The 144,179-nt window shown below is 39.2% G+C and overlaps 3 protein-coding genes across 4 annotated transcripts; 1 reads left to right on the top strand and 2 right to left on the bottom strand.

Annotated features, from left to right (window-relative positions):
- Positions 1–26,443: 26,443 nt before the first annotated feature.
- MRPL42 (mitochondrial ribosomal protein L42) lies at positions 26,444–46,086 on the bottom strand. Its single transcript, XM_069490790.1, has 6 exons — positions 46,041–46,086; positions 43,960–44,121; positions 39,661–39,724; positions 38,576–38,660; positions 33,205–33,368; positions 26,444–26,613 (listed from the first exon to the last, which is right to left on the bottom strand). Exons 2-6 carry the CDS (start codon positions 44,027–44,029, stop codon positions 26,568–26,570), a joined length of 429 nt encoding a protein of 142 aa, XP_069346891.1. The 5' UTR covers positions 44,030–44,121; positions 46,041–46,086; the 3' UTR covers positions 26,444–26,567.
- A 15,628-nt stretch (positions 46,087–61,714) lies between these two features.
- On the top strand, positions 61,715–92,811 carry UBE2N (ubiquitin conjugating enzyme E2 N). The gene is made up of 4 exons (XM_069490044.1): positions 61,715–61,834; positions 89,862–90,108; positions 90,299–90,439; positions 91,128–92,811. Exons 1-4 carry the CDS (start codon positions 61,805–61,807, stop codon positions 91,166–91,168), a joined length of 459 nt encoding a protein of 152 aa, XP_069346145.1. The 5' UTR covers positions 61,715–61,804; the 3' UTR covers positions 91,169–92,811.
- Positions 92,812–99,081: 6,270 nt separating this feature from the next.
- NUDT4 (nudix hydrolase 4) lies at positions 99,082–119,096 on the bottom strand. 2 transcript variants are annotated; one of them, XM_069490246.1, is made up of 5 exons: positions 118,614–119,096; positions 106,372–106,482; positions 104,980–105,024; positions 102,102–102,189; positions 99,082–101,828 (listed from the first exon to the last, which is right to left on the bottom strand). In XM_069490246.1, exons 1-5 carry the CDS (start codon positions 118,710–118,712, stop codon positions 101,626–101,628), a joined length of 546 nt encoding a protein of 181 aa, XP_069346347.1. In that variant the 5' UTR covers positions 118,713–119,096; the 3' UTR covers positions 99,082–101,625. The 2 variants fall into 2 exon arrangements, with proteins under 2 accessions (XP_069346347.1, XP_069346348.1); XM_069490247.1 differs by having other exon boundaries at positions 102,102–102,186.
- Between the last annotated feature and the right edge of the window lie 25,083 nt (positions 119,097–144,179).

Genomic DNA, 144,179 nt, shown 5'->3' with positions numbered 1-144,179 from the left:
CGGCTTTGAACCCAGGTAGTCTGACTCCAGAGCTAGGATTGTATCTTACTGCCTAGTAGTATTAATCATAATAGCAGCCATTAACATTTATTGAGCTTTAACCATATGCCAGGAATGATTCTTAATCCTTAATTCTTCATAAATCCTCATAAAAACTCCACCAGATATTTATCACCCTCATTTTACTGAAGCACAGAGAGGTTAAGTAACTCGCCCAGGGTTACCCAGCTGGTGAATGAAGGATCCAGGTTTCCTGTCTGTGTGGGGTGCCTTCCGAGGCCACACTCTTAACCTAGGCTCTTCTGCTCTTGCTGACAGGTGCCATGAGATTTCGCTTTGTGGAACAGGTGCACACCACTATCGATGACACTTTGAAAGTATATTCTGTCCGTCCTGGGACAATATCCAGGGAGGCATAGAGCAAGCTCTCACAGAGATCCAGTCTGCAATATTCTGTTCTGGTCGTTTTGTTTGCCAGCATCTTCCTCCTTGTTTTGCTAAGAGCGCCCTAATTTCCTGTTGGAGAATGTATTGTTTTTTCATTGTTGCCATAGCAAATGACCACAAACTTAGTGACTTAAAACAACACAAAGTTTTTTTTTCCTTACAGTTCTGGAGTTGAAAAGTCCAAAATATGTCTCACCAGACCAAAATCGTGGTGTCAGCCGGGCTGTGTTCTTTCTGGGGGCCCTAGGGGGAATCGTTTCCTTGCCTTTCTGGTTTCCAGAGGCTGCACCATCCTCAGATGGTGGTCTCTTCTTCCGTCTTCAGAGCCAGTAGCACCAGGCTAAGTCCTTCTCACGCTGCTTTCTCTGGTTGTCCCTCTTCTGCCTCTCTCTTCTCCTTTAAAGATCTTGGAATTACATTGTGCCTACCTGGATAATCCAGGATAATCTCCCTATTTTAAGATCAGCTGATTGGCAACCTTAATTCCCCTTTGCTATGTAGAATATTCATAGGTTCCAGGGATTAGTATGTAGACCTCTTCAGGGTGGGCTTGGGGACATTATTCTGCCTACTGCAGGGAACTCCCCCCTTCAGGATCTACATACCATATATTCTCCGACCATAAATTCTGGATCAGTCCAACTCAACAGCCCTGGCTCAAAGGGCAAGCTTGGGATTTTTGACTGGAATTCTTGGGAAAGAGGCGCTCTTCTTCTGGTGAGCCAGGCTGACCATGGCCCATCTGCTCGGCAGATGGGTCAGGAGTGGGGACTTTCCCTGACCGGTCAGAGCCCTTTCTGTACCGGCTATTAAATCTTGTGAATATCCTCCCTGCTGCCAGAGCTACTGAGCCAGTAGCCGCTGTGCCCTGCTTTGCCCAAACATGGGACAAACTTTCCTAAAACTGAGGCCTCGTGCTCCTGCCGCTTCTTCAGGGAGATACTAGGAGGTACTTGCAATCTCTAAAATACAAACAAACAAAAACAACTAAAATAAGAACTCTTTAGTGATGTCCAAAAAAAAGCTCTCTTGGCAAGTTTGGGATCCTCAAGGCAATTAGAATCTGGCTAGAAGTTTACATATTCTGTAATGATGATAAAAGATTATTTTTCCTAGTCTTAAATACATTCTCTTCAAACTCTGTATACAGCTCTAAATAAATAAAGTCTCCTTGAGGGGCACAGTGGAGCATTGTCAAAGAACCCTGTTCATACGTAACGACCTGGATGGGGGATGGCAATGGGTTACTGCTGTGTTTTAATACATTCATGCTGTAGGAATGGCCTCAGGGACCCAAACGGTCACCAAGAAGCCGGGCTGAGGGGCACTCACGGCATGCAGACGACTCTAGGAAGGCAGAGCCACACATCCTAACTGGCATTTGACCAAGACCTGATTCCCCTTTCGCAAACCCTTCCCACATACCTTGATGGTTTTTGTAACTCAAGGTGTTCTGTGGACCCAGGTCTAAGGCTGAATGACAGCTACATCCTGGAGGGAGGTTCCCTGGGATATGCAAGCAAATGAGTTCTTGACTCACTTGCCTTAGAAATATCATGCTAGGTGGGGCTGGGGAGTGAAGTTTGTGCTGCTGGGAGGTGGGAACACCATCTGACTGGGCATCAAACTCAAGAGGGGGTGAAGGCAGGAGCAAAGAAACAAGTATTTGAGTTGGTCATCAAGGATCAAGCAAAAGGCTAAGTGAGCCAAAGTCAAGTTAAGTTCAAGATAGAGATGTACACCTTAAATTTCCCCAGGACCTTCCTTTCTCATGGCAGTGTAGGAAGGCATGCTGATTGAGTGTACAGCTCTGTATGGATCCCACCTGGATTAGCATCCTGGCTCTACGACTTCCAAGCTGTGTGACCTTGGGTGAGTTTCTTAACCTCTCTGATTCTTCACTCCCACACCTGGAAATGCACATGATACTAGCAACTTCATTCATAGGGTTATTGGGAAAATTGCTTGTATTAAAATTTATAAAGTGCTTGGCACTGAGTTTGTTTAGTACTTGTTGACTTGAGCATCAAGATTGTACACCAGTATTCAGCATTAATTTTGACTCTTTTTCTAGTCTCTTTTGCCATTCTTTCTCAGCATTCTCATAGTTTAAAGAACACAGTAAATATCTGTTTACCAGAATCCACCTGAAGGACACCTTCTGAGTCAGGTTTCCGTTATGTAAATGCTGTGTAACAAATGACTCCAAGACCTCGTTGGCTTACACAAAGCACTTCTTTTTCATCCTCACAGGCCTAAGGGTCAGCTGGGGCAGCTCTGCTTTGGGCTACAAATTAGAATCGGGTCTACCCTATAGTTCTCTCATTTTCCTAGGACCACCAGCAACCCAGGACAGTTCTTCTCGTGGTAAAGGACAGAAGCACAGGCAGAGAATTCAAACCACACGAGCACGTTTAAAGTCTCTGTTCATGTCCACTAACATTCCATTGGCCAAAGCCAGTCTTACTACCAAATCCAACCCCAGAGGGTGGGGAAATATATTCTTATCTCTCCAGTAGGAGGCACTATAGAGCAACATGGCAAAGAGATTCATTCCAAGGAGGAAGAGGAGAATTGGGATAACCCAATCCTATAATAGACACCCTCCATTTTAATGTTGCCTTCTTTGCCACGGAAAAGGAGGAAATAACTACATAAAAAGGTTATTTCAAGGATTTCTGGAGAAAATAAGTTTTAAAGCCCTTTCCAGAAAATTACCAGGACTGGTAAAATTTTGTCCCATCTACCTTTATGGGTGTGACTTGTGCAGGAGCACAGGGCTCCATGCTCAAAAGGGCCCTGTGCTTGGCTTAATACTCTACTGTTGCCATCTTGAAGTTCTTAGTTTTTTTTTTTTTTTTCTTTTTTTGAGACAGAGTCCCTTTGTTGCCCTGGGTAGAGTGCAATGGCATCATCATAGCTCACTGCAACCTCCAACTCCTGGGCTCAAATGATCCTCCTGCCTCAGCCTCCCAAGTAGTTGGGACTACAAGCACAAGCCACAAAGTCTAGCTAATTTTTCTATTTTTAGTAGAGATAGGGTCTCGCTCTTGCTCAGGCTGGTCTTGAACTCCTGAGCTCAAGCAATCCTCCCTCCTCGGCCTCCCAGAGTGCTGGGATTACAGGTGTGAGCCATTGCGCCCAGCCAAAATTCTTAATTTTTGAACAAAGAGCCCTGCCTTTTTATTTTGCACTGGCCCCCACAAATTATATAGGTAGTGCTACCTATGTATGTTACATTTATGGTCCCAGATAGTGCAAATTCATGCTCCAAATGGCGACCCTGAGACCTCTAGGTTCTTGAATGATCTAAGACTCAATTACAATTAGCATGATCTTTCATTCATTTGCCATGTTTATTGGGTGCTGTTATTATTCTAGGTTTTAGGGACAAAACATTGAACCAACCAGCCCTCTCTTCATGAATTTACACTGTGCCACACCTCCTGCATCTGCCCACCCAACAGATGACGTTCATGTGTCAGCCACTAAAACATCAGACACAGACACGCATACCTGAGTGTGCCACAGATAATGTATGTCGGGTGTCACACGAAAATCCCAGTGGCCGGCAGGAGTGCCAACCACCCCAATCTCTTTCTCTCAAGAAAGCATATCAGAATGCAAGTGAGTAAGTGTGATATTACTAGAGAGCTAACCTTAAACCCACTCTGATTTGTAAAGATAATAAATCTTCCACAAACTTTGCTCCTTTGGATATTATTCTAAGCTCTAAAGTAGCAAAAAGACAGATCTGTTTTAGAAAGGTTTTCAGCCATAAAGACCAAATCAAAGAGCAAATCCAGTTTCTAGTAACCATTTCCCAGGGCCTCTGCAAATAGTGTGAGAAATGCTGCTTGGTGACAGCTTCAGCCAAACACCAGGTTCGTCCTGCAAGACTTGCTTACTCCTGTATTGCTCAGAGGAGTGGAAAGATGTCAAATTGCTGATCTGCTTGAAAAATCTAAACAGGTGATTTCATACTTAAGCAACAGGGCTTCTGCCCTGGGAAGGAACTAGTCCTTCTTCTTACTTGCTTGCTTTATAGGAATTTATGCTACAGTCATAGGCCTTCTAAAAGAAAAAAAAAAAAAATTTATGTTCTTAGGCAAACCCCCACCCCAAACCAGGCTTTTTGGTTCCAGCAAGCCCAGCTGGAGTAAACGTGTTCACCACACACACTTATGCCTTCCTGAGACAGTTGCTACCACAGTCCTGGCTATAAAAGCTTGTTCTCCTAAACTCCTAAGGCCATGGTTCTCAAACTGTAGCCTACATCGGGATCATCTGGAGGGCTTGTTAAAATATATGTTGCAGGGCCTCACCTTAGAGTTTCTTGATTCAGTAGGTCTTGGGTGGGTCCCCAAAACTTTCTTTTCTTTTTCTTTGTTTGTTTTGAGATAGAGTCTTGCTCTGTTGCTGCAGGTAGAGTGCAGCAGCATCATTAGAGTTCACTGAAACCTCCAACTCCTGGGCTCAAGCAATCCTCCTGCCTCGGCCTCCCAGAGTGCTAGGATTATAGGTGTGAGCCACCAATACCAGCTCCCAAATTTGCTTTTCTAATAAGTCCCCAGGTGACTGCTGCTGCTGGTCTGGGTACCAGCCTTTGAGAACCATTCCTCTAGGGATTGCCTTGGGTCCTGAAAGGCTGAGTGAGCAATTCTGTCCTCAATGCAGAGAATGTCCCCAAACCAACCCTAATTGTCTTTGGCTTCTGACCACATCAAGGGACAGCATCACTTGTGTACCTCAAGTCATGCCTTAGCATGTCTAAGCTGAACTCAGCATTTCCCTCAAGCACTCTGCATCGGGCATCTGGGCCTGACCAGCCCCATGTCTTCCCTACAGTATTATCTGGGGCAAATGCCCCTTCCTCCTAAGTGTAGTTCAAATGGGATTTCCAGCCATAGCCCCCTACCCCACTGGCTACAGGGATGGGCCTGTGTTCCAGTAATGAGAATCATATTACCTTATCTTTTGGGTCACAATTATTGGCCCAGGCACAGTCAATGACCACATTAAACTAATCAGAATCCTTCTCTAGGATTTTATATGGTATTTAATTACATTTAAGACTCCATTGATGGTACGAAGCACTATTATTTTATGCATCAGTAAGAAATAATACTGCCAATTAGAACATCAAAACAGGGTAGATGCCATCTATTAATATCTAAAACATGCTCCCAATTTCAGCAATGTTAAAATTGAGTGGATTGGGGTGAACTTTGTACAGTGAGAGTCAGAATACGGATGCTGAGGGAAGGAAGCCCTTTCTGCTGGAGTCACTCAGCTGGGACAATGTAAATGTGAAGTTGCAACAACACCCTCCTTTCCATGGTGTGGGGGAAGCAAGTCTGCAATAGAAAGGAACGAGGCCGACAGGCCAAGAGAAGTGCTGCTAAACCATGCAGAGAGAGAAATGAAGAAGGTGAACTAGCTCTGCTTCAGTCCTTTTATCCCTTAATTATTTGAATCCAGTTTCTGTCACTTGTGACCATGAAAGTTCTGACACAGTCCCTTCCCCTATAAGCATCCCCATCGTGCCCCAAAGTAAATGACTTCATTACCCGTCAAGTTACCCAAATCATTCTTGACTCCTTCCTCTCCCTCAACCCTCCTACGATGAACTGATGAGAAGGGCTATTTTTTCTAGCTTCCCAGGCATCTTTCTAATTCTCCCATTTCTTTCCGTCTGCACCTCAATCATGCTAACCCTGCCCACCATCCCCCTTCACCAGACCCCTGGGACAGCTTCTCCTTGAGCTTCCTGGCTCTAGTCCTGACCTGCCTAACTTGTGCTCCACACTGCAGTCTGAGTGACCTTTCCAAAGCCAGATAAGAACATGTGGCATCCCTGCCCCAAATCCTTTGCTGTCTTGTCATTGTCCTTCCACAGAAGGCCCCAGGCTACCTTCCCAGCTTCCTCTAGCTAGGTTCAATATTTTCCTGCTCTAGATTTTTAACTTACTTTTCCCTGCCTGGAACATTCTTCCTCATTTACCCTTGATTAACATCTATTCATCCTTCAATCCCAGCTTAACTGTTACTTCCTCTAGGAGGCATACCTCAATCCCTTAGACCCAGTTGAGTCCTCTAGTTTCACTGGGCACTTTCTCGGTTTCTATGGCATCTTCATCATCAGACTTCTAAAAATCAGCCGTTTACTGTAGCTTTTTATGTTTGAGGACATAATGAAATCTTGTTTACCCTCAAATCTTTAGAGGAACAAACCCTATTCCTGAGATATTAGTACAAGACAGGTAGTCCTACTTTGTGGGTACTTGGTGGGCTGAGCTTCTGTGCTGAGATGGAAATTCTCTTCAAACTGATGGCCAATCCCCTGCCAGGATGCACCTCTACCTTGCGGAATGTGTGGCCGACAGTGGGTTCTTAGTAATTGCATTAGGTTCCAAGAGCTGCAATAACAAAGCACCACAGGCTAGGTGGTTGAAACAAGTAGTCTTGCTTTGTCTCAGTCCTAGAGGCTGGAAGTCTGAGATAAACTGTTGACCGGGTTGATCTCTTCTGAGGTCTCTCTCCCTGACCTGTAGATGACTGTCCTCTCTTGTATCCTAGTGTCTCCACGTAAGGACACCAGTTATGTTGCATTAGGACCCACCCAATGGCCTCATTTAACATTAGTCACCTCTTTAAAGACCCTATCTCCAAATACAGTTACATTCTGAGGTGCTTGGGGTTAGACCGTCAACTTATGAACTTTGGGAGGGATCAGGGATGGGGGACAATTACAGTAATGAAGGAATTAACTTGCGAAGATTCAATGTGCCACCACTTGAAAGAGTCAGCCCACTGTCACCTCTGGGGGAGGCGAGACCAGACCGTTACAAACCCTTATCCTCTGTAGTGGATTGAATTGTGTCCCCAAAAAAGATATGTCTGTGTCCTCACTCCTGGAACCTGGGAATGTGACCTCATTTGGAAAAAGAATCTTTGCAGATGCAATTTAAGAATCATTTCAAGGTGAGATCATCCTGGTTTAAGGTGGGCCCTAAGCTCCATGACAAGTGTCCTTATAAGAAAAGCAAAGAGCAGGGAGGAGACACACAGAAGGTGATGGAGGCAGAGGTCAGAGTGACGTGTGTACGAGCCAAGGAATGCCAAGGGCTGCAGACAGCCACGAGAAGACGGAGAGAGGGATGGAACAGATTGTCCCTCAGAACCTGCAGAAGGAACCAATCCTGCTGCCACCTTGATTTTGTACTTTTGGCCTCCAGAACCATAAGAGAATAAATTTCTGTGGTTTTAAGCCACCCAGTTTATGGTCATTTATTACAGCAGCCACAGAAAACTAACACCCCCAGCTTCAATCCTAATGCTGGGGGGCAGGGGGCAGGGGGACCTGTATAAGATATCTGACCTAAGATATAGAAAGTGGAAAATTTCAAAACTTCCTCAGGGCGTCTGGTTTCTTGAAAAATAACCTGGTCACCAGCCTAGCCAGTGTGAAGATAGTTACCATCTCAGCACAGATACTTAGCTTACCAAATAGCCCCAAACACACCCTATTTAGTACCTTGAGGTTGTAGGCCATTCTCTCTCTGGTACATAGAGGACAGAATTTCTTTGCATAATCAAGGAAGAGACATTATTAGTTTTACTAAATAGCTCCTTTCCCGGAAAGATTGAAATTAATTTGCTTTGTAATTTCCGGCAAAATGTACTGATAGCAAATCTCCTCGCCAGCTTTTGTAATCCCAGTAACGTCACAGAAGCTCCGTCACTGTAGGAGATTGTTCCCTTAGGTAGTTGTGATGGTATCACTAGCTACAAGGAAAAGAAAAAAAAAAAGAAACAACAGGAAATTCTGCATTCAGTTGTTAACTGATAACGAAATAGGAACCAGTTTTTAAAGTTTTTAATGTTTTTAAAGTTCCCTTAACTAAGTGGCATTCTCGACTACTTAGCTTCATTTACTTAACAATTACTTGCATTTCTCACTTGTAGTACAAGTCCCTCGTCAGGAAGGATCCTCACTCCCAGCACACTAGGGAAGGTAGGCCAGAGCTGCTCCCTTTGGGGGGTCCCCAGTATACACTGTCTTGGGTTAGATAGGAGCAGAGGGACTAAAATGACTATGACAAAGCACGAGAAAAGAAAGGAGGAAAGAGAAAGAGAAAGGCAGGAAGGCAGGAAGGAAGATGGGACGAGATGAAATGCATACAGGTGGTCAACATACATTTGATCTGGGCAACCTCGCTAATTGTATCAGAGAAACAGAACCAATAGGATGTGTGTGTATATGTGTGTGAGTGTGTTTGTGTGAGCATGCGCCTGGCAAGTCCAAAATATACAGGGCAGAGGATGCAAGCAGGCTGAAAACCCGGAGAAGAGTTGATGTTGCAGCTCGAGTTTTGGAGGCAGAATTCTCTCTGCCTTGGGCAACCCCAGTCTTTTTCCTTAAGGCCTTCAACTGATTGGATGAGGTGCACCCACGTGATGGAGGATAACCTGCTTTACTCACAGTCCACTGATTTAAATGTTTGCCTTATGATTTTGCAATGTTATGATGGAATGAAAACAATATATACTCAGTAGAAACTGTACTTCAAATTTTGAATTTTGATCTTTTCCTGGGCTAGTGACATGCAGTCGATACTGCCTTGTGACGCTGAGCAGCAGCAGGTGGCCACAGCTCCGGGTCAGCCCCGCGATCACGGTGGGGGTGCGGGTGGGAACAACAGATGTTCTACAGTGTACTGTATTCAGTAAATAACATGAGACATCCGACATTGTGTTATAAAATAGGCTTTGTATTAGATGATTTTGCCCAACTGTAGGCTAATGTGAGCGTTCTGAGCACATTTAGGTAGGCTAGGCTAAGCTATGACGTTCAGTAGGTTAGGTGTAGTAAGTGCATTTTTTCAATATTTTCAATTTACAATGGATTTACCAGGATGTGGCCCCATCATAAAGTTGAGGAGCATCTGTATTAATATACTAAAGTTATATTCTTGGCTGGGCGAGGTGGCTCATGCCTGTAATCCTAGCACTTTGAGAGGCTGAGGCAAGAAGATCACTTGAGGCCAGGAGATGAAGATCAGCTTGGGCAACACAGCAAGACCCAATTTCTACAAAAACTAAAAAAAAAATAAATAAAAAAATAAAAAATAGGCCGGGCGCGGTGGCTCACGCCTGTAATCCTAGCACTCTGGGAGGCCGAGGCGGGTGGATCGCTCGAGGTCAGGAGTTCGAGACCAGCCTGAGTGAGACCCCGTCTCTACTAAAAATAGAAAGACATTATATGGACAACTAAAAATCTATATAGAAAAAATTAGCCGGGCATGGTGGCGCATGCCTGTAGTCCCAGCTACTCAGGAGGCTGAGGCAGTAGAATCGTTTAAGCCCAGGAGTTTGAGGTTGCTGTGAGCTAGGCTGACGCCACGGCACTCACTCTAGCCTGGGTAACAAAGTGAGACTCTGTCTCAACAAAAAAATAAAATAAAATAAAAAATAAATAAATTAGCCAGTTGTGGTGGCATACACCTTTAGTCCCAGCTACTTGAGAGGATGAGGCAGAATCGTTTAAACCCAGGAGTTTGAGGCTGCACTCCAGCCTGGACGACAAAGCAAGACCCTGTCTCAAAAAAAAGTGTTTTCTTTTCTTAAAGAGGTTTTCCAAAATTATAACACTTCTCCCAACCCCTCAAAGCTGGGTCTGCCCACACAGTGCAGCACAGTATTATTTGCTTCAGATCCATGTATCTGTCCCTAGGGATGACCTTGGACTTTGATGGCTCTGTCCCTAATTTCCACTTAAGTGCAGCCCTTGGTGAAGATTATGGCTTACAACCCATAGTCTTTGTCCATTTTCTGTGTGCACCTCTCTCCACTGTCCGTCCACACACACACACACACACACACACACACACATACTTCTATACCTGGGTCAGTTGTATCTCTTATTTAAGTATGAGAAGCTGGAGTGCAAACTGGCCACGAGCCAGTCTTTAAAAGTGAACTCAGAGGGATCAGGCAAACACTTTTCTAGAATGCCCCATAGTTGTCAGTCTTAACTACAAAGGACAAGAGTAGGAAATTAGGCTTAAGTGGCAAGTGTTCTGTCTGGGTCTTTGAATTGAGGCTGTTTAATGAGGTAGAAATATTTCCAACTCTTCACCTAACAAAACTAAAAAGAACAAAACTCTTTTAAATTAAAAAAAAAATCCCTTGAACCAACATCTCAGAAAAATTTTTAGCACGCAAAAAAAGTGCCCAAGGACTATTAAGTTAACAGAAGCTCATTTTAGATGAAAGCACTCCCAGTACTTCATATGGACTCTGTTTCCATCTAAAATGTCCTAGAAGAGAGTTTCTTCCACCGGCCCATATTCAAGATTGTAAGGATTTTGTTGTTTGGGCGGGGGGGGGGGGGGGGGGGGGGTGGTGGTGCAGGGCAGAAAGGAAGGGGGGAGATGTTTTCATCTTTTTTCCACTTCTACAATGTTTTTCTAGAAGTGTTAACATTACCTATGTTAGTTTTTAAAAATGTTAACCTTCATTTATCTGGCAGAGTTTTAAATTATTTCTTCTGGTTATAAAAGCAATCCATCTCATGTGCCCCCAAAATATGTACGTCTATTATGTAGCAATAAAAAAATTACATTAAATTAAATTTAAATTTAAGAAGCCATCCATCCATGTACTGAATGAATATTTACTGAGTGCCTACAATATTTCTGGCCCTTTTCTAGGTACTTCTTTCATTAGGATATTTTCCTATGTTATTAAATAGTCTTTGTAAACATTAAGTTTAATATCATAATATTTTATGATAAACAGGCCCCAGAATATATTTAGCCATTCTCTTCTTGTTAAATGTTTGAACTATTTCTAATTTCTCCATATTGTAAATAATGCAGCAATGACCTTCCTTGTTAGTAGACACTTGCCTTTATCTATGATTAATTCTTCAGGAAAGATATAAAGGCGTAGAATTACTATATCAAAGAACACTTTTAGGAGTCTTGATAAATATTTTAGCAGACTTTCTAATGCATATGATCACCTTTGACTTCCTCAAATCCTGTTAAAGTAAGGAGTCTCCCATCCCTGTAGACTGGCAAGCATCATTCTGTTTCTTTTACAGGGGTTTTCAAATTCCTAAAATACTTTCACTTTCTGGTGACAATAAAAGTAATCTGGTGGTCATAAAAATTAACATTGTTGTCTTTAACACAGTTAATCTTCTTAGGATTGAGTTTTCTGCATTCTTTTTAAAAAGGCAAAACATCTAAAGAAGAAAGAGTATCCACACACTTTGCTCGTGGTCATCACTCCAGGCAGACAGAAAGTCAACCCGAGGAGGAAATTATCCATGAGAAGTACAGAGTCACACGAGGATATATGATTGTATTAATCATCTTCATTACTGTACATACTGGGTTTTTTGGAGGGGGCGCATAGCTAAACACACCCCTAAATAGCCTTGCTCACAATAACAGCACTTCCAACTCATCAGTGCCTCCACTCTGGCCAGGCGGATGGTAGAAGCACCCCATGGAGGTGCATTTCCCTACCTAAGCAAATGTTATTGTATAGCATCATATTCCCTAATTTTTATTTTCTGGCACATCTCTCTACTAAGAACAATTTCCACTTTCCAAGAACCCCAGTGCCATCTTGAGAATGCCCCCAGTACATGGTATTCAAGAAGAAAAACCAAGGGAAATACAAAACCAGGAGCGAGTCCCCTTGGCCTGGTTCAAGGTAGAATATTTGCTGACTGCATTGTCTTGTTGTCTTGTTTGTATGAGAAGCCTGTTTAGCAGGAATTTTGTTTACATAATGGTCTGCTTAGGACAAGAACTATTAAGATTGAAATTTAAGCTTTTCTCTTTCCTGGAAGACAGGCAGCCGGACATAACTCATTGCCTGGTCTTTTGCCCTGTATTGAGTCAAGGCCATAGAGGAATCCATGATGAGACACACAGGGTTCCTTCTTTGCATGACCAAAACACACAAAAAAATCCATCTCATATGACTATATTTGTATGAAATCCAAAAATAGACAAAACAAATCTATGGTGATAAAAATCAGAAAGTGGCCAGGAGTGGTGGCACACGCCTGTAGTCCCAGCTACTCGGGAGGCTGAAGGGGGGTTCGCTTGAGTCCGGAAGTTCCAGGCTGTAGGCAGATCCTGTCTCTAAAAAAAACAATCAGAAAGTGGGTGCCTCTGGGGGAAGGGGTAGGGAGAGGGAGAAATGGCTAGAAAAGTGGGCAAAGGAAATTTCTGAGGTGATAGGACGTTATTCTATATCTTGTTTGGGGTGGTCGTTTCACAGGAATATCCAATTATCAAAACTCACCAAATTGTACTGAAGACCTGTGCATTTTACTATTTGTATATTGTATATCGAAGTTTTTATAAAGTAAAATGCACATATTAAAGTGTTGTGAGCACAGAAATGACATCAGATTTGCAATGTGAGAAGAGCATCCTGGCTTTGGTCCAGAGAAGATTTGAAGGGGCTAGAATGGATGTGGATAGACTAGTTCATTTCCTTTATGTCAATTTCCCAGGAGCCAGGAGACCCTTGAGCATTAATGATGTCGGCCCCTCACCTGCCTTTAACAGAGACACTCTCAGGCCTCCCCTGTCGGACCTCCCCTAGGCGTTGTGCAAAACAGCTGTCAATGAGCTGCAAAGGGAATTTACCTGGAGAAAAAAGCCGAAAAGCCAGAGTAAGAGAATTAAGGAAACCATGGAAAAAGGAGACAGCTAGAACCAAACTTCTATTACATAGAACCTTTCAAGGAAGGATTAAAGTAATCACATTTGCTTTTAATATTTCAAATCTGTCAAATGTTTCCTTAGGGTCTTTTCCCTACAGTTACTACTTTCTTCTGAAATTAAGAAATCTAACAGAGGCCGGGTGCAGTGGCTCACGCCTGTAATCCTAGCACTCTGGGATGCCGAGGGGGGAGGATCGCCCAAGGTCAGGAGTTTGAGACCAGCCTGAGCAAGAGCAAGACCCTGTCTCTACTAAAAATAGAAAGAAATTAGCTGGACAGCTAAAAATATATATAGAAAAAATTAGCCGGGCATGGTGGCGCATGCCTGTAGTCCCAGCTGCTTGGGAGGCTGAGCCAGGAGGATCGCTTGAGCCCAGGAGTTTGAGGTTGTTGTGAGCTAGGCTGACACCACGGCACTTTAGCCCGGGCAATAGAGTGACACTCTGTCTCAAAAAAAAAATCTAGCAGACTGGAGCACGTTAATACAATAGGAAGGCAAAGATTAACCCATACTTGGAATTAACAGAATGAACATGAGGTACAACAGAGTCGGGTTATGTCTCAAAAAGATCATGGGCAATATTATAACAACACAAGAGGGTTTGGGAGCAGGAAGTTCGGCTTGTAGGATCGTGTGTAGGATGCTAAAGGGTTTATCCCAGACACCAGCACAGAGTTGGAAAGACACTTGCTGAAGATTTAAAAGAACCAAGTGTTTTTGAGCTGGAAAGGATTCTTAGAGAACATTCCAGCCTACACATATTTCACAGATGATGGGCAGAGGTAAAGTAACCAAATTACCCAGGAGTATTCATAACTAACATTTGATTGGCACTTTACCAAGTGCTTCCACATTTATTGCCTTATTTAATCTTCATGAAGTGCTCGCAAATAGCAATTATTAATTCGTCTTTCAGTAGAAGTTGGGACTGAGAGAGTGAAACCAAGAGAGCAAATGTCTGAGTTTCTCCTCTTCCAGGGCGTGCTACGAGATCGCAGCTCCCGGCTCTCTTGCAGTTGGAGTGGAGGGCTGGCATAAAACTTGGTTCTAACCAATGGGCTGTGGGCAGAAGTGATCTGGGTCCCCTCCAGGGCTGGCCATTAAAAGCCAGCACACGGGCCGGGCGAGGTGGCTCGTGCCTGTAATCCTAGCACTCTGGGAGGCTGAGGCGGGAGGATCGCTCGAGGGCAGGAGTTTGAGATCAGCCTGAGCAAGAGTGAGACCCCATCTCTACTAAAAAAATAGAAAGAAATTATCTGGACAACTAAAAATATATATAGAAAAAAAATTAGCTGGGCATGGTGGCACATGCCTGTAGTCCCAGCTACTTGGGAGGCTGAGGCAGAAGGATTGCTTGAGCCCAGGAGTTTGAAGTTGCTGTGAGCTAGGCTGACTCCATGGCACTCTAGCCTGGGCAATAGAGCGAGACTCTGTCTCAAAAAAAAAAAAAAAAAAAAAAAAAAAAAAAACCACCACACGATCCTCTATTTTCTACCATCTTTCTTCTTTGTCTGCCAGGCAGATGCCCAGGATCCAGTAGAGGAGTCCAAGGCCCCAGGGGATAAAGCCACCACTTAGAAAGAGCATGAGTTCCTAAATGACGCTGGGGATAGTCATATGTTTCCCCATTCTCTGACTGGAGTCAGGCTGCTAGGGGAGTGAGAAGTAAACACCTATTGTGTGAGGGCACTGGGGTTTTGGTGGTGGTAGTAGCAGTTAGCCTAACTAACATAGAAAGGATAAGGAACTCATGTAAAATCCATATAGTAACTCATTTAACAAAAATTTATTGAGCACCTATTATATGTGCCAGACACTGTGCTATACATCAATGAATTGAGAGAGATCTGGCCCATGCCCTTACGGGGCTTATATCCGGTAGTGCTCACAGTACGGCCAGGGATAAGATTCAGATGAAAATTGCTAACTCTAAGTTTCTTCCATTTTCTACTCCATATGCTTCCTCCCCAAATAATCTGAATGAAAATGTACCACATTCCTCAAAGATTACTTTGAAAAGTAGATTTGTTTTTCTGCTGGTTCCACCATAGGAGTTACAAGATGCAGAAAAGGAGGTAGGGATTGTCTGTTAAGTTTTCTATGTCCCCAAGACCTAAGAAAGCCTAGCCATGACAGAATTCCCTTATATATTACAGTAGACCTTAGTCAAGAAGAGATTGGAAGGGATTGTAAAACCATTGTTCTCGTATACTTAACCTTTTAGTTATTTAAGGATTTAACCCAAAATATGTATTTCGATCTATATTGTTGAAAATGGCATGAGTCCGTTTCCCTGCGTTACTGAGCAGTAGGGGATTTTAACTCCTCCAGATCTGTAATTCTGTGAGCCTAGGCATCTTCTTCTGATGATTGGCCTTAGTGGCGTCTCTCGGTCACTATTCGGAACAGCTGTCTCATTGCAACGGATTGTTGCCGTAGAGATTATAAGGGCCTGGGTTAAATCTCTCTGGATGTCCCAAGAAACTAACTTTTTTTAGAAGAAAATGCTCAGAGCCTTGTTTCCTATGTTACTCTCTTTTCTAGATAAATAATTGTGGCAAGCATATAGGCACGAGCTGATGTGGCCAACAGATTCTGAGTTTTTGTTTCTCATGTCTTATTCTTTTATAAAAAATCAGGTATATTAATATATATATTTATCCAGTTTTTCCTCTTAACCAAGTGAATTTCACATGATTATTATAACGTCAATTAAGATTCTTTTGGTCGTAAGTTATAGAAAGAGCCATTCAAATGGACTTTAGCAAAAGAGTTAACTTTTTGGCTCTAGCAACTAGTCAGTAATTAGGACCTGGTTTCCTTTTCTCCACCTCTCAGATGTCCTTTGGGCTGATCCATCCTTGGATAATCTTCCCATGGTCATAAGATGATGGTTGCAGAAATGCCAGCCTCACAGTCCCCTCAAGTTCATGTCCAGCAGAGAGGGCAGACATCTGCTGGTGGCATTCATAAAGATCTTGAGATGTCTTCTGATTGCACTGGTGTAGGTCCTGTGCCCACCGCGGGTTGTCTTGGGCCTAGGCCATGACCCTGTTCCTGGTGTAGGGATCAGAGTACCCCTGAGATCTCAGACGGGGAGTGGGGAAAGCGGGGAGAAAATCAGAGGCTGATTCTCCGAGGAGTAGGCAAAGAGAAACAATGATTAACGGTGCTATTATAAGCATCACACCAACCAGGATTCTTTCCAAAGAACAAAACCCTTAACAAGCTTGGATAACTGTCTTTGAAATTAGCACTTGTCTGGGTAAACACAAGGATTAGGGTTTCTACTTAGCCTTAAGGACTCAGAAAGCCAAAAGAGCAAATAGGGACAGTTCGACCTGTTAAAATAACTCATGGTTAGACACAGTATAAGCTCGAGTAGCCACTTCAGAAATTATTTGTAACTAAAGGGAAGAAAATAAGAAAGTATACGTACTTTCCTTTACCAACAATTTATTTCTTATTGCTTTAGAGAAGAAGAAATTTGAGTAAAATGACAAGACAATATACATTCAATGCAATAATGTGGTATGGAAATACAGTTTAAACTAAGGTGGTTAATAAGAGATCCTTGGGGATTTGCCTGGATAGATGTTCTAATACTAGGTACAAAGAGAAAAAAATTGTTTTGCGCTTTTATTAGGAAAAACGCAACAGTCATTTATGGTCACTTTATTTCTTACAATTTGGGGTGGGATGTTTAGGATACTTATCAAAATGAAGCTAACTCTTGACGATAAATGAAGTTAGCTTTTGACAATGTAAATTAAAGCCAGGCTGTTGGAAGTCACTGCATGAGTGAGGTCTCCCTCGTTTGGTGATATGTGACTGAAACCCAGGTCAAACTAGCTCAGGCAAAACGCAACCTATGTTGGGAGGCTCACGTGGTTTTGAGATGGCAAGAACATACCTGGGCCTCACAGACCGGGAGTCGGAGGTTCAAACGCCACCTGGCGTCTTCTCTTTTCATCTCTGTTTCTCTTGCACTGACTTTAATCCTAGGAGCTATGCCACCAATAAATAAATGTTCCGCCTCTCTGTTGGTCTCAGCGAGGGAATAAGCCCTGGCCCAGCTCCAGTTTTTCAAATCCTGAGGGAGGACTCTCATTGGCTTGGCTTAGGTCATATGCGTGCTCAGGATCAAAACGCTGTGTTTGGATCGATCCTCCTTAATATAGTTACTCACCTCTAGTCCAGTCAACCGTGGCCAGGGGGTAGGAATCCCCACAAGATGAGTCTGTGGCAGGAAAATGGGCATTTTCCAGAAGAAAGAGGGTCAGAATCCTGGGTCCACAGGACCAGAGATGTTCACAGCAAACATCCAATTCATTTCTTAGTAATGAAGAACATTAAAGTCAATAAAAATAACTCTCACTTTAATAAGCAGAAGGTTATCATTGTAACATCAAAGCTTACACACCAGGATAAAATTCTTGGCATAGGTAGAGAACCCAAACATTTCACAGGTGGTTTCAGGTTTTGCTTGGTGCCCAGCCTGGGCAGCTGGCCCCTCTCCCCTGCTGAGATCACTTGATGTCTACTGAGAGGCAGAGGTCCGCCCACATTCCTAAGAAAATGAATCCTAACCTTAGGGAGACTTAGAAGCTTTATTCGACACTCTGGGACTCGAGGTCAAATCATCTTTAAATCTGCTTCTGACCTTGAGCTTCAGTTCTGATCATATTATCTCTGCTTGTTCATCTTTACCTGAGCCAGGTATCCCCCCTCTGTCCTTCCAATGCCCTATGTGAGTCCCTTCTTGATCACCATATAGCCATAGCCCTTCACAGATAAGTTTTTTAAAAGTAGTACACCAGATCTTGGTTTCTAAATCCCATTTTCCACTAAAAGAAAACAGGGCTCCTGAGAGAAGTGGCTGATTCCAAGGCTAAGGCAGGGAAATTTAAGAGGAGCCTGAAATATCTTACTGTGCCAGAAAGTAAAAGGGTGCTCAGAAAAGGATGAGGACATGTCAAAAAATTTGGACAGCTCCTTATCTTACTTGACTTCTTGGCAGCATATAAAACTACAATCCTGTCCTCCTTCTTGAAACTTTCTCCTCTACCTTCTGGTCTTCTAGTTCTGATGTTCTTTCCTCAAAGACAGCTCCTTCAAAGATTCTTTTCTGGCTATCTCATTTTCTGCCCATCCCATAACATATGGGGTGCTCCTTGCTGTTCTGCCCTCAACCTTTTCTTTTCTCATTCTGTTTTTCCTCTAGGTATTCTCAGTCCCTCCCACAGCTTCAACTATTGTATAAACGATGGCTCTCAAATATATATTTCTGAGTGTATTTATGTATGGGGATAGAGAGATAATAAATGATAAATAGATGATAATGATAGATATATAGATGACAGAGAAAGAGAGAGAGATAAATGGACAGATTCAGCACAGACATCTCTCTTAAGTTCCAGAACCATGTATCCATCCAATTGTTTCTTGAATATCTTCACCTGGTTTAACCCATTGAGATTGCAAAGGTAACTTGTTAAAAACTGAAGACATTTCTTTCTTCTCCTCTAGCATTTTTTTATTTGTATTACTGGCAGTACTCACACTTGATTGTCCAAGCAAGAAACTCTTTTGCTGGGGCTAGAGTGCCGTGGCGTCAGCCTAGCTCACAGCAACCTCAAACTCTTGGGCTCAAGCAATCCTCCTGCCTCAGCCTCCCAAGTAGCTGGGACTACAGGCATGCACCACCATGCCCGGCTAATTTTTTTTTTTTTTATAAATATATACATTTTTAGTTGTCCATCTAATTTCTTTCTATTTTTTTTAGTAGAGACAGAGGTCTCGCTCTTGCTCAGACTGGTCTCGAACTCCTGAGTTCAAACGATCCGCCCGCCTCGGCCTCCCAGAGAGCTAAGATTACAGGCATGAGCCACCAAGTCCAGCAAGAAACTCTGAATTTATTCTTAATGTCAATGCCCTTCAACCAGAGACCCCCCAGAAACATACCTCTAGCCAAACAGGTTGAGTTTATTATTCGTTGCAGTAAAGGAGAACACACAACATAGGGAACCACGGGGTGTCTCCCTAAGAGAGTGTTGGGAAGCAACTGTTACAGGATTTGGGAGAGGGTCTAAGGAAGCAGGAATTTGCTCCAGCTTGGGTACTGTCAGAAAGCAGAGGAATTTGTGATTGGCTGTCTTAATAGATCTTATCTCCAGAGCCAGGACAAAACTGTGATTGGTAAAGAAATAGTTGACACTCATTGTAGCTGAGAGAGGGGGATGTTTGGTATTTTGCGGATGGCACAGTGACCCTGTTTTTGCCTGTGCTTATACAAAATCACAGCCTAACTCTGAACGCCAGGTCGGCTTCTGGATGTCAAGAGCAGCTTTTCTCCCCCTTTCTCATAAAGTACTCTCTGTCATTCCCATGTCAAGGAGTTACCAAGTCTTATTAATTTTGTACATGCACTGTGTCTCTGATATCTGTCCCTTTCTCTCCACCCCCTTTTCAGCTTTCCTAATCCAGGCCGCTATCATTTGTCAGCTGAATGACCCATCCGTCACTTCACAGTGCACCCAGAATCCCACCCTGCTCTGGTCCAGCCCATTCTCCGCTCTCTCACTCTGGCCAGAAGGAAGTTTCTGACTACATCATCTCCAGCTAAAAATCTCCCTTGGTTACATCACCAGCTGTGTTGCTAACATTTAAATGGTAACACTAAAAATCACTGAGGTTAGCAATGAAAATAAATTTTTTGCTTTTCTCCCAAAAAGGAATCAAGAAGGATGGAGAGTATATTTGCATCAGGAATCAGCTGAATTTAGAGGCTATTTTCATATTCTGATTCCCTCTTAAGAAATGATGACTCAATGCAAATCAACGGGATGACATGACTGTGAAAAAATTTCATGCATTATTGGCACCATTAGAAGTATATTGTCCAAAGCAAGAAAATTATGTCCCGTTCCGGGTAACACATTTTAAGAAATATAGTGTTAAAAGAATGTGTCCAGACGAGGGCAACCAGGACAGGGAAGGTCCTAGAAACATGTCATATGGATAAGCAGAAAAAATAAGTCTTAAATAAAAATAAGAAACAATATGACAAGTATTTTTAAATATCCAAAGAGCTCTTGTAAGAGGGAGTAAATTTATTTTGTGTAGATTCAGGGGCAGGATGCAGTCTGAGGATTACAAACCATAAGGAGACTGATTTCAATTGAATGTAAGGACATACTTTGTAATAAAACTGTCCAATAATGGCGTTAGCTTCCTGGAAAGGTAGTAAACTCCCAGTTACTAGAAGGGTTCAAGCCAAAGCTAAATACTTTTCTAGAAAGTATGCCATAAAACAGCATGTGATGAAGGGACAGTTCTTTAATCCATTGTGGCCCAATACTTTATAAAGTATTATAAAACTAAATTAGTAGCATGAAAAGAAAAAACATAAAAAATACAAGCCCAATCTTTTATCTTATTTAATGAACATAAAGTTAAATTTCAATAAATATAATTAGAACATACATAAAAGGAAAAGAGAAAACAATAATAAAAAAATGTTGTTCACTGAAAATGTTCATTTAAGATTAATATAGAGAACTTCTACAATTCAACTTTTTGTCATTTTTCAATTATAACTGAAGAAAATTATGAGCGAATTAGTGATTCCCTTCATTAGATCATTATTTATACTTTTTTGTTCTTTTTGGAGACAGGGTCTTGCTTTGTCATCTGGGCTAGAGTGCAGGGTGTGATCATGGCTCATTGCAACCTAATTGGGGCTCAAGCAATCCTCTTTCCTCAGCATCCCGAGTAGCTGAGACTACAGGCACGCACCACCACACCTGGCTAACTTTTCTACTTTTTGTAGAGACGGGGGTCTTGCTCTTGCTCAGGCTGGTCTCAAACTCCTGAGCTCAAGCAATCCTCTTGCCTTGGCCTCCCAGAGTGCTAGGATTACAGGCGTGAGCCACTGTGCCCTGCCCCATTATATATACTTTGAATAAACACAATACATTTTAATATTCAAAAGTTTGTTTCTTGTTAAAATATCTAATTGAGGTGGATTGATAATAATGCCACTCCCAGAGAGTGATGTATATCTAAACTGTTTCCATGTAGAAACTAGTGTTCCAAGGTTTTACCTTTTGCTTTTGCCCTTTGATTTTATCTGCCATTGAAAAACATGTTGCATTCCTGCCTTGTATGGAAGAATTCTGAAGATAACCAGACAAATTTGTAACTCTAGCAGGCCAATTTATATCTTTAAAAAGTAGGGGCCAAACTGGATTCTTGCAGTGATACTAAATGCTCAAATATGCTTGACAGAACTATCCCTCTAGATAACCATCATACCCACATGCAATCATAGTTGTTTACGATTGTCTTCCAAATTATCACATAATAAAGAGAATAAGCTCAAATTTATTACATTAGCCTTTACATAATTTATTGTCTTTACCAAGTCACTAAGCACATTATTCAGTTCAGTTGATATTTGTATGAAGACTTTTTCAAAGAAAGAAGTAGTACGTGATTTACATTCTGAGATAAGCTCCTTAATTAGGCAACTATTCCAGAATGTTTTCTTTCTTGCATTGCAGCTGTACATCCAATTGTATTCTTACACAAAACTTCAAACTACATTTATTGACATTGTAATTTTTCATAGTTTTCTGTTGTTTAGAGTTAGTTATGTTTGTTGGCAATGAAGCTAAAAAAAAAAGAGAATTATTGCTTCATATTACTATCATATTCAAGTAGCATTAAACTAAAGGAATGGCCATATTAGCAATATTTATACATTCATGTACATCAAAGAGATTACAAGGAAAAGTAACTTATTAGCATTATTTATTCTATGAGTTGGTCTTCCTGGGTATTTCAACTTGTGTTCTTGGTAAGTGATAATTGAGGTACCTTCTTTGCCACACAGTCTCCCAAAATTTCTAAAAATCTCTGATGAAGGTTTTCACCAATGTGAAATATAGGGTACAATGTACATTATTTGGGTAACGGTTACATTAAAAGCCCAGACTTCACCACTATACAATATATCTGTGCAACAGAACTACGTGTGTACCCCTTAAATTTATACAAATAAAATTCTCTGCAGAAGAGCAATTTCTTTTACAAAACCATATTTAGATACTTATGAAACAATGACTGTGCTAGGCAATGTTAGGCCATAGAGACACAGTGATACACATAATTACACAGGTCCTTGGAAGTCATGGAGTTTATAGTCTAGTAGGGGAGATGGACATTTATCAAATAATCACACAAAAAGATGCTAATTACAAACTTTGATTAAGTGCTACGGAGAGATTTACAATGTTGTGTATAGTAAACAGAACCTGATCTAGTTCTCTAAAGAAGTGAAATTTTAGCTGACATATAAAGGGTGTTTTTGGGTAAGGTAGAGGAAGCATATTATAATGAAGTGTTGCAAAGGAAATAAAGGAACAAGAATAGGCCTCTTAGAGGTTTAAGCTAGAACCTGAAACTTGTTATACTTGATATTCTTTTAAATGAAAAATATACTAAATTTAAAGTGGCTGAATAAAATTAAAACATTTTCCATTCTTTGCTTGCTAAACTGTTTAAAAATTGTTAATACAAGTGTAGATAAAATTTTCCCATATACTGCTGTTAGAAGTATAAACTTTAAGCCACAGACTTTAAAAATGTACTTAATCATGCATGTCTTTTTATTCGATTATACTTTTAGAAACTAATCTAAGAAAATATTCAAGAATGATCCACTAGGATATTAATAACAGCGTTATTTATAATATACAACAAACAGAAACAATGATTATGTCTAACAGTAGGGAGTTAAAGTATGACAACCCAGATTATAGAATAATATGCACCCATTAAATCAGAGTACTTAATGATAGGGGAAAAATTCATATTAAGTGAAAAAAGCATTACAAAACAGCATGCAGAATAAGCCGTGTTTTTATTTTTTGAAATAGAAATACAAAGGAAGAAGACATACAAAAATGTTGACAATATTACCTTTGGATAGGGTAATTTTTATTTTCTATTTAGTGTCCAATTTTTAAAAACAATAATGCATTATGTGCAATGGTTAGAAAACAATGTCATTAGAAAAATTAAGTAGCTCAGTAATATTAGTTCAGTAAATACTATGGTTTTAAAGAAGGGACCACTTTTTGCTGTTGGCCCACCAAGAGGTATGCCTCCTCACATGTAGTAATATTTGATAAATGGATCAACAGAATGAATAATGACCTCAGAATATTCCAACACTTAACTTCACTACTGCCATTTATTCTACTAGTCATTCTTAACTAATGAACATCCAAATCATCTGCTAATTAGCACTTTTAAAAGTCACTACCTTTGGGTGAGGGTATGTTCAAATTGAGCCCGGTGTGAGAGTGCCCTCTGGTGGTTTCACCAATAATGCTTTATCGATCTGAGGTGTATGAATCCACCTCACCAGTGGAAATTTGAGAATAAGAACTGAGTAGCAAGTTTTTCAGGAAGCTCAATTTATTTAAGGAACCATCCTGTTAGAGTAGGAGACTAAGAAGGCTGAGACTGTATCAAGGGCTTGAAGATTGGTGCAGGTGTTAAAGTAAACAGCACCTAAACAAAAGTTAAACAACCTTTAAAGGGGGCTGATAACCATAGGCAGCTATCTCTGCCACTTTACATGCATGTTGGCTAATTACAATATCATTTACATTGTGGTTTTAAAATTTCTCCACCTTTGGGCCGGGCGCGGTGGCTCATGCCTATAATCCTAGCACTCTGGGAGGCAGAGGCGGGTGGATCGCTCGAGGTCAGGAGTTCGAGACCAGCCTGAGCAAGAGCAAGACCCCATCTCTACTAAAAATAGAAAGAAATTATCTGGCCAACTAAAATATATATATAGAAAAAATTAGCCGGGCATGGTGGCGCATGCCTGTAGTCCCAGCTACTCGGGAGGCTGAGGCAGGAGTATCGCTTGAGCCCAGGAGTTTGAGGTTGCTGTGAGCTAGGCCGACGCCACGGCACTCTAGCCTGGGCAACAGAGCGAGACTCTGTCTCAGAAAAAAAAAAAAAAAAATTTCTCCACCTTTGAAATCACCATGACAATTCTAAGACAACTGTATGAAGTACGAAAATAGAGGAAACGCAATTCTAGGAATTATTACCCAAATTTTTAGCAAAAGCCAACGCTTTTGCCTTGAATATTCCTCCCTTTAATTAGTAAGACTACAAAAGATCTAAGACTTCCTCTCAGTGCCTCTGCTCCCTTTCAAGCCTGCCCACTCTTTCCTGAGAGCGTACTTCTGCTTTCAGTGAAGCTTTTGCTTGCTTGGCTTATGTGGTGCATCCTGAAATTCTTTTCCATGACAAACACGAAGAACTTGGAAAAACCTCCACTTGGAGGCCAATAACAAGCCCATTTTCTGTAATTTTAAAATGTCTGTAAGAATAGACAAATAAATGGGCCTTTCATAAAATGTTAGTGATGGTGGATGATAACAGGTTCCTATCCCTAGGTTGGGGGATAGGGGTGGGGGAGCAGGGTGGAGGTGATGTTGGTGATGGAATATGTGTTTATTTAGCAAAATTAAAAATCAGCAACCCACGAAAACCAAATTTCCAAGAACTACAGTGTTAATCTATATTTCCAGTACAATGAAGTCAAAATTAATTCTCCAAAGCATTGACATATCAATATGTGGTTTGGGCATCTTAAGAATTGAACAATCCTTATTTAGTAGATCTTTGTACTTAGAAGAAATGAAAATCCTTGTCATTATATTTTGTTTTATTTAAATTCTTTCTACATTTATAACATATCTAAAAAATATATAAAAGTTTAGATATAAATCAAACTGAAAGAAAACCAATCACTTTTCCAGGATCCACCATCAACACAGCTGGTAAATATTTCTGATTTATCAAGTTCTATCAAATTGTTTTTTCTTTAATCTTTCAAAAAATAATGAAAAAAGTAAACCACTTAAAAATATTTCCTTTGAGTAACAGGGTCACCATTATTATTTCCTTTACTCTCTCCTATTCACTATTCCTCATGTTTTACTGGCCACTTTTACCTTTAGATAGAGTTTCTTTATTAAAAAAACTACATTAAGTAGACTTTGAATGAGAAATTATTTTTCACATCAATTTTACAAATACTGGATCAGAAATATTTCACAAGTTTAAATAAAGCATATTTCCACCTTCTTAAAAGATTCCTCACCTCCTAAAGAGAAATGGCAGAGGCAGCAATACTATTAAGGATCATATACAAGCTGGTAGCGACAAGCAACAGCAGAATAATCTATTAACATTCTCATAACACTAGTTTAGTGATATTAACATTTTAATCACAGAGCTGCCGCTGTTTGCTTGTGCTCTGAAGCTAGCATAATTTTTAAGACAATCAGAAAAAGCCCAAAACAAATTATATAATATTCTATCTAGAAAAATCTCTAGGAAAGCACATTCTAGGGTGAAAGAAAACCACCCCTTTGTCATTGTAATGCACTGAAAAAAAGCTTTGGAGCCCTTTGGGTCCTGTCTTTCCCACTGGTTAGGTAGGGTTCCAGTCATTTAGTCTAATCTGTAAAATGGGAATGATGTTCCTTCTTCAAAGATTATTGTGAGAATTTAATAAGAATGTATGGAAAGGTCCTAGCAGATAGTAGAAACTGATTAAATGTAACTAATTTAATTATTTCCTAGAAGCAAATCGAAACACTTGTAACATTTATTTTCTGGGTAGATCTCAAGAGCTTATTCTCAAAGGCATTTTAAAAATCCCCTTCAGGAGAACTGTGCACAATTTTATTAATTATACTTACATTATTAACAATGTTTAACTGATTATGTAAAATAATACTTAATACTAGATGCATAAAAATATAATGGGGTTATATCTCAATAAACTCATAAGTTGAAAATATTGTAAGTCAAAAATGCATTTAATATACCTAGCTTACTGAACATGATAGCTTAGCCTAGCCTACCATAAATGTGCTCACAACACTTACATTAGCCTAAAGTTAGACAAAATCATCTAACACAGAGCCTATTTTATAATAAAGTGTTGAATATATCATATAATTTATTGATGTTCTACTGAATGTATATGGCTTTTATACCATCCAAGAGTCAAAAAATTGTAAGTCGGGACCATCTATAAATGAAAGACTTTAATATCGCAAAAGAAAAATAAGATGAAATAGGTTTCTCTAAATGAGAAAGTCAAATCCAGACTTAATATAAAGAAATGCACATTCTAATATATGAAAGGACATTTTATTATTACTATTTTACTGTATAACACATTAGTGAATACACCAGATTACATTTTCTCAAATGGCAAATTAGGCACATTTCTCTCTGATTCCCTGGAGAACCTCAATATTATCTGTCCTTTGGAGGATTCAGTTTCTTACGACGAGTGTGATACCTTAAAAAAAAGAAAATAATTGGGATAATTTTAATAAAAGTTACTCCTGATAAAAATCTAAATTTCTATGATTATTTTGCTGTTATTAGAACTATTTTTTTAAAAAAATCAGTGAAACTTAATAGTTTATACTGGAACGAATGCTCCATCACTTTTGATTTTTTTCATGCTCTCTTGAGCCCAGGCATTCAAAGTTGCTGTGAGTTATAATCACACCACTGCACTCTTTAGAGAACTCGTCTCTAAAATAAATAAATAAGTAAATAAACAAAACTGGGTCTAGGTCTTCAAATCTGTTTCCTACTGATGGGAGTAGCTATTTTTTTTTTTTTTGCCTCCATGGGAAAATATTAAAGTAGTTCTTTAAAGTAGTACTGTTATTCAAGCATTTATAAGATTGCTCCATATTTCAGAAATTTAGAATTATTTTCCAGTTTATTCCTACTTTCTATCCAGTCTTCCCTCCATCCTTTTCTTTCAACATAGTTTTACCTTTAGTGGAGCTATGTTAACCTTCTTTTTTCTTATTTAAGGAATATTATGAGAATCAGGATCTTTATTCATTTTAAAGTAAGTGAGCATCTACTATATGCCAGGGAACTACTTCTAGGTCCTAATGATTCCGTAGTACACAAAACAAGACAAAAATCCCCACTCTCATGGATCTTACATTCTAGTGCAGGGGATAGGAAAACAAGATAAATAAGTAGGCCAGCGAAGGCTTCATTGAGTAAAACCTTGAAGGAAGTGAGAGAGCGAGCTTTATTGATATTGAGAGAAAGAACATTCTATGTGGAGAAACAGCAAGTATAAAGACTCTGAGGTGGAAGGAAGGGCATGTTCAAGGAGGAGGAAAGAGGCCATGTGGCCGGAACAGAGTGAACATGGAAAAGAACGGTAGGATACAAGGGTAGAAAGATAACAGAGGATCAGATCATGTAGGTTCTTGAAGGCCTATGGTGAGATGGGAAGCTATTTAAGGGTTTTCGATAGAAAAACAAGAACTAACAGAAGTTTTAACAGTGTTACTTGGCTGCTAGGCTATGAACAGACTTTAGCGAAGCAAAGGCAGAGCGGGGAGACCAGTTAGGAAGCTATTTCAATAAAACAGACAAAGGGTAGTGATTTAGGCAAGTACACGGCAGAGGAAATGGTGATAAGCGTTCAAATCTGAATATATTTTGAAGACAGAGCTAACAGGATATGCTGATAGACCAGACATTAGGTGTAAGACAAAGAGAAGAGTCGAGTGGTACCAAGGCTTTGGCCCAGGCAGTGAGAAGAATGAGCTGGTATTAACTGAGGGAAGGCTGCAGGAGAAGCTGGTTTGTGGGGGACCATCAGAAACACAGAGACACATTAAGTTAGGGATGTCTATTACACATGTTGAGTAGGCAGTTGGATATGAAAGTCTAGAGGTCAAGGGAGAGGTCTTGAACACAGATTTGGGAGCCATCAGTATGCAGATGGTATTTAATGCCATGAGCCTGGATAAGAGCACTGTCCTCAAGAATGGGACAGAAATGAGAGGCCTAAGGACTGATGTGTGGGGCACTGCAAAATTCAGAGACAAGGGAGATGAAAAGAAACCAGCAAGAGAAATCAAGATAGTATATGAACTTTAAACATGTAAACAGAGTTTCAATAAAGTTATTAAGGTTGAATTAATGTGAAAAGTAAACGACACACCATTAGGAACTCTGTAAGTACTGCTAAAATGATGTGTTCTAGAAAGAATTATACTGGAAGGAATGCTTCATCACTTTTGATTTTTTTCAGGCTAAGGAAGACTGAAGAAAGGAAGAACTTGTACAGAGATGCTGGCAACTGAGGGCACAGGCATGTCCTGCTTCCTGAGTAATGGCAACATTAAAGGCCAAAAGGAGATACCTCAGGGCCAGCTGTGGGGGACAACGTAATTTAGAATTGTGTCCTCAACAACTATTTACAGAGCCACGACTGAATGTAAATTCCTGTAGGAAGCACAAAATAAATGGGTGTGCATAACACTTACCTTCCAAAGAATATGTTTGAAACCCCAGGACTTCAGGTTAACATCATGTAATAACTTAGCTAGTTTGTTTCCATTACTTGTAATATCATCACACAGGAAGTAGCAGAAGCTTCATTATATATGCTATTTTTAAAAATAACCTTTGCACAACTGAATATAAAAATACTCATTCAGGCAAAGGCGGAGGGTAGAGAACTAAAACTTCAAGTTAACCCCAAACCCAACATCCTAGGTTTCCTCATCACCCATCTCCCACACTAAGAATTCAAACAGTTCTAGCACCCAGCCTTGGTATGAAGTCCAAATCTAAGAAGACTCTTTGAATTGACATCCAAAAGTAAGTAGGATAACCAGGATAGGAAAAGGCAAAATTCAATTCACAAATTTAATAGTAAAGACTTAACTTTAGACTTGATTTAGTTATTGGGCTGGTTATCGGCCACTGACTAGTTAGTTCGGCATCAACTCTGCACAGTCATACTACCTATACTCCCAGTCTGCCCACTTTGGGTGAGGCCAATAATTAGATGCAAGTGTCTTCAAGGCTGAATGAGGTGGGGCAACACCCTTGGATCATTCAGGATTTGCTGACCTTGACTAACAATCTGATAATGAGGAAGATCTTAACCCACCTGTGACCTACCTAGATAAAGTGGAACTGGATAAACTCATATAACTTGATAGCTGAACTCCAGAAATAAAACTTCCAAGAATCACTGGGAAATTTACCAGTGGATCATCCCCAAAACTCTTATAAATAAAGTACCATTTCAAAGAGGAACTGAACACCTTAATGAAGCTATGAAGATCATTAGGTGAGATATTATTCCATCAGACAGTAACTTAGCACCCATACATTATATTAAGGATGCTATGCTAGAAGTCTTGTGGAAAATTACAAAACAGAAGATGCATTCCTAATGAAGAGAGAATAATCTAGAGAAGAAGTAAACAAAATAACTACCTACAACTATAACATTAACAGATACCTAATAAACTATAGTTTATATATATGGTTGTTTTAACAGGGGTAGGAACTATTCAAAGTGAATATTATCAAATAAAGTTTCAAGAAGAAAGTAAGCTAAGAGCAAATGGCAGAGGAATAGTGAAGGTACTGAAAATCAAAGCATAAAGCATTTAAAACAGCTTCATGTTGAAATGAGAGGGGGCACTGAGGTCAGACTGGATAAAAAGGAGAGCCCCAATTATATGCTATCTATAAGAAATCCACTTTAAAAAATAAAGACACAAGTTAAAAGTAAAAGAACAGAAAAAGATACATCAGGCAAGTGCTAATCAAAAGAAAGCTAGATAAGCTACATTATACTAGACAAAATAGATTTCAGAATAAAGAATATTAGCAGCAGTAAAAAAATTTAATAAAGTTGTCAATTCATTAAGAGGATACAACAAAAATATACATATATACATCTGATAACAAAGCTTCAAAATATATGAAGAAAAAACAGATAAAAGTGAAAGAGAAAAATCCACAGTTATAGTTGCAGATTTTAATATTCTTCTCCTAATAATTGATTAAATAAATGAAAATTAGTAAAGATATAGAAAACAAACAACACTATCAACCAACTAGACCTAATTCATATTTTTAGAACACTACACCCAAGAGTGGCAGAAAATATACTTTCTTTTCAAATGCACATGAAATATTTACCAAGATAGACCATAATCTGGGCCATAAAACAAGTCTCAATCAATTTTAAAAGACTGAAATCACACAAAGTGTATTTTTTTATCAGAACGGAATTAAACTAGAAATCAGTAATAGACATCTGCAAAATTTCAAAATATTTGGAAATTAACAGCTGCTAAATAACCCATGAGTCAAAGAAAAAGGAGATAATTTCACAAGGGAAATTAGAAAACATTTTTAACTGAATGAAAATGAGAACTAAACATACCAAAATTTGTGAGATGTAGCTAAAGCAGTGCTGAGAAGGAAATTTCTAGCACTAAATTGCTTAAATTAAAAAAGAAGACAGGCTTCCAAATCATGAGCCTTAAGAAAGTAGAAAAAGAGGCTTCCTCAGTGGGGACCTGATACCTCTTTTGCAAAGTGACAGCAGAAGAGACTATACTTATGCATAGTTTAAAAATACTTTTCAAAAAGGTGCATTTTATACCTTTTAATAAAAACTTATTTAAAAAGATATTACATATCTCCAGTTATTAAATTCATAATGGGTCCCATTCTTTTGATTGCTGTAATTTAAGGATTTTGAAATATTTAGTAAGTCATCTTTCTATATACTGAGGTTTTTAAAAAATGGTAAAAAGAAAAAGAATGGTCACTGACATCCAGAAACCAACACTTGTAAATGGTTTACATTAATCCAAAAGATATACGTAGACAATAAATAAATATTTATTGAATGATTAGTGATTACACATAGGCTTATTTAAAATTCAGAAAGATGACCGGGCGGGGTGGCTCACGCCTATAATCCTAGCACTCTGGGAGGCCAAGGAATGAGGATTGCTTGAGCTCAGTAGTTCAAGACCAGCCTGAGCAAGAACAAGATCCCATTTCTACTAAAAATAGAAAAATTAGCCAGGTGATGTGGTGTGTGCCTATAGTCCTAGCTACTTGGGAGGCTGAGGCAGGAGGATCACTTGAGCCCAGGAGTTTGCGGTGAGCTATGATAACACCACTGCACTCTACCTGGGGTGACAGAGTGCAACTCTGTCTCAAAAAAATAATAATAAAAGAAAAGAAAACAAAAGAAAAGAAAATTCAGAAAGATGATGCATCTGCAAGGACAGCGCATATAGGTAAAAGTTTTCTTTATGCACATAAACTAGTATCTGGGTTTTTCTGCAGAGCTCTTTATTAGGATAGATATCGGGACAATCAATTTCATCTAATTAAAGTCTGCTTACAATTGAAAGTCCCTAGCAATTTTGATGGAAAAAAAAATACCAGGAGATTAGTTAGCAGCTGAAAGCTAATTAGTAGTAAGATTAAGTAAATAAGATTAAACATAGGTAGGGTACTAGACACAAATGTTTAAAGACAGCATGCTTAGTTTTAAGACACGTAATAGTCTTCCTGCCTTCAGTCTTGCCTCCTTCAAGTTATATACCTTTAGAGGGTTTTTATAATTTCAGTGATTTAGTTACGAACAATGCTTACAACAGACTGTAGCAATATGGAACATGCAGGGAGGAAACAGGTACTGAAAGCCATTATAGAAGAAGTTCAAAAAAGGCTTGAACTCAAATATCTAAGTAACAGGATAGAAATAAAAGGTCAACATGAAAGATGTTATAAATTATAAAAAAAAATCTTAGAATATGGAAATAACTTAAGATATAGGGAAATGAAATGGCTTCCTACTTTATTTTCACATGCCCTAACTTTACAATTACAAAGGTAGGGACAAATCCAAACAGCATACATAAACAAAGTGGGTACAAATAAGAAAGAAAAGTCAAAGAAGGAGATATAAAATAGAAGCAGGAATTGAAAGAGTATGTTGGCCAAATTTTTTTCTTGGTACATTGATGTGGAAATATTACTTGTATTATGGAGATTGTTAAGGGAGGGGCTTTTTTAGACAAGAAAAGAAAAGCTATGTTTTAGTATAGTAAATTAATTTTCTTGGTTCCATACAATCTGAACTACTAGCGACTTCCCCAGCTCGCTTTATCTGCCATGCCATTTCCTCTGCCTGTGGAGCTTTTCCCCCAAGGGAATGGGTTAACTCCTAACCATCCTTCAAGGCTCAACCATACTCGATTCGATTTAATTGTTTATTTACTATCTTCCTTCCTTGACTGTAAACAACTTACAAACAGGGATTGTTTTTGATCACCTAGCACTTAGTAGAGCAATTTGCTGAAGTATATTCATTAATTCTATAACTGTATCCAGCCATCAATGTGCCAGCCCAGTGCTAGTTACTAGATTACACAAGTGAAAGTGAACAATAACAAAGTTTGTTCAAATGAACAAATACAAACAATAACAAAAAAACACCTCATACTTTGGTATGGAAGAGATACATAAGAAAGAAAAAAGAATCAAAAAACGAAAACTAATTAAAGCCAGAGTCAGATAGCAGGTAAGAATTGATGGAATAAAATGCTAGTATTTGCAAACAGAAGGGCAATTGTATTTTCTAAAAGGAACTGAGAACAATACATACTGCCCAATCATTTGCTGCACCCAATTTTGTTTTGGTAATAATTCAAAATCTGTTGAAGAAATGGAAAAGGACTGAGGACATGATCAATTATTTATTGGGAAGATTAATAAAAACAACACACTAAATGACTATATCATAAAATAGGAAAATTTTCAGGAACTCTTACAAGTAAATTTCACTGAAAGCTCTCATTAAATTCCCCCATTGAAGCAAAGGGGAAAAAAAGCAGCACTATTTCATTTCAGCTACATTATATGTAAATTTAAAAGTACAATATAGTATGTATTGCACTTGGGGTTAATTTTTCCATGCAGAGTATCACTTCAGAAGATTGTTAATGTAAAAAAAGTTGTGTGTTCCTTCAGTGTGTCTAGTGGGAGCTGAGGAAAAGAAAGTAGAACTTACTGTCCACGAGGATACCAGCGGTGCTTGGTAGTAAAGAACAGTTTGCTAAGTTGTTCTATCATGGGTCCTTGCTCAAGGTTTTCACTTTTTTGTGCTAATCTGGTTTTCAGCATGTGATCGTGTGTTTCTTCATTATTATGCACAGGATCTGGTCGAGGGATAGGCTATAAAATAATCAGTAACACACAGCAACAAAATGTAGGAATGTTAGCCAGCATTTGACTCAGTTTACCATAAAACAATTACCATACTTGGTAATTCGTTACAGTACCTTAGGGAGGGTAAATAAGTTACCGGAACAGCATTTCAACTTAGTTGCATTATTCATTGAAGAGTCAGAAATATTTTTATCACAACAAATTTTAGGTTTCTTTTTCCAATAATAAAGTTCTTATTTTCCCTAATAATAAAGTACTTATTACTTGTTTCTATTTCCCAAAAATATAAATTATGTCCATTATTATTTTTTAACTTAAAAGTTTATAGTCTACCTTGTATATCATTAAGGTAAGAAACAATGAATAACCTTTCACTGAAAATGACATTTCTTATATCCAATGGAAGCAGGAAAATTTTTAATGTTTTCATTTTAGGTGAATGAAATACCATCAAATAATGCTTTATGGTAATTTCAGTAGTTTTCCCCTAAAGACATTAATTACTAAAAACCACATATCCCCAACACACATAAATGATACAACATATTCCCATTAGTAATAGTAGTTCACTAAAACCTGTAAGAACCACTGTCTTGTGGGTCAAGTCACCTGTATTTTAAATATCAAGTGATATTAATGTACATAACAAAGATTGTAGCAATCAACATTATATAATCCAATCATAATGAAAATAACATGCCTATAATGATAATATATGTAACAAGATTATAATATTGCCTTGCTTTACAAATCACCATAACATGTATCATAATACAACGAAAATCTGAATTTACAACCAACCAGATAAGAAACAACTCAAACGCAGATGTCTTCTTCACATTCACATGCTATCATTGGCAACTAACTTCTACCACTGTATTAAATGTTATAGCACATATAATACTTATATCTAGCTTATATGTACATGAAACAAGGTCTTTTTAAAAGGCAATATATAAGTACATGGAGGTGGCACAATTGAGTAAGTACAGTCATGTGCTACACAATGACATTTCGGTCATGTATACAACAGTAGTTCCATAAGATTATAATGGAGTTGTAAAATTCCTATCACCTAGTGACAATGCAGATGTAATAGCTTGTGGATGTCATAGTGGAAAGCATTACTCACATGTTTGTGGTAATGCTGGTGTTTAAACAAACCTACTGTACTACCAGTCATATAAAAGTATATCACATACAATTCTGTACAGTACATAATACTTGATAATGAACAACTATGTCACTGGCTTATGTATTCACTATACTATACTTTTTTATCATCGTTTTACAGTTCACTCCTACTTATAAAAAAGAAAAAAGTTAACTGTAAAACAGCCTCAGGCAGGTCCTTCAGGAGGTGTTCCAGAAGGTGCTGTTCTCACAGGAGATGACAGCTCCCTATGTGTTACTGCCCCTGAAGACTTTCCAGTGGGACAAGATGTGGAGGTGGAAGACAGTGATAATGGCGGTCCTGACCCTGTGTAGGCCTACGCTAATGTGTGTGTTTGTGTCTTAGTTTTTTACAAAAAAGTTTAAAAAGTAAAAAAATAAAGTAAAAAATAGAAAAAAGCTTATAGAATAAGCATATAAAGAAGATATTTCTGTATAGCTCTATAATGTGTTTGTGTTTTAAGCTAAGTTATTATAAGAAGGTCCAAAAGGATTAAAAAATTTAGAAATTTATTAAGTAAAAATGTTACAGTAAGTTAAGGCTAATTTATTATTGAACAAAGAAAAATATTTATAAATTTGGTATAGCCTAAGCGTACAGTGTTTATAAAGTCTACAATAGCACACAGTAATGTCCTAAGCCTCCATGTTCACTTATCACTCACTCACTGACTTTCCCAGAGCAACTTCCAGTCCTGCAAGCTCCACTCATGGTAAGTGCCCTGTGAAGGTGTACTATTTTTTATCATTTATGCCATATTTTTACTTTACCTTTTCTGTGTTTAGATACATTTAGATACACAAATACGCCTACAGCGTTCAGCATAGTAACAGCATAGTAACATGCTGATGGGTTTGTAGCCCAGGAGCCATATAGGCTACACCATAGACCCTAGGTTTGTAGTAGGCTGTACCCTCTATGATGTTCACATAATGACAAGATCATCCAACAACACATTTTTTGGAACATATAGCCATTTCAGCAACATATGACTGTTACAGAGAGGCAAAGCGACAAAGATATCAGTGAAAAGTGGAAAGGGAGCCAAGTTAGAGCCTTGTCACAGAGAACAGAATATACTCTATGAGGGATAACAAATGTTATGAGTAAAGGAACATAGGCAAGAACAAACAATACACAGGTATTACCTTTATTTTCCTAAACTAGAAACACATTTTTAGAATATTAGTACTTGAATAAAACATACAGCTGGCAGAAGTAGAAAGAATAATCTTTTTACTTGTATCTATGGAAAAAAATCAACATGTTTTAGAGTCAAATGCGAGTGAATCACAAGAAAAACAAAGATGCAAATCATCTTAACTTTCTTAAAGCCAATCTCAGTTGATATTTCAGCATATGACCAGAACCTTTGTATGCAAAATTCTTTCCAGGACCCAAAGAGAAAAAGCAACTCTAAATTTTAAGCCAGGTTTGAGGACATTTGTGTACTGTTACGTACAAATCTTCTTGAGATTTGTAAATCTGGATTCAAAAAGAACATACATTATTCTAATTGTAACAGGTTTTCAAGAATGTTTCTTATTCTGGATCCCAATTTACAACTTATTACTTGAAAAAACAAAAGAATTCCAGCTTTCCTATATGACTGTCTCTTATGCCTACAACAGAAAACCCTTAAGCACGAAGAGGGAGGGACAACGTTATTCATTTAATCAGCAAATACTTATCGTGCACCTACCAAGTTCAAAGTGTTATTCCAGGTGCTAAAGACATAGCAGGGAACAAAACACACAAGGTCCTGTCCTCAGGGTGCTTACATTTTAGTGGTGGGAGATAGACAGAAAACAAGAAAACATCCAATATGCCAGGAATTGTAAGTGCTATTGAGAAAAGTAAATCAAAGGACAACAGGAAGTACAGTGACAGAGGTACAACTTTACATGCAGGAGCCAAGAAAGGTCTCACAAGGTAACAAATAGAGAAAAAGATCTTAACGAAAAGGAATAAACTATGAGGATTTCTAAGGTAAAAGCATTGCAGGCAAAGGACACAGGAAATACAAAGGCTCTGAGGGAAGAGCTTGCCTAATGTACTTGAAGAACAGTGGGGAGGCCAGTATGGCGGCAGTGGAGTGATTCCCTAAACTAGAGAGAGGAATACTGATGATGTAAGAGAGGAGACAATTGTTGTAACAAAGGAAATTCAACAAAGAAAGAAGCAGGCATGTATGCAGGGAAGTGATTATGACATACCATGGCATGACTCTATGCTGGGTAAGGAGAGAGTAAGAATGTGTGAGATACAGGAGGGAATGTGAAGAATTGGTTAGATCAATAGACGTCCCAAAGAGGGGATGAATAATTTCTGGAGCTGGGAGGCTAAAAGGAATTGGTAGCAAACCAGTGGACTTCTTGAAATTTAGACCGGGAGGGAAGAGGAGCAGTTATTGATAATTAGAACATCTCTAGAGCATGTCCATGAGAGTGGGTGGCTGAGGTAAAGAGAGAAGATCAAGTGAGAAGCCAGGGTATTAGACAGATCATCTACATGGATATTAAAATAACAAAGAATTAGGCCAGAAAGTGCTGGAGAGTGTGACAATAAGTTTAAAACCTTCAAGGAAGGCTGGGCGCGGTGGCTCACACCTGTAATCCTACCACTCTGGGAGGCCGAGGCAGCAGGATCACTTGAGCTCAGGAGTTCAGGACCAGACTGAGCAAGTGCGAGACCCCATCTCTACTAAAAAATAGAAAGAAATTAACCAGGCAACTAAAAATATATAGAAAAAATTAGCCGGGCATGGTGGCGCATGCCTGTGGTCCCAGCTACTTGGGAGGCTGAGGCAGGAAGGTTGCTTGAGCCCAGGAGTTTGAGGTTGCTGTGAGCTAGGCTGATGCCATGGCACTCTAGCTCAGGCAACAGAGTGAGACTGTCTCAAAAAAATAGAAAAATAAATAAAAGTACAGTGGAAAGTTTTGAGAATTGAGAAGGGTCAGATTCAGTGATGTAAAGAGCCATATGGGGATGAGAGTCTGCATGCTGAGAAATGACCTGGCATTCTTGGTATAACTGCTAAAACAGGGCATAGGACCAAACGTATACCACAAAATAACAATGGAAGAAGGTACAACATAGTGTGAGCTGGAACATTTACAGGCCAAAAGTTAGTGACTTAGGCCTATTTTCTAAACATTGCCCAAAGAAATGAAACAAAAGAGGCACTGGATTAGTGCCTATGGTATCTGGTTAGGATACAAAACAGACAGACAAAACAGTGAGGTTAAAAAATGGAATAAAAACTAGCAAAAGAACAATAATTTGCTTGGTCAAACCAACCAGCACCCTGGCCCTAATGATGATTTTTAAAAATAGATACCACTAAATACATCATGTGGTGACTTAAATTATCTAATTATTTTCTCCTCAAAAAGCAAATCAAACATTACCAATTAGATGAAGGATTAAAGAAATAAGAGAAAGCATTTCAAATATAAAATAATAAAAAGAGTGGGTCAAACTAACATAAGTTGTATTAAAAACAAAAACAAAACCTCTTCTATGTAGAGCCTGGCTTTTGAGGAAATAAAGCAAAAATTAAACCAGGCCACTTAAAATCAATACCCATGTTGCCCATTAGAAAAAAACTAAATTAAAAAAAAATTAACCTAACATTAAAAAGATTACCTGAAGCAACACTACAAAAGTTATGAAACAGCACTCTAAAATATACATTTTTCATAATTTTTTAGATTATAATATGAGATAGTATGGGACATGTGTTTTGTAATTTTATACTAGATGTGTCTGATCCTTAACCAGAAATCTACCAAATTTTTTAGGCCCAAAAACTGATGCCATAATTGTGTTTAAATGGTTCACTTTGTATACTGAGAAAACTTTTTTAGAAAAAAGATGAAAAATCAGAGAAAAATTGTAACAGTAAAATAAAAAAGGCAAAAGAAGATCTAAACCAAATAAAGGAAATCAGACAACTCCCTTCTCTTTGAATACTGTAAGGAAGTATAAACATTTCTAACAGCAAATTAAAAAGTACAAGAAAGTTCCTCATACATACTTTTGTGTGTTCATATGGAATGTCCACAGAAGGGTGGTAGCATACTATTGTCCTGCCATCAGATGTCAAAGCAAGCTCAACTTTGCTAAAAAAGAATGTTTTAGAAACGGAGTTATACTGTATTCGAAGCAGAATGATGATTCTTAGAGTTAAAATTAATTAATCATGAATTGCTGAAGAGAAGATATTACAGCACTGGATTGGCAAACCTGGTACCCACAACATAGGGGACAACTGAAGACCACCCACAGAATATGCCAACTAAACTACCACAACAGAGGTAGTTAAGAGCTAACAGAGGATAAGGAATTAGATTGTTCCACTAGGATTTTAAGATTGGATACTATAACATGACTACAATGAACATTTAATCAACTGACTTTTGATGAAAGATGGAATTTTACATAATGTAAAACATTTAATGTTAACTCAACCTTTCCAGAATCAAAAAATGTTACCTAATCCAATCTTATCATTATCTTAGCATTCACTAAACGTACCATTAAAACTAGTATCAAGAGAGAAGAAAAAAATATTTTTATTAAAATTTGCAATAAAAACAACATAGCTTAAGAAAACATACTGCAGTTTCTGCACATCAGACTGCTGTAGAGAAAAAAAACAATGTCATATGTTATTCCTAGTTCTTATCAAATAGTGACTGGTATTGAATAAGTACCAAATAAATGATGGTTAAATTAAATATTTGTAATTTAGGATTATTTAATGTCAAACAAAAGATAAGATAAATAATTGCTTAAGCTAATAGATATAAACTGTAAGAGAAAACTATAAAAAAAAAATTAACTTTTCCAAAAAGCTAAAGCATGCTTCAGGAAGAAAAGACAGCATTTCTAACAGCATGTCTGTCTTACAACAAATTAAATATTCAATGAAACATAATGATTTTTATTTAAAACGTTTATAAGCTCAGATACGGGGTAAATAAGATAATTGAAATAATTTTTAAAACCAAAATTAAGTACAATCAGAAAAGAAAGCAGAAACCAAAACAGGAAACAAAATTAAATCATTTCAGATACAGCTAAGACTGTTATTTTTTTCAAGTGAATTTTAATACATACCAATTATAGTCATCTGGTAGAGAAGAATATGTAGATTTATGACAAACACAATATAAAGCTCCATCTGCAAAAACCCCAAACAGTAAAATAGATTTAGTTAATTTGAGTATATGTTCTCATATAAATTTAAAGCTAGTTTCACTCCTGCAACCAACATTTACCGTTTACTATGAAACAGGCCTCTACTAGGGGCCAGGGATTCAACAACAAATTAAGACCCAGTCCCTGCCCTCAAAAGGGTAGTCTGCTTCTGAGAGAGACAGACAAGTAAAGAATTCCAACACAAAAGAGAAGCGTTGTTAGGATGGATAAGCATTGGGAGAGAGAGGAGGCACAGCGACAGGCTACTGAACACAACTGTGCAGGTCCAAGAAAGCCTTCCCAGTGGAGATGACATATAAAGTGCTCTGAAGAATGAGGAAATAACTAGGAGTTGATAAGGGGTGAGTACAATGTTCCCTGCAGAGAATGTAACAGATGCAAGGACCATACGTAAGAAAGAAAATAAAGTGTTTGGGTGTTCCAACCTTTCCCAGAAAGAACATGAAGTATTTGGGTATTCCAAGGTGCTTAGTTTATAAAAGGGGGAGTGTTAAGTGGTGAAATACAAAATAATTTGTTCAAAATTAACTTTTTTTAATGTAAATGCTGACATTTCAAAGCATATTTTCCTTTTTTAGAATACATACAAATTCAAGAGTCATATTACATTTTTAAAAGTTTGTGAAAGGTTCCCCTATGTTCGGAGAAAGGGTGGTCTTTTAAATGTAAAGTTCTTAAAGGTAGCTTTGTATAATTAAAAGCAAGTTCTGAATATATTTTGGCTAAATCCAAGAATCAATCTCTCTCAACAGAGCCTCGTGTTCCTGCTATGTAACTATAACCTACCCTGCCTTTCCTATCTCCAGGCCTTTACCATGTCCTCAGTATGGAATACCAACCCCACTTTGTTCAAATGCCATTCATCCTTCAAAGTCAAATGCTACTCTTCCTTGAAATCCTTTTTACCCTCCCTGTCTGCGAGCCTCCATCACAGGGGAAAGAGTTGTCTATTTTACATGTCTCACAATCAATGCTTCATATGACATTGCTATACTTTCTTTGTAGTCCTTTTTTTTTCTGTATCAGTTATTTACATGCATCTGTGTTTTCCATTTTTGCATACCTTTCCTCTCCCCAAGAACTGCATATACAGAGACATATGAATATAATTCTTACCCCAAAGCTTAATATGTTCCTTAACAAAGTTTACTGTTACCATGCAAAACACTGTTCAACAAAATGTTAGCCCCCAAATTCTATTGATGTAAGAAAATAAACTACAAAGAATTCAAAATTTAACCTAATCTCTCAAAAGATTTATTAATTCTCAATGATCTGTGCTAATACAGAAAAGCATTAAGACAAATCAGAGGCTACTGTAAAAATCATTTACACATATTTTTTGTTTAACATTGATGGGGATCTTCCTAACTATGCATTGATTAGATTAATATTAAAAAAGGTTTGTATTATCTGAATATAAACCAGCTAGATAATATACATGTTCACTGAAAGAAATAGTATTAGATGGCAGAGGCAGGACAGACAGAATTAAGTGTTATTAAATAGGCAGAAGGGAAAATTCAAGACAAGACAGTATCTTAGTCAACAAGAAACTCAGTAAAATTTCTACTCTGTGTTTACACAGACATTTGTTGTGCCCTCATGAAATACTTAAAAGATTCTATCTCATATTCTGGGTATTCCTTGTTTCCACAGATGTCTGTTTCACCTATAAGTCTAAATAAGTTCCTTAAGGATAGGAACTATATACCTTGCTCATCACTGTGTCCCCTATAGTGCCCACTCATAAAAAGTGATTGCCAAACTGCTTCTAAAGTGTTAATTTCTGCATAATACTTGAAAAACTCATTACCTGACATTTTACCAAGAGAATTAATTCTAGATATGGAAGTATCACAGGTTCTAAATATATAATTAGGATTGATGCCAAAGTTAAGACCTATCAACCCAAAGCAACTCAATGTGCTAAAAAAGAATTTTAGTAACAATAATTTCTGTAACTTATGGGCTACTCTTGTTTTATATATATGTTTAATTATATTTTTATAAAAGCTATAAAAGCTAAACTTTGTCCCATTTAATCTTTAAGTATTCAATATTTTAAGTTACTACAGGAAAGGAGGTACAGATGGGGAGACCTAGGTTTTAGTCACAGCTTTCACTTACCAAATATGTGATGCTGAGTAAGTTTATGGAGCCAGAGAACTCAAGATTCTTTATCTTCATAAAGAGGATAATACTATACAGGCTACCAAATTTAAAGTTGTAAAAATCAAATGGTTTAACATACTTTTAAAAACTGTAAAATGTTCTACATTTCCATGTGACTCTATATTTGGGAAGATCTTAAGTGTTAAAAAAGAATACAGCAAAGTCTTTTTATTTTTGCTCATTGAACTTTATCTCTCAATTCATGATTTTGTTTTGCCTCCAGTCTTAATGTCCTTTCCTTTCTTATAAAACATCAATAGTGACAGTCATAATACTTATTGTACCTTCAATAATAGTAATAACAGGAACTGTGCAGAATAAGGGGCTTCAACATATAAGAAGTGAGGTCACTGAGTATTAGGATGACTGAGTGGTACTGGAATGATTTTCTAAATTCTTAGGTAACTGGATATTTTGACAGTAACTCAATCCATTCAGATCCGTTCAACATTTATTTATTTTCTACCATGAATGAGAGGCACTAGGGACACCAAAATAAATTAGATCCAGTACAAATTTAGTGGGAAATCCAGAGAGGAAAAAGACACATAAACAATTTTCAATTATCCAGGGACAGATTAACTGCTTTCAGATTAAGCTGTGTGAGTTACTAATTGCTGTTTCAAGACATGGACTGTAAGAACTGATTAGGTCTGACTTCTCATTAGCCTTGAGGCTGGGTTCCTGTCAGGGTAAAGTAGCAGGGGCCTCTCCTTCAATTCCCAACAACAAAAATGCTCCTAGATAATCAAAAGCTGATTGTAGTTTTAATTATTATCTCACTTTATATCTAATGTCTCCTAGCAATCTCCTTCTCTGTTTATTTAATTCTAACTTGACTTGACTTTGAATATACTATGATAAGTGTTATTATGGTCAGAGCCTTAAAAAGTGGGGGGACTGAGGTGAGTAAGGAGCAGGGATGGAAAGCTTCCTATAAAAGTATGATTTAGCAAACTTCTGAACATTCTGTTCAACAAAGGTGTTTACTGGGCAAAACATCTTTTCCCTGCCTCAAATGCCACCAAATTACCTGTTCATTACTTTGATTTTTACCCTAGTCTTTAAACAGCTCATCTCCCCTTAATAAAGAAACTTTCAATTACAAATGATAGTAAATAGCAAACATGAAGGAAGAGATTAAGGTCAAGCAGAGATGTATAAAAAAGTTGGCTGACATAGCTAAACAGCCTTATAATCATGCCTACTTTAGAAATGGGAGAACAGAGTTCACAGCCAGAGGAAAAGGAAAAAGACAGCACAGTTGGCTAAGAAATAAGACTTTAATATTCTATTTACTTATTTGGGTCCATGCTTTGACTGTCAAACATGTTTCAATAGGCCTTCAAGAAAATATTAGACTATATATAGTTCTTTAGAAAAGAAAGGTAGAAATTGCATTTTATTTTTTTAAATGACTAGGTACAGAGAAAAAAATAAAAAGAGAACCCACCAAAATATTAACAATGATTATCTTTGGAAGATGGGACTGTGAATTTACCCTTTATTGCAAATTTTAAGAACTACTAAATAAGTAATATTAGTAAACATGCTAAGTATAGTCCCTCACTCTTGCCCTCAGCTAAATCCTACTAGTGGTCTACACAGATAACCACTGTTTGGTACAGACCTTTTACTCTGCATTCATGCATATTCACTTTTACTCTGTATTTATGCATATTCAATTTTACTCCACATTTATGCATGTTCACATATGTATATGATGGATCACCTTTCAAATACACAAACAAGATCATATGACAGATACTGTTCTGTGACATGCTTTTTTCACTCTTTCCATTTGGAGATCTTTCCATGTTGGCAACAGCTGCATGATAATCATAGCAAGATGTACCATAATATATCCATCTCCCTTTGGACTGACATTTAGGTTTCTCCCATTTCCATTATTGCAAACACTCCTGCAAATTAATAGGCATATACAATAACTAAACACTTTAAATTTTCTATACTATTTTTAAAAGTATACAACTTTTTAAATATTAAAAAAACTTCACTTACTTTGGATTGGAAATAAATGTTTCAAGATAGTTCTCTTTGATATCACCCATTTTACTGCTGCTGCAGCCATGGTGTTCAAAATCCTTATCAGGTGGTATGAAAAAGATGTTTTGAAGAAGAACTGCTTTTAAAATCTGCTTCTAGGCACACCAATTTTCATCCCTGCTCAAGAGATAAAGAAAAATCAGTGCTCCTACCATAAACTTAAGTGCAGAGTTATATTAAACACTATAAGAACAAGATAAGAGGCCAGGCGCAGTGGCTGACGCCTATAATCCCAACACTCTGGGAGTCTGAGGCAGGAGGATTGCTTGAGGCCAGGAGTTCAAGACCAGCCTGAGAAAGCGAGACCCTGTCTCTACAAAAAATGGAAAAATTTGCCTGGTGAGGTGGTGTGTGTCTGTAGTCCCAGTTACTGGGAAGGCTGAGGCAGGAGGATCACTTGAGCCTGGCAGCTTGAGGTTGCAGTGAGCTATGGTGAGGCCACTGCACTCTAGCAGGAGAAGACAGCGAGACCTTATCTCAAAAAAAAACCAAATCGAAACAAAAAGAACAAAATAATAATCACTACCTAGAACTACAGTCAATTGAAGTAAGACTTTTAAACAATTTTGCAATTCCACGTGATTTAATAATGTGACAAAGAGCAACATCATTAAAATGTAAGATCAGAAACCCAAGAACTATGTCCATTACTATTTCTCTTAAATGCAAACTTCTGTGCACCAAGTGCAGCTTTCCACTCAATGAGCATTCAGTAAATGTGTAATTACTCTTAGAAACAGTCACACGATACACAGAGCATATACTCTCATGATGCTAGTATGTCTGCATACAACCCCCAAGATCCCATACACAAGATCTTACTACGTCACTAGAGTAGTAGTCTGTTTCTGGTTAAATGAAACATCAAACAAGAGGGCCTGCTCTTGGCCCACTAAATACTTATTTAGAGGAACACATATAAATGTCCTAAAGTCCCAGATAAAATTTCACCATCATATATGATGGTGAAATTTTATGGTTTTTAACTTTCCGAAGTGCTTCACCACCATTTCATTTTACTCTCATATTAATCATGTGAGGTATCTTTATCTTGACTCATGAAACTAAGTAAAAAATTTAAATGACTTGCTTCCAAGGACTTTAGAATCACAAACTGGGAAACTTTGGGAAAGTCGTTAACTAAATGACCCTCAGCTTCTTTGATGGTAAAATGGGGAAAACAACCACAGTCTCCATGGGTTGTTGTGAATAGACAACAATAGGCTATGTGAATGACAAATAGCCATTATTACACCCCTTGTTTTTGATCGGCCTCAACGACTGTTTGTGCCCTTCCCCCAAAAGTGATACATAGGCCCTCTTCCTTACTAGACTATGCAGGCTGATTCCTGGCACTGTCAGGAAACACTAACCCTGAGTTCATACGGTGTGCTTTTTAACAGTTTATGACCCACTTTCATACACATTATGTGCTCTGACTTTCACAAGTCTGTGAAGTAGACTTGTGTCTTCATTTCATAGATTAAGAACAAAGGCTCAGAGAGGTCAACCGATTACCTGCCCAGTATTTTGCTGCTTAATAGGTGGAATGCAAACCCATATCCTCTGGCTACGAACATTTTGGGGGATGTTAGGACCCCTCTGTCCGAGGCCCAAGAGCAAACACATCCAACTGGGGGTCAGATTATTCCCCACCAAGGAGGGAATTTCAGAGGTTATTTCCTTGGCCCGGAATTCAACCCTGAAGCAAAAACTACAGAGAGCCTCGGAGGGTCCAAGTTTTGAGGAATAGGCTACCAGGAGCACAAACCCGAAAGGCTTCGACTTAGAGGGGATCCCTAGAGCCACAAGAGCAATCAGCTCCGCCCGGGCATCTGCCGGGACACGAGGCAGGCGCTACAGGAAGCTCGCGGCCACCTGCCTGCTCTTCTGCAGGACAGATGGAGACTAAGGATGCCGGCAGCTTTGCCCTACGGGAAGGACAAGCAGGAGACCTCGACACCTGTCGACAAGCCTTCTGAGCCTGCCCAGCTTCGAGGGACTCCGCGATCAACGGAGAAGAGGGCAGCGGTTACCTTGACAGCTCTTCACCGTGAGCCCGCCATCTTGTTTCAATCCGGGTCCTATGAGACACCGCCCCGTGCCCTCCCGTCCCGCGCGGCTCTCTGGGAAATGTAGTCTCCGCAGAAAAGCGGCCCTGGTGCGGAGGGCGGCGGAGATCGGCTTTACCCGCAGCTCCTGCATTTAGTTGGCGCAGCGTGGCCGAAAAGTTATCCCAGGTACCCAGAAAAACAAAACCACTGCCCCAAGCACACATCCTCAGTAAGTAACAAGTACTATTTTAAAAAAATTATATTAATATTCAGAGAAACACTAGATTGCTCCTTAGTGGAGGAGTTAAAGTTTCCCAGGGGAAGAGGCATTCCAGAAAAGCCCTAAAGTATGAGGACTAGGATTTGGACGTTTGAAATGGGGACCTGGAGAGGCCCTGTGTTCTCAAAACGGCGCTGGCTGTCTCTTACGGGAGGAAGAAATGTGCTGAATACTGGACCTTGCCTTCCATCTTAAGAGGAAGACAAGACGCCCCCCTCCCCCTCCCGGGGCCTTTGCACTTTCTGTTCCCATTGCCAGCAATACTCTTATCTCACCTCTTCTCATGACCACTGCCCCATATTATACAGGTGTTGCTCAAATATCATCTCGGAAAAGACCACACCATTATCCCACACCCTCCTTTATTTTTCTTAAGAACATTTACCATTACCTGCCATTATACATTATCATTTGTTTTCTTGTTTAATGTCTGCTCCTTTTGCTGGAATGCAAGTTCTAAAGAGACTAGCGTCTATCTTGTTCTATACTGTGTATAAACCCTGTATCTCAGACTGTCTTTGGCCTCATGGTAGGTCTCCAGGAAGTGTTTGTTGAATGAATGAAAAGGCTAGATAACACTGCAAGCATCGAAGATGGGAGGCAATGGACTGTTAAAGCAGAAGTTTAGCCTGGAAATTCCTTTCCCTCGTGATTTCCAAAATTTTGTGTTTTTGTACGTTGTTCTGTGAAAGGATCCATGGCTTTTACCATGTGTTGAAGGGAGTTGACAAACCCCTAAAAAAGTTAAGAACCATATGGATCTGAAGTGACTAATATGGAAAATAAGAGAACATGACTTCACAGTAAGGAAAAATAAATGTGGGCTTCTGTAGTGTCTCTTTATTTCCCACAGAATATCAGGGGGCTAATGTTTGCTGGTGTGGAAGCCCACATAGAGGGCCCATCTCTGTCCTTTCCAATCTTGTCCATCCTCCAAAGCCACCAGTGAATGATCTTTCTGGACTATGCTATAGAAGAGACAGAGAGGATAAACAGATTTGAATAAGCAATCAACTGGACTTGTCGAACATTCACTGCACAAAGTGGAAGGAGGATGGATCAAAGACAGTAAGATGACTCCAGAGGTCAAGTCTCAGTGGCTATGAGCAGAGTGAGGACCTCACCCCAACAGGGAGACTCATTTAGTGGGGCCAGGGAAGGTCTCACAAAGATGAAACCAGACAGGAAACCAACTTTGTATGTGGGAAAGAGGAGAGAGATATATTTAGGCTGAGGGAACAACTTAAACAAAAGTTTTAATGGGGGTGGAAGTAGCTTACCATGTGCTGGAGTAGGGTGAACAGTATGGAGGAGAGTGGCAGGAGATGAGGTGGGTAAGAGCCGGGCCATGCTGGGTTTTGTTGGCCTTGGGGGTAAGAACATGAAATTAGGACACAGGCCAGGCATATAGGTTTTATTCTAAATGTAGTAGGGAGCCACTTGAGGGTTTTACACAAAAGAAGTGAGATGGTATGATTTATATTTTTAAAAGGTTACTCTGGCTGCCCTGTGAGGAGTGGTTTGCAGAATGGCAAGACTACAGGCAAGTCTAACAAGGAGGCTATTACAGCACTGCAGTCAAGAGATGATGGGGATGATATCATGGTGGCAGTGGAGATGGAGAGAAGGAGAGAGAGCCCAGATGGATTGTGAAAGCAGAAATAATGACTCAACTTGCTGACGGATTGATTGGATGTAGGAGTTGAGAGAGAGGAAGATGCTTCAGGTGACGCTTTGATGACTAGCTTGCCATTCATGAGATAGGGAAGATTGAAAAAGGAGCCAGTCTGGGGAGTCTGATGAGGGTGGAAATGAATACTTCCGTTTGGGAGTTGTTGAGTTTGAGATACCTCTGAGACATCCAAGTGGAGATATAAAGTGAAGCAGGTAGTTGGAGAATGGAGGTTGGGCTAAGTATAAATTTAAAGGCATGGAAATGTTGAGCCTATGTAGGAAGAGAGTGTAGAAAAAAAGAAAAAGGGCCCAGAACCTGGCCCCAGGGAATTCCAACACTTAGAGATTGGTTGGAGGAGGACAGCCTTGAGCAAGGACCTCTCAGAAGTGGCAGTGGGAGAGGTAGTGGGGAAACCAGAAGCCTGTTATAATGTAAGAGTAGCTAAGAAAGACCATGTCATGAGGTGTTTCATAACTTCAGAGTTCAGTGCCAGCAAGTTTAAAGCTATAAATACAAACTTGAAATACCAGCAAATAAGTTATATGGCCTATATAAAAGCAGTTTAAATGCCTGTTAGTAAAATGACAAAACAGACAAAATTCTAGAACTTTGGAATTGGCATCAAATGGCTTCAGTTTAGAAGAGGATTGCCTTTTCTTCTTCTTTAACTTCCCAGAATAAAGTTACTCTTTATAATAATTAGAGAGCAAAGACTCCAAAGCAATCTTGCTACCTAATCATTAGGGATAATCTTTCCAAAAACTTTATTTTGTTACTTAAATACAACTGGCTACACAGTTTTGAGACCTTACTATGTGCCAGGTATGTTTCTCCAAACACTTGACATATGTTGTTTTTGTCTATTCTGATAGCCCTGTTGTGACTCTCATTATACAAAGGAAGTTACAGATGCACAGAAGTTTAAATAACTTGTTAAAAGTCATGCAAGGTCCAAGTGGTAGAACCCAGGAACTACTGATACCATTGCCCATGAGCTTAACAACTGTGCTAGGCTAGGCCGTGCTCATTTCAAAATAGAAAATAAAGATTTAAAAAAAAACAGTAATACATATTTAAAAACCAAAACCCAAGGGATAATCACTGCTAACATTTTGTTATATAACCTTTCACTTTATATCTCCTCTTATATCTATATTATGATAGCAGCTAACATTTATTAGACATATTACATGTACTATTCTGAAGTCCTTTGGCTAGTAAATGGTGAAGCTGAGATGTGAACCAGACAGCCTGGTTCTTCTTCAATCCCCATCCTATTTTTTTTTTTTTTTTTTTTGTAGAGACAGAGTCTTGCTCTTGCTCAGGCTGGTCTCAAACTCCTGACCTCAAGTGATCCCCCTGCCTCAGCCTCCCAAAGTGCTAGGATTACAGGCATGAGCCACCACACCTGGCCCAATCTCCCCCTCTTTCACACAAGCACATTATTTTTAGGTTTTCTCTTATTCTTGTTAATTTTCATATATAAATAAATTTACATATACATGCACATCTATATATTTTTTCCCCACGAAAACCCTAAATGTTGCTAATTTACAACCACAAGCCTCATAGAGATCATCAGAACTTAAGGACTTACTTAGATTATTAAAGATCCTTACAATATAGTTTTCATGGTTTTTTTTCAGAGATGAAGTCACACTGTGTTGCCCAGGCTTGAACTTCTGGGCTCAAGTGACCCTCCTGCCTCAGCCTCCCAAGTAGCTAAACATGCCACCATGCCTGGTTAATTTTTTAAAAAATATTTTTGTAGAGACAGGGTCTTGCTGTGTTGCCCAGGATGGTCTTGAACTCCTGACCTCAAGTGATCCTCCTGCCTTGGCCTCCCAAAGTGTTGGGATTATAGGCTGTGTACATGGCCACAGTTTTCACTTTAAAGTTAATTCATTATTAGGTGCTTTCCTGCAACTCTTAAATTTTAAATTTATTTTACTTTATTCATTCAACAAATATTTATTGATCACCCATTATGTGTACCAGACACCAGAAGAACAGCAATTTGTCTTCACAGATTATTACAGTGGGGATGACAGATATTAAATACATAATTATGGAATTAATTATTGTATTACAATTGTGCTGAGTGTCTCAGAGGAAAGGGATGCCGTGGAGCACATACCAGGGACAACTGACTAGTCTATTGGGGTCAGGAAAGGCTTTTCTGAGGATGTGACTGCAAGCAGAAATCTTAAGGAAGGGTTGAAATTAGGCAGATGAAGAGGACAAGAGGGAACAGCCCATGTGAAGGCCCTGTGATAGGAAGTAGCACGATTCTTTCAAGAAACAAAATTAAGGCCTCTGTGACTAGAATATAGTGCTAGCAAAAGCAATGAGGCTGATGGCAAAGGCAAATCTATTTTATGTTACTCCTGACAGATAACACTAAAAACTGGCCGTAAAAGTGGTGTTTACAACAAATGGATCACAACCAGTTACAAATTTCTTTGTTCCTTCTCCACTCCCATTGCCTCATGACTAGCCAAATAAATAAATAAATAAATAAGGCTTTCTAGGAGACCACATCTATTTGAAACTTACTTGACCAAAAAAACAAGACCCTGTTTTTTTAGTAAGCAGTCAATGTTCTCTTTAAGAAGTGCTTGCTTTGCCTTGTTAAGATAAATTTTATACATTCAATCATAATGATAAATGAGAAATCTATAGCCAAAACTACTAGTTATTCCCCGATAGATAGATATTTCTCCCTTTCTTCAATATTAATAGAATCCCTAATCTTTGACTAGGTATATGTCTACACAACACTTAAAAATCCACGTTTCCAGCCTCCCTTGCAATCCCAGATGTGGTCATGTGACTCTCTTAAAGACAACTGATAGGCACTTTCTTTCTCTTAGAGTGTGGTTGTAACAGTCACTATCTTAGAATACTAGGATGACCTTGACCTTGAATGATGGAACAGTCAGCTGAAAGGAGTCTGGAGTTTTGATGACTTCGTGGACATGGGCTCCTATGTCCTGGACTTCCTACGATGGATTTTTATAAAAGAGAGAAGTAAACTTTTATCTTGTTTAAGTTGCTGTTATTTTGTCTTTTACTAACAGTGGAACCTAATCTTAACTGAAATAACAGAATCAAAATAATTCAAATCCCAAAAGATTCAAGAACTATATATATGTATGTATACATAAAGGATTAGTACTGCTTAAAATGTAAGGTCCTCTATATTACTAAGTACAAAACAGACTACAAGTTATAAACTATTTTTCCTTTAAAAGCTCTTCCTTAAAAATCACTCCAAATGATTTTTATGTCCTCTCTACCCTTAAGATCCTAGGCTTCCTATATGTAGGACCATCTTGTTTCTCATCATAGGGGAGGCAGCAGAGTGTAGAGGTTAAAAAATTGGAGTCTAAGAATCTATCTGCCCAAATTTGAATCTTGATTTCCCTACTCCTTAACTATGTTATTTTGAGTAAATTGATTACCTAATATTTTTGAGTCTCAGTTTATTCTTTGTAAAAGGAGGATAATAATGATGTTCCCTACTTTATAGAATTGTCAGGTGGTTAACAGAAGGTAAATAAAAAGCATTACCAAAGTACCTGGCATGCAGCAAGCACTCAATTAATGCTAGATATAATTATACCTTCTAGGTGCTTAACAAAAACTTGTATAATAAGTTTTTATGAAAATATAGCCCAAGGAGATTGCTTATTTCCTAGGCATTAAAATAAAACCCCTATCCTTTTGACTGTCAGGAATAATCTAATGAATGTAATTAAAAATGAAAAAGTAAATTTAGTCTAAAATGAACAGTAGTGATTTCTAGCTTTAAGTTGGGATATCTCTTAGGGTCCCAGCAGAAAACAGATAACATACTCATTCAGATCACTTCAGGAGAGTTTATTTACAGAGGGACTCTTCACAGAGGTGTGAGTGGTATATAGGGGAATCGCAAGTAGTAGTAGTAGAAGTAGTAGTATTATAACCTGGGCTTAGTAACACTGGCTGTTTCTTCATGCTCCTCGAAGCCTAAAGGGACAAACAGACGGAGCAGTTATCAGACCCCAGAAGCAGAGAGTCCTGTAGTGGCTACCTTGAGAAGAGCAGTAACCTTCAGTTGAAGGGCATAGCCAGCCTGAGGTGACCTTGCACAACCCAGGATAATAATTATCCTGACTTCTCCATCCTTCCCCTCTTGCACAGGCTAAGGGCTCAGTCCCACAAGACTGCACCCTAGTTCAAATGCCAATGTGAGGTCTAGATACGGATATAGAGGTGGTGGCTCACACCTGTAATCCTAGCACTTTGGTAGGCTGAGGCAGGATGCTCCCTTGAGGCCAGGAGTTCAAGACCAGCCTGAGCAAGAGCAAGACCCCATCTCTATAAAAAAAATATAAAAATTACCCAGTGTTGTGGTGCGTGCCTGTAGTCCCAGCTACTCTGGAGACTGAGGCAGGAGGATCGCTTGAGCCCAGAAGTTTGAGATTATAGTGAGCTATGATGATGCCACCGCACTCTAGCCAGGGTAACAAAGTGGGACTCTGTCTCAAAAAAAAAAAAAAAAAGATATAGAGGTTGTGTGTGTTATATTCTCAAACTCAACTGGAAAATAGTACTAGTAGATGGATTTGATTTACTTCCTCACACATATATATATAGTTTGTGTGTGTGTGCATGTGTGTGTATCCGATGTTTTTATTTAAGTACTTAGAATGTATTAGATTTCCTTTGTGGCCTATTAGATTATTTTGTGATTATAATTTTCAAAATTTTTATTACAAAAAATTTCAAACATACACAAAATTAGAATGAATAGCATGATAAACCACCATGTACTTCTCATTCAGTTTCAACTTTTATCAACCCATGGCCAATTTTATTTTATCTGTATTCCCACCTTCTCCTATGTTATTAATATTTTGAAGCAAATCCTAAGTAGCCTACAATTTCATGTACAAATATCTCAGTAAGAAATACTAAAAGGTAAGGACTCCTTTCTTCTAACATAACCACAATATCATTACATAATTTTAAAAAATTAACAATGATTATTTAACATTGTCAAATTTCCATTCAACATGCAACTTTCCAAATGGCTCATAAATGTCATATTTTCTATTTATTAGGCATGTTTTAATCAGAATCCAAATTAGATCCACACATTTCCATTGCTTAATATCACTTTTAAGTTTCTTTAATTTATAAGTTCCTCCTACATTTATCTCTCTTTTTTTTCCTTGCATGTATTTTTTAAAGAAACCAGGTTGTTTGCCCTGAAGATATCCCCACAGTCTGGACTTTGCAGAGTATATCCTTACAGAAGACTTTAACATGTTCCCAGGTCTTTTGTATTTTCTGTAATTTGTGATTGCAATTTAAACTTGTCATTAGATAGCTAATTTAGACTTGTGATTCTATGTTGAAAGGTATAAAATAGTGTAGTAGGTTTGGAAGCATTATTAGAATTTTAATAGAAGAGTCACCATATTTAATTTTTTTTAATTTATAAGAATTATTTAGGTACTTGGGAATATTTATCAATCAGAAAATTGAAAGGCTGGTAAAGAAAATTGAATATGTAAAATTTATAAATGCAGTTTAAATGTGTAAATGTATTTATTTAATTTACTCAAGTATGATTTTAGTTACTAGTCCTATAAGTAGAATAACAAGAACTATAAATCAAACTTGAAAGCTTGAGGAAAAACTAGACTTTACTGTTACTTCAATAAATTTCATGTTAATTAAAAACTAATCCATGAATAATCTTCTTGTACAGGAAAGCTGTGTCAAAGACAACAAAACACATCAACTTAAAAGACGGTTTTGCCCTCATCTCTCAAAAATCACACTCAAATAACGAGAACAAGATTGGAGTCAACTGACACAGGAATGGTATCTGACTTGGCAGAGCAGAGCAAAGTCAAGTCCACAGGTTGCACCAAGGCTCAGGCATTGGTGGCACCAAGTATGTAGGAAGGCAGGAGTGAGGAGGGGCTGAAACGTGATGGAATGTTTGAAAGTCAGCATAAGATGCAGTCAGACCTCAGATTTCCACACCTATCAGCCCAGCCCAGTTGGAAATGGAAGTCCAAATCCAGAGGTTCTGGACTTAGGAGCATTCTACCTGGAGGAAGGTAGGGGAGAAGTGTCTGACAGAAAACTGGGGAGGTAAGTCCCTGGCTTCCTTCCTTGCCCAGCTCTAGAATGCCAGGTCTGTTTTCACGGCCTTTCCTGTGATCCTGTGAACCACCTGATGTTCTCCCAATGAACTCCTTTTCTCTTTAAGTTAGCCTGAGCCTGTTTCTACACCTGCAACCAAGAACCCCGACTAAAATAATATTTAGCACTTATTTTTTGATAATTTTATTAAAATATGTCTCTATTCCATGGAACTCCACGAGGGTAATTCCATGTCTTATTTTGCTCCATCAATTTACCTGCAGTCTAGTATCGTGCCTGGCACTTAATGGGCACTAACTAAATGTTTATTGAATAATTAAATGGATGAAGAAGCCTTCTCTGTATTATATATTTACTCCTTATTGTATCTTCTATATGTCAGTTTCAGAACCTGTCACATCAAATTTGTATTAATGTGTTTAATTGTCTGTTTCCCCTATTAGACAGTTCAAGATCAGAGATCGTACCTTGTTCATTTGAAAAGTCCGTTCCTGGGGGTGTCTGGTACATCCTAGGCAGAGAATGAATGAAGGCAGGAAGGAGGGAATGTGTGTAGACATCGTGTTACTGCTGGACACATAGCAAAGAAGCATATGCTGCTCCCTCAGTTAAAGGGGTGCACAGTGTGGTGAGGGAAATAGGTAAACAGATTATTACAAGTGAACATTTGTTAGAACGTGGTGTACACGGGGTTTTGGAAAGGATGGGAAAAACTTCATGGAGGAGGGTGGGAAATTAGCGGGCAGATGGAGAGGGGAACTATATGTGAAAAGGCAACAAAGATGTAAAGATTATGGTGTTAGAGAGAGTTCAGGTATGATCTATATTATAGGACATTCAAAGCACTGACAAGATTGCCCAGGTTGTGGTCTGGGGTTGCCTTCTGAAAGTTGTGATACAAAACAAGCAGTAGGTTAAGAAAACATACCATTAGTACCCAAAGTCGGAGTCAGGTAGTTTTGTAATTAAAAAAAGGAGTAAGTTTTCTGATTGGTGAACTGAAAAATAATGAACTGGGTCTGCCCAGGCCTTTCTCTTTCTCTCTTCTCTTTCTAGCCTACCCTTTCTCTCTCTCTCCATTTTTTTCCTCCTCCTCCTCCTCCTTCTCCCCCCAGACCCCTCACCTGCCTTCTGCCCTCTTGCATTCCTATCTGCTCTGTCTTGAGTTCAGGGGCCTGCAGTTGTCTTTCTGTGCTAAGTGACTTTGTAGCTATGCCTGCAATTAGGGCACTGGTGGGGGAATATTATTAAGCCCAACTGCAGATTTAGAGCTGTGTCCTCTAATCAGCTTTATTAATAATGAAGACACTATTTTGATCTTCATCTGTTGAATCCTGCATGTATTTTTCAATTGGTTATAATTTCAGGAGAGGAAAGGAGATATTATTTATCCCCCTCAAAATCCGACAATCTGGAATATTGAACACTTGAGGGTCAACTTAAACCTCAACAATCTGAAATATCTAACACTTGGACCAAAAGAATTTGAATAGGTAGGAGGAAAGATATGGGTATTGGATCAGAAAAGTTTAGAAAAATAGGAGTAAGTAAAAGTCAAGATTGCTGTTGCAATCGTTTTGTTTTTCTTGAACAGATCAGATAATATGACATTGACTCTCAAGCTTTGGACGTTTCAGTGCTCCCTGGGGAGCTTGTTAAAAACACAGATGCATGAGGTCTGTGACTTGAACTCAGAAGATCTTGGGTGAGGCCCCTTGACCTGTATGTTGAAGTAGCCTCTAATATAAGAAAGCACTCCAAAGTTTGAATACCCCTGCTCCACAGTATATCTAATCCCAAATCATTGTACTCAGAAGAAAAACAAAGATTTCAAAAACTTCTAATTGTACGAGAACCAGGTGGGCAGTGTTTTTCAGAGGGCAAGTGACACAACTAAGAAGCATATAAGAAATCAATAGGACTTGAGATACACAAGTGATGGTAGGGGAAGAAGAAAGGTGAAGGGAGTGTAGTGAGAAGAAACTTGGGTGGGGCCGCCAGGAGGGAGGAAATGGGAGAACATTTCCCAGGCTGTGTAGGCTGAAGATGCAATCACTGGGAGAGTTATGCAGGGACATGGAATGCAAACAGTTCCCCTGGGAACCTGAAAGGGTGGCACACAGGGAAATGAGCCCTGCTTTGCAGAGTTCCTGTTCCAGCCAGGCTTCTGGCCGGATGTCTTGAGTCACCATCCTCAGGAATCCTGTTTGCACTGGGAATTGCCCAGAGAAGGGAGACAAATGTGTGTGTGGAACAACCTCTCCATCTACGTTTATAGGGACATTGTAGAATCACTGATGGGCCCCAGTGGTGTGTGCACTTAAAGGCTATCCCTGGGTGAGATAACATTCAAAAACATTTTGTAAAGCATAAAGCACTAAACAAAGTTCAGCCGTATTACTCTGATTCTCCTGAGTCTCATCATTCCCAGAGCCTTCCACTTTGAGACTGTACTCCTTAGGCTGCCCATGACCCAGAATGACCCTTCTCAGGTTCTTCGTACAGGCTGGCCTTGTGTTGGTTAGGTTTGTAGGTGCTCGGCTACTTACGTGGAAGGCATGAGTATAAGCCAGCAGGCATTTTCCCCTTCTTTTTTTAAATCAGCGTGCAGCCTTTTCTTCTACCCCCACCCACTGCCTGTCTGAGTCAGTGTTCATGAACCCTCCTCTCACAGATACTTCTGTCTTGATCGCCCACAAAACAGTTTCCCTATGCTGTAAGAAACAATAAGGGAACTTGCAAACAAATACTTCTGCCTGATGACTATTGCTTATGAATTGAAACAGGGCCTCTATCAAAGGTGACTGACAGACCATTTTCTAAACGGAATTTCTCTATTTTGTCTCTGCAAAGCATTAGACAGTTTGTAGAAAAGCTCCGTTGCCCTCCAGTAAGTCAAGTTGAAAAGTTTAGGTATAAACATAAACTTCCTGTGCTTTCTGTAAGCTTTCACTTATGGATCATAAATCTGTGTCAGCCATTCTCAAATAGGTGTTTATTTTCAGCCTGCATTGATTGATTCATCCCCTTGACAATATTTTTATAGAGCCTACATTAGCAGACCATTCACTAGGCCCCAGTGATACAGTGGTGGTCAAGAGAGAGAAGATCCCGGGCATAAATGCCCTAAGTCATTGCCTACAGGGGAAATAATACTTAGGCATCCACCAGTTATAGGACCAAAACAGCAAACCTAGAATATTTGTGGGTGGGTGATGGGGAAGGAGCAGGAGCAGTAACATAGTTTACAAAGGGGATAAGAGATTCTCGTAGAACAGGACTTCTGTAATTCCTTCAACATAGCATTCTTGCTTGCTCTTCCCCTATATCATAATGCAAAGGCACTTACACTTTGAGTCCCAGAAAGAGCAAAGATGGGAAAGAAACAAGGAAGAGAGTAAGGCCAGATGAATAGCCAAAAAAGACTAATTAGCTAAGAGTTCTGCCTAGCACTGTTAGCTTAGTGAAGCTATCTGGCTGCTGTAATAATTTATTCAGTACCTTGGACCAGCACCTTTTTGCTGAGTTTTGAGTGTATAATGCCCTTTATTTTTTGAGACAGGGTCTCACTCTGTTACCCTGGTTAGAGTGCAGTGACACAATCATAGCTCACTGCTGCCTGGAACTCCTGGGCTCAAGTGATCATCCTGCCTCAGCCTCCCGAGTAGTTGGGACTACAGGCGTGTGCCGCCACGTCTGGCTAATTTTTCTTACTTTTTTTTTTTTTTTATAGAGATGGGATCTTGCTATGTTGCCCAGGATTGAGAGCATTCTGATCAGCATTGGAAGAGCTTTGAATACCTCTTGGAGTAGACTGTTGAAATTAGTAAACTAAGCATATATTTTACATTTTGAATAGATAAAACTTTCACATCATTCAAAATATAAAAGGTATAAGAATATAGAGTAAAAAGTTTCCCTTTTACCTCTGTTTTCCAGCTGCTCAACACCCGTTCCCTGAAGGAATCCATTCAATTATTTTACAATATTTTATCCATATTTTATGGATGTAGTAAATAGGATTCTTTTTTAAAAATAAGTTTTTATTGTATATACTGAAGGTATACAACAGGATGTTATGTGATACATATAATAGTAAAATGTTACTATACTGAAGCATATTAACATGTCTGTTATCTGACATAGTTACCCACTTTTCATTTATTTGTTTTTGTGGCAAGAGCAGCTCAAATCTACTCATTTAGCATAAATCCGATATATAGTACAATTTTATTAATTATAGTCTTCATCTTGTACATGTTGAACATCTCTAGACTTGTTTATCCTAAATATCTGCTACTTTGGATCCTCTGACCTATATCTTCTCATTACTCCCCACCTGCACCTCCTGCCCCTGGTAACCACTGTTTTGTTCTCTGTCTCTGTATTGGATAAACAGGACTCTTAAGCAGCCTTCTCCCTTGAAAACCCCATCTCAGCCATGTGGCAACCTGTTCTTCTAGATTATATCCTGTTTTACAGGACTTACATGAATCAGAAGTTCAGATTTTATTTTCTAGATGAATATAGTGTGAGCTATTATCAAGGAGGGGAAGAACAGAACAAAACATTAGAGATATGAAAAATATGTATTTTAAAGGGTTAATACTCTTAAAAGAATTTCATGCTATCAAACCAATCTATACCAAACAAGGTTTTGCTGCCAAGTTTTAAAAATTTTGGTTTCCTAAAGAAAACTATACCTGGTTCTATCAAATTACAAAAATAATAATGCTTGCTAAGTGCTAGGTACTGTTCTAAGTACTTTTTATATATATATCTCATTTAAATTTCACAACAACCACATGAAGGTAAGTATATTTCATAGGTGAAAAAAATGAGGGACAGAGAAATTCAGCAAAATGTACGTTTTCAAACCCAGGTCAGGGGCTCCAGAGCCTTCACTCTTAATCTGAAAGATACTCATTATTTGTTCTGATACAAAATAGCAAAAAGAAAGTCTCTGGCAACCCCCTTTTTTTAAAATACATTTTTTGTTCTTGTTTGTTCAAAATCTTTTGTTTTCAAATGTTAGAATCCATCAAAATTACCCATGATGTTCAAATGCAAAGTCCCAGGTCTCAGCACTGACCTAGACAGTTAGAATCTCTGCGGGAAGGGCTTCAGGAATGCTTATTTTTACCAGTGCCCCAGGAGATTCTAAGGCTGGTGACTAGTAAGGATACTCTGACAAATATCATACATGCAACAGTTTATGTTTTCTAAAGTTGGCAACAACCATACCTTCCATCACACATATTCTGCTACTTTCTAGAATCTTGCCACTTTCCTTTCAAGAGGTGGAGGCCATGTCTGCTACCCTTGAAACTGGGTGGGCACAGGCTGGTTGGCCTATAGACTATGGCAATTGTGATGCTATGTGACTTCCACAGCTAGGTAAAAAAAGGTGATTCAGCTGCCCCTCGCCACCACCCCCTTTTTTTTTTTAGCAAGGGGCCTTGCTTTGTCACCCAGGCTGGAGTGCAGTGAGTGGCATGATCACAGCACACTGCAACCTTGAATTCCTGGGCTCAAGGGATCCTCCTGCCTCAGTCTCCCAAGTAGATGGGACTACAGGCAAGAGCTTCAACTTTTGCTTGTTAGAACACTTACTCTTGGAACCCAGCCACCATGCAGTGGGGAAGCCCAAAGGCCCCAGGGAGAGGCCCACTTGGAGAGGAACTAACAGCCAGAACCAACTTGTAGGCCTTGTATACTTGCCCGCCTTGTGAGCCATCTTGGAAGTGGATCTGTGCTCAGGCTGATGCAGCGCTGTGCAGACATGAGCCTTCCTTGCCAAGCCCTGCCTAATTGCAGATTTATACACTTCTAACCCAACATTCTTCCTTTCTGCCTCCAGGGTGAATTCTCCTGGGTCCTCTATAAAAATAATCTGCAATTATCTTTGTCCAGTGTCATTTACCTTCCCAGATTGTTTTAGTCACAGAACCACCCATTTCAGACTTCTGGTTATTTGAAGTTCTCATGATCAAGTTTTCATTATTACCTCTGAGCCTTGGCTTCTCATCTAAAAGGTTCTGGGAATAATAGAGCCTACCTCATATGCTTTATAATTAAGTGAGATAATCCATGTAATCATCACGAAATGTTTCTCATTGTTCTTAGTACGTTTCTTGCACTCATATTCCTAGTTTCTTTCACGCACTTTTTTTTGTCATAGCTCAATGCCATTTCAACAGGCCATTTCCTATGCCTGGCATGCTCTTTCTCATCATTTAGGACTCCACTTTTTAAAGAAGGACTTTCTCATCATTTAGGACTCCACTTTTTAAAGAAGCCTTCCCTGAATTCTCAAGCAGTTAATGCCTCTGTGCTAAAATAGCACCTTGGAGGAACCTGTATCACAGCCCTTATCACACTGGATTGTAAATAATTGTTTACTTGTCTCTCTCCTCCACTGGGCTTTAAGTTCCTGGAAGGCATGGTCGGCCCTACGTCTTCATTCACTCATCATCTACTGTTTGTGTTACTGTGCTAGGAAACACTGTGGTTAAGTACTTAAGGGCCCATGTCTTGACAGATCTGCCTGGGGACAAAACAGCTCCACTTTCTCCTGCCATAACCTTGGAAAAAGTTAACTCTCTAAGCCTCATTTGTAAAGTGGAGACAACACCTTTTCTTTAAGATTGCTGTGAAGATGCCTGCAAAAAAGTCCATCCCATGGCAAGCAATCAGTCATCAGGACGAAATGCTTCTCCAACAATCCCATTTTTGGGCACCCTCACTGTAATCCTTCTATAGGGGCTCGCCCTCTATGAGTAATCCCTCGTTTAAGGATTACTCTCGGTTCTTTAGTTCTTTAATCCTTTCCCTGGTCATTCGTCCCGTTAGCAACTCTGCGTCTCAACTGCTAGGACAGGCGTTCAGAAGCCATTCTTCTTTTTCCCCGCCCCCAACTCGCTCCAAACCCATTTCCTTTAGCCTACCCCGTGTCTAAACGGTGTATCACAGAGGCCAGATTAGTGCGAAATTTAAACATCGATGCTCCCTCGCCAGGCTCTGGATAACTAGAGAGACCCACAGTTAGAAGCTTTGCTATCGAGTTTCGGTCTTGCCCACCCTTTGAGGAAGGAGCGGGCGGATCAGCCCGACCGCAGTGGTTCCCTGCAGCGCCAGCCGGGGCCGCGCGCAATGCAGCAAGTTGAATGAACGAAGAAATGAATGAATGAATGGGCTACGTCGGAGGCCGGGCCTCTGTTACGTCTCCCACCGGCGCGGGCGTGGCCGCGGCTAAGAGGCCTGCGGGCGCGGGTCCCCACTCCCACCGTCGCGCCGCAGGCTCGGCCACGAGCGCCGGAGCTCCGCGCCGCTCCGCGCCTCCTCCCCCAAGTCCCTGCCCGGCCGCGGAGCGTCACTTCCGCCACCCCCGGCCGGGATTGGGGCGGGGAGCGCGGGGGAGGGGGCCAGGTCCGAGGGAAGCCCGCCCGCGCCGGGACACGAGCCCGAGCAGGGACTACATTTCCCGAGGGGCCTCGGCGGTGGCGGCGGCGGCAGCGGCGGCGGGCGCGGCAACGTCCCCCGGAAGTGGAGCCCGGGACTTCCACTCGTGCGTGAGGCGAGCGGAGCCGGAGACAAGACCAGAGGCCGAACTCGGGATCTGACAAGATGGCCGGGCTGCCCCGAAGGATCATCAAGGTAACCGCCCGGGCCGGCCTCTGGCTCCCCGCTCTGCTCTTGTCTGCTCGGCGGGGTGGGCAGCGCGGCCCCTCTCTTCCTCCGGCCCGCGGCCCGCGCTGGGAGGCCCGAGGCGGCGCGGAGAGGGTCTGGCCGCGGTGAGGGAAGTCGGCGCTGGGGAGGGGGCTCCGGGGAGACTTCCGGCCGCGGCAGGGCAGCCCGGCGGCCGGGGCCGGGGGCTTTCAGGGGGCCGCCCCGCGGGAGGCGGGCAGGCCTGTTCCACGCGCCGGCGAGGGTGGGGCGGCAGAGCCGCGGGGCTCTGGTCTTGGGCGCGGGCCGGCCCGGGCCTCCGTGGCCTCTCAGACCACCTCCGGGCGGAGGTTGCGAGCGCGCGGGAATCGCGGCGGGGTCCGGAGTCCGGGCGGAGGTTGTGGCCCGACACGGCCTCTCGGCCTGGGACTCCCCTCTCGGCCCAGGCGGGAGCGCGGAGGTGCGGCAGCCGCGGGTGCAGAATGAATGAATCGGGAGGGTGAGGCCGGGCGGGGCCCCGAGCCCCGGGAGGAGGCTCCGGGAGGGCCGCACGTCCTGTCGCGGTTGGCACATGCTCGCCCCTGGCTGCGGGGTTCGGGGACATGGGGGCTCCGCGGCAGGCTGCCCTCGCTTCCGCGATCTCCTCGCCTCTAAATGCCTTTCCGCTCGTTATCTCTGTGAAGTGATTTTACTCTGGTTGGCAAACTCTTTCAGCACTGTTTCTGTTCCGAGGAAATAGTTTAACACAAGGTTGGGGGAGGGCCGCAGTTATGTGGATCTTGTGAAATCTTTTGCCTCTCGATTTTGTGCGCTTTAATTATTAAAACGTTCTTCGGCTCTTTATGAATACTGTACTTTGACAAGTGTACATATGGAACCATTAAATTTTGGACCTTTTGATTTTGTAAGGTCTTTACATAATATCGTCAAGTCTTCAGACGTGAGGTGTTTCTTGCATCCATGAAAACTAAACGTTAAAATCTTTTGTCAGTTCTTACGAAAGAAATTAGTTAAGCATCTTTGTTGCTCTCCCTACGCCAGTTAAAGTGACTAAATTGCAGCATATTTTGCTTGATAAAACCTGGTGAACGTGTATTTTTAATCTTGTTCGTTCTTCTAAAATTTGGGGTATTTGCATACTATGTAGAAGATCTGTTAGGCTTTGAAGGATGATGTATTATGTAGTGCTTCATGCCGTTGCAGTTAAATATATCCGAGATGGGGGGTGTCATTGATCTGCAGGTGCTTGATTTGGAGAAATAAGACGTATTTATAAGGTAGAAATTCTTAGAAATGAGGGAAGTAGAATCGATTTTCAGCGAGCACTGGAGTCTAATGTGAACTTTAATAGGGCAAAATTTGTTGTGTTGTGGATTGTCTCGGACTCTGTCAAAGGAGGTTTAATTGTCATAGGCACTGGAAGGTTCTTACAATGTGGGTTTAGTTACTTAGTTATCACTGCAGTCACATGGCCCCAATGATCATTTTTATTGAGACCTCTGTTGAACAGTGAGCAATGTGGGATGATAGAGCTGTATGTCAAATACCCTCTAGGTTTTTTTTTTTTTTAATTGTTACTCAGATTGTCCACTAAGTACATAGTGCAAATTGACATCCAAGATAATTCTCTAAAATACATAGTGAACTAAGCATTTAACATATTTTTCCATTTTTGCTTGATTGTGAAGATATGCACAGTAATATGAAAGCCTTGGGTGGAAAAATAAATTCTGTGGAACCTTGTTTATAAATTTACAGAAATGTTTTGATGGGATTATTTGAAGTCCTCATGATTCAATTCATTTGGCACACATTAATTTACACTAGGCTTTTACATTTTACTACTTAAACTAAGACAGTGATAATGGGCTGTGATATATAACCTTAATTTTACAGTACCTTGTTGATAGCATATCTCTAATGGATGGTACATTTATTTGGGTTTTATCTTTTTTTTTTTTTTTTTTTTTGAGACAGAGTCTCACTCTGTTGCCCAGGCTAGAGTGAGTGCCGTGGCGTCAGCCTAGCTCACAGCAACCTCAAACTCCTGAGCTCAAGCGATCCTCCTGTCTCAGCCTCCCGAGTAGCTGGGACTACAGGCATGCGCCACCATGCCCGGCTAATTTTTTTTATATATATTTTTAGCTGTCCATATAATTTCTTTCTATTTTTAGTAGAGGTGGGGTCTTGCTCTTGCTCAGGCTGGTCTCGAACTCCTGAGCTCAAACGATCCGCCCACCTCGGCCTCCCAGAGTGCTAGGATTACAGGCGTGAGCCACCGCGCCCGGCCTGGGTTTTATCTTTTAAAAGTTAAAATTAGGTGGTTTTAGTTTAATGTTATTTATAGCTTAAAAGGACTATTTTCTCCAATCTTTAGAAAGGATTAAAAAATTGTAATTTTTTAATGCCATACTTGTATGGCACTGTTTCATAATCAGTGAAAATGCTTATTTTTTTAGTATCAGAATGTATTTTAAAAAGTTTTCTGTCAACCAGTGTACAAGGTTCTATGTAGAATATCCTGACGCGATAGGGACATACCTTCTTTCATTGGACTGTTAATGTGTTTTATTTTTTGTGACCTTTGACTTTCAAAGGATGAAATTTAGTATTGATTATCATATCAGTGTTATATTCTAATCTAATGGAAATATTAAAATAAGGTGGCTTGATTTGGACAACTGTTAATATGATGCTTTCTACTTCACAATGATCGTTATTTACATTTACAGATTTCTTCAGCCATTTGGCCTTTGCAGAAATTTTGTGAACTAGACAATATAAGTCCAGAAACTGATTTAAACGACTTTCCTAAGGTCTTAAAACTGGCAAGCGGCAGAACTTGGTTCTTGAGTGGTCTAACTTTCCCCTGTCTCTTGTTACTATGAAATGACATTATGTACAAGTACCTTGACAACTGTAAATAATTATACAAATATAAGGTGATTTTTTTGAATTACTGTTCATCCGATTTCTATCTCACTCAGATTCCCATATCCAATCCAGTAGCAAATTCTGTAGACTCTACTTTCAAAATATATCTTAAATCAGACTCATTTCCCCATCTCTCTTAAACCTCTGTTCAGTTCCATCTTTTGTTGCCTGGCCTGCTGTGTTAGCCTATTTTATAGCAACAGCTAGGCTTATCTTTTTAAAATACAGATCATGTTATTCCCCTGCTAAAAACTCTACAGTAGAGGTTCTCAACACACTCAGAGTAAAATCTTGTCTTTCCCCACCCCTAGCTACAATGCTCTATGTGCATTTGGGATCTGCCTACCTCTGATCTCATCTTCTGCACTTCTTTCTTTGGGTCACTCCACTGCAGCCACACCGTTGGCTTTACTGTTCCCTGAACAATAGGTGGCTAAGCTTATTCTAGCCACAAGGCTTTTCTCCTGTTTGTTGCACTGCTTGCTTTGTCGTATTGTTCAGTTTTGGCCTCACAATTCATATCCTCAGAGAGGTCTACCTTAGCTTCTTTGTAAACCAGTTTCCCTCTCCCACACTTCATTTTATCCCATTATTCCCCTCTCCTTCTCTATAGCACTTACTACTGCTCAAGGTTTATTTACTGTTTATCTCTCTTCCGCCCTAAAGCTCCATGATGGCAGGAGCCCTTGGGTGACCTGGAGATGGCTCTCTAATCCTTGCACATAGTAGGCACTGAAGTATTAATTGAATGAATGCATGAACCTTAATCTCTTTGGGGAAAAAAAAAAACATTGTTATTCTCTATCATTTGACATTGTTACTGCTTATTATATTCTTTCTGAACCAATGTATTAGCTAAAAGTCTCTCTTCTACCCATAAGTTCATTTAAAAAACATGTCAATCTCTCGTATTGTTGACTAGGAAACACATATGTAGAGCACATTTGAAAGGCTCTAAAGGGTACATAGAGAAAATTAAGACTCTCTCATCTGTCTTTTAGCATGCTAGCTCTCCTTAGACAACCACTATTTTTATCGTGTATCCTTCCAGAAAGACCAGAGCGACTTAGTACATATATATTAGGCTTTTTCTCCTTTTCTTGCAAACGTTTTGATTCCCCCACCCTCCAGCCACCAATACATCTTTGAGGTGACTCTTTTTTTTTTTTTTTTTTTTAAGAGATAGGGTCTCACTAAATTGTCCAGGTTAGAGTGTGATCATGGCACATTTCCTACAGCCTAGGACTTGTGGGCCCAAGCATTCCTCCTGCCTCAGTCTCCCCATTATGCCTGCTGGCTTTGACTCACTTTTTAAAGGGCTGCTTTGAGGAACCTTGTGGCTAGATTTTATTTTAGCTAATTGCTTATTGATAACTTACATTGTTCCTAAAGTTGTGCTGTACAAACAATGCCATATTGAATAGTTTTGTATATATGCCTTTTTGCACAAGTATGAATGATACTGAGTCTTGGGATTTGTTTTTAGCTAGAATTTTTAGTTTCCTTTTTCTGTCTTTTCTCCTGGGCCAAAGCTCTTTTAGTCTCCTAAGTGACTGAACAGTTAAAGCTTAAAGTTACAAAGTAACTTTAGGTAAAAAGGCTACCTAAAGTATCTCCTAAATGAGAGGTTCTCCCTAATCGTGTCACAAAGAATCAGAGTAATTTTGGGAGCAAATAAATGAGATCTGAGTTATGGCCTTGGTCAAAACCAAATCTATTTCAGCTTTACGTGTTACATTGATATAGTGACATTCCTTTGCCTTTTCAAAAATAGTCATGAAAATGATAAAATATAGGTTTAAGAAACAATAAGTTACCCAAAGAGTTGATTTTTTTGATTAAAACCTACCAAGCCATCCTGCTGAGATTAGAATTTCACTAATCTTTCCCGAAATTTACTTTTATTTAGTGAGATTTTTGTTTCCAATTCTTAAAAATATAATATTATATGATTTTGCATTGAGACTTGAGCTTACTTTTTGAAAAAATATGTTTTAGAAAAATGCAGGTATCATGTTTTTCCCATTACTATTTAAAAGCCACTCATCTGATAGGTATTCTAGTGCATAAGGTTTGTTTCTTATTTTTTAAGTAAGAAAAGTGATTTAGAAAACTCACCTGTTTTTAAGCCCTGAAAATCTTTGGCTGATAATGGTTTTTCCCACCTAAAAAAGCATTAAAAACTACCATGATGAAGAAGGACTTGTTATGAAATATAATTAAAATCACCTTTGGAAACAGATAAGCTTATATAGTAAAAGTTTGACCAGAAATAGTGTGGTTCTTATTTTTTTTTTTAACTTGTCCCATTTAAGAATTTTTCTGACTACTTCCCAGGAAAATAAGCTGTATTTTTTTTTTTACATATGACTTCTGGGGATTCAGGTTCTTGCCAAGTTTGTTTGTGGATTCTCTTGGTCTCCATGGGCTCCATGTTAAGAATCTCCTGGACTGCTTTTGGTAATGACTAAACTTTCAGGCTATCAGGATACTACTGCTTTAATATGCCATCTACTGTTTTGATTTTGAAATGTGGACATAACTGAAAGTAAGTTAAAAATAGCAGCCCGTTGAGTATTATTTTTTAAGCTTGTCTGTGTCAGGCATTTCTTTCAGGCCAGATTGATCAGCTCCTATACAATAAAAATTGAGTTTTGTCAAATTATCAAGCACTTCCTTAGTTTTCACTATTCTAGGTGATGATGAAATGTTACACATTTGCTTTGTTGAAGTTCAGAGTTTTTTCCACACGTGTCGTGACCACTGTTATCATAACCAGAGTTTTACACATCAGAGAACATGTGTTCTTTTCTTTCTCTGGTGAGGAATTTGTAGGTCGGAGAAGTTGAATAACCAGGACTCCTGACTAGAAATTTGGTGCCTCCCATTTTTTTCCTATACCTTCTAGGACGGTTTACCTGTGTGTAAATGGATTTAAGAAGAAAATAACTTATGCTACAGATCCAAGTTGTATAGATTCTGAGCATACAACTTAAATCTGTTATAATGAGTTATGGATGCATATGCACTATAGAAATAAATAGAAATAAGGAAATGAGGACAGCAGCATCCCGCAGGGCATTTGAACATTACAGTTGCAGTCATCACGGTTCTGATGTAGGTGCCTAATTCTTATGTTATACAGTATTAGCTTTCTAAAAACAAAAAAGATCTGAGAGGTATAGTGTATGTAGTGATGTTACATCAAGAAAAATATTTAAGTGTGAAAAATGAGTTGGACTGTTTTATTATAGTGTTGAAATTTTCTTTGCAAATGTAGTGTATGAGGGAATCAACATGAATATAAAAATTAGCCAATCAGCTAACTTCAGCTAAAATCTTAGCAACTTTTAATTCTTGCCAAGTGAAGTGAAATGTGGCCTGAGGGTCTCTGATGGCAGAAACATGATTGTGTGGTTCAAAGAACTGGTTAAGAGACCTTAGAATCAGCAGAAAGAATTCTTAATTATTCATTCTTTAAACAGCAACATGACACCACTGGGTGCATTGTAGTATATTTGTTAAAATCCTGGATGGAGGTATTTTAAAATTCCCTGCGAGTACTTTAGGCATAGACATTTTTTTTTTTTTTTTTGAGACAGAGTCTCACTCTGTTGCCCAGGCTAGAGTGAGTGCCGTGGCGTCAGCCTAGCTCACAGCAACCTCAAACTCCTGAGCTCAAGCGATCCTCCTGTCTCAGCCTCCCGAGTAGCTGGGACTACAGGCATGCACCACCATGCCCGGCTAATTTTTTCTATATATATTTTTAGCTGTCCATATAATTTCTTTCTATTTTTAGTAGAGATGGGGTCTCGCACTTGCTCAGGCTGGTCTCGAACTTCTGAGCTCAAACGATCCGCCCACCTCGGCCTCCCAGAGTGCTAGGATTACAGGCGTGAGCCACCGCGCCCGGCCTAGGCATAGACATTTTTATAATTCTGAATTGGCCAGTAACTGAGATGCTTCTAAATAGGATTCTGCTGTTACTTATGTATGTATGTATGTATTTAGGAGTTGGGTCTTACCCTGTTGGGCAGATTGGAGTGCAGAGGTGTGATCAAGGTAACCTTGAACTCCTGGGCTCAAGCGAGCCTTCTGCCTCAGCCTCCCAAGTAGCTGAGACTGCAGGCACGCACCACCACACCCGGCTAATTTTTCAATTTTTTTGGTGTGAAAATGGGGTCCTGTTATGTTGCCCTGGCTGGTCTAGAACTCCTGGTGTCAAGCAGTCTTTCTGCCTTGGCCTCCCAAAATGTTGGGATTACAGGCATGAGCCACTGTGCCCACCCCAAATTCTGCTGTAATTTGAAGTACTGTTAGACATTGGTTTCAGAATCTAAGGTTGATATACTTTGCTTTTTAAAAAAATTGGCTATTTTATCTTCAGATTGTCAAACTCTCCTTTACTTTTCAACACCATCACATTGTGTCTCTGTCAGTTTGGTTAGTTTTGGGTAAATGAATTTGTATTTTCAAAGTCTTTTGAAAAATATAAAGTCTAGGGATTGAAGGCATTGTAGTTAAGAAAATACTAGAAAGAAATATAACAAATGTTGTCTTTGTGTCATAAGACTACTGTTGATTTTTTATTCCTCTGCAACTTTCTAAGATTCTTTTATAGTTTATACTCAGGAAAAGTTATTTCAGTAAGTAGCTGTGTTTTTGGTGACTCGTAAGGACAATAGATGAGGCAGTGGCAAATGGCTTTAGTAATCTAGTAAGAGCCCAAGGCCAAATTTCAGTCTTCCATAACATCCTGATTTGTCTGCCTTTTTATTATCCATTTATGAGATATGTTTCAGTTTAATTAATTGGACATTTATTGAATGCATAATATATATTCAGCACTAAGACAGGTGAACATGATAAGCATCCCTGTCTAATGGAAAACACAGTCATGAAATAAGAAATTACAATGAGGTGTGTTATAAAAGAGGAAATGCAGGGAATTTATCATAGTCTAAGGATGACGGAAGGATATCTGTTGAGGAACTGTTTTTAAACTTGAAGATTGGGAGTTGGCCAGGCCAGGAGAAGGAGAGAGTGTTGAGTGAGTTTTGAGCAAATGGAATAGCAGGTATGAAAGCTGGAAGGAGAGAGAGAAAGTGAGTATGGCATATTCCTGAAATACAGTATGTATGATGGATAATGTCTTATATAATTATTACGGTCTCATCAAGAATTTTTACTGTTTAATTAGTAAGTTTAGAGAGATGACATCTAGAACTATTGGGCAAACGAAGCATTTCTGAATTGTCAAATTCAGATTTCGTCTGTAAATCATAATCACCAGAGTGCAGTGTGGCAAATATTCTCAAAGTGATGTTGGTCATACAGTTTTTATTATATAAAAATAAACATATTTTATCGATGCTATTATATGTACTGGGCACTGAGGTTCTAAGCATGTTATTAAATACATGCATTAATTTATTTTGACAGCAATTTCATGATATGGATATTAGTGTTACCCTATTTTATAAATATGTGAACCTACACAAGGGGTTAGGTAGTTTATAGAACTGTGATTTGAACCTAGGTGTTCTGAGTCTATGGACAGATAGAATACGCCAGAACCTATCTACCCCTAGATAATAACTGGTAATGCATGTGTTTTTATATCATTTGGACAAATTAAGTGGAAACGTATTCAAGAGCAAGATCTAAGTGCTTAGCTTTCTTTCCCCCCCCCCCTTTTTTTTTTTAAATCAAAAATCTGCTATTGTCGCTTTTTCATGGGCACCAGACCCTGTTTAGTGATATAGTTCACCTTAAGAGGGAATGCCTCTGGTCTGGGTAGCATATTCCCTCCTGCCCTTCTGTATCCTGGATTTGGGGAAGTTTGTGGTTCTGGTGAGGAGAGACTAAAGAGCAGGTAATTCTCTCTTTCCTGCTATTTCTTCCCGGAAAAATATACAGTCTTGCATTGCTTTATGATGGGGATACCTTCTGAGAAGTACATCATTAAGGTATTTCACCATTGTGTGAACATCGTATGTACTTACACAAACCTAGATGATATAGTCTACTACACACCTGAGATGTAACATAACCTATTGCTCCTAGGTTACAAACCTGTATGGTGTGTTACCATGCTGAATATTGTAGGCAGTTATAACACAGAGGTGAGTATTTGTGTATCTAAATATAAAAGGTATGGTAAAAATATAGTATAAAGGTAAAAAAATGGTACACTTGTATAGGGCGCTTATACCATGAATGGAACTTGCAGGACTGGAAGTTGCTCTGGGAGAGTCAGCGAGTGAATGTGAAGGCCTAGGACCTAGGTCATTAGTGTACACTACTGTAGACTTTATACACGCTGTACATTTAGGCTATACTACACTTACATAAAAAATATTTTTCTTCAATAAGGTAACCTTAGCTTATTATAACTTTTTATAAACTTTTAAATTTTTTAAACTTTTTGACTTGTCAAAACACAAACACATTGTTCAGCTGTATAAAAATATTCTTTATATCCTTATTCCATAAGCTTTTTCGTGTTTTAAAACTTTTTAATTTAATTTTATTTTTTTACTTTTTAAGCTTTTTTGGTGAAAAACTAAGACACAAACACACATATTGACCTAGGCCTACACAGGGTCAGGATTATCAATTTCACTTATCTTCCACTTCCACATCTTGTCCCACTGGAAGGTCTTCAGGGATAGTAACACACATGAGCTGTCATCTCCTGTGAGAACAGTATCTTCTTCTGGAGTACCTTCTGAAGGACCTGCCTGAGGCTGTTTTACAGTTAACTTTTTTTTACATATATAAGTAGAAGGAGTATACTCTAAATTAATGGTAAAAAGTATAATAAATAATAGGCAATAGAAATTTTTCAGCTCCATTATGCTCTTATGGGACCACTGTCTCATATATGTTCTTCATTGACTGAAACTTTGATGTGTGACACCTGACTGACTGTATTTGTGGTATCACTGAATTGGACTGCAACCATTCCAATGCTAATTTTAAACAAATTTTGTTTTCCTCAGGAAGCCTAAAAATAGACCAGAATTATTTTGTACTCATTTTATATATTGAGTTTTGTGTTTTCAATTCAGGGAGGGTATTTGTGCCTGACTTAATTTCCTCACTCTGATTTGGGAGAGGATAAGGAAAAGTGTTTTTTCAATATAATTTGCCCTGTGCAAGCACATACAATTCTTGGTTTGGCTTTTTTAAAAAGTAATTTCTTTTCACAGTTGGAGGCACAGTGATTTACAGCTCTAAAGCTTCACGTTTCTTATCTTCAGCTGTAAAAGAGCTATTCCCATTAAGTAACACTTTTTCAAATAAAGCACCCTGTCCTTATTGCTGTGATTCACATAAGACTTAAACTAAAAGTGCTGCAAGCTCTGTTCAGGTGCTGTGATTAGACAAGGAATTCTTGGCCAAACCTTGCCTATTTTTTGTCAGGATCTTCTCCGAAGCCGGGGTGGCGGCTGCTCATGCCTGTAATCCTAGCACTCTGGGAGGCTGAGGTGGGAGGATTGCTTGAGCTCACAAGTTCAAGACCAGTCTGAGAGAGAGTGAGACCTCGTCTTTACTAAAAATAGAAAAATTAGCCAGGTGTGGTGGTGCTCACCTGTAGTCTGAGCTACTCAGGAGGCTGAGGCAGGAGGATCACTTGAGCCCAGGAATTTGAGGCTGCAGTGAGCTATGATGATGCCACTGCATTCTGTCTCTAAAAAAGGAATCTTCCCAGTTTAGTTAGCAGAGATGCTGGTGTATAGGAACTACAAGATATTTTCTTTGAACACTTGTTTATAATCTGAGGGCTTAATTCATGGTTGTGCATTAGAGTTATCTGGGAGTGTTTATAAATTTAACATTGCCTGCCCAACACAGTTTTTGTTTCAAGAGCTCTGGATGATTCTAGTGTATACCTTGCAGAAACAGCAGTCTTGTGTGTGCTTGCCTTCAATGCAGAGATGGGTAGAATGTGGGTGGGGGACACAAGTAAAAGTATACAGCCAGTGCCACCTTATGTATAGAATATAAAGGCATCAGTGGGAACACCAAAAAGTGGCAAGCTGCCTGGAGAAACCTTCAAGATTGTTTAGGGAAAGAGATTTTTAGTGGGTGACAGTTGAGCCGAATTTTGAGAGATAAGTAGAAAAGTGGGGTAGGGGGAGTAGAATGTCATTCTAGGTTAGACATACCAAACCTAGGGAGATATTTGAGTAGTGCTAAAACTGTAACATGAGTCAGCATGTCTGTGCTTGGACCACAGATACTTAGCTTCAAATGCAATCTGTTAACTTGAACGTTTATTTTCTTCAGAAGTGTAGTTCTTGAATGCATATTTATTAAAAATTCAGTTAATATTCTGTGTTATATACTAAAAAATAGTCAAATAATAAATTATTTCCCCTTCACTTTCTTTTACTATTACAATGTCTAGTTCATAGGTAAAATGCTAAAATCTTCTGAATATTGAAGGAAAACCACTAACCTGTACACTTTGAAAGGGCAAATAGGTTAGTGGTTTATTTTACTATATTCACAGAGTAATACAAGCATTACCACTGTCTAATTTCAGATGATTTTCGTCACCCCAAAAAGCAACCCTGTGCCCATTAGCAGTCACTCTCCACCCCCACTTCCTCAGCCCCTAGCAACCATTTATCTACTGTCTGTCTTTATGGGTTTGCCTATTCAGCACATTTCACATAAATGGGATCATATACTGTGTGGCCTCTTCAGTCTGACATCTTTCACTTAGCATGTTTTCAAGTTTCATCCATATTGTGGCATGTATCAGTGCTTCATTCCATTGTGAATATTTTCGTTGAAGCTTCTTCTAAATAAATACTTTTGAGAAATGACAGTGCTAAAGGGAAGCAGGGCAGAATTATTAGGAAATAGGTAATTTGTATCGGCTCCCATAAAACTAGACACATTTGTAGCCTGCATTGCTTTAGAACATTTAAGAAATATCCTTCAGGCCTTATGAGCCATTATTTAAAAACAAAGTATTCAGCAGTAGTAAATCTTTAAAGAATAGATTTGATTGCTGGACACTGTAAGAAATTTGAGCCAATTCTGGTGAACAGTGGATAGAAATCAGATTTGGGTTTTATTCTTATCTCAGGGATTAAGAGACTGTGACCCTAATTCCTATTTTAAAATTTGATGATTCTATGATCCAGTTGGACAGAGTTTAAAACAAGAGGTTGTGATCATATAATCCTAGAACTGATTTTCTCTTTTGGCTTTTAAACTGGCTCTTAGGCACCTCCAAAAAAATGCACAAATGCTTTGAGCAGTAGCAGTAATCCAAAATAAACGTGTAGCTTTCCAGTATCACCAATAGGAAGGACTGTCTCGTATCTGCTATGATAGTTTTTAAGCCTTTAAGTGGTCGTGTTCTCCTTGGGTTCAGACCATGGGCCATTTCTCCTTATATATTCTCCTAAACACACTCATTCACTTATGGGCTTCAGTCCATATAGATCAGTGATTTCAAAACCTACCACTGAGTTTTAGTTCTCCCCAATTGCCTACTTTTAATCTCCACTTAGATGTCTTGCAGACATTTTTAAATCAGCTTAGTTTTACAGTGGAATGTATTCATTTTGCTATCTCCCTCTCTGGTGCATCAGCACGGCTAGTTGTTCCTTCTCTTTACTAATTACATCGCTGTTAACCCAGTTGCCTAAGATCCTTTCTCCTTTCTCCAAACTGTCTTTGTATGTGTGCTCATCCTCTCCTGTTTTGTTTTTTTTTTTTTTGGTGGGGGAGTAATCTCAGAATTCATCCCCCGTCATTCCTTATGTGTGCACACACTTTTAATTTTCTACACTGGCACATTATTCTAAAAACACCAATGTGATCATGTGGCTCTCCGTTGTGTATAGGATTGGTTCAAACTCTGTAACTGGGCATATAAGGCTTTTTCATAACCTAGTCGTTTCATCTTAGTTATTTCATTGATATTTTCTTCTTTGTGTTCTCTCCCCTATACAACCTCTGATAGTGTTTACCAGTCAAAATGATGAATTTTCCAACTTCTGAATTATGCCATGGCTGGCCCTCTATAGGGAAGGGAGTGGTGATCAAGCTGGTTCTCTCAGTGTTAGGCAAACTGCATATTGGACTAATGTGCTACAGGGATGTTGGGTGATGTTCACAGGTACCCCAAGCAGACAAGAAGCTTAGAAAAAGCAAGTCCCCTCTTGCAGTTTCCCTTTACCATCCCCTTATCTGCAGTTTAACAGGGATCCCCTAATAGAGTCCCACCTCCAGAATCATGTGTAGAAGGAAAGTGAGAGACATTAACTTTGTATCTGACACACTACTTTTCCAGCATAGAGATTTTAAAGGTACAAAACTGCCTGAACTGGCCTTATAATAGATAGGGGAAGGGTAAGAAGTAAGAAGCCCTTGAGATGGGGCAGTACTTGACTTCAGTCCTGCAGAACTTTTTTTTTTTTTAGGATATTATAAAACACTTATAGTACACAAACTTGTACCTTGTGGGTCTAAGGCTGAAAGAAGAAAATTTTAAATGAGAAGCGGTCTTGTAGTTCAAAAGCTGTGTGTAAATTAAAAGAGCAAAATGATTGAATAGGTCAACATAAAAATGAATGATGGTACCCATCAGTTTCTAGGAAAAAAAAATCAGCCATGAAAGAGGATATAATTAAGGATTTTTAGAACACGTAAATCAAGAATACATGGAGATTGTTAAATATTTGTACTCTGTTCATGCCTTTCTTTTCTCTGTTACAGTGTTCTTGTAATGACCCAAAACACTAACGATTTGCTTTTATGTCACATTGTATAACAAAACATTAAATCAAAATATTTTAATCTCAATATACTTTGTTCTTAGTCGAATCTGATTTAGTTAATCCCTTTAAATTTTTAGACTTTTTAATTATGGGTACCTAGAATTAGGAATTTCATAAGGGGTCTTTTGTTTTGATTATGATTAGGGGAAAGATTGCCTCTCCTTGTTTCACTTTCAAAGTATATTTCTCATATATTATAGAGAAATGCCTTTGTTCCAAATCAGTTGAACCTTTCTCCACTTTACTAGGGAAACCTTCAAATCTTGGCAACAACAGGACTGCCTGCTTTAAAACCAGCATGTTAGAGAAGAAAGGATTAGAGGGAGAAAATGCCAAGGGAGATGCAAATGCTGTCTCAGGTTTATCCTTTCCTCTATCCTTGGTGACTCTTCTCTGCATCAGCTCCATGGACACTTCTTGATATACTGTCAGAATAAATTAAGAAACGTATTTTCTATTTTTAACTCTGACACACCTTTCAGTTATAAATCTTTGTTATTCCCCAAATGTGGATGTATAGATGGAAGGCATTTCTCGGTGCTGAGAATTCCAAATTCTAGCTGTGGCAAATTGTGAAAAGAGCCCTTGACTATAAAGTGGGCTTCTAGTCCATGCTTTGCCACTTGGTAGGTTTCTGTGCACATTTCTGTAAGATAATTTCAGGGTTCTGAGGATAAAAGGAAACAACGTAGGTGAATATACAAGTCAAGTTTTAGGATTAATCCTGATTTCAATCCCCTCACCTTGGACTTTTAGCTAATCTACCTTTCCAATTCATTGGCCCCTGAAAGTCCAGTACTCTGCCTAGGATTTGGCCAATTATCAAGTAATTTAAGGTCTTGAAGTTTCCTTTTGTCCATGGTTCTGGGATTGAATATGCTGTTAACCCAGACATTCTGCTTAGCTATTTAAACAGTTTCCATGAAAGAATCCACTACTTGTAAGGATTTTGTAAATTGAGTGATTTTATTGAAAATTTAGGGGCTTGCAATTGGCTTACACAAAGCAGCAAATGGCCATAAGCCACTTTATTGGCTCTCAGAGCTTTACCTCTTTCTCATCATTTCTTTTTCTCTTCCATTGCTCAAATTCTCTTAACAGGATGCCTGGCCAAGCAATGTAGCCCCTGCCCCGAAATCCTCAACAAGTACTCCAGTGAATAAAGAATCTTGTCGTCCTAAATTAAGACCCACTTCCTGCCCTCAACGAGTTCAAGATTTACCTACCACTTTTTTCTTTTAAAACAACTGTATTAAGATATAACTTGCATACAATTAAATACACTTGTGGAAAATTTCGGTGTAAGGGATAGCCAAATGTACTCATTTTAAGCTTACATTTGTGGGGGGCCGGGGCGGGGGGTTGATTTTTTTTTTTTTTTTTTTTTTTTGAGACAGTCTCACTTGGTTGCCCTGGCCAGAATGCAGTGGTGGCAGTCATAGTTCATTGTAACCTCAAATTCCTGGGCTCCAGTGATCCTCCTGCCTCAGTCTCCCGAGTACCTGGGACTACAGGTGTGTGCCACCGCACCCAGATATTTTTCTTTTTTCTCTACAGAAGGAGCCTGGCTGTTGCCCAGGCTGGTCTCAAGTTCCTGCCCTCAAGTGATCCTCCCTCCTCAGCCTGCCACAGTGCTGGGATTACAGGCGTGAGCCACTGCACCTGGCCCATAATTTAAGTTTTGATGAATGTATACGGCTGTGAAACCACCATCTCAGTTAACACATAGAACATTCTGTCACTGCGGCGCAGAGCTTAATTAGGAGATTATACTGTTTTGAACTGTGCTTTCACTTTCTAGAGAATGAATTTTTTTGTGTTAAACCATAAACATCTGCATCTTTTTTTTTTTTTACAGCATCCTTTTCCCATAGACTTTGTTGTGATCATGATTTCTGGAGGGGTACCTTTGAGCACATCCACAGTTTTTCCTTAGGATAAATTCTAAGAAGTGGAATTGTTAAAGGTTGGGCCAATTTATAATCCCACCAGCTATGTACGGGAGAGCCAATTTTCTCAACATTCAATATTAGCATTGTTTTTTATCTTTTTCAATTTTGAATATTAAGGATTGTCTTGATAATGAGACATTGTCAGTTTCACAGTAGGGTTACTCAAAATTCTCATTCAGTTTCCTTAGGTGATTTTATTTTCTTGCTTTTTTGGATAAGTAGTACAGGCCCATCTTACAAAATGGTATTCCTCAAGGAAACCATTGTTTACATGCACTATTTAAATCATTTATTCTAAGGGTAATTTTTATGACTTCGCAGCATGGGTTTTTTTGGACAAAGTTTCATATAATCTCATGTTGCTGGCTTGCACTGCTAACAGGAACAGAGTCCGGTGTCCGTATTCTTTAAATGTATTGTTGAGTTGTTTCAGAGACTCAGTGGATGAATTAGACCTAGTATTATAGCACCGGTGCTCTGTCATAATACATCTGCCCCAGTATGTACATCTGTGTTTATTTCAGTTCTCTTAAAATCTAAATTGTTGATTATTTTTTCCTCTGGTTTAGTGGCACAGGACAAAATAATCTTCTGAAATCACAGAATACAAAATCTGTTATTTACATCAGCTGGATATCTTAATACTGTTCAGCTTTAAGACCAAATTTGTAATTTGTGAAATATTAAGGTCTCTAACCCAGTACAAATTTGGTTTGAGCAATTTCATTTCAAATTGTTCCAGAAACCTTGAGATAGAGGGCAGAATCTTTAATATGTCAACCAGTCAGTATTGAGATGATCATTTTTTTAAATTGAGGAAAATGATTATTAGATTATCAAAGCTGCTAGAGAACGGCAAAAGAAAGATAAGACTGGTATCTCTGGTGCTTCATATTTGGTCCTTTTAAAAGTGTATGACCTGAGGCTGGGCATGGTGGCTCATGCCTGTAATCCTAGCACTCTGGGAGGTTGAGTCAGGAGGATCATTTGAGGTCAGGAGTTTGAGACCAGCCTGAGCAAGAGCGAGACCTGGTGTCTACTAAAATTAGAAAAAATTAGCTGGGCATGGTGGCAAACCTCTGTAGTTCAGTCTACTCAGGGGGATCGCTTGAGCCCAGGAGTCTGAGGTTGTAGTGAGCTATGATAACGCCACCGTACTCTAGCCAGGGCCACAGAGACCCCGACTCTAAATAAAAGATTGAATGTATGTTTGTGTATGACCTGTAGGGACAGTGTCAAGGCCAAGGCTTTTGAGCAAAAATGTGAAATAGTTTGTAAAGATTGGGTTTGGAATCTTAAGTCTTAATTTTTTCTGCATATTCCTGCCATTTACAGCTACCTTCTGGCTTCTGAAACCTCAGGCCTACCATTTTTGGAAGTTCTTGAATTTCTCCTTTACCGAGTCAATAATTTTCTTTCCTTTGTGAGCTTGCTCTCAGTAGTTCTGTAGTTAATCTGTTCATTCAACCAGTAAGGAATGTGAAACACACTGTATGGTGTTCAGCATTGGGGGCCTAATTTTGCATCCCCAATGCTGTTGCAAAATTAGACCTGGGCCTTTGCCTCTAGGAACTAGTTTAGTTGGGGAGACAGTAAGGTGGCAAAGTGTGTAGCAGATGGCTTTTTAGGGAAGGTGTACCCCTACTTTCCAACAGTATTCAATAACATTTAATCTGTTGCTTACCTCTTAATTGACAGTTGACTTTCAGGGTGGTAGAATTGCTGCTAAAATAATGTTTTAGGCTCAAATGAGTTAGCCTTATTTCCTAATTCTCTAGGGGAAAACACTGTTTTAGGGAATGTAGGGATGTGTGTGTATATATATGGCAGGAACACAAAATCTGGGGCCAGATTTCCTGGGTTTGACTTCTAGCTTTGCCAAATATGAGCTTGGACAACTTCATTTGACCTCTCTGCTTCTTTATCTGCTTAGTATACTAATCTAGCCCTAGGGTGGCTGGAAGGATTAGAGTGTAAAGAACAGAGCCTAACATAATACCAAGCCTTCTATGGTGTCGGTTATTTCCATTTTCTGATTTTGCAAAGATGCTGCTTCACTGTTAACATAAAAAGAATGAACATCTTAGTGTGCGGAAAAATTGTTTGTCATTTATGTCCCACAAAGTAAATAACATTAAACATAACTCTCTGAAGTGAAATATAGATTTTGAAAGCACAGTGAATGCTCATATATAAACACTGGATAGGAAAATGGGGTGTTTCAGGTAGATAATGCATTTCAGCTTTATTAGAATTATCATATATGTCATCCATTTTGCATGAGTTAGACAGTAATAAAGTTGATTTTTGTAGCTGGTAAATTGAAGTCTTATTCCTTAATCTAAAGTATTTAAGTAGTTCACTGTATAACTCCAAGGAGTATCATGCATGCCGACTATATTTAGTCTGAATGGTCCTCTCCTGAAGCTGTGTGGTGTGGTGGCCCTGCTAAAGGATGCTTTTGGGGAGGGAGACAACTCCTTAATAAGTGAATGCTTCCTAATTTATCTCAGAATTAGCATGCAGAGTGTGAAAGACTATTTTAATTTTTTGTGATGGTTTGGATTTTGGACAAAATTGTGTCAGTGGCACAATTGGGTTGAGAGTATAAATCTGGATTGATTGTAACTTGTTTTTTGTTTGCCTCACTGAAAAATTCAACTGCTTTGCTTCCATCTGTTCTTGTCTGTCATGGGCCTTTCCTATTAATGGGGTGTCCTCGGGCATTAAATCTTATTGTGATTGCTGCATTTGAAACCAGAAGTAACCTGAAAGAAAAGCATTAAGTTAATTTCATAAATCTTTTTTAATGAGCAAGTGAAAAAAACTTGGAGGAAAAAAGCAGGTGCCATTAGCAACAAATTTCTTCCTTATTTAGCTGTTGAATATTGGCATAAATGTTGGGGATACAAAGTAAGCATTTAGCAATAAGATTTCACCCATTCTAAAAATAAAAAAGTGTTCAGTCAATTTTAGTACTAGAGAGAATATCTTGAAATGTTCAAGGGACTCAGTTTTAGAAGCCTGGAGAGGTAAAGGATTTGTATATGGTTGCATAGCAAATTGGTACAATTAAAATTGGAATTAAATTCAGGTGTGCTGGCGCTGAGTGTTTTTTTTTTTCTCTCTACTAGGTGTACCAGGCTGCCTAGTTAAATTTAGCTCTCTAGTGTAAAATTAGCTCCCTCTTTGAAGGCTTTTAAACTAGGTAGAAATTCTTTGATAAAGAGATGAGGTGATTTGTGTGCTCCCCTCTTTTGACCCCATTTAATCCCAGAGAGATGTGTAGATTCTTAACCTCTTCAACCTTCCCCACCTCTGGTCTGTTAATGCTCACTTTTTCTTCTCTTCCTTCCCTATCTAGTTTAGACTTTGTATTGTTACCAGGCAACAGAAACCAACTTTGGCTAGTTTAAGCAGAAATGGTATTTATTAAGAGTTATTAGGTACCTCACACAATCTTCAGGAGGGCCAAAGAAAGGCAGCCAGGAACAAGCTTCAGAATTACATCATGGTGGAGATGTCACTGCTGTCATTGTGTGAAACTCACTCTGCAGTATGTGCAGTGGGATTGCTGATGCCAAGTACAGGATGCTATCACTAGAACTCTTCCATTGCTGTCTTAGTGGTAACTACTGCTATTCTATCCAGAATGCATTCATTCTTCTTTCTTTGCTACTAGTGCACGGGTTTTGACTGAGCCTAAGTCACATACTTAGTTGCGAGAGAGTTAGGAAGTAAGACTTAAGCTTTCCCTGAGGGAGATGGGGATCCATAAAGGTGTGTGTGAGGGTGCTAATTGCTAAACACAAGGGTGTTTTAGCTCTGAGGTGGCCAGAAGGAATGCCAAATGCCCCTCTACAAACCTCATTTTGCCCTTAATGCTGCTAGGTAGTCCTTTTGTGTGGCCATAGTTAAGTTTTTCTATTTTCTGCAACAGTCACTTCAAATTTACAGTCTTAAGCTCCCAACTTCAACATTATACTGGCAAGGGGAGGTAAAAAGGAATTATGAATGAATGGGGAAATTTTTACCATTGTTTAACAGACATAGACAAATGGCTAAAGTTACACATAAGGGGCTTAAATGAATTACCAACTTCAAATAACCATTTAAAATTTTAAGAAAGAAAAACTCACAGTCCACATCATTTTTAATGTATAAAAGCTGAATTTTTTTTTTACAGGTTCGTTGGTTTTTGCTAATACATCGCTCATGATTTTAGTGTTCACCATTCAGAAACAGGCTTTTAAAAAATTTCCGTAATTTTCATTCAAGAAATACAGAAGATCATCTTCTACTTCACCTACTAAGTTACATACCAACTCCTAGAATCTACAATGACGCAGTGGGTTTGTTAATTAGTGCCTTAAGTAGGGACCATGGCACACAACAGTCCCAATGGCTAAACTAGGTCCTCTCTCTTTTCATTCAGGGTTCTGAGATATCAGTGTCAAATCATTCCTGAGACATGGAGTTCATTAAGACAGAAAGACAGCTACATTATTCAAATCAATGAAGTCTTATTTTTATTTTTTGAGTTGGTGATCAAGTTAGTTCAAACAATGAAGCCTTATATCATCCATCAAATTAGGAAACAGAAAATGGAGAGGTTTAGCTACCAGGGGTCTACTAATTACAATGCTGAGTATTTAAAGGATATTTTTTACCACCGAGAATTTGAGTGTTTTATGAAGTAGTTGATACCATCTTTAGCTATGATGCCAATATTTGGAAATCTTTCCTGAAAAAGAGGAAAGGATAGAAATTTAAAGACTTTGATTTAAAGTTCTTATCCAGAAAACTTTAAAAATGTCTTTGGAAATAAATAGGAACATAATAGGCCCCTAATCTAGTCCTGCTATTCATATAGTATACTAACTCCTGTACCTTGTTTGAGACCTTGACATACCAATTCTAAAATGGATCTTTCAAAGACTGACTTATGTATGCTTTATATAATATTAACAATGAAATAAACTGCTAGGGACAAGGGGCCTTGTTTTACTCTTTCAGTTAGTACAACAAAGTCAGGTACAAAATAAGCAGTTAAATATTTATTAGTAAATTCAGAGTCACAAGAACATTTTAGAGCATAATAGTTTTATGCAATATCGAAGATAGGCAAAAGGGTTTGTTATATAATAGATAATTCCAGATCAAAACGGTATATACCATAAAGCAAATTTTTGTACATTATTTTAATAAGACTATACTTTTTCAATTTCCAGTTCAAAAAGAAAAAAAAAACCATTTAAGTAACATAGCTGAATTTACCTTTTTCATGAAGCGCTTCATGATTATGAAGGGCTGAAAATAGCCCTTCCTTAACTGCTGTGCTATTTCTGAACATTTGACCTTTACTGCTCATATAGTTTTAAATGTCTTCGTGTATAACATTGAGATTAAGAAACAGGCCCTGAAGTCAGATTGAGTGGAGCCCAACAGCCTAGATTTGCATCTTGGCTCTGCCATTTGCTAGCTTTGGTTGGTTACTCTTAGTGCCTCATTTGTAAAATGAGTATGGGAATTAAATGAGTTAATACATATAGAGCACTTAATCAGTATTTGGCACAGTTAAATTTTACTGTTACTGAGCTTTTATTGATTTTCAGCATATCTAGGATCAGTGCTCGATAATTGCATGTAGTCTCTGCTTTTGTGGAGCTTACCGACTGGGGTAAGGGGGAATAAACACAGACTACAGTATAACCGGATGAATAATAATCTTAAATGTTATTCCTAAGGTGGAAGTTACCAACAAACACAGCAGATATAGTAATCCCTTTCATCAGCTCTGTGTGGTACCTAAGCATGCAGGCATTTACTTACGAAACAAGCATTTATTTAGCACTTACCACCATTTGCTAGCTGGGATTCCCATCTTCAAATAGTTTAGGGTCTGACAAGTAAACCAAGAGTTACCGTGCCAGTTATAGTAAGCAGAGTGGTGGTCATGAACAGGAAACAACAACCTGGTCATATATACTTGGCCTTTCAGAAGTCCCTCTCACTCTCAAGTTTCCATTTCCATCTCATTGAACTTCACAGAAATATTGATCTGGTTTGGGGTTGAGGGTCAAAATTAGGATGTAGAGATTTCTACCCCAAGTCATCTGGTCACATCTCTTGATTTTTACTCCAAGTGGTATAGAAAGTACCTTCCTACCTGGTTCCTATCAACTCAACTGGAAATACAGCTTTTCAACAAAGGGATACCCTGGTTTAAAATATTCTCAGATTTAATCTTGGTACTTGGAACCTGTGAAATAGCTTCTGACATTTTTCCTTCTCTGAATCTGCCATCCAGAAAAATCTTGAGGTTTAAGTGTGTGAAAGTAGTAGAAGAAGAAAAGGGAGAGGGGTATGCCTTGAGAATCATTATTCTCGTCTAACTTCAAGATAAGTGTTTTCAAGAAATTCTCATGGCCCCAGTTAGCCTATCTGGGGATTGTAAGCAGTTTAGTAGCAAGACAGGCACAAGAGGCGAAAGCAGAAAGGAAATAAAAAATTAGCTTAGTTTTGCTTGGTTTGCTTTTATTGGTTTTCTTAAGCTATTTCCATTTTATTTGCTTTTGGGATCTAGATCAGGATAGATCTTTTTCAAGGACATGTTCAGATGGATGCTAACCTTGTTTTGATTTTGCTAGAGTAATCATGTAGTGTAATTTAAAAATGGTGAACTTGGGTAAAATAATTAACTTTTGTGAGCGTCCATTTTTTCATTTGCAAAAGAAAGGAATTTGAAATAAGTAGATTATTCTTATGTCCACTAGGGGGTAGTGTGGACTGTAAAAGTTACAATTATTCTTCAGTGATTAGCCCTTGGTGCAGTTGGCTTGTTTGAATTAATTTTTGTTCATTCACTGTTTTTTTTTAATTGCTACAGATTATCATTTTCAAACACAATTTTGTGACTGCAGCATGCAGTAACTCCTATATGCATTCCTGTTACTAGTGATTTCAGATGGTCTGACATTATGTGCAGAACTTTTTGAGGGGAAAATAGTGATGCTTTATAGTTTCTGTACAAAATTTTACCCACTACATGTAATAAGTTAAAGTATTCTTAATGAACAGTCAGTAACATCATTATAACATGATTATCTCATGTTTAACTGTCCTATGTGGTAGCTACTAGCCCTGTGTAGTCAATTGAACAGTTGAAAAGTGGCTTGTTCAAATTGGTATGTGCTGATATAAGGGCGATCTGTTTGTGACATCTGCCACCCCATTGATCGCCAGGGTTGATTTAGCTCATCTGGCTGGCTAGGTGGGTGTCCCCTTCCTCCCTCACTGCTCCATTTGTGTCCTCCCCAGTTCATACTGGGTCATAGAGGAGGACCATTCTTTGGTCAAGGTATATGAGTAGATGCGCTCCCCTGCTAGAAACTCCAAATAAACTCTCAAGTTAGTATGTGCTATTACTATAAGTGTAAAATAAACACTGAACATCAAAGGCAATGTGAAAAAAGTAAAATATATCATTGATAATTTTCATATTGATTACATGTTGAAACAATATTTTGAATATATTGGGTTAAATAAAATTAATTAAAATTGATTTTACCTTTTTTTTTATGTGGTGGCTACTAGAAAATTTTAAATTGCATATGTGTCTTGCATTATATTTCTGCAGGACAACACTGCTGTAGAGAAAAGTACTCATTTTCCGTTTTTATCTTGGTGTCCTCTAACTGGCCTTGTGATTAGTAAGGAAGTAGTGAAGTGAGGAGATTGAGCACAACTTTAGTTCTGTTTCTGATACTAGCTAAAATACAGTTTTATTATAATGAGATATGTGTTTCTAAAAAATCATCACATCATGCAAAATCATGCAGTAAAATTCACAAGGTTTATAGATAAATTGAAGTTGGAACATGCACTAAAAAACATCCATAGGGTTAACATTTTAAAAATGGACACTTACATATAGAGGGTAAACTTGCAGATTCCCTTAAGTAGTTTACAATTGTATACATAATGAAGAACTGACATTTGCTTTATTATAATAGTAATCCCAAAAAAGGAGCCCGTTTGTTAATATATTTGAATCCCTTAAAGACAAAGTGACAGAGGTTGGAATAGACAGAGTAGGCATTGAAGCGTTTCTCAATTTTATAACATTTTTGCAATGATGAAATTGGTGGAGTTATCAAATTATCAGACAGTTCTTGAGATGAGCTAAAGGATCTCTATTTGGCATTATTAGTTATATTTTTCAGTTTTGTGTTTCAGAGAATATTCTAAATGTGAAAAAGCTAATTACTATAGACATGATGCATTGGTGGTATACAGAGCATAAAAGACTTTACATTGCTTCATACTGAGAACAAATTATTATTGAACTTAAAATTGGGAAAAGTCCTGGTGAATAGAGATTAGTTGAGAGAATGTCAAATGTAGTTTTCTATAGTGTGATTCTGGGGTTTGCTCTTCAAGTCCCAATAGATGATCAGTTTGATGTGGTATTTGAAGTATTTATGGCATTAGCTATTATACTCATTCTATTAGATGAGTTACCTTCCTTAAGACTTAATCTTGTTGCCATTTAAATCCATACCCTACTCTTTTATGAACTTCCTTTTCTACTCTAGTAACTAATTTCCTGAGCATAGTCTATGGTACTTTCTGTTATGAATGGCCCTGACCTCAGTTCTACCTGGGATTCCATCTTTGGGTTGCTTTCAAACATAGTAGGGTCACAGAATGTAACTAAAAGTTTTACTGTTTTCTTTAAAAACATTGTTATTTAATAAATCTTGAGATTTTCCCTACATTCTTTTGAGTTTTTTGTATGAGCCTGTGGCCTTCATATGTGATCTCATTTGTCAAATACTTTTACAGTTCCTGTATTTGATATTTGTAGTAACTGCATGAGAGGTAATGTTAACTATATAGATGAGGAAGCTGAGGCTCAGAGCAATGTAAATCATTAATACTTGCTGAGAAACAGAGAAGTGAAGTAGTAGGGATTTGAGCCTTTTACTTCTTGAGTTAAATCATATGGTACTTCATTGTCTTTCTACCAAACAATAGTATAAAACTAAAAGGTATTTTAGAGTTAACCATGTGTTGAGTAGTAGCCGGAAGGATTTTATTTCCTACCCAGGTTTTGCCTTTTTAGGGAAAAAAAGTTGACATCAGTATTCTGTGGGTAAGACTTTTTCAGATGCTAGCATCTGAGACTTGTTCCATTTGGTTTGGATTTCATTCTTTTTTCCTCCCACAATTTATGCTCTGGGTTTCTTTGGGAAATCAACATTGTTTAGTGAAATAATTGTTCATCAGTTTGTTGTGTCAAAATCCATTAGAACTTGAGAACATATAAAAACTATTTCAAAATGTTTTCCACACTTACAAGCTTATTCTAGAATGTGTTCTGATTAAATCTTATGATTGATCAGGTCACATGGTGTGCTTAATATGTACATTCTTTAGAAAGAATATCTGATTTTTGAGGGTGAGCTGAAGATGAGAAAGTGCATGCCACATCCATCTGTGCCAGTGTGTACTGGGAGTGATTTTGAAGCTATTTTGGGATATGCTCTTGGAGGCCCTTCTGTTAGCTTTTTGTAGCTTTAAATAGAGCTGCTACTACTTTGTGTAACCAGGGGGTGGTGGTTTGGGACTCTTGGACCCTGGCTCTCTTTTTTTTCCAGTCTCCCTCTTTATGGCTTCTAAAAATATGAAGACCTAGGTAGGGTAAAACAAAAGGAGGACCAGAGATGGGGAGAGGCCAGCATTCAAGGAATTTTACGATCCAGTTCTTTTCTCATTCCTCCACTCCTGCTGTTCATCTTAATATCTTTACTTTTTTTACCAACATGAAGACCAGCTTCTTTTGTAGAGGAGTTCTCAAGGGGAGAAGCTTCATTATTGTCTCTTGAGCTTTTTAATGCTCTAAAAATTTTTTAACTTTGAACTTAAGAAGAACATTTTGCTGAAAGTGGTTCACAGCATTTCAGTTTCTCATTTGCCCTTTTATTGTCATGATTAAAACAAAACTAATAAACCAAAAAAAAAAAACTAGCCTCAAATTAAAGTACAAAAGACATTAATTTAAATGGCCATGGATTTAATACATTTTGGGGAAGGACTATCGATTTTATTTACATCTCATGACTTTTTCAGTATATTACTGTGCTGAGAGAGAAGTCTTTTTTTTTTTTTTTTTTTTTTTAGTATATGCACTGTAAGTTGTAGAATGAAACAATGTAGGATGTATAATTTTTCTTAAGTGAAGGCAGTGTAACTAAAATATTCTCATCTTAATTTTCATACCTAAAAGCTTAATTACTAGTTTAGAACACTTTCTAAACTTTTTTACATGTGCCCATTCAAAATGTTGAAAACATATTATTAATAAGCAGATTATATATACTGTTGTCAATTTGCATATTAAATATTAACATTTTCTGGCTAAGAGTAAATATAAGCTATACTGTTTCTTCCCATGATGTGCACTTTCTGCTTTGAAAATAACCCTGCTTTGATGTTTTTAAAGATGAAATTCTCATAGTTTATTCATTCCCCTCTCATTTTATTTTATTTTATTTTTTTGAGATGGAGTCTCACTCTGTCACCTGGACTAGAGTGCCATAGTGTCAGCCTAGCTCACAGCAACCTCAAACTCCTGGGCTCAAGTGACTCTCCTGCCTCAGCCTCCCAAGTAGTTGGGATTACAGGTGCATGCCACCACACCTGGCTAATTTTCCTATTTTTAGTAGAGTTGGGGTCTTGTTTTTGCTCAGGCTAGCCTCGAATTCTTCAAGTGATCCTCCTGCCTCAGCCTCCCAGAGTGCTAGGATTACAGACATGAGCCACGGTCCCCTCTCTTTATAACATCAAATAGATTCAATAAGTACTTACGGAATACCTACTATGGTGCCAGGCACTGTGCTAAATGATGAGGGTACAGCAGTAAATAAAACAGACTCTGATCTGTCCTCTGGAGCTTCCATTCTGAACATAATAAGTGAGGTATGTGATGTGCTAGTAGTGTGGTGCAGACGAAGTAGGGAGTGGGATAGGAAAGTGTGGGGCAGGATGCAATGGGGTTTGCAATGTCAGTTATGGAGGCGTCACTGAGAAAACAGGTTTGAATGAAAATCTTAGAAGCTGAGGGAGCAAGTCATATAGAAATTAGGGGAAGAAGAGCAAATGAAAAGCCCTTGAGGTGAGAGGATGCCTGGCAGGTTGAAGGAATTACAAGGAAGCTAATTATTGGCTGGACCAGAGTGGGAGGGGTGTTGGGGAAGAATAGCTGAAGATGAGTCAGAGAGGCAAGTGGAGTGAGGGGATCATATAGAGCCTCTTTTGGGGGGTCCATTAGAAGGACTTTGACTTTTAAAGTGTCTGTGGAAAATTGGCCCCGGGACGGGGAGGGGGTAGCAAGGTCAAGCAGGGAGAACAGGTTAGGAGGCTGTTACAGTGTGCCAGGTGAGAGCTGCTGAGAGCAGTGGAATGGTGAGAAGCGCCTGAGTCACGGATAGATTTTGAAGTTTTCTGAAATAATTTGCTGACCAGGTTAGATGTGTGGCATATAGTAACAGGAGAAGAGGCAGAGCATATGGGCACATATGCAGCAAAGTGTACAAAGCTCCTGTGGGTACTCATGGAAGTTTCTATTTTCTTGTGAAATAGGAGGCCGGGTGTCAGCCAAAAGTTAGGATATGAACATTGGAGATGTTGGAGGTTTGAAGAGAAAGGAGAAAGAATGATAGAATTATTTAGGAGGGAGGGAGAATGATGAAAAAAAGAAACTAATAGTATGATTGTTGGAAGCATTAAGGGTCCCTTTTAGGTTAATTATCTATTTTAGACTAATCCAGCATGGTTATATATATTTCTCTGGCCCTGTTTAGGTGCCTAGACTTGTTCTTACCTCCTTCATTCCATTATGTTTTTCCGAGGGGAAACTTTCAGTGGTTTTAAAAACTAATATTTACCTTTTAAACAGCATGGTTTTGATTGAGTTTAGAGCAAGTTGCCTTACCTATGTGGTAATCCTAGTGTTATTTTCTTTCTTTTACTTAAGTAAAAAATCAGTTTCATTAACCTAATTTTATTATCAACATATTTGTAGCCAGAATGTATGATACCTCGTAAATATTTGTTGTATTTGCATTCAGCTGGTTATAATTATTTAAATGGTCCCTTTTCTTTTTAAATTTTGCATTTTATCAGCTAAATAAAAACCTATTGGAAAATTGGAGAGAGGTTCTGTTATGTCTAATTCTAAGAGATGAACTTTCTAATTTTAATTTTTTTGTCTAGCAGAATGACATTTGTTTCACAAATGTGTTTGTTTTTCTGTTGTAGGAAACCCAGCGTTTGCTGGCGGAACCAGTTCCTGGCATTAAAGCAGAACCAGATGAGAGCAACGCCCGTTATTTTCATGTGGTCATTGCTGGCCCCCAGGATTCCCCCTTTGAGGGAGGGACTTTTAAACTTGAACTATTCCTTCCAGAAGAATATCCAATGGCAGCTCCTAAAGTACGTTTCATGACCAAAATTTATCATCCTAATGTAGACAAGTTGGGAAGAATATGTTTAGATATTTTGAAAGGTAAGTGTTACCTTTATCATTATATGCTATTACTAAGATTTCTCCTTTTTCTTTAAAGCATTCCATATTTAAAATGTAAACATTGTAATCTTGTCTTTTACCAAGACCACAGAGGTCCGTGGGAGGGAAATGCAGCAGTTCTGGGCCTGTTTTTTCATGCTTTATCATACTGGGCCTTTTGCCTTCATAGATAAATGGTCCCCAGCACTGCAGATCCGCACAGTTCTGCTATCAATCCAGGCTTTGTTAAGTGCTCCCAATCCAGATGATCCGTTAGCAAATGATGTAGCGGAGCAGTGGAAGACCAACGAAGCCCAAGCCATAGAAACAGGTATTTAATATTCATTCTCCTTCATAACTCTTCCACTTTTAAAAATAAATTTATGCCACCATTTTTAAAACTTAAAAAAACTCTTGGCAAGGAAAAGAAAAAAATATAATAAATCAGATCCTGCTTATAGTATATAAATGCCTCTTAACAAAAGATGTTCAAGCTCCACTATGGCCTGCTCTTGGACCCCCAGATTTAAAAACAACCTATAATTGGGAAATCTTCTTGGACTCTTTTTATAACTACACCTGATTTAACAAATACCAAGTGTCTACCATTCATCTAGCAGCATGTAAAGATTCTGGAAAACTTTTGAACTCTTTTGACCTGTTTTTGTAATCTGTATGCAGCAGTTTGTAGCTAGAGAATTTGGAATTAGCAAGCTTCTTCCTGCTACAGATTTTAATAAAATTAGGAGGGAGCATTAAATATCTAGAAATGAAAGGGGCAATTCTTCATCTTGTTGAATTTTGTAGAACTTCTGGATTTCATTGTAGTGTTGTGGTAATTAAATATAGAGAAAATCTTTTGGCCCTAATCCAATTTATAGAAAATGGCGTGAATTTAAGAGATTATAGTGTGACATTTCCATAATTAACTTAATAGTGTTCATTTTCTTATTTATAGTTTAGAAAATAACATATTGAACTAAGTAAAATAATAATTGCATGTTTGTTTTTGTCTGCAGCTAGAGCATGGACTAGGCTATATGCCATGAATAATATTTAAATCGATCCGATCATCAAGTGTGCATCACTTCTCCCGTTCTGCCAAGACTTCTTCCTTTTTTGTTTGCATTTAATGGACACAGTCTTAGAAACATTACAGAATAAAAGCCCAGACATCTTCAGTCCTTTGGTGATTAAATGCACATTAGCAAATCTATGTCTTGTCCTGATTCACTGTTGTAAAGCATGAGCAGAGGCTAGAAGTATCATCTGGAATGTTGCGAAACGTTTAAAAGCAGTGGCCCCTCTCTGCTTTTATTCATTTCCCCCATCATGGTTTAAGTATAAAGCACTGTGAATGAAGATAGTTGTCAGGGTTAGCTGCAGGGGTGTGGGTGTTTTTCTTTATTTTATCTTATTTTTTTTTTGAGGGGGGAGGTTGTTTTATTTTAATTTTATGAGCTCCTTTCCCCCTTTTTATGGTGATCTAATTGCATTGGTTAAAAGCAGCTAACCAGTTCTTTAGAATATGCTCTCTAGCCAAGTCTAACTTTATTTAGACGCTATAGATGGACAAGCTTGATTGTTTGAACCAAAATGGGAACATTAAACAAACATCACAGCCCTCACTAATAACATTGTGACTTTGCTGTCGAGTGTAGATTCCCCCCTTCAAAAAAAAGCTTGTGACCATTTTGTATGGCTTGTCTGGATACTTCTGTAAATCTTATGTTTTAGTAAAATATTTTTTGTTATTCTACTTTGCCTTTGTACAGTTTATTTTACTGTGTTTATTTCATTTTCCCAATGTGACAATCGTATTTAAAAATTAAAACTCTGATGGAACGTTCTGTTTTGGTCTTCACCATCTGACAAATTGAATAGCAAGAGGTGGATTTTGCCAGTTTCTTTTCACTGATGCAAATTTGTGTAAGATATTAGTGAATGGAGGATTTATAACTGGCCCTGAGCATGCATAAAGCATCAGTATCTGACCTTTTTTTACCTCTTAGAAATTCGAAATAAATGTGTTTGTGTTGTCTGATTAGACGATCATTGGTGTCTTGCCACAATGTTTGAAAATTACTGTACAGGACAGTCTTAACAAAGAAAGCAGTTGTGACCGACATGTAAGGACTTTCACATGTGCCACATTTTTGCGTCAAATTTGGGTTATGACCTTTTTCTTCGTTCTTGTCTGAAAATTTCATGTGTAAACCATTAGTGTGTGTTACCAGGAAAGACCGAGCTGATAAATCATTTGGGGTTTGCTGAGGCATTTGCGAGTCTTCCTTATAAACCTGATGAGCAAATCTCAAGCAACCAGCTTGCCTAAGTGTCATCAGAAAGGTTTCTTCCTTTGAGAGCATCAAATCCTCAGTTAATGATTCTTGCTTTCATCTCTCTAGTATTTTCTGCGGGAGCTCCTTTTATTCTTTAATTTGGTATTCAGTAATTTTTTTCTTCATTGACAGAGTTCCTCCCTTCATGAAACTGTTCTTTCCCACCTCTCTCCTTATCTAAATCCTGATTCTTGTTATTTTAAAGTCATAAATGTAGCCAGTCATAAATATGTAAATGTTAACCTTCAGGTTGGAACCTTTGTCTCTTGCAGTTTAAGGTAATGGATATTGTAGCCCATCTGAATTTTCCTCATTCTTATTCTCGTAATTCTGGAGTTTCTTCAGAATGTGGTGTATTTTATTGTGCTCCTATGTAAGATGAAGAATTATCTATTAAAATTACATTTTCAACATACAAAAGCTTTTGATGACTGGTAACTGGTATCCTTCCAAATAAATGCATTGCTTGGTAACAAATGTTAGTTTAATTCAGAATAAAATTATTAATAACCCTAATATTGTAAATTTTAAAACTAATAACAGCAATTGCCATTTATAATAATTCTTAAAGGGCCAAGCTAAGGAAACGGGATCTTACTCTAAAAAATGAATGAACCACACCAGACTTCAAGCAGTTAAAGATCAACATTATTTACTGTAAGTAGCATTGCTCATGGTTATAGCTAGTATCACATAGTGATTTACACACTATGAAATTCCAGATTGAGGTGGGGCGAGGTGGCTCACGCCTAAATTCTAGCACTCTGGGAGGCCAAGGTGGGAGGATTGGAGGATTGCTTGAGCTTAGGAGTTTGAGACCAGCCTGAGCAAGAGCGAGACCCCATCTCTACAAAAAATTGAAACATTAGCCTGGTGTAGTGGGACATGCCTGTAGTCCCAGCTACTCAGAAGTCTGAGAGACAAGAGGATCGCTTGAGCCCAGGAGTTTGAGGTTGTAGTGAGATATGATGATGCCATTGCACTCTAGCCTGGGAGACAGAGTGAGACTCTGTCTGAAAAAAAAAAAAAAGAGAGAGAGAGAAAAGAAATTTCAGATTGAAATCTATTGCACACACCACAAAAATATATCTAATTGATGTCTACTGAGTTATGAGTTTTAGAAGTACAGAAATGGAACAAACCACTGTTTCAAATGCAGTGAATTCCTAATTTCGTGGCATCACAATTCCTTTGCAGTTTTGATATGGGTCCTCATTGTTTTGATAAGACTCGCTTTCTCAACCAGTGGGTTGACTGAGCTTTATTAGGACTCACGGCAGAGGTTGGAAACTGGCAGCTTCATTTGGCCTGTGGCCCTGTTTGCCTGGATCCATACAGTGTGGTTGGTTAAAACATTTGAATTTCATGCCAGTATTTTTAAAAATTGGGAGTTTCATGTTTGAAGTTCGTAATTCTGGTAACTTTTGAATGATCTGAGGATCTGGCAACAGTGAACCTGACTCACCTTTGTGTATGGGAGGAGCTGAGTAGCAGCTACCCTAGGAAGAGCCATGTTGTTTTCCTCTTACCCAGTTACTTGCCAGTTGGCTAGAGTCCCTTACCAGCCCACCTACCCTCGTAAGCCTTTGATTTTGTAGTCCGTGAGCTAAAGGAAACAATTTATTTTTCAAATAAAAGTGTTTAATATGTACCTACTACGTGCTGGGGATGATTAGGTAAATGAATGGCATGGGGCTTTCTCTTGGGGACTTTCTTGAGTATCAACTCTGCCCATTTGAGGGCTGTTCTGACATCCTGAGGTGCTGATGTGAGCTTTGTTTTTTGATTATTTTGTTTTGTTGTAGTCTACTTTGCTGTGATTTGCTTCCACAGATCACAAAGTTACCCTCAAGTCTCAGAGGCTACCTAATAATATCTTAGATCTGAAGTACAAATCATCTCTTGTTATCCATGAAGGATGGGTTCCAGGACCTCCCTTGGATATCAAAATCTGCAGATGCTCAAGTCTCTGACATAAATGGTGTAATATTTGCATATAACCTATGCACATCCTCCTGTATAATTTAAATCATGTCTAGATTGCTTATAATACCTAATACGATGTAAATGCTATGTAAATAGTTGTTACACTGTATTGTTTAGGGAATCACAACCAAAAAAAAAAAAATACATGTTCAGTTTTTTTTTCCCAAGTATTTTCTATCTGTGGTTGGTTGAATCTGTAGATGCATAACCTATAGGTAAGAAGGGCCAACTGTATATGGCAGTGGTCCCCAACCTTTTTGGCACCAGAGAGGGGGAGGCGGAGCTGAGGCTGTGATGTGAGCTGTGGGGAGCAGCTGTAAATGAAGCTTCACTCGCTTGCCTGCCTCCCTGCCTAAGTTTCAGGGAAGACAATTTTTCCATGAATCGGGGGAGGGAGCGCAGTGGAGCTCTGCTGCCTGGTCCCTAACAGGTCACGGACTGTTAGCACTCTGTGGCCCAGGGGTTGGGGACCACAGGTATATAGAACTAACTTAAACCTTGCTCTAGATGAAGAGCATCCTTGTAAAACAATCTCAGAAGTAGCATTTAAAAATAAGATTAGGCCGGGCGCGGTGGCTCACGCCTGTAATCCTAGCACTCTGGGAGGCCGAGGCGGGTGGATCGCTCAAGGTCAGGAGTTCGAGACCAGCCTGAGCAAGAGCGAGACCCCGTCTCTACTAAAAATAGAAAGAAATTATATGGACAACTAAAATATATATAGAAAAAATTAGCCGGGCATGGTGGCGCATGCCTGTAGTCCCAGCTACTCGGGAGGCTGAGGCAGTAGGATCGCTTAAGCCCAGGAGTTTGAGGTTGCTGTGAGCTAGACTGACGCCACGGCACTCACTCTAGCCAGGGCAACAAAGCGACACTCTGTCTCAAAAAAAAAAAATAAATAAATAAAAATAAGATTAAATACAAGTCAGTATATACTAATAAAAGCCACAGGTACAATGGTTTAGCCTCGTTTTAAGGAGAATGGGAAAGGAAATCTGGTGCCCTACAAGACATTATAAACAGTTAACCGAGTGGAACGAAATGGTGCAATGGAATGATAGGAATTGATTCTGTTTTTCTATTTAATGGTTTAGGAATCTTTTGGCTACTCTGTCCACATCAAAGGTTTAAAGATGCAACCTTATCTAGAAAAGCTGCCCACCCACCCCCCAAAAAAAGATAAAATACCATAATAGGGCACGTAATTCATCAGTCCATTTGAGAAATATATTATTTCATTGAAAATGTGTACTTTTGAGTTGGGGATAACATTTATTTAGCTCTTTAGCATGCTGCCTATCTTAAGGGGTTATATGAGAGTAACAAAAACATAACATGTTGAGTGTAATAATCTGAGAGAGGTATAAATAAAAATCTAATCCACCACCTGGACTGCTGATGCTTTGTCTGGTTCCTTATGTGTACACTCTCACCTGTACTAGTTACCATTTCAACATCGAGGTTGGAAATTGGATTTGTTCCAAGAGTTGGCTTTGCTCTAGCTTTATGGTACACATTGGGCAGGTTCCCACTGGCTGCCAAACCGGGAGCTGGATGAAAATTGTTCCTATTAAGTGTGGTCTGTTTCAACTACCCACTTCTGCCAGTGAGGTGAGAAAGCATCCATAGGCAATTTATAAACAAATGGGCATACTGTGTTCTGTTACTTCTCACCTGTCAGAAATATTTTCAACCACCTAAAATGTAAAAAGCATTCTGAGCTTGTGAGCTGGATTGGGCCTGTAGGCTATAGTTCCCAACCCCCTCCTTTGGCAGAAATTCCAGCTCTTGTTAGGACCAAATGAGTGTCTCCTCCCCACCCTCTCAAAAGTAATACATTACTGTCACTCAGATAAGGATTAGAGAAAAAGTTTGTGGTAATTGTGGTTTTCCCCTTTCTTATATACATATTTTGGTAAATTATGTACAAATTGAGCATATAGCAAGTCCAATTTTTTTCACATTGAGATTGAACATTTTCACATTAATTTCTCAAAACATTTTTAAAACCAGTCTTTTTTAAAAAATCAGATTTGCACAAGCTCCTTTTTGAAAAGTGACGTAAGCCTTTTCAGTGTATGCAAATATGTGCACAAAACAAAATGCTGTATACAGTGTTCTTGTTCAATCATACTCATAATTTAGTCCCATTTATACATAAAATTGATACCAATTTCATAAATTCTACAACATATCTCTGACCGTATTTTGGTTGTGCAACTTGTCCAGGCATTTGCTGACTAGATTCCCAGAAGCGGAATTGTAATGAAAGGGTTATATGTGCATTTTAAATGTTGGCAGGTCAAACTCAGTTGCTCTCCAAAAGGCTGTGTCAGTTTACACATCATTTTTACCTGAATATAATAACTATAATATTCTATTGTATGGGTATAAATCAACCATTACCCTTTTGCTGGTGGGCATTTTATTTCCATGGCTTCCATTCTAGTGTTTATGTTGGTACATAAACTTTTGTCCACATTCCTGTAGGTATGTGGAACTCCCAGTATATTTACTTGGTCAACATGATGAAATACACTGATTTCCAAATAAATGTGGCTACAATAAAGCATTTCACTAACTTACTAAGGAATGAATGAGTAAAAATGGAGAAAACCAAGAAGAATTGCCATACATTTATTAATGTCTCATACTGCTGTTTGATAAGCACCAAGAATATGACTGGAGAGAGTGGTAATTCACGTATTGTTGGGGGGTGTTTTGTCAGATGTTACAAAATGCAGAAGTGTAACTTTAGGGATGGTAATTTGTTCAAATCACATCAAAGTGGAGGAATTAGACTAGTTCCTGACAAAAAGACATGGAACCTTTGGGTGTTTAGGTCTTTGCTGTGTTTTGCTCAGGTAGGCCTTAGGGGCCTTCTCATCTTTCAGCTAGAATTTAGCCAGTGGCACCAGTCAGGAAGGTCTTAAAAATGAGGAGAGAAAATAGCACCAGGGATGAGACTACCTTTCAACCTTTTGTCATACAGCTCCATGTTAAATGTTGCTAAGTATTTGGTAGAGGGTGATAATTTTTAAAGAAATTGTTTTTTAAAATGGTGTAAGTCTGTATAATAAAAACCTATAGGCCGGGCGCGGTGGCTCACGCCTGTAATCCTAGCACTCTGGGAGGCCAAGGCCGGAGGATGGCTCGAGGTCAGGTGTTTGAGATCAGCCTGAACAAGAGCGAGACCCTGCCTCTACTAAAAAAAATAATTATCTGAAAAACTAAAAATATACATTAAAAAAAAAAATTAGCCAGGCATGGTGGCACATGCCTGTAGTCCCAGCTACTTGGGAGGCTGAGGCAGAAGGATTGCTTAAGCCCAGGAGTTTGAGGTTGCTGTGAGCTAGGCTGACGCCACGGCACTGTAGCCTGGGCCACAGAGTGTGACTGTCTCAAAAAAACAAACAAACAAAACCCCTATAACCTTGAAAGGTACTTAAGGATGTAAAAACAAAGATCTACACGCATCATGTCTGTCTACCCCACTAGAATATATGCTCCTTGAGGGCAGAAACTTGTTCTGTGCTGTTATCACCAATACTAGGTGTAAGGATGACTGGTTTATTGTGCAGCTGCTGTTAAAGGTTGCATAAGAATTTATGGAACTCGGTTGGAAGCTTCATTTAAGGTGGAATCACCTGCATTGCAACATTGTAGCTACAACCAATTCATTATGTGTTTAGTGCTGTGTGACTGTCTAAAAAATCCTGCTTCAAGAGACCTGCAGAGAATTCTTGTACTCCAAGGTGAAGACAACATTGGAAAGGACCAAGCTTTCTCTTTTCCTCCAACCTATTTATTCCTAATCGAAATGGCATTTGAATAGGACTTTTACATGAAGATTCTAAAATTCATCTTGGGTAGAGTATTATTTTTGGAAAGTAATAGGGGTTGTGTGCCTAACTGGTTACCCTTTAAAACACAGCTGCAATAATTAAAGTGACAGTAGTGCATAAAGTATCTGCAACATATTAGAACAAAGTAATTCTATTAGTCAGCCCTTGATCATTAAAATAATTGTAACACCTCATCAGGGAGGGGAAAAGAGCAATAAATAAGACAACCATATGCTACAGCAACTGTCCCCAACTTTTTGGGCACCAAAGACCAGTTTCGTGGAAGACAATTTTTCCATGTGGTGGAGGGAGGGGACGTAGACCGCAGGCAGTGATGCAAACGATGGGGAGTGGCTGTAAATACTGTGTAGCACCAGGAGTACTGACTTAGTGGTGGGCAGTTCCTTTTAACCCAGTAATTCCACTAGTAATTACAAATGATCATAAATGAAGCATACAAATGTACAGCTTGTAAGAGATAGTGAGTATGATTATCAATGGGAGCGCAATAAAAGTACTTTAGAATGCCAGACAGGTTTTCACTCAGAGGATGAATGCAGTTAAGTTGAATGTTTGAACATGGTACAAAAGTAACCTATGGTTGAGGAAGTAATGCACTGAAAGGTATAGCTCTCCCCTGGATATTTACTTTAAATTATACAGTCCAAGTCAAAAGCATGGTATCTTATCAGAAAGCTGATTATTTGCAAATCTGTTATGTTAAAAAAAAAACAAAACCAAGATCATTTATTTCAATTTTTATTTGATATTTCCAAATATAAAAAAAGTCAAGATTCTTACACCAATTATCTCGAATGAGACCATGCAAAGCAATTCAGTGTGTACAACAATCATTTCCCCCCTTAGGTTCTGCTGCTTTATACAACGGTGTGAACGACATTAGATGGCATCTGCCTCGTTGGAAAACGTCATATCTTTACAAAAAAACATGCAAGACAGTTTCTACTTTGTCTGCAAGTCAATTCACGATAACTACTTATTTTCTTTTTTATTTAGGAGGCACATGGAACTGAAAAATTTAGCTGCCCAATTTTATTCAACCTGCCCCACAAAAAAAATCATATGACAGTCCCAACACTCTGAAAACTTTGGAGGGTTGAGATAGTAGACACTATTTGTTATCTTTAGTAGATTCAACTTTTTAGCCTGATAATATCGGCTTTTTCTCTTAACAGAAATCTCTTAAGGGTCTCTCCTCTAATTTTGTTAGACTGGGTTCCAGAAGAATAGTGAAGAACCACTCATGAAAATTTAAAGTGTGGAAACTATTCTGTTGCATCATACAAATTTTTGCTAGTTGCATAGACTAAAGACAGTTGGTTTGCTAAATGGCACTGAATTAAATCCTGACCCAAGTGGCACTATTCAGTCCAAATGTTTCTGACCAAAGAAAATTATACAACAATATTTATAGGCTAACTTTTAAGAGATGGTTGACATTAATACTGTACATATTTTACATGTCAAATACATAGTCCAAGATTTTATAAAATAAGTTCATGCATTATTACCACTAAGAATATCATGTACAAGATAACCCCTCCCCCCCAGTTCTTGTGACAGCATTTCAGGTGGAAGCAGTCTTATATACAAAAATGATCCAGTTTCTCTGCTGTGTTAAGTGTGTAATTTAAAGAAATTTCAGAGATTACTGACAAAAAAATCTTAGTCCATTGAAGATAGAAAGTGTCAATTTGTGGGATTTAAAATGTTTCCTTTTTAAAAAACACCCAGAATACATAACACCTCTGTACAAAGAAAAATATAAAAACTGTGGATGATCACGTTTGATCACACTACATAATTTAGAATGAAATGTCATTAGTTAAAAGGTTTTCTACTTTACTCATTCCTTTGACAGCGTTAATTTGTGAACTAGCGTTTATATTTAGCTGAGCTGCATTTATGGCACAAGATCTCATTTTCAAAATGGCACCAATTTTCCTTAAGTGTAACAGCATTCTATTTTTAGCAGCAATTATATTTTTAAAGGTTAACAATTTGTAGAACAAATGTTTTCATTATACTTATTTTCTACTTTATACTCACCAGTTACAATATTTACAAAAGGCTAAAGTCTACATAAAAAATGATCCTTCACTGTCCCCAACCCCACATCTTAGTCAAAGGTTTTTCCACCCACCTCATTGGGGAAGTACAGGAGTTTCAGACAAGGTACCTATGTGTTTTAGATGGGATTCTTGATTTTAAGTGAGTATAACTCCAAGTATAAGACAAAATCATTCTTAGATTAGGTATATTCCAGTGCCCGAAAAGTTAGTTATGTGATAATAGTACCTATTGACAACCTAGAAGAGATGGGACATTCTAAGGTGCCCTAACAATCTTATGCGGCAGCTGAACAGCAACAAGGCCATTTTACTCAACTGCGTTGCAGTCATCACTGACTGGCATTTAAGGTTAGACTCCACTCCTGTGGTTACTGGCAAAAGCAGAACTTCAACTCTAGAGGTGTCACTAAATTTAAAAACTGCAAATATGTTTTAAGAGCAATTTACATTGAGGGAAATATGGTTCTAAGGTATTCTGTGTAAAGAGAGATTACAGGTAATGGGACCTGGCAACTGAGCATGCTAAGTCTAATCCCGTGAATGTAATGTTCATGGTAAGGTGTATTTACTACATGCATTTTGCTAACAATATTTCCCCCAAATTCACCAACTCTATAGAGTTATAGGGGCAATAGCCATCATCAGGTAGCTAGTGACATAGTGCTATTTGTGAAAATTCAGACAAATGAGTTGACAAACTCCCAAAAATAGCAAGTTAAATCCTTTGTCAAAATAGTTATTGGATCATACGTAAATAGCCCCAATCTGCAGTTTATGAATTAAAATTGTGATCATATAAATCAAGTTTGGGAATAAGTAGATTCCCTTAATATCAAGAATATTTTTCATTAATTCCCACCACAGAAGGATTTGTTGAATATGTTAATGCTGTGAATGAGAACATTTGAGGGGAAAATATACTTACAAAGAATTTGATCGGACAAACCAGGCTGATGTCAAATAGACAAAAAAACTGATAACAATGCTGTGAAAAAAACAACCACCAAAATAACACGGGGGGAGGGGGGCACAGTTAAGGCATCTAAAAAAAATTCCACATGGCTTTGGCTTATTAAAATATTTTACACTATTTTTTAAAAGAAGATTTGAAAGCATCTGAAAAACATGCAAATTGTTTGAAAACCTTGCATGGCAAATTCAGACAGTTTGCAAGCGTCATTCAGATGTTTGCCAAAGAAAACAAAGAAGCCTCTCCTCATGAGACTGCACATGGGAGAGGTCTTCCCAATTCTTCTATCTTATGCTAGATGGTAACCCCGAGGTCTGTGCAGCAGTTACGAACAAGGCATTGTTATCTGGAAGGGAAGGGACCATGGAATTGCCATTGGTTGGGGAACAACCCAGCTTTAGCTTTTCCAGATACTCTGCATGTACAGGTTTGTGACACTGGAGAACTTTGATTGCATCTTCTACTTTGAACCACTCTCTCTTCCTTCCTGGAGAACAGTATGACATCGGTTACTATACGCAGGCAGTCAATTTTACAAAGTAAGCCATACCCCACTAACAATGTTCATTCCCCCCACAAAATGACTTAGACAACATAATGTTCGGGAAGAATTTTAAGGTAATTCAAATGTGGAGATACATATTCATCTTGCCTTCTCTAAAAAGAAAAATGACCAAAAATAATTTAAGATGAAACTGGATACAAGAATACAAGTACTTGAAATAAGAGAATTCAGACAGCAAAAGGAACAGGAGCTTACCAATATTAACAGAATCTTCCCAATCTTCTAATATTTCAGTGACTGTAAGAACATACACGTATGTTCTGTGCTTTCGGTCTTGGTTCTGCTTGAATATAAAAAGAAATGCATTTTAATCTATGGGAGCTAGCCATGGACACATTTTTGAGGCAAAAATAATCGGTTCTGGCGTGCTGCTGATCAGCATAGTATATTTCTCAGCACAGGCGAGTACACTCTAGTGTGGTCCAGCACAGAAGGGAGTTTATGCAAGACAAAACATGTAAAAGACTGTAATTGTACCTTCATCGCCACCAACGGTGAAATTAGCTCCCAATGCTGAGCTTTAAACACTTTGATTTCCATATATTTGACATTATTTTCACAAAGAAAATCTTAAAATTTGGATGTAATGTATATTAAAAGAACTGTATTCCTGTAGTTTTTATTCTAGGTCCTATTCCCCGGGGCTAATCCTAACCACTTCTCAATGCTATGGAAAAACTGTTGTTTCCTTCAGGACCCAGTGCCTCTAGAACCTCGGTCCCCAACCCCCAGGCCACTGACTGCTAGAAGCAGTACTGGTCCACAGCCTGCTAGAAGCAGAACAGGAGGTAAGCGGTGGACCAGGGAACGAAGCTTCATTCATCTGTGTTTATAGCTGCTCCCCATCACTGAGCTCCTCCCAACCCCACCCCATCCATGGAAACTGGTCTCTGGTGCCAAAAAGGTTGGGGACCACTGCTTTAGAACACTCCTCTTATAGGAATATCAAGATTTGCATAAAGCACAGCCCTGCTAACCCAGACTGGGGTTGTTCAATGTTGGCCATCATTGGATTACTCAGGATAAAAGATTTTTTAAAAGAGACATAGTTTCAATTACTCTGGGGTGAGGTCCCCCCAAAAAGTGTTGATATTTTAAAAGCTCCTAGATGAAGTGGGCACATCTATGGTTGAAGAGAATACCTGGGTAGGTGCATTTTGGAATATAATTTTAGTACTAAATCATCAAACTCAATTTTCCCCAAATTAAAATCAGCACCTCGCCTTGTCCCTAGATTAAAAATTATACCCAAGGCTGGGTGTGGTGGCTCACGCCTGTAATCCTAGCACTCTGGGAGGCCGAGGCGGGTGGATCGTTTGAGCTCAGGAGTTCAAGACCAGCCTGAGCAAGAGGGAGACCCCATCTCTACTAAAAAAAAATATAGAAAGAAATTATATGGACAACTAAAATATATATAGAAAAAATTAGCCGGGCATGGTGGCCCATGCCTGTGGTCCCAGCTACTCGGGAGGCTGAGGCAGTAGGATTGCTTGAGCCCAGGGGTTTGAGGTTGCTGTGAGCTAGGCTGACACCATGGCACTCTAACCCGGACAACAGAGCTAGACTCTGTCTCAAAAAAAAAAAAAAAAAAAAAAAAAGAAAAGAAAGAAAGAAAAATTATACCCAAATACCCAAATTGGCCTGAAGATAAAGGGGCCACTTTCGTCCTGATTAAACTTAGCCCTGTTTGCTGTGGTCAGACTTTAGAAGATTAACGTGATTTTTGTTATCACAAATAACCTGAGTAATACACTCAAACAGTATATTATGCCTGGGAAGAAATAAAAACAGCAATAGAGGCATTCATCTGTTGTTTAAACATTACTTTTCTCATTATTTTAAAGAATAAGTTGTCTTATTTATTTCTATATCTGGTGAATTAATATTTATTATGCTATCTTCAAATTCATTAAAATAATCACTGGGGCAAATGGGCGGTGCACTCCAATTTTCCTTTATATTTCCTAAAGGGAAAGGTACATTGGTACTTTCTGTTAAGTAGTATTTGTAAAGCACTTAATGCTGTCAACTCCCCATGTTACATAAGCTTTCTTTACAAAGTGAGAAGTTTTCTTCAAAAATCTTGTCTGCATATTGACAAATGTGTTATCTGCATCACAACAGTTCAATCACAGAAAACCTCGATAGGTTTTTCAGTTTAACCAGGAGATGGTGCTATTTAACTGGGTAAACCAGGTGCTGAATTGTGGAAAAGTTTAAATAGAACCTAAATAAAGGGCTTTACTCTGAACAATTATTGTACTCTGATGAGTTATCAATTCTTCCACGTGCTGTACAACTGGGATTTTTTTTTTTCTGAATTCCTAAAGACTTAAAAATAAAACGTATATGGTTCTCCACAGAGAGACAGAGCTAACTCTTAAATAATATCTTGAAAAAAGGAAAGTCACCATGTTTCTGGTATGTATCTAGATCTGACTCTCGGATGAAAATGTATTTGAGTAGCGTGGGTCTCAGAAACTGACCTCCTTTCTCCTTACTTTTCATAGAATGCCCATCACTTGCAAATTCCCTCCTTGCAAATTCCATTCTGCCTTTAGTAATCAGGGATTATATGAAAGAATTCTATTCTTTTAACATCTATTCCATGTACCTGAGTTTTGTACCTTCATACGGTCCTTTAAGGATAAAGGCATTATGTGTATCATCTGATGTTATGCAATGGGTACATTTCCAGACAGAATCCAAGAGAGACCTAAGCCCATATGAAGTACACAAAGTATACTGCACAAGGTATACTTCGAAGACACTGTACCTCCTAAAAAGTCTATACTACACCTAAACAGTATACATGAACTAAAAGATAAATCTTTTGGTATCAGCTTCACTGTACTGTCAAACAGAATTACTAGCATAATAATGTTGTATGAAATTGATGATATATGAGTAAGTTAAGTGGCTTTTACGTCTTTTCCTAATCTTTTTACTGACTTGCCTACTTCTAGTTTTAGAGAAATGTCTGGGGTTGAGGCTACTGCCAGATTATTTGGCTGGTTAGGAAGAAATCATTAATTCTAGTATCAGCAAAGTGAGGATTACTTTTGTAACTCACCTCAAATATGCCCAGCAGTCTGCCTAATTTTCCTTTAACTCCAGCCTATTAAAAAAGATTTAAAAATGAAATGTAAAATGTTTTCCTTTTTATAACAAAATTTATAGAAAAGTTATATCCTGGCTATTTCAAGTTTTAAATCTAAACACAATCGGTGCCCCCATACCAAGTCACCATCTTCCTGCTTCTGGGACATTTGACTGTGCCAACATTCATAACCTGTGGTCTGCTACCACCGCATATGGCTTAAGTCGTTCCATGTGCAACTTCCTGTTGGATCAGATTGTCATTTATTTTATAAGAAGTAGCAAAGGGTAAAGACTGATCAAAAATTAGACTTCCTACCAATTTGGGACAAACTTCTTGAATGAAAACAGACTTTTTTGTGGGCACTAATAAATAGCCTCTCCCCCCTTCTCACTTACAGACTTGCCTTTCCCCATTCTTTTCACATGGCCCCAGGGGTACAGCTCTTTCTCTGTGCTCCCCTTCTGCAGAGTCCTCACACTCACACCCAGCCCCGTGACGGACCGACTGCAGCGTCACTGTGCTTCCCATTCAGATCCATGCTGCAAACTCAGATTGGTACGTGCGGTTTCCTCCACTTAAAATGTGTTCTCTCCTCAGGAAGCTGCTCATCGTTCAAGACACATCTCCACGGAACCTTTCCTACTATGCACCAAAGCCCAGTGAGAGCTTTAGTCTTCACTTCCCGTTTAACCCAGAACTGCTGGTTCAATACATTTTTGTGGCACTTATGTTCTGTCTTGCCTGTGAGTAAAAGCAACTTCTATCTATCAGTAACTGTAAGAAGACACGCAGGCTATGTGTGCTTTTGTGCCTGAGCGTACGCCACATTTTACTGAACTTTGAGACAAATCAGGTAAGATAAAAGCAATTTTCTTCTTGTTCATCTGCAAAAGAATTATGGCACAAGATTAATGTTTCTGTGCATCCTTGCTGAATGTTAATGCTAACATTGCTCTGCGGCAAGGTCACCATGCTATACTTCGATCATTGATCAAATGATAAATCTGATCAACAGAAGCTGGATGCTTCTGTGGGGACTGTGGGGACTTACACATTGATTTTATTTTTTTATTATTTTTTCTTTTTAGTTCACCTACAGCTGCAATACATTGATTTTAGGTATTTTTCTAGCACGTAAAATAAACTTTACTTGCTTAACAAAATGCTAGCTACAGTCACATGCTTTAAAATGTTGCATCAGGCAATAAAAAAGCACTGCTGTTCACCTGCCTATCTTCTTGCCTTTCCTCAGTGTTATGTAGCAAATGCCTTGTTTATGAACCTTACACAGATGCTCCTCCTGTAAAACTCTAAAATACAATTTGTATGAAAGGAAAACAAACAAACTACTATTCATCTCACCTCCTCGTAAACTTCCCTCACGGCGGCCCCGCCAGGTTCCTCCTCGGGCTCCATTCCTCCTCCTGGGACAATCCATTGGTCTGGGTACCGACTGCTACTCACCAACAGCACCTGGAAGGCCAAGCGTACAAGTATAAATATGTACTTCCAGCCCGAGCGGCACTAGGAAGATAAACAACATTCTCAAACCTTTGCAAGGTTGTACCTCTATTCTAGATTAATCCATTTTTAAATTTCATTAAAATCATTACTGGTACGTGTTATACCACAAAAAAGCCAACTGACACCCTTTGTAAACACCATCTTTCTGAAACCAGAACTCAACATTACCATGGTCACATTATTAAATCATTCTGTACCTAATAAAATAATTTAAACTACCAGATTCAATTAGTAAAACTGCAACTCTTAGATACTAACAAAGGATAAACGCAGACACTTGGTTTGTTAGCCCTAGAGCTGTACACACAGAGGTTTGTGATCACACGGGTTTCTTTAGGTGTAGAATCCTCCACATTTAAGGAGGTAAGACCCTCGGCAGGTCACCCTGTTTCCTCCCCTGTAAACTGTAAGAACACTTAGGAGATAACAGATGCTGTGAGAAGGGAACAGGAAAATGCAGGTAATGCCAATGCGGGGTACAAAGAGTGCTTGCTATTTTTATGCTTATGATTAGGTGGAAAGAGGCACGCTTCGTATTTTGAACCTATATAAATGAGCAAGTCACCCCACTTTTGTAACAGGCATCTATAATTTATGATCTAGAACAGGGTTGGCAAACTACAGCTCACCACCTGTTTTTGTGCAGACTGTGAGCCAAAAATGGTTTTTATATTTTTAAAATGTGAAATCCAAATTTCAGTGTTCATAGATAAAATTTTATTTAGAATCTAGACACACTCATTCATTTTTACATAATGAATATGGTTGCTTTAGTGGTACAGCAGCAGATTGAGTACCTGTGACAGAGACTGTGTGGCCCTCAAAGCTTAAAATTTTTATTTGGCCCTTTAATTTGGAAAAGTCTATGGACCCATGATCAAGAACAGCATTAAGCTTCAAGTGTGGGCCAGGCACGGTAGCTCACGCCTGTAATCCTAGCACTCTGGGAGGCTGAGGCTGGAGGATTGATTGAGGTCAGGACTTCAAGACCAGCCTGAGCAAGAGCGAGAGCCCATCTCTACAAAAAATAGAAAAATTAGCCAGGTGTGATGGTGAGCCTGTAGTCCCAGCTACTCGGGAGGCTGAAGCAGGAGGATCACTACGCTGATGCCACGGCACTCTAATCCAGGCAACAGAGCGAGACTCTGTCTCCAAAAAAAAAAAAAAAAAAAAAATCTTCAAGTGTGCAAAACATTTTAAAAGCCACTATATTATCATAGACAAGTATCCTAGAGTTTAACTATTTAACAATACCTAAAACAGGTAGTATATACCCATCTTACCCATCTCATAAATGAAATTGTAGGTTGTTAGGTTGAAATTCACTCAAGTTAAAAAAAAAAAAAAAGCTATGATAAACAACCAAATGATTTTTATGAAGATAACAGGTATCTTAACCAACAAAAATATTTGTGAGATTATCTTAGTATATTACCTTTAAGTAAATTTAAATAGTTCTCCCTAGAAAAACACATCAAGTTTAGAAAGAAGTTTAATCCCCAGTGTGGGTACTGATTTTTGTTTTACACGCAGGTCAGCATTTCTGCCCAGCTCCCTCCCACTGCCAGAGGAGCTGATGGCCTGAACAGTTCATGGCCAGCACAGGTGTCCTCTCTTACCTCTAGAGGTAAGCTGCCAGGAACTCAACCTTTCCCAGCTGGCAAGTTTCAGATGACAGTAGTTCAGCGACTCCCACCTTTCTCCCAAACCCCCAAAATACTGAGGTGGAAGAGAATTCCCATTTAGGTATATAACCCCCTCATTAGAAAAGCAGCACACCTTTGGTTATGGACACACCATTAGCTCAGAGCAGTGATCAATTAATGCTAGAGGGGTCACCATTGTTTCTCATTCTTGATCTGGACAGAGGACTCTACTGCTTCCACCAGCATCCCTCCTTCAAGCAAATAACTGGCAGAACAGTGGCAAATCCAGCTAAGCACGTAAATCAACCTACCCACTGACAAAGCCTCAGGTGAAATACTAACGGCTGTCTTTGAGGGTCAAGTCCAAATATAGCAATTTTGGTAAAATAAAATGAAATGTAACACAACCTTAAATTTAAGCTTTCTTAAGTATTAGCAAATAGGGCTTAAGTATAAAAATCAGAAACTAAAGAGCCAGAGAAAGCAAATCTAGCAAGTACCAGAAAATACAGCTTTGAACTTGAAGGTGTAACTTTACAGAAGATCATGATCAAGATGTGTTTCACTCCTTGATGCACGCAAGCATGGGTTAATAAGCTACCTTTCAGTGCATCCTTTCCTTGCCTGTTCAAAAAAGTATTAATAACCACCCTTGTCAGATTGTTGGGTGTTAATGAGTATAAAACACCTCAAGCCCTGGCCTGAGCACTAACTGTTGGCTCTTAACAGTCCTTCCACTCTTCCCCCAATGGTGTTGAATCAGCTTACCAATAATTAGGCTCGTTCCCAAATTATGCCAGTTGTACTTGTTTTATGATTACTGAGAATTAATGAAGTGAGGACAGAAAGAAATGTATCAAAAAATTCTGCAAAGATTCACTGAAAGTGGACTATTAAAAACTGCTGTCAAATTAAATACAGATGAAACTACTATAAAAGATTGGAAAAGGGGGCTTGGGTGAGGTGGCTCATGCCTGTAATTCTAGCACTCTGGGAGGCTGAGGTGGAAGGATTGCTTGAGGTCTGGGAGTTCAAGACCAACCCAAGCAAGAGCGAGAACCTGTCTGTACCAAAAATAGAAAACTTAGTTGTGGGTGATGGCGTATGTCAGTAGTCCTGGGACCTCAAACTCCTGGGAGCTACCCGGGAGGCTCAGGAAGAAAAGATCACTTGAGCCCAGGAGTTTGAGGTTGCAATGAGCTATGATGACACCACTGCACTCTAGCCAGGGTGACAGAGCAAGACGATGTCTCAAAAAAAAAAAAAAAAAAAAAAGAGGAAGAAGATTGGAAAAGGGCAGTAATAGCAAGTGTTCATCCTGATTGCAGTTGGAAACCTCTTTCTGGTCCCTAGGTATGGGTTAGGGATAACCTGGTTTCTATTGCCTAGATGAAATTCTTATCACACAATTCTATGTTCTCTAAGCAACTTACTTGATTACCTTCATAATGGGACAGGATGGTGCAGGCAGCTAGCCACCTGAAAAGGACATCCTCACTTAAATAGGATTTTCAGAATCATCCATATTCAAAATGTTTTAATCCCGAAAAATGAATTCAAACTATCACGTATCAATGACTATTACATTCCCAATTCTCCAAGACAGTCTGTAAGACCTAAATTACATGAGATTAATAATGTTGAAAAATCCATTAGTATAATCTGTGTCTGCTTTTCTAAACTAACTTATTTAACTTAACTAACTTAAAACTAATTTAAGCTTCAGATTTAAAATTTAAAACCAAACCTTTATTTATAGGGTATCAACACATAACTAAACTTTTCTTCCAAAAGTCATGGGACCCCTCCATGGTTCAACATTTCCCCTTCATAAATTACTTTTTAGGCAGCCTTATGAAAATAGATTTATATAAATTTTGGACAAGTGATTTAGCCTAATCCAAGAATTTATCGTACAAGAATTCCTTGACATTCCAAAAAGATTAAATTTGATCGAACCATTAACTTCAAATGTATCTTTCAAAAAAAGATCAATTTAAGTAAGTAATTATTGTCTATGGTATAGAACTGCCATCTAAACTACTAGCTTAAGAAGGGAGATTTGTTAATATCCATCATTTGGTGATGGGAGTTTTGAAAACCAGTATGTTTCATTAGGTGCTTGTCTACTCATCTCAATTGACAATCCTGCAGTCTGTCCTACACCCTTCTACTTTTGGACTTTTCATGCTTTTGAGGCTATAGAGCTGTACTGTCTAACATAGTGGCCACTAGCATCATATGCTATTTATTGGACAACACTGATCTACCAGCACCTTAAAGGTATATCCTTTTCAGACCAGGTAAAACATGTAACAGTTATTTATCCACTTTTAATTCCCATGCAAAAGATTACCACTTTAAAGCTCTTCCAAAAGAAAACCAGAATCGTGATAACAGGCTAGCAGGAAAGACACGTACATGGCATCCAAACTAAACCCAATCACTTTTGTCTTTACACTCTTCACTCTCTAGATGGACAGAGGACTAACTCCTGTCAAACAAATAATTCAGCATAAACTCTCCAGCTTAAAAAGAAAAGTCACTGATTATGCTCCATATTTACTACCTTTGTGATGCTGAACAAAGTAAAAAGATATTGAATATAGGTCTTTCCCTCAAAGAGCTTACATTCTTGGAGGTGGGGTAGAAGTCATGCATTAGGCTCAATATTTTGTGGCTGAAAAAACAGCAAGAAAATATAGATCTAAATATTAATAAATATATACTGGCAACAGATCAATCTAAACTTTGGACAAGTGATTTAGCCTAACCCAATAATTTATCATGTAGGAGTCCCTTGACATCCCAAAAAGATTAAATTTGACCAAACCATTAACTTCAAATGTATTTTTCCAAAAAATGATCACTTTAAGTGAGTACTTAGTACCTGTGGTATAGGAATGATTGGCCATCTAAACTACTAGTTGAAGAGATCTGATACACAGGTCATGGTACAGATTTGAACATCAAGCACTTGCCTATTCATCTCAAGTACTTCACCGGGCAGTTCAAAGGAGGGCAAGGCCACGTTTGGGAGAGGGAGGGGAAGGCAATGAGTAAGAAAGCAAGATCTGAGGGATGCACTCCATAGACCAGAGAACAGGCAGGACTATGGCACAGGTCTGCCCAGGTGGAAGAAATGGATCTGAACTGCATTCAGAGACAAGGATAATTAAAACCAACCTCACTCTTCCCCCCACCCCATAAAAATGAGTGAACTAAGAGTTTTTAATTTGAGGCCAGCTAGTGGGACAGCAAGGCAACCCTGTGATTATTTGGTGTCATGCACATGAGAAAAGGCTCTGGAAGCACAGAAATCGCCCCCAGCCCTAGACTGATACAAATGATGAAAAGTTGCTATCATGTTGGATACGGTGTTTATATTTTAGCTAGGCAGACAACAGAAGACAAAATGACTATTTTGAGTAGGGGGTTGAGATTAAGGCGAACACACGTGACTCGGAATTTTCTAAGCACCCCCACACCTGCCTTATTTCAGAGAGTTGCTAACACAGCAGTAAGATCACAGATATGAAAGCCAACTTCACTCTTACACAGCATTTTATAGTGTTCAGTATTATGGCTACTATGACCATTTCTTTTCAGGAAAGGATTTCACCAAGTTAAGTAGCCTAGGATTAGAAAAGAGCAAATGCTGAGTCCACTTGCTCAAGGCTTCTTGGGCATGGCTCCGGGTAAAATTAAATATACAATTAAAAAAAAAAAAAGAAGAGCAAATGGGGACAGTGGTGGTGACTTGCACTGAAGTGTGGCACACTGTCACTCCAGAACTATCAAGAATGCAAGCAAAAAATTAAGGCTTTTCTGTTGAAGTCACTTGGAATTTGCTGAAGATGAAAACCACCAATCTAGACTTTTCTGGACTACATTTTTTAAAATAATTACAGTACTAAGGTAGTTCAGGTTTAATAGTTTTGTAAGCAGCATGCAAATAAAAGATTTGATGTGATTAACTGTAGTTTTCCAATATTAAACAGACACAACACACCTTTCTGTTTCTGTAAATTTCAAGTGCTCCACAAAAAAATTGAGACTGATGAAAATGTCTGGCATAGTCAAGAATGGAAACTGTTTCTTACATGAATTTTTTGAGATACTAGTCCTGAGCACAGTATTTTACTGGGTACCTGTGCTTTTGGCTTCATTATACCTCTTCTACAAAAATTCCATGGGCAAAGTGAACTGTTAATATCTTCCATACATGTAGGAATCTAAAATGGAGCCTCAGCACAATTTATTGTAAGAGCCAATTTTTTTGGTTTGTTTTGGTGAAGCCATTTACTGAATCACAGCAACAGCAACCTCAATATTTGTTTTTCTTGCAATAATATTGATTTCAGACAATAGGTAGCCAGTCCTGAGCCCCTCCCACAAACACTGGAAGAATCTAAATCTACAGAACCATATTCCAAAGCATTATTATTCCATACTCCCCCAAAGTACACCAACAGCTTCCTAAACATTTTTACAACATCCTCAGATTTACTAGAGATCTATAATATAGTTATCATGCTAATTAATGCTCTAAAATTATTATTACTGCAGTAACAAAGATGGACTATAAAAGCTCATTCAGTAAGAACATACTCCACCAGCTGACAGCCATGCATGGTCATTCAGGGGTTTTAAATTCCTTTGCAACTACCTTTCTGAGTATATTAGATTTTCTGTACCCATCAAGATGGCAGTCTGTCACATTAGTGATAAGATGACAAAGATAAAAGTCGACATTCAACCTTCCAGATAAGCCAGGGCTGAGATCCAAGGAAACACTCATAAAAAGGAGTCTACTCATCCCACCAGGCTGCAAATTTCAAGTGCTGAATCACAAAATTCAGAATTGAATAACACTCAAATCCTAAAGCCAAAGCTGTAAGACTGGGGTGAAAAGTGAAGACACTTCTTCCTACTCTACTCAATGTGACATCTCCACCTAAGCATTCCTTCTACTACACTATTGGACCTTATTCCCTCTTTCCACATATCAGACAACTACCAGAATAAAACACATTCATCTGCCATTACCGAAGAGTCTTTTCCCAGGCACCTAATGTTATAAGCATTTAGAAGCAGCTGTCACTTTAAGTATGGATCATGTAGAGACAAGCCTCAACTTGGAACTAGCCCTGAGTCTTACTGGATAAAACTTTGGGAACTGGAATGACCTACTGTACTGACTCTACACCCTGTATCACCCAACAGGTCCTCTTCACTGGGTAAGTTGAACAGTGTGCAAACTAAAAAATGTGTTCAAGGTCTATGTAATGCAGTTATGCCTTCAGAGGCTGGAGGTACATGGCATCCTTAATCCTCTCTACCGAGTGGCCTCAAATTGCCATTTGTGGTTTCAGCTTTTACCCTTAAAACTGCTATTGGTCATTGCCTGCCCCTGGGAACAACTAACTACCACAGATACCACTTCTGTTCCAGGGTAGGGAAGTGGGGGAGCCATTCGGAGAACCTCTCACGTACTAAATCTAAGAATGAAGAGTTTTATTTTGTAAACTGTAGCTATTTATTATAGAAGCTGTTTTTGGGTTGCTTTTATTCGCACATTATGACTCAGGATATCATGAATGGTTAGAGTTAACCTACCTCTACTATCGTTAACTGTTTCACAGGAATTTAGCCAAAGGCCAGCAGCATTATTAGGAACACCCACTATGCACAGACAGACATTTTAAAAGATCACAGGTTAAAAGAATGGTTATGATATATGCTAACCAGCTACCTACTGCTTATCATTAAGCAAATCAGTTGGCCTGAACTACAGAGGCACCGAGGACCAGAAATAATAGTTCCTTCTGCTAAACTATGTCCAAACCAAATTAAATTATATTGGATTGGTAGCTAAAAGTACTATCAACAATGTGGTAAGTCAGGTTGATCATGTTTCCTCCTACCACGTCAGTTTTAAGTGATGGGGTAAAGCTTTTTCACAATTAGAGAAAGCCTTGAGATATACCAAGACCCTAGGGAAACAAAAATGGAAATTCTACAGAAGTGCCTTCCCTTGATGAAGCAGCTGGTTTAATGGCCTAAGAAAACCCTCTTTAGGTATGGGAGCTGGAGGTACAGATGAAGAGGTCGGTGACATCTCCGTGTTTTTAAAGGCTACCTTTGATAATATTCAATTTTGATGAAAGTGGTCTCCATTTGAAGCAACTATGTTCAAGGACTTAAATCTCTGAAGAACTATGAGCTCCAGAGTATACATCTGAAAAGGGTAGACTATTGATTTTAGGTGTAAGAATGCTAGTGGAGATTTAACTGTACTAATATTTCTTGCTAGGATTGTCATTGTTTATCAGAGCTCTGGTTCTGGAGTTCTAGGTTTCGAGACTCTACCTTTCCCATCAAGTCTTAGTTTTACTGCATGATTTTGTAGAACGCAAGATTTTTCAGGAATATATACTCGGCATTCTAGCAGACCATCTGTAGAAGATACAGCCCTTGGCTCAGGGAGCTTAAAAGCTAATTAGAGTGTCGAGTCCAATGCAAGAGCAGTGGTCAGTTCTTCAGACTGATTTGTCAATGCCTCTCTCTCTTGCAGTGGTGCCTGTATTCCACTCAGGATCAAGTCATTTCTGTTTCTCCTCTTAGCAGTCTATATACTATTTTGCTGCCAAATCACTCTCAAGCTTGAATAAATCTAAAATCTAAATGTTCTTTGTTTAAAACCAAGAGTTTGGCCCGGCGTGGTGGCTCATGCTGGTAATCCTAGCACTCTGGGAGGCTGAGGCGGGAGGATTGCTCAAGGTCAGGAGTTCGAGACCAGCCTGAGCAAGAGCGAGACCCCGTCTCTGCTAAAAAATAGAAAGAAATTATCTGGACAACTAAAGATATATAGAAAAATTTAGCCGGGCATGGTGGCGCATGCCTGTAGTCCCAGCTACTCGGGAGGCTGAGGCAGAAGGATTGTTTGAGCCCAGGAGTTTGAGGTTGCTGTGAGCAAGGCTGACGCCATGGCGTTCTAGCCTAGGCAACAGAGTGAGACTCTGTCTCCAAAAAAAAAAAAAAAAAAAAGAAAGAAAAAACAAAACCAAGAGTTCCCTGCTTGCCTAGCAATTCTCAGCCTTACATTTAAGGTTATTTTATGTTTTTCAACTATTAATTGTTCTATGCTATCCTCAGCTGCAACCCAACAAGACCACAGCCCCAAGACTTGCTCTATTTGGGATGCTTGGTCCTCCCTTCTGTGCTATTGAAATCCACCTCCCCATGACTCACATTGGATCCAATATCAAAAGCATCTGACAGCACTTTTCCCTTACTTTATTTCCCTTTTTGTCAGTCATTTGTCCAACCTCCCACTACACAATGTTTCCTGAGGAGCGGAGACTTCATCTTTGCATCTCCTATTCAAACTACCACATATGCAAATAGGTTCAACGGAACCCATTTCTGGTCACTCATTTGTAAAGGTATTGTCATCTTTCACTGCACAAGCACAGTACCCCAGCTACTCTATGGCACAATTATCTGTGGGCTTGTCAGGAAGCCCCACTGCCAAAAGTGAGGGTGGTTTGCCACAGAAATAACTAGTTGGAGGTGGGTCAAATAAACAAAAAGATTTAGAAACAAAGGACTAGGGCTCGGGAAAGGTCTGCCAGCTTTGGCGACCTTGGAACCAGTTATTTCTGCTACCTAATTTCTTCCTATATAAATGCTAATACTTACTGCACCCGGCAGAAAAAGATAATTGGAAAAAATACAAAGCAACCTCAAAAAAAATAGAGTCCAATGTTAGAACCTTCTTTCCTAGAATAACCTGTTCTAAAGTAAGGACTTACTGAGAACTTCAGTTCAGGGAGAGCCAGATGGAAGCACCACATAGCTTCTTGGGGTCAGAGAGAAGTTACTCTTACTTCCATTTATATCTCTAAACATTCATCCGCAAACTAAACATTCATCCGCAAACAAAACGTATGTTTAAATCTCCTAACCAAGATCTAGGTGGTGTTAATCCAGTAGAGGGAAACATTTCTCACCTATTAGCTAAAGAGAGGTGGGTTAAAGCTGGCTTCTATCCTATCCTTGGAAGGCTAGCAATGTAATTTCAAGAGAATGGAAACAAATTCATAGCAAAACAGTAAGATGTCCAGGAAAGCTAATAGAGTTTACTATGTAATTACCGTGTAATAGAGCCTCAACTATATACAGGTTGAAATGAAGACTCCGAAAGAGCCAAACCAGATGTTAAAGAGAATTCCAGAATCATCCCTCAGGTCACATCTTCTAACAAGCTGATTCACTGGGATTCTCAACCTACAGGTTATCTGATTTAAAGTTTTATACAATGGATTTTGCTGACATATTCTCCAAATCTCACTTCATCTTATCTAACGGCACTAAGTCTCTTGACTCAACTAGAGGCTATGAAAGTTTTTATTAGAGCAGAAGCAATTCCCAAGCACAAAAATAATCCATTTATCTGCTAAAGTAATTCCTGACGTTCCTGTCAGACATCGTTTTGCACCATACACACAATAGAGATCATTTCAATTTCCTCCCACCCCACCCCCATTTTTCTCTAGGGACTTACATTTTTACAAAACCTGAATTCCAAGTTCACATATGGCAAGACTTTAAAGTCACCACTTTCAGAAAGGCTTCCAAGTGTAGCCTCACAAAAATCTCACTCATTCAGCAAACAATGAGCATCCAATTGTGATGGGCTGGGCCCTGTGCCAAGAGCCCAGCATCAGAAGTAAGGATTAGACCCTAAATACTGACTCTACTATTTCCTAATTATATCATGTGGGCAAAGCATTTATGCTCCGCAACTGTCTCATCTATAAAAATGGTAATAACCACCACTACCTCCAAGTGTTAAAAGGATTAAATGTAACATACTTTCTTCTGGCAGTGCCTAGCACCTTATAAGCACTCAACTAAGAATATGATTATACAACGATGAGTGAGTCAGACAAGATCCTTGACCTATCTTGATCACTTCAGGCTATTATATTCTTTTACATTTCAAGTTTGTTTTGCCATAATGTAGCACTTCACTTTGTTCATTTTGTATATGTTAAAAACCTTTCCCTCTGTAGTTTCTAGCTCTCCTAAGTAGACCTATCTCAAAGACAGGCTGTTTCTCTGGAAACTCCTTCAGGAATAGATCTAACACTTAAGGGCCCCAACTAAGCACAGATCAGCTAACCTAAAGGGCTTTTTTAAAAAGAATAAATAAGGCAAAACAAGAGTTTGAAAAGTACAGTTTTAAAGCACTTGGTTTTTGTTAACATGAACAACTATGCCACTGAATGTATATATACTATGTCATAATCATCATAACAGCAGGGACTAGCAGTAAGGAAGCCATTAAATTCCCATCTCCAGCTTTAGCCTAGTACTTTATTAGACACAGTTGGTTATGGAAGCAGAATTCAGAATGTTAATTTTGTTTCCTTGTCTAATCATTTTAGGAGTGGCAATGCTAAAATATTTTCATTATCTACCAAATGACTACTATTGCCCTAAGCACATTTAAAACAGTGAGCCATCTTTTAATTAAACAAATGTAACTGAAATAAGTACAAATCGTTCTCCAAGGAAACCCCAAGGGTTCTCAACCCGATGCAAATGGGTAAATTACAGAAGACTGACTGCTGTTAGAACTAGAAAGCCTGCTCTTCTCCAGATGTCAAGCCAAACAGTAAAGTAAGGAAGCTTTTATAAGTATGCTGAGAGCTAGAGGTTACTGTCTGAAATGGCAACTTTGCCCATCTCTCTAGCCCACCTCCTCCCCTTTGGCGTTACTTCATTTTTCATTAACCATCCTCATGCAGTCAGAAAACTTTAAAAAGGCCGTTTTGAAAAAACGAAGTGCAATTATGTCAGCTGCTAGTGGGTTAATGGATCCACTTAAAAGTGAAATTGCCAAAACTAGACCGAAGGGGTTGTTATTTTAAAGCACGAGAACTGTTTGCTACTCCACTAACATGCTTAGACTTAATCCGAGCCCGAAAACTGCCGTAATACGGAAGGAAAAATGTGGAAGAGGCAGAAAGGCTCGGGCTGCAACACTCACGCCATTTCCACCCCCTCCGTGAGCGCTCGAGGTTTATCCGGCTTCAAACTCAATTCGCACATTAAGATGGTGACTCCCACTAGGCGACACTCGCTCGGTCCGGGACCCTGCCAGGGGCCGGCGGCGTCCCGGGGTCGAGTCCTCACGAGGGCCCAGACGGAGAGCGCAGGGCTGGGCGAGCCCCTTTGTCTCCGCTCCCAAGCCAGAGAAAGGAAGGAAGGCGGGCGGGCGGGCAGGAGGGAGGGGGCCGATGACTCCCGGGCCAGCAGCCGGAGGGTCGGCGGGGAAGGGCAGGGAAGGGAAGGGAAGGGAAGGGGAAGCAGCGCCTGCCCCGGCGCCCCGCGGAGGGCAGCGTGCGCGCCGGTAGCCCTCACCTCGTCCTCCTGCTCGCTCCGGAAGCACAGGCACGCTGCCCGCTTCTTGAAGCCCTCGCGGTCATACGTCCGCGTCTGGTTGGGCTTGAACTTCATCATAGAGGCGGGCTCTTGCTGCTCCGACCGCCGCCGCGGGGGCCCGGCCGCCGCCACCCCGCCGGGGAGTGGGGCGAGGGCGAGGCTCGGTGCTGGGGCGCCGGGCGCGCCGGTCGGCGAGGCGGCGGCGCGGGGTGGCGCGGCGAGGCCGATCACTCGGTCCCACAGCCAGCGGCTGCTCGGACGCGGTGCGGGACGCAAGCGCCAGTCACTGGAGCCCGGGAGCCGGGATGGAAGTGCCGTCTGTGCCCCGCCGTCCGCCGCTCTCCATGGAGCCCGCCTCCCGCTCACCTCCGCTCCCTCCGGCCGCTGCCGCCAGGGGAAGAGCGAGGCTCGAGGCTCGCGCCGCGCGGAGACAGTTACGAAGACCTCGCGCTCCGAGCAGCAGCGCCGCGGCGGCTACGCGCCACCCCCTCCGCCCTTATTTAAGTGGGGCCCGCGCGCGCGTCCCGCCCCAGCTGCGCGCGCGCGCGCACCACCGCGCCTGCGCGCCGAGACCGTTGCGGCGGGGGCGGGACCTCGGCCGCCCGGTGGGCGGGGCCGCGCGCTCCCGGGCTTGTGTTCAGCGGGTCCTCGGGGCTGGTGCTTCGGCAGAGCGGGGAGTGACCGTACCCAGAAGAATGCCTGTGAATGGAAAGAAGCCAAGACCCCGCCCTCCCTCCCTGCTTATACCCTCGACTTTTCCCAGGAGGGTCCTAAATTCCATCTACGAAAGGGGCTCTAGCTGCACAAATCTTCAGCAAAGTTGCACCCTGGTCAGGAAATGACAGGAGGCATGGCAGCGATTGCAGAGACCTCGCGGTGACCATAGACCCGTCCAGAATTCGCCTGTGCAGCGCGGGGAGGGGAGGGTGAAGGCTCAGAAAGATTAAGACATTGGTTAAAGGTTTTTTCTTTCTTTCTTTCTCTGTTTTCCCGGATGAGGAAAAGGCAAATTTCCTTTCCCCCCCCCTTTTTTTTTTTTTTTAAATCTTTAGTTGGGAGGTGGCTTGTGTTCTTTCAAGAGTCAGCTCAGGCTTACACATTTCTTCCGCGCTGTCTATAGCATCCCTCGTTGTGTCCCACCCTCTGGAATGTATTCATTAATACTGGCAATGGCTAGTAGTTACTAAGTGCTTTCTGTGTGTATCTCAAGCTAAGTAACAGACACAGCTGGGGGCTGGGGCCACAACACTAAACATAATGGAATTTCTGCTATCTGGGAGCTTACAGCCGCTTGGGGACTTGGCATGGACAGCCTCTGCACTTCAGAGTGTTACACAAGGGCCAATGTTAAGGAAGCTCAAGAGAACCCCCAACCCACTCCATCCTGTGCTTCCGCAGAGGCCCAGGCTGCTTGGGTCCTGGCACAGCCCTTTGTTGGTTTGTTTTTCATTCCTGGAGGGCCTACTGTGTGCCAAGCAATGACATCTAACAAAACCAGGTAGTCCCTGGCCCTCCCGGAACTTAAGCACCTGAGAACAGATGGTCAAATATTAAACAATCACTCAATACAGGTAAAACTGCATCTGTGATGAGGTCTAAGGTGGTAGCCAGTTTCAGAGGGAGGTTTAACCAGATCTGCAAGTCAGAAAACCCTTCCCGGAGGCAGCAGCGCAAGAGCTGAGGGCTGAAGAAGGAGCTAAGTAAAGCCAGAGCAGATGAACTTTCAAGGCCAAGGGAACTGGGGTTTATGCAAAGCACAATGGGGGAGGGAGTGAGGAGAGTTCTAAGAAATGAAAGAAAAGGGCCAAGTGTGGCTGCAGACGGGGAGGGAAGCTGGCCCCACCTCCGGCTAAGGGGGCTGAGTTCTGACCACTGAGAGGCTGGAGACCCTTGGAGATTTCAGAGCAGGGCACTGGTCTTTTCATTCTAGGCTCTGACCTCATTTAGATTTGGGACTGCTGCATCTAACTCATCTTACCCCCAGAGCCTAACAGTTGTCATTTTGTAAGAATGAGTTAATGTTGAATAAATAATTTAAGGAGTGAGGCTTCACCGCAAGTGGAAGTCTCATCAAAGGCTGGGTGCGGTGGCTCATGCCTAGAATCCTAGCATTCTGGGAGGCTGGGGCAGGAGGATTGTTGAAGTCTGTTGAAGCCGCTTGAAAGTTTAACTATTTACAGAATTTCCTGTAATCTCAGCACTTTGGGAGGCTGAGGCCAGAGGATTGCTTGAGCCCAGGAGTTCGAGACCAGCCTGAGCAATAGCAAGACCCTGTCTTAAAAAAAAAAGAAGATCTGGCTTTTAGTTGTTGCTTAATAAATACTAGTTGATTGAATGTTGGTCTACTCAGGTCTTTCCCATTTGTTAGTTACATGAGGGGAGGCATGAATCAGAATTAACTGAGAAGGAAAAGGGAAAGATGCCTAGAACCGAATTGCTGAAGGGAAGTAAAACAGCAGCCCCAAACCAGTGAGTGTGAACCACTTGCCTCAGCATTCAGGACACTAGAGTTGGTCAAAAAATCTTGGCTTCAGGACTCACATGTACCGATTACTATATTTATGTATATGTACCAATTACTACTATTTATATTTGCTTCGTCTCTGAGCCTTGGCTTTCTGCACCTCTCAAATGAGTGTAATATGATTTATGGCATCTTGCACAAGACTTAACTAAGATACCACAGTGAGTCTGAAAGTACTTTAACACTGCAAAGCATTGAGAGTAATGTAAGATATCATTCACAAGGAAATTTCCACTAGGCATTTCTCTTCTTCTTCCCTTTCCTCAAAGAGTAGAAGAGTAATTGAGAGGGCTACAGATTTTAACACCATAGAGGGGTCTTAATTTAAAAGAAATACTGCAATGAATTATTTAAACTGAAAAATGACTTGATAATATAAAGAACCACCTCACCCCCCCATACTTTATTTTATTTATGTATTTGGGTTTTTGCAATTATTTGAGAGAAACCTAACAGAAAAGAAAACTTGTCTAAAATAAGACTAGAGAAAGGCCAAATTACAATGCTAGGTCTTTATTTTCCTATGTCAGTTCCTCAGTAACAGGGTGCGCTGCCCCAGACCAAAGCTCCCTGCTTAGTATTTAACACGCATTATGCATCTGAAATGCGCTTAGGCACTGTTGGAAGCTTAGATCATGTCCAGCCAGATCACAGTTGAGATAGACACAGGCTTGTTTTTCCTCTGCGGAGGGAGCCAGTAAGGACTGGGCTACACCGGCTGGTTCACTTGGGGATCAGAGTCCAATTTCAGATTATTCTCTGTTTAGTTCACTTACCATAGTATTGTCTTACCTAGGACTTATTACGCACAGAGCCATTTCTTATGTTATTTTCAGATTTTTCAAACTTTCAGGGGGTAACAGCATAATATTGGCTGTATAGGGTACTCCACCACCCCCCCCCGCCCCCGCCACCCACATCCCACCCTTGGTCCTTTAACAAAGTAGCAGAGTATTTTGGAAGAGACAGGATCCCCTGCAGTGCATAGCACTTGTTGCCTTCTCTTGTAACTGACTCAGAATGTTACCATAAAGTAAGTTCCGTCTCAAGGTAAAACTGGAGACAATGACAAAAGATCCCTTTCTATGTCTTAATGGTCATAATAGCTGTTCTTTATTGAGTGTTAGCCAGTGCTGGGTGCTTTACATGATCTCATTTCAATGATCCCAGCAGCGGCCTTAAGAGGCAGCTGCTATTCATTGTTCCCATTTTGCAGGCTAAGAAATGGGCAGCCTTCTCTCATTGCTGCCCAAGTTCTTACCTCGCGCACTGTATTACTGTGAGCCTCCTACTGCTTCTATTACATGGTCATTATTATTTTGTATGTTAGTTATATTCTAAAACAGGGGTTTCTGTTCATTTTTAAATGAAAAAGGAACTTCTTTTTTTAAGGTGGGATCCAGAAGAGAAGCTTTCAAGGTGAGAGATGGAGGTGGAAGCCTTAATTAAAATTTCATTTAGTCTAAAGTGAATTTTTCTTCTTTCACAGACGACAAGAATGGAGTAAGCAAACTGAAAATGAAAAAGCCTTAAGGGAAATTAAAGCTTTAGGATTAAAAATCCTAAAAAGGACTTATGAATGTGACCAGCATTTGCAAAACATTGACAGCAAACTTTTTGGTTTGACTCTTTATAAACCTCTTTTTCAGTGAAATAAAGAGATGATTTTTCAGATTGACAATTTATTTCCATTTTCCCAATTCCTATGTACTGCAGAGCATTTGTTTCATAAGCATCATGTTTATATGCAGTTCTCTGTGGCTAATGAATATGTTTACTACAAGTGCAGGACTTCCTTCTTTATCATTCAGGGAAAGGTATATGCCAAGCAGTTATCTCCTCCTAAAGGCATGACTGGACATTTTCTCAGCTTTCTTCAGGCCAGCATTTCCAACTCCTGCTTCATCTGGAAATGGTGGGTTTTGCTACATAACAATTCTTCATTTTTTTATTTGATAGTAAAGGCTAAAAAAGGGGAATGTTTGCCCAGAAGAGATATGTTAATCATTGCAAAGTATGGACCTTGTTTTGATCTAGATTCAAATAAACAAACTAAAACATTTTTTAAAGGATGTTTATAGGACAATGAGGGAATGTGAACACAATGCTTGATGATGTTAAGCAACTATTGTTGCTTTTGGGGCAGTTTTTGATGATGTTTTTAAAGAAAATCCTTACCTTTTAGAGATATATACTAAAATATTTGCAGCTGAAATGATATGATGTCTGGGACTTCCTTCAAAAATATCTAGGTTGTTGGGGCAGGGAAAACGGGAGTGTGGAGGAAGCTAGATTGCCCATTAGTTGAATATTGTTAAAGCTGAGATATGGCTACATAGAGGTACATTCTATACTTTGCATATCTTCAAATTTTTCTATAATAAAAATGTTACTAAAAATTAAGTTGTAAACCATTAGAAAAATTGGGGAGAGGAAGAAGGAAAGAGAAAGAAGGAGAAGAGAAGATGTTCCATATTTTATGTAGACATGGAAATGAATCTTCACACTTTTAGAATATAAGTTGTGCACACTTGTGATATAGGTATTCAGAGTGTAGAATGGCTGTGTAGAAACTTATTTGATCATAGAAAAGAACCATGTAAATTCATTAATTTGGTTCTGGATATCTTAGATTACCTCTTTATCCCACCTGTCTAAAAGCTGAAAGGAAGGTATTCATTGGCAGGTATAAAAATTGATCATAGATTACATAAATGCGTATTGTTTTTGTGATTTCTTTTTACACTATAGGTTACTGCCAGCAGAAGTCCCTCAAAAGGGGCCCCTAAAAGATCATGAACCTATTGCAATTGTATGTGAACTTTTATGTTTGTGTATAGGTAAACATTTTTTGGAGGGATCAATTCATAGCTTTCATAATATTTTCCAGGAACGCCTCAAAAGGATTAAGAATGATGACCCTAAATGGACCCACCTGTAAATCCCACACAAGGGCAATAGGCGTCTGGATCTGTCCTTAGGAAGTTAGAGTCAAAGCTGGAATCCGGTGACACTGTCAGACGATCCAAGTGCAGGGTTCAAGAATAAGACATAGTCATGAGCTGGTCATAAGCTTATAAATGAGAATCCATATGGATGAACAGAAACAATGTCTGGCACTGGGAGAGAGGAACAGAAGGAACACAAGGAAGCCAGTCTGAGTGAATATATGTTGCTTGAAAAAGAATTGATTTTAGACATGAGTAAGACAAGAAGTTTAACTCATACTGGAATATATAAGGAAATGTGTCTGAGCTCTCAAATAGCTCCCAAATAGTAACTCTACCCTCCTTTCCAAGAGGTTTCTCCACACCCTGTAGCCAATCTACAAGAGATTCAGGGATGATGGACTTTTGCTTTCTAATATTTACTTACTCCTTTTCACTACATTTATAAAATTATGTCTGGAGCATCAGCATTTTTACGGAGCAAGCACACACACACACAAATTATTCTTTTTCACATGATAATAATGTTTGCAACCATATCATATAAACGTAGATTATTGTAAGGTCATTGTGTTCATAAAATGATGATATTGACATTCAGTTTTACAATTCAGACAATAAAAACAAGTTCTTTGAACGATTGGATGGTTAGTGGGACTCCTTCTCGTGGAACATTGGATGACTTTATTTCTTTAAGCTCAATACAAACATTATGGCAAGCATTGTGAAGGACACAAAAGAACCAAAAGACAGTTCTTAACCTTGAGACACTTGCAGTTTTTCGGGAAACATGAAACAATGTAAGGCAGAACAGCAGTATAAAGTGTTAAGCTAATTATTGTCAAGTGCCAACTTGGAACCACACTCATAGGCTAGTTGAGGTTTCTTGGAAACCACTTTTTGACAACAATAACACACATGCATATACACACATACACACACATCCCTAATGAAAGTAGCTTTCAATATTAATTTTCCTTCCCCCTTAAAAAAGAAAATCAATAATACATTAAAGTAGGCTTGTCCTGTTTCCATTGTATATTCTCCAAGAACCATCTACATTATAGCTTTACAGAAAAGTCACATTATTTAAAAAAGAAAACATCCCTACACAAGAGCATTGTATATAGGTAAATTTTTCAGGCTGAGCCTTTGTATATCTACGCATTTTTTTAAAGCATTGCTCTATCCGATTTGATGAAATTTGGTAATGTTATGCTAAATATTCAATTATTTAATTTAAACTGCACATAGTGTAGATTTTTCCACATTTAAGAGACATGTGAGGCCGGGCGCGGTGGCTCACAGCTGTAATCCTAGCTCTCTGGGAGGCCGAGGCGGGCGGATCATTTGAGCTCAGGAGTTCAAAACCGGCCTGAGCAAGAGCGAGACGCGTCTCTACTAAAAATAGAAAGAAATTATATGGACAACTAAAAATATATACAGAAAAAATTAGCTGGACATGGTGGCGCATGCCTGTAGTCCCAGCTACTTGGGAGGCTGAGGCAGGAGGATCGCTTGAGCCCAGGAGTTTGAGGTTGCTGTGAGCGAGGCTGACGCCACGGCACTCTAGCCTGGGTGACAGAGTGAGACTCTGTCTGAAAAAAAAAACAAAAAAAAGAGACACGTGTGTTTCCTAGTTTTGTTTGCCATGTAATTATCAACCAGTTTTTCAAATATATTTTATGTAAAGATTCCTCTTTATTCTTTTAAAATATTTGGAGAACTGAATGCTCAAATTATCTTTGATTCCTACTTCTATGTGGGCTAAATAGATAAGAAATTTCAAAAATTCACATCTGGAGAAACTTAGAGATGCTGTAAGATAGACTAGGTTGATGTATGCTTGAAGGAAATATGCAGGGTTTACACTGCCAGATTTGAAACTGAAGTATAAAACTATTTTGAGATAATCTGATCGTAGAAGCTCAAGCTGTGTTTCCATGGCCTGTCTAACAATGCCATCTGTCAAAGCCACGGTGACAGTGTAGTCTGGTAGGGAACAGCACACTGGGCCAAAAGGCAAGACACCTGGGTTCTGGTGGCAGTGCCTTTACCTCTTCATCTGTTTCCTCTCTCTGAAATGGAAGTGATAACATCTGCCTTGCCCATCTCTCAGAATTTTGTGAAGACAAAGTGTGATAAATAATTGGGAAACACTTTGGGCAAAACATTTAGAACAAATCAAAATCTTAAGATAGCTTTCTAGGAAAAAAAATTGACTTCAGTGAAAATCAAATGGATAACATAGCATTTTGTCTTCCCCAGATTACTACAAAATTTCAGGGAAATGGGCTTTAGGAAGACTCTGAGTTCTGTATCACTTTAAAAGGATACTCACAGCGGTGATTCCAGCCATGTGAATTCTGTAAAATAACATCTGGCTGAGCAGTCTGTTGCTGGCAAAATCCAAATAGCATAGAAAAAGATGAATGATTTGGTGAAAAGACACTTAGTGTAGGCAGGAGATTACTGTTAGCAAATGGTTGTTTAAGTTCTTTGTTTAAAAAAGTGTTCCACCTGGAATTAAGGATTTGTGGTAAGCTTACCAGAGTCCGGTCACCATCAAAGGCAACGATGAGAGGCAAACTCTGCTAGGTGCCACATAAGAGCCTATTTTTTCTCTTTTCCCAGCTTTGTGTCTTTCTACCATCTCTTGTATATTTATCCTCCTTATTAAGACTCCTTTCTTCCCCCAAGGCCTTTCTAGAACAAGTCCAATCTTCAAGTCAATGTAGGCTTTAGAAATATATTATTCTTGAGGAAATTTCAGGATTCCACTCATAATTCAGTTATATTGTACCTGTTTTTCTTGGCTAAAGGAAGCCAATGTCTAAAATACTTCCCAGCTACTGCTGTCTATACCTTTTTTGATGAGTTCTTTTTTACTCATTGCTGGTATTGAGAGCTTTTAAAAGTTTGAAATCCATATTATTATCCAAAATATGTTTAGTTAAAAACTAAATGCCCAGTGGTAGAAAAGTGATTCCATACATTACAATGTATCTAATTCAAGGAGTGCTATGTAGCTATAAATAACAATGTTCCAAGCCAGGCATGGTGCTGTCCTGAGTGTAATCCCAGCCACTCTGAAGCTGAGAGGGGAAGGCTTGAGTCCAGGAATTCAAGAGTAGCCTGGGCATAGTGAGAACCTGTCTTAAAAAACAAAAACAGGCCGGGTGCGGTGGCTCACGCCTGTAATCCTAGCACTCTGGGAGGGTGAGGCGGGTGGATCATTTGAGCTCAGGAGTTCAAAACCAGCCTGAGCAAGAATGAGACCCCGTCTCTACTAAAAATAGAAAGAAAATTAGCTGAACAACTAAAAATATATATATAGAAAAAATTAGCCGGGCATGGTGGCACATGCCTGTAGTCCCAGCTACTCGAGAGGCTGAGGAAGGAGGATCGTTTGATCCCAGGAGTTTGAGGTTGCTGTGAGTTAGGCTGACGCCACGGCACACTAGCCCAGGCAACAGAGTGAGACTCTGTCTCAAAAAACCCCCCAAAAACACAAACAAAAACAAAAGCAAAACCGAAAACAACAACAAAAACCCCACAATGGTTATGTAGTTTCTGAAAACAAGGCAAAAGCTTGTTATAATGTCAGTTTTTTAAATATAAAAGGTTGTAAATACAATATAGTTACAACTATGTAAAGATACTAATAAAATAACTGAAAAAAAAATAATATTTATCTTTGGGTAAACTGTGGAGGTTTTTCCTTTATACTTTCCTGTATTTTTCAAATTTTCTATCATGAGCATGTTCATTTTTATTAAAATACAGTCTTCTTTGTGGTTTTCTTTTCAGCCAGATATTAAGCAAATTGCTTTCAGATTGGTTAATGAGAACAAAAACACTTATAATCTCAACAATAACGATATATATATATATATATATATATATAAAATATTCTGGGAGGAACTGGTGTACAACGAATGAGTTCACTCCAGATCACTCAGCTTTAAGTTAAAGCAGAGCTCAGCCTGTTAGTGTACAAAGTAGGAAGTGGTGAGGTTACTGCAGCTTTGTGAACTTCATTTAACCTCAGCCACTATAAGCAGAGAGCCTTCGAAAACCCCATGAAGGCCCACCCCTTCATCCTTCCCATTCCAACTTCCTATTTTATTTCCATACTTCCTTGATGGCTTAAATCAATGGATAGGAAGGGAGGGAAAAAAATGAGGCAGGTCAAACTTAAAGGTATAGGAAAGATTCTTTTTTTCCTTACTTCCATCCCTGCAGGCAGAAGAGATCTTTTGGACAAGTTCTGAGAAATAGAGCTATTTCATGTAGCTGAGAACTCAACTACTTCAGCCCATGGAGCTTGTGACCCAGTAGTGAGAGTGGAGTTGAGTTCCCTTTTATTTCTCAGAGTGAGTTTTTAAAAGGCACTGGAGCATGTAACAGTTTCTTTCTTTTTTTTAACAACTAAAATTTAATGATAATGATTAATATACCTTGTTGACATTTTGTGAACTTGATCAAAGCCTACCACAGCTTTTCTGGCATAAGATTGTTGCAATATCATATTCAATAAAAGATTTAGTGAGCAAAGGCTGGCTAAGGACATAGGGCAGTACTTATTTGGAGGTCTTCCTAAAATCTCTAGCTCTCCAAGGATATCTCAAATTTTTAAAAAGTAAAATTTATATTTTGAGATGCAAACAGTATTTTCTCAATCATTTGAAATGTTGGGGAGGAAAACTGTCTCTAGCCTTTGTTGTTTATTTTGTAACATACAATTTGTGCCATTATAAGGCAAGCCCCCTAAGTACTACTTGCAGGGAGGAAGAATAAATATTTGCAAACTTGGAAAGAAGAACAATAACAAATGAGTGTCCAGGGTACAACTCTCTCTAGGGCTCCACGAAAGCTGGCAGAGGAGGTCTTGAAATGAGAGTTTCTAGGCAAGGTAGGGAAGGAAGGAGAGGGGCCCAGACAGGGAAGGTCATGTTCAAAGGCATCACTGTGTGACAAAAAAACCTTCAGGAAAATGAAGGCTGCTTGTGGAGAGTAGCCGGAGACACAGCTAAAGAAGCAGGCATCAGCTACATTACAGACCTAGTTGCAGCCTAAGGAGTTTGGACTCTGCTGTGTGAACTAGGAATATCAAAGTGACCTCAGAAAGAGTTTCACTGGGAGGGCCAGCACGGCTGTTTTTAAATAGTTTCAGATTTGAGTGCCTTGAGGTGGGTCAGGTCTTCTCCAAGTTCATGCAGCCTCCTGCTTTGCTATAGTAAACCCCATGGCTTCACACACGTAAGTGCCTGGTAGTGAAGGCATTTCACATTGTCTCAAGAATGTGTGGGAACATAATTGAGAGCCATAGAAAGACTGGCAGAGGCCAGTGCATGATCAGATTTGCAATTTAGAAAAGTTGTTCGGGCAGCAAAGTGGAAAATAGGTTTTGTGACAGTTGGCAGCACAAACAAGAGGGAAAGGCTTATCAGAAAGATATTTAGAAGATAGAATCTATAGGACTTGCAACTGATCTTACGTGGAAGATGAAGGAAAAGGAAGTCTAAAATTGCTGCTAGGCCGGGCCCGGTGGCTCACGCCTGTAATCCTAGCACTCTGGGAGGCCAAGGCAGGAGGATTGCTTGAACTCAGGAGTTCGACACCAGCCTGAGCAAGAGCAAGACCCCGTCTCTACTAAAAGTAGAAAGAAATTAGCCAAACAACTAAAAGTAGAAAAAATTAGCCAGGCATGGTGGCGTGTGCTTGTAGTCCCAGCTACCCGGGAGGCTGAGGCAGGAGGATCGCTTGAGCTCAGGAGTTTGAGGTTGCTGTGAGCTAGGCTGACACCACGGCACTCTAGCCCAGGCAAGAGAGTGAGACTCTGTCTCAAAAATAAAATAAAATAAAATTGCTTCTAGGTTCTTGCTCTGGTAAAGAGGTCAATTGGTTGTCATTCACTGAGATGTGGGCTTTGCAAAAGACATAGCAGATTGGGGCAAGGAAAGGATGTTGAGTTCAGTTTGAGATTAGGTGATTCTGATGACCCTGTGGGACATCTTTGTCAAACTGTCCAGTGGGCTAGAGATACCGATCCCTTGGACATTTGGCTCCACTTTGGCCCAGATCCAAGCCAGGTTGTTGGAGGTGAGCTTCTCTTACAACTGTTTCTGACCCAGCTTCTTTGGCTGTATTCTAAGGAAAAGCCAGATTTCTGTTCTCACGTATTCCCACCTACCTCAGTTCTCAATCTGTGTCCATCCTGCAGGGATTTTAAGGAGGAGGAGTGTAATTATGTTTTCTCTTCTTGTTGCTGTTCCCTCTTCTCCCACCCTTCAACTAACTGCCCCACGGTTGTTTGCACCATGATTGTTCGTAGGTAATTGTGCCCACATGGTTAACCACCCAACAGCCTGTGCTGAGATTCGTGGCTGCATGTGAACATGAGCTGCCACCAGCATGAGGTGGCAGACACCCAGCCTTGGCTGTGAGCATACCTGGCAGAGAAGGCTTCCCTGTCACATGAAGACCGGCTGACTTCTCTCTAATAGGCTGCTGGAGGTGGTGGGGCTCAGCCTGGGCTGCTTGTGGGGTTGGAACTAATGGCAAAACCATTCTTAGAAGCTTGGCAGGACACGTGCAAAGGAACAGCTACTTCTCAGCCCCAAAACCGTTTGCATTGTCTTCAGGAATTTGAAGCTTTTTCCTCTAGCCCGAGAGGGATTTGGGCTCTAGAAATAAAATCTACTTCAAGCATGCCTCAAAATGATCAAATTCTTGGTTTAACTTTGGCATTTGGAGCTGTCTGAAAGAATAAAACAAATGACCAGTAAGTGCATATAATGAGAGACCTCCACAAGGGGTAGGACCACATTGACAGCCCTGCACGGAACCTCAGAGCAGCTCCACGATGCTTTGAGTAATCTGCATGCTACCTTTTGATGTGGTGCATGGGAATATCTAGATTAAGGGCAAGAGAGGCTCACTGAAACATATTTGAATAAATTTATATATTTATGTTTATTTTAATTGTTACAATGCTTTGTTGAGACAAGTTAGGGGAAAAAAAGCAAAAAAAAAAAAAAAAAATCTATAAACCCACCACCCCAAAATCCTCTCTGCTATGGTTTGAATGTGTCCCCCAAAATTCATGTGCTGGAAACCTGATGCCCAATACGGTGGTGTTGAGAGGTGGGGCCCAATGGGCGGTGTTTAGACTCATGGGGGCAGATCCCTCATGAATAGGTGAATGCCATTATTGCAGGAGTGGGTTCCTTATAAAAGGACAAGTTCTGCCCCCTCTTGCTCTCTCACTCTCTATTGCCTTTCCGCCATGTTATGACACAGCAAGAAGGCCCTTGCCAGATGCTGGCAGAGCTGTGAGCCAATACATTTCTGTTTAATATAAATTACCCAGGCTGTGGTATTCTCTCACAGTAGCACAAAACAGCCTAAGATGCTCTCCAAATCCTTTTCTGTGTGTACAGATAGAAACATTGTTTTTATTGTAAAATTGAGATCATGTTGTACACTTGGGGATTTTGTATCTTATTTAAATTATAATTGGCAGGCCGGGCCCGGTGGCTCATGCCTGTAATCCTAGCACTCTGGGAGGCCGAGGTGGGTGGATCATTTGAGCTCAGGAGTTTGAGACCAGCCTGAGCAAGAGCGAGACCCTGTCTCTACTAAAAGTAGAAAGAAATTAGCTGGACAACTAAAAATATATAGAAAAAATTAGCCAGGCATGGTGGCGCATGCCTGTACTCCCAGCTACTTGGGAGGCTGAGGCAGTAGGATTGCTTGAGCCCAGGAGTTTGAGGTTGCTGTGAGCTAGACTGACATCACGGCCCTCTAGCCCTGGCAACAGAGTGAGACTCAAAAAACAAAAAGGATATAACTGACATAAAATGGAACTCATAGATCTTAAGTGACCATCATGATGAATTTTAGAAAATGTATACCCATCCTGTTGTCCCAACCCCCGCAAGCCATATGCCAAGAATGTCATATTAGAACATTTCCATCACTCCAGAAAGTTCCCTTCTTTTCAAATCAGCCTTACTTTCCTTCCACCCTCCAGGGCAACCATTGTTTTGATTTCTGTCACTACATATTGGTTTTACCAGATCTTGAACTTCATATAAATAGAAACATATGGTTACATAGAATTTTGTAAAACAATACTGTAACCAAAAAAGGGGAAGAATTTTGTGGTCTGTTTGTTTTAAACCTAGTAACATATGTATACAATTTCCATTTCAATAATATTTATCCACAACATCACTTTCAGTGGAAAAATAATATTGCTTTTTATGCAGGTACTGCATCATATTTATTTATTTAACCAATTCCTATTGATGGACATTTTGATTTCCTTTAGTCTCTCCCTTCTCTCCCTTTCTTTCTTTTTTCCCTCCTTTGACAAACAACCCTGTTATCAACATTATTTGTAAATCTTCATGTAAATCTTTGCACATGAAGTTTCATTGTTTCTGTAGGTTACATTCCTAGGAGTGAAATTGCTATGCCGAATAAATGCACATCTTAAGGGATGTTGGAAAATGATCCCTAGAAAGAGTGCCATGGTTTATTTCTTAATATTGACAAAACACCATATAAATTAGATGGCCACGGTGGCACGCACCTGTAGTCCCAGCTACTTGGGAGTCTGAGACAAGAGGATCACTTGAGCCCAGGAGTTTGAGGTTGCAGTGAGCTATGATCATGACACTACCCTCTAGCCTGGGCAACACAGCAAGACCCTGTCTCAAGAAACAAAAACAAAAAACACCACATAAGCTTGTTTTCTCATACCATGACCAACATTGGGAGTTGGTCATGGTTTTCTCATACCATGACCAACATTGGGGTGGGGGGAGAAGTCTTTGACCTTAGTCAATTTCATAGTTTATAACACGGTATCTCATTTTAATCTGTATTTCTTTGATTATTAATGAGGTTGAACACTTTTTCTTCTGAGGAAAAATTTGTTTTGTCATTTTACAGTGGAAATAGATGGCCAGTTATTTTAAAAAAACAAAACTTTCCAAATGATCAGTAAACTGGTTATGGAAAAAAGTGATCCTATGAAGAATGGGAGGGTAAAAAATAAACAATGTAAAAACCCAGAAGCTGAACTTTCTGTCTCTCTTATTTTTAGCTGATGGCCTTATCCTATAATCTTGACTTTTGAGTAGTTTTTGCTTTTTAGGCAATGCTTTTATTTTCAATTACTTTTAAAAAGGTTTTGCTTCTTCTACTTCAGAGGAAAAATAAATTCAGTTTTGGAGGACTAGATTTTTAAATAAAAATTTATCCACCAAGGATATTTTAAAAGTAAATATACCTTTGATATTTTAAGAAAGATTAAGGGGGTGGAGCATGGTGGCTCATGCCTGTAATCCTAGCACTCTGGGAGGCCAGGGTGGGAGGAGAATCACTTGAGGTCAGGATTTGGAGACCAGCCTTAGCAACACAGGAAGACCCCATCTCTACAAAAAATAGAAAAAATTAGCCAGGTGTGGTGGTCCCAGCACCTGTAGTCCCCACTACTTGGGAGGCTGAGGCAGGAGGATTGCTTGAGCACTGGAGTTTGAGGTTGCTGTGAGCTATGATGGCTCCACTGTTTTCTAGCTGGGGCAATGGGACAGAGACTCTGTCTCAAAATAAAATAAATAAATAAATAAATAAGTAAGAAAGATTAAGGGAGAGCCAAATAGCCAGCATCCAGACTTCACTTGCTTTTGGCCTTTTGAACCAGCAGTAAAGTTAATAAGTGAGGTTTGAAAACATCCCAATCTTTTGTGTCAAAACCCTGGATAGGATGATACTTGTATCTTCTTAGTTCATCATCATATAATTTCAAACTATAATTATCATCATCAACATATATGTATATATACACACATACACACATACACACACACGCACACACAATGAGGTCTATACTGCCTGACATTTTAAAGAGAATCATTGGTGTTTTAGCTATAGCTCAGTTGAACTTGAGATAGCTCAGTTCCTTATTTGTGGAATTGTGGGTGTTGATTAAATACCTCAAAGTCCCTTTGAGACCTAAAACTCTTACTATATGAAAATTTATCATTGGTATAGTAAATGCTAGTAATATTTTTTTTATCAGAATAGATATTAGGAAAAAGCAAAGAGCACTTGGATGAGTTCGTGTTTTTGGAATGTCCACAGAGCCATTTAGAGGTTCAGTAAGCACATAGGCAGTGGTATAGAATCCGGTTCTGGAGTTGTAGACAGTTCTGGGTGTGAAACTCAGCTCCACCACTTACTCACTCTGTGGCTTTCAGCTACTTACTTAACCTCTCAGTTTCTGTTTCCTCATCTGTAAAGTACGGATTTGTAAATACTGTCTATCTTGTAGGGTTGTTGTAAAAAATAAATGTAAAGCACTGAAATCGTTTTCTGAAATGTAGGAAATACCCAGGATATAGTAGCCACTATTCTTCTTCTTCTCAACAACACAAGCAGGAATATATAGACTCAAACAGAAGAAGCCGTCACTCTATTATTCATGAATCTACTCTAATTTATATTTGAAACTTTTAGACTGGTTATTCACATTATCAAATGTACAATGAATCTGATTGCCTCATCCCAGCTGGAAGGATATAGTAAACATATTTACTTCCTTGCTTGCAGATTCTTCCTCCTAAATAAACTGCCCCCTCAACTCGGTGGTCCTTAAAGCTATTCACATTGTTATAGTCCAGCTGGTCTGAAAGAAACTCTGGAACCCCTTGTAGCCTGAATGCACCCGCAGTGGAGATCGCCACTCTGCCCAGAGGGGGCGCGTTTGCTCCTAACTACTTATTCCTAGAGAGACCAGTGTGAGCCACTCACATGTGGCCCTGAAACTCCTTTACCATCCTTCTAAGAATCCCCTCTCTGACCATGTGTGACTCAGCTTGAAACATCCCCTCTTGTATGGGACCTTCTGACTGTCCTCTCCAGCTGCCCTTCTCTCTTCCCTGAGGGTGCCGGCACCTGTGCTCTGCGTTACAGCTAGCAATGGATGAGACCGTCCCACCTGCTGGCCTAGGTGAGAAGCTCAGTAACTGCGTGCCCAACAGGTAAATAAATTCATGGACAAAACAATATCCTCCTTAATAGTGATGTTCAGGACTGGCCCAAGACCAAGTTTTCAGAGACTTCACAAATACTTCATTTCACTCCTTCAAACTTCTCCTTCTCCTGTTCTACTCCCCCCCTCCCCCGCCCCACCCCAGGAAGATTCCTCAGGACTAACCTTTCTGTGCCACGTACTCCACCTGGAGCTCTACATGTTATCTATTTAATCCTCACTACAACCCTGGAGGCTGGTTTATTTCCCCATTTTAAAGATGAGGACCCTTGAAGTTCAGAGAGATATGAACAAACTGGCTCAAGACTCAATATTAGCAAATGGATTAGATTCCAGGTTTGTCTGACTCTAAAGCCCAGTGTTCTTTCTACCATACTCTATTGTCACCGGAAAGAGGACCGGCAGGTGGTGAGGCCTGTTGTACCATCACCTGAGGTACATGTAGGTGGGATCCCAAAGCTTTCATAAATGGAAGTTTTGAGGCACGGGAGATGAGGGGTGGTGGAGTGTGTTTTGAATGTAGCAGGAGAAATTCAAATACCACCAGCCTGTCATTGATATTTAAGTTTCTTTTGGCTCAAGGAATTGTTCCCTAATAAAACAGTTAAATCTACCTGGGAGGAGCAGAGCATCTGAAGCAAGTCATTTATATCTAAGTCCAAATGATGTAGGTTTAGATAGTGAGCTTGAAGAAAAGCAAATAAAAATCCTGAGGAGTTGGGAGGGAGAAGATCCAGTTAAAAGAAAGGTAGGTGGATCCTAGAGACAAAGAATTTTGCCAAGTACCACAGAATAAAAAGAGAAAGGAATAGCTTATGAGTTCAAAATAGATGATGGACATGGAGATCAAAATCTTGCAGAAGGAGAAGAGGTGGAAGAAACACCACTGAAGTAACTTGAAAATACTCATCTTTAGCATCAAGACCTAGGGCGCTTACTTTTCTTGAATACCATTTCACTATCTCAAGCTTAATCTTGGGCTTTTGTTCTGATGAGTTCAGATAGACACTAAGCGTCTGTCTCAACAGTGGGATGCATATATGTGGTTCCGACTTTGCACCTCTTACTCTGATAGTAGCAACTTCCACCTCCACCTGGAGTAAACAAGAAAGAAAGGCTCTATAGAATTCCTGGATGCCTTACACGTGAGCTGTTACTTTAAAGCAAAACATCAGGCCAGGCGTGGTGGCCCACACACTAATCCTAGCACTTTGAGAGGCCAAAGCAGGAGGATAGCTTGATGCCAGGAGTTTGAGACCAGCCTTGGCAACATATTTCTCTATTTAAAAAAAAAAAATTTAGTCAGGCATAGTGGTGTATACCTGTGGTCCCAGCTGCTCGGGAGGCTGAGGGATGAGGATCGCTTGAGCCCAGGAGTTTGAGGCTGCAGTGAGCTATGATTGTGCTACTGCATTCCAGCCTGAGTGATAGAGAGAGACCCTGTCAAAAAAAAAAAAGAAAGAAAGAAAAGATAAACAAACAAATAAAAACAAGTCAGGGTGCAAGGTCATAACATCTTGCTGTCATTTGATGTAGAAATAATCCCAAATTTTGCTAGTATCTGCTAGTAAGCTATATAACTTGTGTGTATATATATTCTAAATTAAGACAACCTCTCTTGGTATCATTCTCCTGGACATGTGTTATTCACAGAGATTTGTTAAAATTTTTTGGTCTTTTGGAGCCAAAGTTTAATTGTTCTTGGGTCATATTTTATTATTTTACGTTATTTTATTTTATTTTTTTCTTTCTTTTTTTTGTTTTGTTTTTTTGTTCTTTCTTTTTTTTTTTTTAAATTTTAAATGTACTTCTTAAATCTTTTCTTCTTCCTAATTCGTTCATTGTCACCAGAACATATATTTTATTTTTTTAGAGACAGGGTGTCACTCTGTCACCCAGGCTGGAGTGTGATGGTGTGATCATAGCTCACTGCAGCCTCAAACTCCTGGGCTCAAGTGATCCTCCCACCTCAGCCTCCTGAGTAGCTTGGACTACAGGTGCATGCCACCATGCCCAGTCAATTATTTATATTAAAAAAAAAAACTGTAGAGATGAGGTGTTGCTGTATTGTCCATGCTGGTCTTTTTTTTTTTTTTTTTTTTTTTTTGAGACAGAGTCTCACTCTGTTGCCCAGGCTAGAGTGAGTGCCGTGGCGTCAGCCTAGCTCACAGCAACCTCAAACTCCTGAGCTCAAGTGATCCTCCTGTCTCAGCCTCCCGAGTAGCTGGGACTACAGGCATGCACCACCATGCCCGGCTAATTTTTTCTATATATATTTTTAGCTGTCCATATAATTTCTTTCTATTTTTAGTAGAGATGGGGTCTCGCTCTTGCTCAGGCTGGTCTCGAACTCCTGAGCTCAAACGATCCGCCCACCTCGGCCTCCCAGAGTGCTAGGATTACAGGCGTGAGCCACCTCGCCCGGCCCCATGCTGGTCTTGAATTCCTATTCTCAAGTGATCCTCCCACCTCGCCTCCCAAAGTGCTGGGATTACAGGCATGAGCCACTGCACCCAGCCACATGAGTCATATTTTAACTATAAAAGGAGATTTTTATTTCAAGGAGTCCAAAGAATAAATTTAATATTTTAATTTTTTAGAAGATTAATGAATGTGTACCCTAAACATTATGTATTGGAAATTTAATCCCCAATGCAATGGAATTGAGAGTTGGAACCTTTAGGAGGTGATTAGGTCATGAATGCTCTGCCTTCATGCATGGATTAATGCCCTCATCATGGGAGTGGGTTAGTTATTCCAGGAGTTCAACTCCCTTTTTCTCTCCTCTCTTGTCCTTCCACATTCTGCCCTTCCTCCATGGGATGACCCTTGACCGATACTGGTGTCCTGTTCTTTGATTTCCCAGCCTCCAGAACCAGGACCCAAATAAACTTTTTTCTTTATAAATGACCCAATCTGTGATATTCTGTTATAGCAGCAGAAAATAGATTAAGACAATTAATCTGGTAGATTATGTTTTGGTATTTTGTTAGGAGGTTTGAACCTGTATATTATAGTAGATTTTTTTTCTTATTCTAAAACAGCATATTCGTAATAGTTAAGTTAAAGCAAAGAGATGTCATACTTTTTATTTTTTCTGCTTTGGAATGGTTGCAGTAGGCTCAGTAAAATATTTCTAGAAAGATATAAATACCTCATTGAGTCTTTCTTAGTATTGTCAAAGTTTTAAAGTTTTTTGACAAAGAGATCTAGATAAGAACAAGGTTATTACTTAGTCTGCATTTATGGGCAGAGATAACTTCTTGTGATAAAGGAGTTAATAATTCGGTTTAGTGGTGTGAGGCTCCAAGAGAAAGCATTTTTAACATCAGAAATAGCCTGATGGGAGAACAATGCACATCATTAGATGCAATTGGCTGCATAAATGGTCTTTTGTTTTAGAGTGTGCAGTTTATAGTAATTGAAAAAAATCCCATGTGCCATTTTCATTGTTTGCTCCATTTGTTTGCTTTCTATGTAATTGAATTTCACACAAAGGAGAGAATATTTTCAGGTGCACCATTGTATTTTCTACAGATTCTTTAATTTCTTTAGAGCCTAGCTCTTGTTAAGTGTTCTCTAGCCGGTATATTTTAGTGTTTTTTTTTTTATGAGACTCAAAGAAGGAGAATGACATCTTTTTTAAAACCAACCTCTGATTTGATTGAATGTTACATTTTTTTTAAACAGCAAAAATTGGCTTTCAATCACATTTTGAGTTTATTTCTAGCCACTTGTCAAAGCAAGCCTTATTGAAATTAGGAGACGTAATTATATTTCACATTTCCTAGGGCTGTGTTCCAAAACCACAGAAGCACAGATATACAGCACTCTGCCCCACAAGCATTATAAAAACAATATATGAGATGCAGTTCTTTAGTCACACTACATTTTCCTGTGTCCTTTGGTCAGTGTTTTGTTGTTTATGCTTGGGTGGAATGAATTTGAGTAAAAGTCAATGTATTCTTATTTTGAAGCAGCAAACCTTTGCTATCGTGTTAATTTATGAATGGTCCGTGGAGTTGGAGTGTGGGTGTAAATGGGGAACTATAAGACTTAGATAAAGTAACATTCAAAAGATCTAGGGCAAAGACAAGGAAAATATTTTGCATAGCATTCAACCACAAATCCATGGATGTGGGGAGCAGAACAGCTTGCCTTGAAGCTTAATTGGTTGTTTTAATTTTTGTAACTTGGGGGCTACTACCTAAAATCACAGGAGACAAAAGAAATACTTAAAAGGCATTTTCTCAACATAGATCTCTGAATCTCATTATAGTAGCTCTCTATGTCCAAAAGATCGTTCTGAACAGCTGCAGACTCATGTGAGCCATTGAGAACAAGAGACTAACTAGTGCAGTTATACAAGCAAGGACAGTGTTGATGCACTAGAGGGAAAGGGAACAGTACTCCTTGGGGAAAATAGTCTAAGAAAACGTGTAAATTATACAGAGTTGTGTACATCTATTTGCACATTCATTCATTAATTTATTCATTCAACAACTATTTGACGTCTACTATGTGCCAGGTACTTTGCTAGGTGTTGGATTGTGGTAAGTCTGCAAAAATGGCAACGGGACTGATTTACCTTCGTATATTACTACCTATTTTACAGATCCCATTCCATTCCATTTTAACATGAATGTACTATGCACAAACTTTAGTTTGATTTGAATTCAGTTAGAAATCATCATTATTCTATTTTGTTGGACAATTATGTACCATCTTATAATTTTGGTCTATGATGAAACAATATGCTTATAGGGCTTTTATTTCAACAGTCCTACGTGTAATGATTGTAAAATTCAAATCTAATTTCCCATTCAAATAGAGGGTGAGCTGGGGAAATATGTGTTATAATTTAAAAATTTGGGATTCTTATAAGAAAATTGTTCCTAAGAGAGAAAACCCCCTTTCCTTTTAATTTATCTTTCACAAGCTAAAGAATGAGCAAATAGAGGTTCAGTATCATCCAATCTAGGCTTTAAGACTCAGACTTTAACACATTAACTGCCATGTGAGTTATATTTAATTCACGCTAGTTTTGAGTCCAGGGCCTCGTGAAGTATATGTAGCATATGTAACTCATATGTCTCTTCATTATTTTTCAAGTTGCATATAACTCATGCACAGAAAACAATAACAACTTTTTCATTAAATTAGAAGGGATCATTTTGTTTTCAAAGTTTTAATTCTATTTTCCTAACAAAACGCTGTGACCCCAAGGAAAAAACTTTTTTTCTAGTGTGGCAGTCAATGTATTAAAAATAGTTGTTGTTGAGATCATTTTACTCTAGAGTATTGTGTTCAACAGTCTTCTTAGTATAAGAATATAATGCCTATATTGTACATTTAGAACATGTGAACTTTGGGATGCTCTAAGTCAGTTTCCACTGACTGCATTTTATATTGTGTGGAGATTTTGTTACTAGGATCTGTATTGGCTTACTAGAATCTGTAGAAAATATGGCAAGTATAGTGGCACAACTGACTTTTTTGATGAAATGAATATACCAAGATCCTGGTGTATAATTTGTTGGCATTAAAACATTTACCAAAATCTATGGATCTAAGCAAGATACAGTCTTCAAAATAAATACTCTTCTAACAAGCAGAATGGTCAGTGTGGGGAGACAATTTTCTATAGCTCTTTCACATTTTTGCACGTTTTGTGAACAGTCACTGACTGTATTTGTTCCAGACTATCTTTGCGAGGATGTTTGTACAGTGAACAGCTTTGGAAGACAAAAGGTAATACTTCCTTTTGGAGCAAAGGGACAGGCTTATTTGCAGCCCATTTTAAAGCCACAGGGCTCCTTTCTTGTAATGCAAACCACTGTCTGTGCAGATGTCACCTGGCTCCTTTCGTGTCACTTTGTGGGGGTAAAGACTCTGAGAACTAGTGCAAGGAATACTGATACTCTGGCTACTGGTATTGATGGGTTTTGTGTCTGATCCAGGAGTATCATGTTTTTTATTAGAATGACCAGAATAAAATTGGTAGACTAACTTGTCAATTTGCAAGTAGGGTAAAATCTTGGCTTTATCACAGTTCTTGATGGTCAGTACTATAATTCATAGTGAAATTTTTTTCTTTCATGTGTGCTTGTACTTGATTTGGACTTACTAATACATATTTTTTTTTTTTTTTTTGAGACAGAGTCTCACTCTGTTGCCCGGACTAGAGTGAGTGCCGTGGTGTCAGCCTAGCTCACAGCAACCTCAGACTCCTGGGCTCAGGCGATCCTACTGCCTCAGCCTCCCTAGTAGCTGGGACTACAGGTATGCGCCACCATGCCCGGCTAATTTTTTTGTATATATATATTTTAGTTGTCCATATAATTTCTTTCTATTTTTAGTAGAGACGGGGTCTCACTCTTGCTCAGGCTGGTCTTGAACTCCTGACCTTGAGCAATCCACCCGCCTCGGCCTCCCAGAGTGCTAGGATTACAGGCGTGAGCCACCGCGCCCGGCCTTAACTTACTAATACTTATAACTAATAAAATAAATGACAGTGACTGCTAATCTTCTAAAATAATACTTAAGTGTCTTAGTGTCTTCTTTCTTTGCCACACTCCTTCCTACCATCTAAATTATTAACTAGAATCCAACTTTCAGTTTAAGGAAAGAAGAAATCAGTGGAAACTTTTACTCCTATAATTTCCTGGTTGACCAGAACTTTGGACATCACTGATTCAAAAAAAAAGAAAGATGAGATGAGCAAGCACAGGTAGGATCTGCTAAGGGCTATGGACGAGTTGGGAGCCTGGCCTGGGACTGAAGATTTCTTTTAGTTCAGGTGTCTTCTAGGATGCTTCTTAATGATGAGTACCATATTTTCTTTTCTTTTTGTTAGGGTGAAGCATTATATTTTCTCCTTAACTTTTCAAAATAATAAAACAGAGTCTAGAATGGCAGTGTAGCACAGTGGTTAAGAGTAAGAGTGCTGGAGTCAGCCAGACTGGGTTTGTGTTCTGGCTCCACCTGTGTAAGCTTAGAGAACATTATTTAACTTCTTTAGGTCTTGGTTTCCTCATCTTTAAAATGGAAATGATAACAATATCCACGTATCACTAAAAATGGTTGTGCCGATGAAATGAAGTAACACACAGGGCAAGGCACATAGTAAGCTCTCATTAAATGCTAGTTGTTATTAATATTATTGAATATTTGTTAAACACATACCTGACAACTAGCAGATTACATAGAACACTGGGCAATAAATAATGCAAAAGCAATATTCATTCACCCAAACAATTTGTTTTTAAAATGAAGACAATTGCAGATTGATCAATCAACAGTGCCGTTCTTGTGGTTTTCCTGGGCATTTCTGTGTTCCTCTCCAGGTCTTGCTTTGAGTTAATTAGATTGCTGGCTCTTCCACAAATGCTTTGACCCTTAGGTGCTCCGAAATTTCATTTCCACTTCAACAGCTTTTAGGGACTTCTCTATCACAATAAAAGTAAGGATGCCAAGTTTCCTGGCCAACAAATAGTTTTTAGCTTTACTTCTACTTTCTCCCAGAGTCATATACAAGAATGTTTCTTTTTTGTCCATTATTGGCACTGTGCAAAGCCAGTAAGCTGACCTTATGATCCTGTTATCTTTCATTCACATTGTTTACAAAAGCTACTATCTAAATTCTATGATTAATTTTTTAAAAATTAAAAACATTTAACAACTAATTAGTAAAAAATAGAAATGTAACCATTTTGGAAAATATGGCTAAGTGGTTCCTAAATACAGTGAACAGATAACATGTTCACTGCTCCAGGGAGAAATGAAAAAAATAAGTATAATATAAAAAGTTTCTCTCAAAGCTAAATATAGTAATAAGTCATTGATCCTGATATTATTAATATATTCTTCCTAAATTTTTAGTGTTATTAAAATATCATTTTTTTCTAGGAGATGTTCATTATTGTAGAAAGCACTGGTTTTTTTTTTTTTTGAGACAGAGTCTCACTCTGTTGACCAGTCTAGAGTGCCATGACGTCAGCCTAGCTCACAGCAACCTCAAACTCCTGGGCTCAAGCAATCCTCCTGCCTCAGCCTCCCGAGTAGCTGGGACTACAGGCATGTGCCACCATGCCCGGCTAATTTTTTCCATATATATTTTTAGTTGTCCATATAATTTCTTTCTATTTTTAGTAGAGACGGGATCTCACTCTTGCTCAGGCTGGTCTCAAACTCACTCCTGAGCTCAAACGATCCACCCACCTCGGCCTCCCAGAGTGCTAGGATTACAGGCATGAACCACCGCGCCCGGCCTGCACTAGGTTTTTAAAATGTTTTTATTTGGGAAGTTGAAAAAAAAAAGGCAAAAAAGACAAACATAGTGATTCCCTAATTCTTTTTTTTTTTTAAACTGGATTTTGAAGTACCAAGCCTAAGAACCAGGGACAATTATAATATTAATAACGTTTATGACAGGCTTCCTATGAGCCGGGCTCTGCTCTAAAAGCTTTATAAACATTAAGTCATTTAATTCTTACAGCAACCTGTTAGGTGAATACTGATATTATACCCAATTTATAGGTAAGGAAATGAGGAAAAGAAGGGTTACACAACTTGCCCAACGTTGCACAGCTAATAATGGTAAAGCTTGGCTCAAATGCAGGATTCTGGATCTAAATCTATTCCTTTTCCTCTTGGTTACTCTGAGAAGAATCCTGGAAACCTTCATTGAGCTATTAATCTCAACACTGTATTTGAATATCTAGAGGAGATTTTGGCAATATCTACCAAATGCTTCAAAAATGTGTCTATGCTTTGACCCAGCATTTCTATATTTATTCTAAGGAGATAATCAAAGAATTATGCCAAATTGGCCAGGTGCATTGGCTCACGCCTGTAATCCTAGCACTCTGGGAGGCCAAGGCAGGAGGATTGCTTGAGCTCAGGAGTTTGAGACCAGCCTGAACACGAGTGAGACCCTGTCTCTACTAAAAATAAAAAATATTAGCCAGATGTTGTGGCTCCCACCCGTAGTCCCAGCTACTGGG

Source organism: Eulemur rufifrons, chromosome 16 (assembly GCF_041146395.1).
Source record: "Eulemur rufifrons isolate Redbay chromosome 16, OSU_ERuf_1, whole genome shotgun sequence".
NCBI lineage: Eukaryota > Metazoa > Chordata > Mammalia > Primates > Lemuridae > Eulemur > Eulemur rufifrons.
The sequence above is the reverse complement of the archived record's forward strand: the minus strand, read 5'-3'. Positions and strand labels throughout refer to the sequence as shown.

Coding starts and splice junctions, on each gene's coding strand:
- MRPL42 (XM_069490790.1), bottom strand. CDS start 44,029: ATGGCTGCAGCAGCAGTAAAATGGGTGATATCAAAGAGAACTATCTTG. Junction 39,725..43,959: donor ACATTTATTTCCAATCCAAA/GTAAGTGAAGTT, acceptor GGGTTTTTGCAG/ATGGAGCTTTATATTGTGTT. Junction 38,661..39,660: donor CTACCAGATGACTATAATTG/GTATGTATTAAA, acceptor ATTCTTTTTTAG/CAAAGTTGAGCTTGCTTTGA.
- UBE2N (XM_069490044.1), top strand. CDS start 61,805: ATGGCCGGGCTGCCCCGAAGGATCATCAAG. Junction 61,835..89,861: donor TGCCCCGAAGGATCATCAAG/GTAACCGCCCGG, acceptor TTTCTGTTGTAG/GAAACCCAGCGTTTGCTGGC. Junction 90,440..91,127: donor AGCCCAAGCCATAGAAACAG/GTATTTAATATT, acceptor TTTTGTCTGCAG/CTAGAGCATGGACTAGGCTA.
- NUDT4 (XM_069490246.1), bottom strand. CDS start 118,712: ATGATGAAGTTCAAGCCCAACCAGACGCGGACGTATGACCGCGAGGGC. Junction 105,025..106,371: donor TGAGGGAAGTTTACGAGGAG/GTGAGATGAATA, acceptor CTTTTTTAATAG/GCTGGAGTTAAAGGAAAATT. Junction 102,190..104,979: donor GACTGCTGGGCATATTTGAG/GTGAGTTACAAA, acceptor TTTATATTCAAG/CAGAACCAAGACCGAAAGCA.